This window comes from Ixodes scapularis, unplaced genomic scaffold (assembly GCF_016920785.2).
Source record: "Ixodes scapularis isolate PalLabHiFi unplaced genomic scaffold, ASM1692078v2 PGA_scaffold2__306_contigs__length_199485367, whole genome shotgun sequence".
NCBI lineage: Eukaryota > Metazoa > Arthropoda > Arachnida > Ixodida > Ixodidae > Ixodes > Ixodes scapularis.
In genome coordinates this window covers 29,428,636-29,546,060 of record NW_024609857.1, presented here as the reverse complement: position 1 = coordinate 29,546,060, position 117,425 = coordinate 29,428,636, and the positions used below count along the sequence as shown (strand labels likewise).

At 44.5% G+C, this 117,425-nt stretch overlaps 3 protein-coding genes and 1 pseudogene across 3 annotated transcripts; all 4 read right to left on the bottom strand.

Annotated features, from left to right (window-relative positions):
- Nucleotides 1-5,223: 5,223 nt before the first annotated feature.
- On the bottom strand, nt 5,224-61,862 carry LOC8023495 (annotated as a pseudogene).
- A 14,710-nt stretch (nt 61,863-76,572) lies between these two features.
- On the bottom strand, nt 76,573-77,058 carry LOC115322862 (the record flags this gene model as incomplete). The annotated part of the gene is made up of 1 exon (XM_029983261.4): nt 76,573-77,058. A coding segment is annotated over one exon (486 nt), but the record flags the coding sequence as incomplete, so codon positions are not given.
- Nucleotides 77,059-77,826: 768 nt separating this feature from the next.
- LOC120839913 lies at nt 77,827-78,765 on the bottom strand. The gene has a single exon (XM_040210311.1). The coding sequence runs from the start codon at nt 78,763-78,765 to the stop codon at nt 77,827-77,829; it is 939 nt and encodes a 312-aa protein (XP_040066245.1).
- A 4,193-nt stretch (nt 78,766-82,958) lies between these two features.
- LOC120839915 lies at nt 82,959-84,375 on the bottom strand. Its single transcript, XM_040210316.2, has 2 exons — nt 83,810-84,375; nt 82,959-83,372 (listed from the first exon to the last, which is right to left on the bottom strand). Exons 1-2 carry the CDS (start codon nt 84,359-84,361, stop codon nt 83,058-83,060), a joined length of 867 nt encoding a protein of 288 aa, XP_040066250.1. The 5' UTR covers nt 84,362-84,375; the 3' UTR covers nt 82,959-83,057.
- Between the last annotated feature and the right edge of the window lie 33,050 nt (nt 84,376-117,425).

Below are 117,425 nucleotides of genomic sequence, written 5' to 3'. Positions count from 1 at the left end.
GCTCGGTTACACGGCGCCTTCTCCGCAATAAGCCTCCGTTAGCTTGCAGGCACCTCGGCCGGAATTCGAACCAGCCGCCCGGGAATCGAAGACACTGCCAAACGCAGTATTTGTAAACAACCGCGACAAATGCAAAAAAAAAAAAAAAAATCCTTATAGAAAAAAAAGACAAAATAAAAAAAGTTACTAGTGAGACAGCCAAGCTGACCGAAAGCCCATTCAGTTCTGAAGCGGCATCGGGAGCGTCGGCATTCCACGCTTGGGGTTGTGCCGTGCTTCCGCGAGATGGCGACACCGAAACTTTTTGCCGCGAATATGGAACACGCCAATAGTCGCCTTCTGCGTGCCGCCATCATTGTCCACTAGTCCGTGGGACGCGCTCCTGGCAAGCGCAATAGCTCTCTTCTGAGAAATATCAGACGCCGTGCATGCTGCGCAATCCTGTAACTAGGCTTTATTTGTTTATTTATTTTTGCTTGAGCGGCAAGCGGTAAACAATTGTAAAAAAAAAAATTAAAACTAAGCTTACGGTTTGGTTTATGAACTTCGCTGATAATCGATGTTGCAGAGCATATATTTTTGTATTTTTCAACGTGCCACGAATCTTCTGACGATAGGGAGTCCTATGAAAGCATATGGAAAATGATATGGATTAGTTTCACGACGAATTTAATTTCGGTTTTCTCTACGCGTGTCCTTGAGGGATCCATAGATAAAGTTAAAGGGACAATGAAATTAATTTTTGGGCTGGAATACAGAATTTTGGGTTGAGATTTTACTTATCGCATATCGTTGAATGAGCTAAAATACAACTAGTACAGAAGGGTAGAAAGCCTGCTGACTTTTTCTTTCCATTTTTTTCTTTGAAAGTTTTCCGCCTTTTCATTGTGATGCATCCGTGTTGCCTGTGCTCCTCAGTCGAACCCAGCTCACGCATTAGACATGAACACTGCGTCACTCGGACGTATCCCGCCGTCAACAAGCAATCCGTCGAATAATATTTGGATTCGCGTTCATGTCCCTTAATGAGTGCCGTGAAAGCATTTATAATCACTTTCGAGTGACATGTTTCACGGTGTACTTAAAAAGTACGGTAGAAGCTTGGAGTCATTGCATCCGGCGAAATCCTATGTCACAACCACGTGAGTTTCTAATTTCGCTTTTGAGCTGAGGAGGAAAGCTAAGCGGGAGAAAGTTAAAAAAATTATTTTTTGGTCTCTTTAACTGGAAAGCGTGTTGTTAACTGTGGCTCGTTGTACTGGCTATCCGCCCCAATTCGCCGTTACAAACACCGTGTATTGTACATCGTGTCAGGTTAAGGTGAACCGCAACGCATCATAAGAGCCGCATTGCATCATCCGCTGCGGGACCTTCCAATTGAACGCCGCGAGGCGCGCAGCACGAGGTCACGTGGAATTTCTTTCAACGCTAGAGTATATGGGATGGATATTAACTTCCAACGCAATCCATCTCAATATATATATATATATATATATATATATATATATATATATATATATATATACATATATATATTTTAGGGAGTTAAGGGATTGAATAGGACACGTATAACTCAAAATAAAATCCCCCTCCTCTTTAAAAAAAAAGAAAAAAAGAAAAAAAGTGGGCGCAATATTTGCGTTCCGTGACCGAGACACATTTTGATTTGGAACAGATCTTGAAACAGGCTATTACTGGATGCATCGAAGCATAACGCAATAACCGAATTGTATTGTTTCTCGAAAGCGCTCGCTTCGCCGCAGCACTTTCGAGAAATGTAAAGAAAGCATGCGCACGGGGGATGAAACTATGCGGATTTTGTTGCGTGCGGCGTTTCGCACAAACGTTTTCTTTTTAGTCTTGGGTATCGTACCCGCGTTCTATTTGTCGATGGAAATATACTATCAATATGAGAAAATGGAATGAGAAGTTAGAAAATTTAATCCAGATCAACTTCAATAAAAAAAAATAATCTTCGTTTGCTTTTGCCTTCGTGAGTGATCAAAGTCTCCTAGTGCTGACGGTGATCCATTCAAAATTGCCAGATGAATAGCGAATTTGTGATAATTGTATTAATTGCACAAACTTGAATAGGACAATAAGAGCTCATAACGAGCACTGGTTCTGGCGAAAGAATGGTCGTCCACCCCAAATGTGCGCTTTATTCTTTCAGCGTCAATAATCGTCAAGACAACAGGCTCCCCAGTGTCCTTTGACGGGTCTAAAATAGCATTAAATCGACCCGTGTGCTAATACGGTGATCGGCACTTGCCTATGAAAGTTTCAGCTACATAAGTTGAAAGCTTCAAATCAAGCGGACCTTGTAATATGTTAGTTAAAATTAATTAAAGCATTTTGTTGTTCACAATATTTGTCAGTATTGGGTGGGGACATAAATTGTAAAATGTAATTCGTGTAAAATTCGAGTTCGGCCACCGCCGTCATCAATTCCTACGTTACATTTCCTCTTAAAAAGACGTTTAGTCTTCCCGTTTCTGTATTACCCGTTTCACGCATTCAAAGTAATAAGAGTAGAATGCATATCCCCTGTCGTCCATCATTAAAACCAGAAGATGGCCTATTTTGTTACTCGTTTTTTTTTTTAAATTTTAACTGATATAGGAACATTTTACCTGTATTCCGACAATATTTTTTTTCTCATTTCCCCACGCGTGCGTATAATTCATACTCTTTTCTCCCCCACTTCTCTACACGATGCCTTCACTATTTAGGAAAAGGCTAAACTGAATATACCTCTAAGAACATGTTTTAATTTTTGCATACATTATTGTACCTCAAAAACATCTCAATAGCGTCAATTATCTTTTTTTTTTTTTTTATGGCTGTTACGATTCGAAATATAAAACGTGATGTAACGAGCTAATGTTGATAAATATTGAAACGACTATTGTTGCAGACTGTGTTCGAGAGTTCACTGTCAGTCGGTACTAAAAAAAAAAAAAAATGCATTCGCTCACTCTTGACGTTTTCTTCACGATATGCTAATATCAGACCCTTTGTTCCGGAGTTTCGCCGTCAGCTTCTCGCCTGTTGGAAAGTCGACGATGATTGATCACCGCCTTCACGAGCTCCCAGGGCGCATATTGTTTTCTTTCCGACAAAAATAAAATATTAGGGAAAAAAAAAAGAAAACAAAAGCTTACTTTCGCGTTTATGTAGAGGTTAAATAGATGTTAAGATAAAGACCACCCGGACCTTGCATAGCCCGCACACATGTGCGCTGTACGTGGAAATATGTGAAACATTTTGATCCAAAGGATTAAGTCGGGAAATATTGTCGAATTTAACGTGAGAAGTTTTTTTTCGCTAAATTTAGAAGGCAGCTTAACTACGCTAGATGTAGCAAACTTAAATGTCCCGTTTTCCTTAGATAATTTATGTTATAAAAATTCAGCCCTATATACACTGTGTGCAAAAAGATGCGGCATTATTTCTGTACATCTCTGCGTTCGCCTGTCCGTCAATCTTTAATTAACGCAACAACGTTTCAACTCGCTTATATTAGTGAAGTGTTCTGGTCTGAATCCCTCTGAAAATTTCGTCATCAGCGCACATTCCATGTGGATCTAATTAAGGTGATGTCAACCTCGGGTTGAATTCAACATTATTCAAATTATGAACGGAGTAGTGGCGTGACATTTTCTAGTTTTTCTTTTCTTTTTTTTTCATATCAGTAGAGTATTAGGGTTTTCTGGAATTTAATTAGTGAATATCACATAACTGTTGAGTAGATTTTTCATTTAAAAATAACTGATCATTTTTACTATATCTGCTGTTATATTATTTCGTTTTATTTATTGCTGTTAACCGCCTATATGGGTCCAGCCGGGACACATTTAAAAATAAATACAAGTATAGCGCACTTATGTGACTCGAGGAATCACTTGATTGTTTTTATTGAAACGAAACATTTTCTTCCAGACATATCTGAACCCGATTGGGACGGAATAAACTGCGAGAAAACTTGGCAATCACTTCAATAATCCAAATCCGCACATGTGAGTTTCTTTTTTTTTTTATATATATATTTACTGCACACGGCAAGCGAGAGATCCTCCCCTTTTTTCTCTTCTTTTTCTTTTTCTTTTTTGGCTTGCTTATAAACAACGGCCATCGCTCGAATGCCATTAATTCCACACGCTCCGACGGTCTATCACGCTTGGTTCCCAAATCTGCCAGATGTAAACACAGAACGTTTCGTTTTGCTTAGCATGAGCATTCAGCCGTGGAAAATCGCGAGCGAGAATACCTCAGGGCTGCTCGAATCACCGCTAAGAAAAACACACTCTTAGAGTAGGATTTTTTTCTCCTTTTGGGGTTGTTTTTGTCATTGTTCGTACGTTGTTATTATTAGAGCTGCATTCGCCGCGCCTCTTAGGCAATCGATTTAGTTCGGGTATCCCCAAGGAAGAAGACCAAGCATGTAGCGTACGAATGAGAAAGTAGGGAGAGACGGGAAACAGGGAAAACATAGGGGAGGTAGGGATGAGGCTTGGGGGAAGAAGAGCGGGTAAACAGGGTGCCGCTCTCCTTCTCTATCTCTGTCTTTCTCTCGCTCTCTTTCTCTCCTCTCGAACTCCTCCTGTCTCGTCTCAGTTTTCTGGCATCTTCTTTTCTCCCTTCCCTAAGGAAATAACACGAGATTGTACTCGCACGAACATAGAAGGATATATTTGTTTCTTCGCATCGTAAATAACAGACGCTACGCTACAGGAAGCAAACGGACGTCTGTAATGTTGCCGGTCGGCGGGAGACGCGACGACGGATGACGAAACAAAGGGACGGTTCGAAACGTTCCGCAACAATATAGAAAGGCAAGAAACAGCCGGTGGAAAAGGCTCCCGTTTATCCTGGACAACGATGTGTGCGAACAATGGATCGCAGTTTTTATTTATGTTTTAATACATATAATTTTTTTTTCTTCCCATCGTTCTAATCCTATTTTATACCTTTGTCAGTACTGTTGTCCTGGAGACAGATTTTGTTTCGGGCGCGGAAGAGCAAAAAATCGATCCAATTTTCTTAATCTTCTAACGCTGCAACTTTGACCGGTTTTTGTTTTAAATTTACTCTCAATGTTCGGTATTGTGTGTGGTAAAAAAAAAAAAAAAAAAGGAGTAAACAATTTAAAGAAGCAAAGGTGGCGCGAAAGAAGAATCAAAATGATGGGGGAAGCTCGGAGGTTTTGGGGGGAAGGAAATTTTACCTGTTGAAGAAGCCGCGTGGGATGGGGTTCGATTTTGAGGTTTGAGATAGGAAGCGGTGTCTTGTGAGAGGAAGAGATACGCTGAGAGAGAGAGAGAAAGAAAAAGAAACAAAACGGAAGGGCAAATAAAATGAATATAATAAGCAAAATGGAAGAGACTAGGAAGTGAGGAAGAAAGACAAGGGCTAACGCATGGGGCGTTGTCTCCTGAAGCGACAGGTGCGGAGGGAACTGAGCGATGTCGTCCCGTTTTTGATTAACGCCTTGTCTCCGAGAACCCGACTCCGTCGTCAAGTTTTCGAGATAGCGTGGTCGGGGGCTCATCTATTGTCAATTTTTGCTTTTCTTCCTCACAACTTTTCTTTTTTGGCAAATTTTTTTCTCTCTTCCTCTTTTTGTGCTTGTGTATGTGTGTGTGTGTGTGTGTGTACGTGTGTGTGTGTGTGTTTGTTTGTGGCTGCGGGTTTGATGAAGGGTCAAAGGATTACAAAAGATTGAGTCGCCGGGAGGGATTCCGCGTCATTTCACGAACACTCCTCTCCGTCATCGCGATCTAGACGACGTTTGGCCATTATTCTCTTCGTGTAATCTCTCGCTTTCTCTTTCAGCCGACATCTTAAATCATTGTTACGAGTTGAATGAGGCCAACCGCGAAGCTCGGCAAGATATTAGACTAATAACCCTGCAATATCACGTTAAAATCAGGTTTCGTTAATATGAATGCCGTTAATACGGATACACAGCTATAAAGACAACATTTTTGGGAACGAACTGGGTAAGTACGTGCATTTGTGTCTCCTTACTGCGTAAGACTCACATTATGAATAAGTTTCGAATTAGGTAACTTAAATTTTTAGGAAAATTTAAAATAGGCTCGTGAAATACTGAAAACAGGTTCAAACTTCAAAGGTTAGAGACAAGCTTTGAGGGGTAGAAACAAATTGATCAGAGATGATAGGCTAGACTTCGAGATATCGGCGTCATCGTACGCAGAGTGTGTTTTGAGAACTGACTCACACATTTGATTACGAAGGCACGCATGGCTTCTTGAAGACAGCACTCTAAAGCAACGTCCCCAAAGAGCCCACTTATGCATTTTCCTAACAATTGGATACAAAAACTTATTTCAAATAGATTTTGTCCTACGTAAAAATTAAGGTATCCCATGGAGGTCGCACTGGTTTTGTCTAAAATACATTTTTTGTATTCTTTTTTGCGAAACACCGCGTGTAAGTGAAAGAAACAGCAAGTATTGTTTATGTGCTTTTTTCGTGCTCTTAATATTATTAACAATACCAATACCTTTTTTTCAGTTCTTCTTACGAAATACACTTTAGAGTCCTTTAGAGCAATCAACTGGGCAAGTGAAGGCGTTCAGAAAGTGAGTATTTAAAAGCACCTTCTGTAATAACGAAACTTCATCGACATACGACAAGGATTATCGCTGATAGGGTGTGCGTGTGCATGTGCTCTCGGCTGTTTACCCTTTCTCAAATTTTGTGTTTACTCGCTCTTTCTCGCGTGAGTTGAAACGTGGTGGCGCCAGTGTAAAAATAGCTCCCAACAACTTCCGGTTTCATTACCAGACGGCAGGTTTCGCAGTATTTGCGCAGTCAAACATACAGGCTATCTCATGGAAAGAGCCCCTTATGGCACTGCCAGATTTAATTCACTGGTATGATAAAAGAATGATGAGTAAAATATTAGGGAATCTACATGAACCGGAAGTGTACTGGGACCACCTACTATGGCGCCACTAAGTTTGTTGCCAGACAAAAAAAGGCGAATAAGTACAGCAAGAAGCATATATCACATTTCTAAGTAGATTACTACGCATACATTACAGAAAAAGGGTTATGTTAGAAAAAAAGAAAAAAGAAAGCGTCGTGTTACAAAAGAACTCCCTGTTTTCGGAGTTTACTTTTCGTGAAAGTTTGAGGGCGTTTATCGGAGTTTAATTTTTGCCGATTATTTGGGGTTTATCGGAGTTTATTTTTGTTAGATTCCCAATTGTCCGAAGCAAATGAATTCTTTTTTTTTGTGCTTTCAAATTTTCAAGATTTAAAATAACAAAAAAATATATATCTTCACCGGCGGGTATACCCTTCCATAAATATATAAAAAACGCACGTGTACCACATGACCATCGGCGCCCTTGCCATTAGTAATACTAAGTGTCACACAACGAAACTTGAAAAAGAAGGACTAAAATCACTGAAACTTTTTGTCATAGTCGTCGGAAAGCTTGCTTTCTTTTCATCCTATTCTACCGCTACTCCCTGCGGCTGCGCGGGCCGGAGTGATGAGATAGAAGCCTCAGCTATCCCTCTTATGAAATCTAAGAGTTCGTAGCTTTCAGAGTTATTAAATCGCAACCCTACCTTTGTCCAAAAGTTCAGTCTGGAAACCAAAACAGTGGTTTGTGTCGTGATCCAGAATTTCAATACCCCGTTGTCCTGAACGAACCCTGACGGGGTAAATGGTGAACCTTTTTTGAACAATACAACGAGATTTTGAAGGAATCTGTGGAAGCTTTTACTGATGACCGCTAAACCTGTGTTCTGACTAGGCTTATTTGTAGAAAACTGCCTTTTTGTTTCTTCTTTAGCCATCGCGATCTGCAAATACGGCGTTTTTCAGATAAATCTGAATTTAGGAATTTTCACCGGCAGCGTTTTTTGTATTTGATCAGATTTTTCCGAAAACGCGGAATTCTAGTTTTAAACTAAAACAAAAAAAAAGACAGTTGCGTCAGTGAAAACCAACAAAAACTTCTAAGCACGGGATAAAAAAAAGAAGAAATGAGAAATTTTTGTTTTTCATCTCTACTCCGAAGAGTAATGCCACCTTCTCAGATAACGGTCGCACACACTAAAATAAGAAAAAAAGGAAAAAGAAAAAACACAATCTTTTTTTGTGTTGGTTTTGTTTTGAAATGTAGAAAACGTCGGAAACTTACATTCTCGAAAATAGGTTCCATCTCTGTAGGGTTCAGCTTGAAGATTTCAGGCCATGGGGTGCCGACTTGCCGAAGGTTGCCTTCTCTTTCTTTTTCTAGGCTTTTTTCCTTTTTTTTTTTGTTCCAAGAAATCTTTTCGTAAGGCCATTTGGCAGCACGCGATGGAGTCAGAAATGGCAATGCGTTTCTTTCTTTGTCCTCGAATGTTTTTTTTTTCTTTCTTTCTTCAAGACGTCATTTAGCGCTCGCACGTAACAAAGCACACTGTAATTCCATATATCTATATAAAAAAAAAGAAAAATGTATTTTCCAAAACTGAGGCATATGGTCTTTGTCTCGAAGTGCTGCCTCGTTTGGCGCACTTCGCGGTTCCCGCCATATCCGATGCATTGCGGACCGGTGCGGCAGCTGCGATGCCAAGATTAAGGGCTTCCCAGATTTTTTTAGTTGCTGCTCTTCCACTGAAGAGCCGATGCTCGTTTTTAAGTGCGTCATTATGCCGCATTACGTTTTTCTTTCTTTTGTCTTGCGAATGATAAATTGCACATTAAAGTTCGCATTAAGTTTCTCCGTAGCGAATACGCTATTAAGGTAAAAGCGGTAGATATTTTAACGAAGAAAATCTTAAGAGTTTATAAAGAGATGACGAATCTAAGGCCGTACAAAAATATTTTCCTTTAAAGCTAAGAACAAAGAAAATAGTCATGAGTTAAAAAAAAAAAGAATAAGAAGGTAAAACAACTTTTGCATTTTTTTTTTTTAGAGAAAAAGTTGGCTCAGAATTTCACTGAATATGAGAAAACAATGTGAAGAGCCTCACGCTGAGATTAAGAAAGTAGAACCAGAACTTTTGAAGACAAAAACACGAGGCAAAGTATACACGGCATAAAGAAAAAAAAGTACTAAACGACGGAACTTGCGTTTTTTTATTTCAAAAGTTTATGCTCAACACAAGGAGCATAACTCACTCCAGCTCGACGTATATTTTGAGTACGCCGAAAATAAAACAAAAACGAATCGAATTGAGAACGGACGCCCAAGCGATGACTGCTGGAGTTGGAAAAGTTGCACGATTGCTAGAACTGCTGCCATTGGCCCGAAATGCCTCTTTTTTTTTTATTGCTTTCCTACAAGCCGCTTCTCTCCATTCATGAAAAAAAATAACAAACACAACACAAAGAACAGCGAAGTTGTGCCAAGTATGATAAAGCTGCTGCTCTGACGCTCAACCTCGTCTTTTTGTTTGTTTTGAACGATCGTTTTCAAAAGTATCAAAAATTTAAAAAAAGGGGGGGGGGGGTGGAGTAGATCGGATGGATGCAAGAAGGAAGCATCGAAGATGCACGTTATTTCCTTTTGTTATTATTATTATTATTATTATATAGAGATACCCGTCGTGAAGTCCTCCGGTCGTCTCATCCTTTCCCACTCCCAACCAAGAGGAGCATTTCTTTTCAGAAACCGCAGATGGCAGTTTCCTCAGTCAAGTGTCTTTCTCTCGTTCTGAGTTTTTTTGGAGGCAAAGGCAGCCGCAAGTCCTCCCCCCAAAAAGGCAGTTTCTATTTAAAAAAAAAGAAAGCTTTTTATTTTTTTGTTTATTTTTACATTTGCGCTGACAAGTTAGATAAGGACAAAAATGTTCCTTCTTTCATGTGATTTTGGTTTGATGTCTGCTTTCTTGTGCCCATTGTGCTGGAAGACGGATAACGAGGCAGGAGATTGCATTCGGCGCACCGCCAGTGTTTTCTGTTTTTATATCTTGTCTTCGTAATTTCTTTTTACGCAGCTTATTTTCACGAAGTCATGCCAGCTCGTTTGTGAATCCCGGCTCGTGATTTGCATCCCTTGACAACGTCTTCTCAAATTTGATAAAAGAGAGAAAAAAAAAAAGAAGAAAAAAAATGTCTTTCTCTTTTAGATGTTCCGCGGCTGTGTAGGCCTATTAAAGTTTGCAAGTTGAATACGCTGAGTTAAAAAAGAAGGTAATGGCGCCTGCCTGAGCGTGGCAGTGCAAATTATGTTAGAGCTGTGAGTGACGCCTAGCTCTATGTTCTGCTCTTGGCGCAACAAATTAAAGCAGAGCAAAACTGTTCCTCGGCAAGAAACACCAATTTAATTAAGGATTCGTTGGCAGTTTGACGACTTTTTATATCTTGCGCAATTTTTTTCCTTCGGATTTTTTTTTTTTTTTTTAAATCTGCTTTGTAGCAGTTTTTTAAATCCACCAATGTTTCTGCAACAAAACATAAAAACTTTTTCGCGTGTAAAAAACAATAACGTCGTGAATTTTCTGGAGTGAGCGTTTTGAAGGGACATTCAGCTTGGAATTTCAGTCCGTTCCTAGTTAGGAGCAAATCGTACGAAAACGGTTTAAAACAACATTCGCACCAGCCTCGCGATATTCCACGAAGTAATTTAGTACCTCGCTTGTGGCGGAGTATTTTTCATTCGCTCTCTAACTTTGTGAGTCATAAACATTGTCCATACTCTCAGCGTGAACAGTTATTTCATTATTCTCAAAGTGCTTTCGTGAAGTCAATGCGCTTCAAGTATTGCTTCCTAACTAGAACGTACAGTGTCCTGCAATATGAAAGACCCACTGGGAGCGCGTGTCCGAGGCGGCGGCTGGCGGGGGCGCTGCGAGCGCTCCGGGCGATTCCATTCTGCTTCAAAAGCAGGACGTTAACCCGGGGCTCACCAGAAACTGATAAGCGCGTTGCGCTTTAGCTGAGCCCCGAGTGTGCATTCTCCCCTCGAAGCAGAATGGAATTTCCCGGAGCCCTCGCAGAGCCCCCGCCAGCCACCGCCTCGGCCACGCACTCCCAGTGGGTCTTTCATATTGCAGCGCACTGTACATACGTTTGACTCGGCTTGGTAGTGCACCTAACGCAACAATTTGAATTATTAACACAACAATGAAATCTGTTGCAGTTTTCGGAAGCTTTTGCAATACGCAATAGTTTCATTTTTCTTAAATAACATGAACTAGCTTTTTTTTTTGTGTTTCTGCCTTAACATTTGAGGCGTAACTACAATGTAGACAACACCACTACTCGTGCAACGATGAATACTGAGCGTGATTCAACAAAGAAAAACAACGTACGACAGCCATTGCTTCTTGATATGTTTAGAAGACTGTTAAAGCTTATAGCAGTATAAAAGCGGCAAACGCATACAAAAAAGTAATTAAAGTTGCCCTGTACAACACGCTTTTTTTTTCTTTTTTGCATAGAATATATGCAGAAAGTTGAAGATACCCAAAACGTCATTGTAATAACACAAACGTTATATATAAATACGACGTCATGACTATTTTGGCGTGTGGATTTGCAAGTAGAGTGCTTGGTTTAAACTGATGTGAAATGTCCCTTATATCGCAGCGGTGTGGCGAATGGCCCGTCCTAAAGTTACTGCACTCTGAGATAAAAAAAAAGAAAGATATAAACTTCAGAATGTGTTTTTACGTTTGCTTCAAAACATGTAAGACACAAACGGAGCGTTTTTTTTTTTCGCGCGTGCGGTCAATGTTTATCGATGTAAAGCGGAAGACGGAATGACGTCGCACGTTGCGAGCGAGCGTGAAATGACGTCACTGGTTTTTGACGGCTGACGTCGAACATTCGAGCGCCAGGTGCGAATTTGAACCTCTGCCCTTGAGCCGAGTGTAGTTGCCATCGTAAATCTGGAAAACAAAAACAAAAAACATAAAACGTAATTTTTATTTGACATATATCTCTATATTGACGTAAATGTAAGGATCCAACACCGGTTTAGTTTGAATATCAAGAATTTTGATTATTATGGTAATATAATCAAATCGAGCTCGTCAAGAACGGGGCAGAGACAAGGGCAATAATAATTTTTACGTACCTGTTATATAAAAAAATGCAAACAATATACTGCCGAAAGCACTACACGTAATGTCCGCGCCGGAAAAAAAAAAAGGAAAGAAAATGTTATTGTTATGCGCTTAGGGTTCGATCGAACTTAATACACATATTTACAATGATATGTCAAAATTTCAGAAATTAACAATATGGGATTAAAAACTAAAATTAATTTCCAAAAGAATTCAAGGAAATATTAAAAAAAAAAAGAAAAGTGACTTCACAGCCCTACAATATAGGTTTACAAACTGCGCCAGCTGCCGTAAACAAAAAACCTGTTTTCATTATAAAAAAAAACAAAAAAACGTTAAATTCCGAAACTTTGACACCTTGTACCAACTGCGAAAGCGACATTTATACCGAGTCCAAAGGATCATTAATACCCTAGTTACACGGACACCTTTAACCGCAGTCAAGTCTGACCTCGACCACACTCAACTGAGTTCAAGGAGGACCGTGTAACCAGGCTCGTACACAATTGCGTTTAACTGCGCTTGACAGCGTTGCGTGCTTCGTAGAAAGCGCGTCGACCATTTAAAGAGGTAGCTTGGCACGCGGTTTACCAAGTACAAATTTTACGATAACTTGCAGTCGTATCGCGATGGAACGCCGTCAAACGCCCTGAAACACAACTGTGTGAATGGGCCTCAAGGTCGGTTCACACATCACCGTTTTCTTACGTTCCGTTATGTTATTGGAGCTTGCGTCTGCTTATGCGGAGAATCAGCTGGAAATCCGTGCTTTGTATAAAGCGTGGCAACATAATCAAGGTGTAGCTTTTCACACGGCATTCGAAGCAGGAATGTTCCGGTGGTTCCTAAAGTAACGTAAGAAAACGTAAGCAAACGAAATTGCGGGAATGCGTCTTCAAGCTCCCGGTCACGCATACAATTAACAAAGTGGTATTGAAAAAAAAAAAAAAAAAAGACTTGTTTTTGTTTGGCACACACTGGCTGTGTTCGAAGCGGTACCCAAATAGATCCGAGTTACTCCGGTGGGTCGTGTCACACGACAACACATACAGAGCAACGCTGGGCAATGGTAGGTCTTCGAACGCAAACGTACAAGACCCTTACTCTGGAGCAAGCTCGAGTAAATTTTGGAACACGGCCATTGTGTTGCCATCTGCGCACGTGACAACAGTCGGAAGCTTTGTAATTATTTCAATCTGAGTTATTGAACTTCGTTTCAACTTAAGTCCCCACGCAGCCGACGCGACGAAGAAATGGGAGCAATCCAGCAGCGTCAAAAGCAGAAGTCATGGGATCTTCTTTGTTTATGATTGGTTCAGCGACGATGGAACACGTGCAGAAACACGACGAACACCACGATGGTGCACTTTCCACGCCGTCTGATGGGTCCCATCCGCTCGTAGCGTCGGCTGCTTCTAGACGAAAGGTGAAACGAGGTATATATTCCGACATTTTGATCCGGAGAATGGATTATATCGATTTGCGCTCCGACAAGAGAAACAGGCGGGCGACAGACGATGCCCAATAAGCAGCGAGGCTTTCCACGCACCGAGGGAGCCTGGTTGGCCTGGGCCAGCGCCGCTTGGGCGTCCCAGGGAGTGTCGTAGACGCTCGATTCGGCCACGCTGCGTCTCGCGAAAGACGCTCTCGAGGTGGCGGACCAGCTGCTGCCGTGGGGCTCACGGCTCTGCACGCAGCTTTCGTATTTCACACCGCTTCCTGCGGCCGCATGTAGCACCCCAACCAAAGAAATAAAGAATCAACAACAACAACAACATACACGTGAACAAACAGGTAACACACACACACACAAACGTGCGTATACGAAGAAACGAAACGCAAAAGCTCTGGAAATATAATAGAAGAGGAAGGAAAAACGTCGTTCCGAGCGGTCGGGGGTATTCTTGTATACGGATAAATAAGTATATATATATATATGACTGTAGGCGCCTGGAGTTATTGATTGTCACCGACGCAATTCCAAGCGCGCAGGCGTGAGATTACACGGGAACCGTTTCGGTGTGCAAGAGGCTTCTGGAGGAAATAATATAGACGAGAAAACGTAAGCGAGAGTGGAGCACGAGGAGGCAGGTATCATCTTGCCGCATGCACGCGCGTCCGCTCAATAATACGGGGGCTATGAATACGAAACGACGGAGGAAACAAAATGTAGGAGACCTGAAATCGGTCCCATTTGAGCTGAAAAGTTTTTGTATACGGCCCTGGTGCGACCGTGTGCGCCGCCGGGGGCTTGGCTTTGTACCGACGCTTTGTTTTACTTATTTGACACTAATAACGTTTGTTCAGAGCTTGACTGGCTGCTACTCGAGAGCCTTAATGTATGGGGTCGCTATTTGTCAGGGAACCCGGCCGTAAAAAGGGCCATCACGATTTCGGTGTAAACGAATGTATACGTGCGTGTTTTTCTTAACATAAAGGGTACGTTATCAAATGGTTTTAACCATAATTAAACTTTTTTTATGATTCTTTATTACCTTTGAAATTTTTGACTTCCAGGGTTTTCACCATACTAAAATTGGCAAGGTGTTACGTACACCGCGCGTTGCACTGTTAGCGCGAACACGACATCGGCGCTTCTCTGCATTTTACTCAGAAAGAATATTGATAAGCACCAAAATTTGCTGCTTAGGTCACTGCTCCGAATGAGTACCTTCCACGACCTACGTAGTTTTTTCTTTCAGTTTTAACATAAAATCTATCAAAACTGGCGATCTCTCGTACGCGCTAACAGTATCGCACGGTGTACACGGACTATGTTCTCTCAATGCATCATCTACTAAATTATCACCATGACGTAACTTTGTACGCGTCTGCTTTCAAATAGACCTTTACTCCATAATATAGCATAATTTAACGTATGGCACGCATGCACGCAAAGAAAACAAATTTTTTACGCTTAATAAGCTTGCGCCAGATTACCATCGCGGAATGTCGAGCTTTACTTTTTGTATTTAGAAGTTCGACACTCGGAAACGAGCGGTCAAGAAATGATAAAACAAAATGTATACACAAACCGACGGGAGAAACAACTTCACGTTTTTTTTTTACAAACGCAGTTGTGCAAAGCTTCTCGCGGAAATTTGTGCTCGGCCACAGCAACTAGACACGACTGAATAAATCGGCCTTTTTTAGACGACGCTGAAAACGCAACACTGCGGCCTCACTATTTGTTGTCTCACTGATATAGTAAGTGACAGTTTTAGCAATAGAAGACGTGGCCAGTTGATGCCATTTGATTATCGCTACGAAGTCGATGAGATTTGCAATTAATAACTGATAGACACGCGAAAGAACGAATCGCGATGCAAGGAAAGTAAACCGTTTGCGGTAATCTCTATGTTTCTTAAACTCTCAGGGTCTATGCGGGTAGAAACAGAGAGAGAGAGAGAGAGAGAGAGAGAGAGAGGAGGAGACGAGGGTGCAAGGGGTCTTCAGAACACCCAGCTTTGGTGCGAATGATTAGGGGTAGACGCAAAGCGATCTGCCATTTGTATCTAGTCACTCTTCGAGCGGGTTCGAACGCCTAACGCCAGCGTCCGGGGTTCTGCTTTCTCGTTCGAGTTCGTTCGAACAGTGAGTAGAGACATAGGCATGCAAGCTTCTCGTCTACCCACTAAGCATTCCAATCAGAGCCCAACAGACTAGCGTCCCCTTCGCGCATTCTCATTTCCTCCCCTCCCTCAGTTTCTCCCCGTACACGGCGAGCAAGTGTAGCAAAAGGCGTCCTTGGCGCGTCGGAATGCAAGAAGGAGCACGCCAATTAATGGAAAGGAAGAAAGGGCAGAAAGGAAGGCAAAGAAGTTAACCTGGGGTATTTTGTCCCGGTTTGCTACATTTAAGGGGGCAACATAGAGAAAGTGCAGGGAATTGAGTATTTAAGTGGGAGAGGAAAGCATTTTTTTTTTCAGGCTAGGTGGCGTAAGCTGCCGCCCGCTACAAAGGGCATAGCCAATATTATCCATCCATCCATTGCGCAATGACGAGGCAGCCAAGCGCGCATCGTCATTGCTCGAGATCGGAAAGGAAAACTAAAGTACGTGGGCACGTTTGAGAGGGGTTGTGGGGGGGGGGGGGGGGGGTGTCAAACTAACGCACGTGGTGAGCACAGAGCACACCAACTTGCTCATCGTATAGAGTAAAAAATGCTGGGCGTCTCGAGTTCCGAACACCTGAGGTTCTTGGCTCGTAAAACAGAAAGTTCACGGGGTGCGCGGGTTGGTTGGACTTCTGCAACGAAAGCGAGGCGTGATCGTCGCGAGAGTCCAGTCGGTCTGCTCGGTTAGCGTCGGCCCCAACTTTGTGTTTGACGAGTCTATAGGGCTCTGATTATCGGCTCGCAGCAAATAACTCTGCGGCATTAACCGATAGGCACGCCGAAAGACGAATCAAAAATCGAAAAGCGCAATCATTATGAGTGGCTTATGATGTTCGCGCTTCTCGACTTTTTATTCGTTCTTGGGCGTCGATATCAGTTAATGCCGCAAACTCATTGACTCTCCATTTATTGACCTCTCGGTGATTTCATACGGTGTGTGTTGTTTAGGGGCCTGGGTGGAGGTGCAAGCTTGGAAAGGTTCGCAGACTGAGGTAACGACACGAAGGGGCTCACCGTGGGTTGCCAGGGAGCGTCTGTAGTAGGCGAAGGCGGCCACCACCGAGATGACGATGATGCCCAGCGACACGGCCACGGGGACGAGGACTCCCGCGCGCAGGTAGAACGGGACCTCGGCCTCCTCGACGGCGCCGTCCTCGTCCCACGTACCTGCGCCGTAATCGTCCGAATTCGGCCCTCACAAACAGTAATGTAACTAACAAGGACGAAGATACGGAAATGGGGGGAAGGCTGTATACGCACCAACATTGTGATAGTCAATAAAAAAAAACAAAAAAACACGAAGATACGGAAATGGAAAGGGGGGGGGGGGGGGAGGTGGGAACTTGTATACGCGCCGACATTGCGATACTTCATTAATGAAAAAAAAAAAAAAAGAACCTATACTCCGCGACAACTTTTCTTGGCAATGCAGTGGAAGGTACAGGCCCGCGTTCCCTCTCCCATTTTGAGTGTACGCAGGCTCTCCTCCTCTTCCCATTTCCGGGGAGAGGAGGAGAGCCTGCGTACACTCAAAATGGGAGAGGGGACGCGGGCCTGTACCTTCCACAGCATTGCCAAGAAAAGTTGTCGCGGAGTATAGACACGCAGTAATAAGTATGGGCACTCTAATAGAATATATACAGGCAAATTCGTCACCCATAAAAAAATTGACGCTCCTTGAAGTAATACTTAACTCCCAATAAGCCATTTCCTTTTTACGTGTTTCTAAAGGACACGCATGTCACATAATGAACTTCGCTCTAAAAAGTTCGTTAGCACAATATTTTCGCCGCGATACTCATTTTGGTTCTATTTCGAGACGTCATTCTCAAATTAGAAGTACCTTTCGAAATCTCTAATAGGGCACTGAGCTGAATGGAGCACGCAGATTATAAAATAAACAAAAAAAAAATAAATAAAAACTATTTAAACAATAGTTCTTGCTAAAAGTTTTAGGTCTTGAGACTTCTTCATGTTTTGGAACCACTCAAATGAGCCTCGCAGGGTAAATAATGCGGTAATTTTTTTTTTTTTTGGTGGGGGGGGGGGGGGGGGGGGAGTTAGTTTTTTTACATGCATAACCTATTTCAATAATTAGATTTTTTTTAAAGTTTCGTGTTTTTTTTTTAAGTAACTGCAGGGGGCCACAATTCACTTTCAGTCAATACAAACTTCGTGTGCTTATATGTCTCTTCGTCTTTATTCGAGAGCAAAAAAAAAAAAAAAGTCTATATTAGAAGGCCGGCACGCATCTGAACTTCCGGCAGACTTATTTTAAAATTTCTGGTGGAATAATGTTTTTTTATGTATATTCCCTTCAAACGCAACTTGCTCTGGAGCTATTTCTTTTTTTATTTCGGCGCCTTTTACGTTTTTTTTTTAAAAGCCTATTTAAATAAAACCTCTTAACCCACCATCACTGCACTCAAACCAGCGAGGATTAATTTGAGGTTTGTTTACTTTCTTGCCTTTACAAGGGCATATATTTTTTATTCCTCTTTTTATTCCGTCCTATCGATCGCAAAGAGCTTTGTAATCTGACCCTGCCGACTATACGTCGTGACGGATCGGTCTTTTTGGAAACCTGAGTCGTTCTGTGTTGTTCTATGGCGTTTACTTCCATACCAGGGCAACTGATGCGTCGGGAAAGCCAAACTATTAAATCTATCAATCCATTACTAAATGTTTATTTAGCCACAGTTCACACTTCCACGTATAATTCTTCACATAAGCTATGCGGCTTTTGCGTATGGCTGCAATATAGTTTCTCCACATTTACACAGAAGAAAAAAAAAAAAAAAACCTTTCACACAGACATAGTTTCCTATTTTAGCTCCCCCAAATTTATAGGGCCGTAACACTATATGTTTAGGTTGTATGATGAGGGAATCGTTGGCTGAGTGGGCTAGGAAATACCAGCTCGGAACACGTGGAGCGAAAGCTCGCGCTGCAAAACCCAGGGATCCTGGATTCAATCCCTATCCCTGCTCGTTTCGATCTGGATTAGCATCGCTCTGGCGTGCGGTCGTGTATCACTACTGCGTGGTGCACGTTAAAGACCCCAGGCTAGCGGTTGTACTGCACTGGCTAAATTGCTCATCTGCAGCTGAAAGACAAGTTGCTCGTTGTGGTAGACTAACTTCAGAATGCATGAACATACACACAAACAAAATATGTTGTATGACAAACTTTCATCAGATCAAAATAAAATAACGCTTACACACGGATGATCTTTTTTCACATGACTAACGTTCAGCGTCTTTTTTAATTCCCTCATTTGGTTGTTTTAATTATTTTACACGAAAATTTGTTTTATAATCTGTGTACAAATTATGATTTGATTTCTTTTAATTATCACAAACTTGTTTTTCCATCAATCATTGGAAACTTAATATTCAAGTTTTTTTTCACATTTTTTCTTGTATTTGTCGCTAAAGCTTTGTTTGAATAACTATTTGACGACAAGCGAGTCACGGAACATTTAAATATTGTAACGGACAAGAAAAGGAAAGGAAAGAAAAAAAGGGCGTGTGTGGAACTGGGGACTGAATTCTGGGGTACCCGTTCTGTCCATGATCTGAGACGTTCGAAACAATATTTAATTGTTGATGAATGTAACCTAAAGGACAACAATAAACAACTATCACCAAAGTACATCTTTTGAGTGCTCTGTTTGTTACAGAAGTTGTCTTATCTTGTAAGTAGTTTGTACAATGTCCTCTCCCCCTCTCTTTCTATTCTACCGGCGACTTTCCCAGTGCACAAAAACGTATATTCTCCAAGACTGACTGGGCCCATACCATGTTTTATATAGTAAAGGTGACCCTTCAGTGACTGTCTCAGGGTCGTTTGGAACCTTATAGATTGTGCTCATGTAGAACATTAACCTAGATGACACAGCTTAATATTAGACGATAAATTATTTTAATAAAATGCAAAACAAATAGTACCAGTACCTCGTTTCTGCAAACTGTGTCGCTCATTGTACTCACAAGTTTACATTTGGGTGCAGCCATTTCATAGCTCAAATGATATTTTATAGGGCTCCGTTATAATATCTTTAAAATAGTTACATTAAGATTGGTATTGTTTCTGCACGATGTCTTTGTGAATGAAGAGTCGGTATCCCTTCGCTTTTTGAGAGGCGCGCTAAATCTTTTAAAGTTTTACATAATTATACAAAGCTCTCGAAGTAATTTAATTTCCCTGTCGACGCTTGTTTTGTAAAATTTGATCTTGAAACCACCTCTCAAGGCTGTAACAGTATACATTTATGTTGTATGATGGGGGAATCGTTGGCTGTGTGGGCTAGCGCATACCAGCTCGGAGCACATAGAGCAAACGCTCGCGCTGCAGAACCCAGGGAACCTGCGCTCAATTTCCATCCGCGTAACCGAGCACGTTACGCGGTTGTTTAGATAAAATGACGACTTTTTGTTTTGAACATCAAAATTGTTAATTTGTGCATGCTTGATCATTGCCAATGCTGGGTTCATACATGTATTTGCAGCTTTCGATATACTTTCGTCTACTATCTCTTGTAGCCCTAATTTCATTTGTTTAGTGTTCTTATTTGACATTGTAGCAATTATTTACCAAGTCGTAAATTCACAAAAATGTCACTGAGCTATACAATGAAACCAAAGAAAATGTATTTTAAGAATAAAAATATTATAAAAACAAAAAAAGTAAGATCTTCACTTTATTCCACAATTTTTGTAAACATTCCAACGCTCTCCATAATATATGACCAACAAGTTAGGGCTGTGGCTTTTCTCGTATATAATATACAAGAAGCTTCATCTCCGCCATTATACTTTATTGGGGACAAAATGCAAGAGCGAATAGTTCCGGCCACAAGGAGACTTTCCGAGATTAAAAGTAACCGCACTGGCCTCACAAAGGACGGCGAGACCTCGTCAAAAACTTACCGGAAGTGGCGGGCACCGTCGTCATGGCAACGGCTATTTTCGCAGCTACATCATTATTTTCCCGCATTCTGCTCTTTCTGTTGAAACTCGGCGGGTAAATGGCAAGATATGGCGCGACAAGACGCAGAAAAGTATCGCTGAATCGAGATGGCAAATAACATAAAGAAAAGCGCGCGAAAAATAAAATAAAACAAAAACAAACATAAAAACTACGTTACAACATTTTTCTTTTGTTTAGTTTCCTTTGTCACAGATGAAGGGCACATTTTGACAAGAAAGATTTCCCTTCCGGTCAAATATGTGCTTTACGTAAGGTTTGCACAAGTCGCTGAGCCAAAAGCTAAACGCTAAGAACTGTTTTTTTTTTTGCTTTATTAGTGTTAAATGGTTAGAGAGGAAGCACGTACACACTGCCTGGCGTGTTCCCGAAACACGTGTATCGACTTCTCAATCTCATATTTTATTTATTTTGAGTGACCCACAAACAGCTTGACGCCTCTTTATTGGTGCACTTATCTATGCCAGATATAATTATAAGTGTTTGGACACACACAAAAAAAGGAAAGTTTGGACAAAACAATGATAGCAACACACTTCCTAAATGTACGTCCTTTATAAAAGATGTCTAGGATAACATTCCCAGACATTTGTTCTAAATAATTTTATGTCAAATGAAGGCGTATGTTGGGTGCTGCATAATATGAATCCGAAGGATAAAACAAAGAATAAGACCTACGCAAATAGGCGTGAATCAGTAGCGCTAGTGAATAAAATATACCATTTACGATCTTATACAGAAACATCAATCTACGGATCGTTCTCCTGTCGTGCAACCTGTCCCATTTCAGGATTTCACAAATCCCTTTGTAAATGTAGAAATAATTCGGTTGAAAACGGCGATCAGACAGTACCCGAAAGAATTTAGGTTGAAGACGCTCAATTATACTTGAATTAGTCATTCGGGCACAGTTTTATACAGTTGAGGTGTATTCAACACGACCATTGAAGAAAACAAGCGTAAAAAATGGTTTAAAAAACTGCAGGTTATTCGCGTAACGACTTTAGCTATTACACGTGTTTTAAAATTTAGCTAGTCTTTAAATTTAGGCTTGTAAACGTCTTAACGTAATCACGTGATAAAAAAATTACCGATAGAATGTAGCTATTCGCCCCCAAAAGACCACTTTAAGCAGTTGCGTAAGCTGCCATGCGCTCAAGAGCTCCAAGTGGCGCTCTTTAAGTACTCGTGCCTGTGTTTCAACCCGGGTTTGGCATGCCTGGAAAGATTAAGAGTGTCTATAAAACCATCTAATTTGCTAGCGTTTTCTATTTAGAGCACGATGAACTCCGGCAAATTAAGAGTCGTAGCCATGAAGACGGTACTAATTTCAGGGATATTTTCACGTTCATGGCAAGCTGACGTTTTAAAAATAAATAAATAAAGATAGAACAGTCCTCATTTTTAGCTGGACCTCAAAAGGTAATAGAGGTACTAAGCATTAAAATATGCAAACAAGTTTTACAACCAGTGTCACAAAACGTTCGAGTTGCCAGCAGTAAGTTAAATTTTATTTGGAAAAAAAATCTATTTCTAAGCAAAAAAAAAAAAAAAAATGCTGTTTTTTAGTTTGTGGGTGGAAAGAGTAGTTTAAATTACAGTTGTCTTATCCGCGCTCCTGAACCTTATCATAACATTGTGCCTATATCCTGCTAAGGAAAACAGTACCCGTAAAACAGTGACCGTGCTGCCATAACTTCCTCCGGTGAAGGAATACTAAATAAAGACAGTGGTTTTCCCATAACAGATCTTTTAAAATAACGTTTTTTCGTGTTTTTTTTATGGAGGCAGTTTTTACTTAGTATGTTCACTTATTAAAGAAGCCTAAACAATGGAAACATTTCATTAGTGATTCTGCTAATAAAAGGGCTTCGCCTCAAGAACCTTAATTATGAGAAAAAGCCTACTTACGGTGGCAAGTTTGGAAACGGGTTTGCCCGGGAAGGGGGCCTTTCCTTAGTAATTTCAATTGTGAGGGAAAGCCTACGGAAGCCTCCCGATTCGTAAATGTGTGTGCTCCGAAGGTGGCTTCCTTTCATTCAAACCCTTAATGAGGAGAAGCCTACTTAGGGTTTAAAACGTGCCTGCTCGAGTACATTTGAAAGACATTTAACTGAGTTCCACACTACGCGGCACCCCTTCCGAGTCAGTTTGCCAACCGGCGTCATGTGCTAAAGTTCTAGCGGCATGTTGTTAATTTGTTTTTTTCCCAGCGCTTCAAAATCATTCCTCTTTTTTTGGAATGTCTGGTTTGAAAGGACAGACAGCGTGTGTCCATACAATTCAGGTTTTTTTTAGGAAAAATGGCGGCAGAAACTCTTGTAAGTCTTCAGACAGCTTACAAAAAAGATGCTATGAAGAAATCGCTGGTCGGCGAGTGGGTTTCTCGCTTTAAGGCCGGTGAATTATTGATCAACGACCAACCTCGTCAGGGCGACCCTCAACCTTCTTAAATGATAAAATCATCGAGAAAATTTGGGCATTTTTCACTCCGAGTTTGTTCCTTCTGGTGAAACCTTTATTAAGGTGTTTTACTTTGGAGTTTTGCGACGCTTGCTCAACTCAGTAAGGCAGAAGCGCCTGATTTGTGGGAAAGGGGACAGTGGTGGTTCCATCACAACAATGCCCCAGCATACACTGCCCTGTCAGTGCAACGATTTTTTTTTTTCAACAAAAATGACATGACACATTTTTCCACCCACCATATTTTGAATCAAGGTCGAAAGCGCTAAAAAGACGAACACAAAATAGAAGACAAGCACGGGCGCTTCTCTCTTGCGTTCGTCTTTTTAGCGCTTTTAACCATGGTTCAAAACAATCCTCACCAACTAGCCCAACAAGTACTTTTACCCACCCTATTCGTGTGAGATTTTTCTGCTCTCCCGTATGAACAAACGTCCTGAAAGGAAAATGTATTGTGGTAGCGGAAGGTCCTTCAAATCAGACTTTGCGAAAAACGAGGAATGATTTTGAATCGCTTGGGGAAGAAATTCACTGCATGCCGCTAGCTCTTTAGCATATGATGCCGGTCGGAAAACTGACTCGGAAGGGGCGCCGCTAAGCACACCGCTAGCGGAGAAGCTGGTACTCCAAAACGGCTCGCCCTCCAGAAATTCATTCCGGGGTCCCCCCTCGTATAAGCCGAGAAACGGAGAAATAGGAGCAGACAGGAGTGCGCGTAGACGTTAGAACGCCCAGCTCTTGTTGGAATGATTAGTGCGGAGACCTAAAGCTTTTCCACTGCGCTTGTCGAACGCGTTAGAACGCGGAACGCAAGCCTCTGGCGTTCGGCTGTCGCATTCGAACGCGTCCGACGAGTGCAGTGGATACGAAAGCAGCTAGCTTTAGGTGTACCCACTAATCATACCAACCAGAGCTCGGCTTTCTGAAGTCCTCGCGCACTCTTGTCTCCTCCTCTTCCTCAGTTTTTCAGCGCATGCACATACATATACAAAAGGAATTGACACCGGTAGAGTTGAGGGATTCCGTCGATTGGCCTAGAAAGGTGCAGTTTAGATAATTTCATCATCTCAACGTCCGCATATAGTTTATTTGTTTTCAGTGATGTCATTTTTTACCCACTATTGTCCAGTCATTTTATAGAAAAATACCTATCATGCAATTGAGGAAGTAATGCAAAGAGAAGAGAAAAAAAGAGTAATTAGAACGTGCGAAGAGTCATGAGGAATTCACCATGCAAACAAATTAGATCACGGCGGCATGGTCTGTTTATTTCATGCCACGTCCGTGCCGCATTGATCGAGCATCACCTGGATATTGTAATATGTTAGATATGCACCTGAGACTACAGAACTCAAGATAGGATGCCATGGTGAGATTGGCCAGGTGGCCCTGGCTCATTTCCGGCCTGCAACTATTTCCGTTTTTTTTTTTACTTTTCTTTAGCGATTAGACTTTTTAGGATTTTTAGGGGGTATGCTTCTGGACGTTTATTTTACCAGCTACATTTAGCGCGGAAATGACGTCACATGACTTGATGTCGCGTGACCAATACACAAATTCTGTTTCCACGCTAAGTTTAGTGGGAAAAATGACATCACATAGCTGATGTCACGTGAACTCAACACCAAATCAGTTTCACCGCTAATTCTAGCGGGGAAAATGACGCCATATGATTTGATGCTGCGTGAAGTATACACAAATTTAGTCTCTCCAGTAGATTTAGGGGGAAAATGGACGTCACGTGACTAATTCGGTTTCCACACTATATTTAGTGGGGAAGTGATGTCACAACCATATCACGTGACCTATGCACAAATTCAGTTTTCCCGCTAAATTTAGCGCAAAAATTGACGTCACAAGACACGATGTCAAGTGACATACACATAAATTCAGTTTCCCCGCTAAATATAGCGGAAAAATGGACGTCACGGGACCTCAACGTCAATGCAGTTTCCCTGCTAAATTTAGCGGGGAAAATGACCCCAAACGGTTTGATGTCACGTGACCTACGGAGAGATTCAGATTACCCCCTAAATTTATCAAAAAAATTGATACGTGATCGGCCGTGGCTCTTTTAAATATGTCTGCATCTAATCGCTTAATGAAACAACATAATTGGGTTTGTCCGAATTTTTAGTTATGACGCTTTCACCAGAATCGTTAAGTAACTTTGAAATTATAATCAGAAACTGTTTTTAGCCGACAGCTTGTTGATTTAATCCCGTGAATACTCTGAAATTCAGTTTAACTCAGAACTGGAAACGTTTCTCAGGGGTATTTTTACACATAGGAATCACCACGCTTCATTAAACTCAGACAAGGAGTAAATAAAAACACTTCTGCTGAGATTCTTATCAAGCTGAATGTTTTTTTTTAATATTGAATATCAAGGTTAGTTTTAAAGCTTGTTATATATACTTTCTTTTTTTTTTGTTTTGAAGGGGTACACCGGCTAACACACGCCAGTGCAAGATATTGCGCCTTGAACGAGGCTATCGTTTATGTTATAACTTGTTGCGTGCAGTGCTTCCCATAGCATAAACGCGAGAGCGTAACCACATTAATGCCTTCTTTGCACAAGCACTAGCACACAGAATGTATTTTTGAATGCATCGCGTTCGCTTCCACGCTTTGTCCAGCACTGCACGAAAACTTACTATTTAGACTTAGTCTTGCACTTTCACTTGCACTTAGACTTAAACTTAGACTTAGGCTTGGACTTAGACTTAGATTTAGACTATAACTTTCCCCTGTATGAGCTTGCCTCGTGTTTCAAAATGATTCACACGCCCAAATACCCTGATTCTTGATATTACGTTTCCACAATCACTTTAACCTACGGCATTATATAAAAAAATAACTTTATGAAAATGTGCAAGTAAAATAAGGCGTAGTCTGCAAGAGACTTTTACTGTCGTTTTTTTACGCGTTCGCGCCGTGTTTGGTTCGAACACGGACAATAACCCCGCGCCAACTACCCAAACATCTCTTCAACGACTTTGCGACTTGCACCCGTGTCGAAAAGCAGCGCCGGCGTCGATCGGCAATTCCCGGCGGCTTGAATTCCAAGCCGGGGGAATTCCGACGACGAAAGACAGCGAAAGGACATTAGAGACATTCCGGCTGGAGGGCTGTGTGAGTCGTGTGCGTCTTTGTTCCCCTCTTTCCACGTACCGTGCCTGAGGGTCGTAAAAGCTGCGGCCCTGGAGGGCTGTCCCCTTCCGTGCAGGCTGTAGGCGGCCACGCGCACCTGGTACTGCGTGTCCCTGTGCAGTCCTCGCAGCGACACGCGGCGGGCGTGCGGAGGGAAGAAGAGCGACCGCCAGTCCCGGTCCGGGCTCTTGTACGTCACCAGGTACTCTGCCCGGAGGATCCAAAGCGGGACGGGGTTGAAGGAGACTCCGAAGGCTCCACGAGCGTCGTTTTTAAACCGAAACTTCTTGTGGGTTCCGGTGGTAAATAAAATATAGAATTGCGCAAGATACTATAGGCTCCTTGAACATGACGTCATTTCCGATGCCCTCCAGAGAAAAGGGGAAGAAGGAGCTCCCCTCTTATCAGGACCCTCCTTTCTGCCTCCCGGATTTGAACAGGCGTCGCTATTCTCCCCCCAGAAGATTAGAGAAGAATAACCTGCCACTCAAAATTCTTACAAAAGCAATTTCCCTCTCCTCCTCTTCCTTGGTGTTCAAAAGTATGCGATGTGACGTCAGTGCAAGGAGCCTATTCTCCGTTCACCCCTAAGCTGAGACTGCGGTCGAAGCCACGTCCTCATTGGACGGGCCATCAGTATCTCTTTCGTCACGTGATTACGCACCTAGCAACGCCCATGCGCAGAGAGCCGGGTCAGGAGATGAGGGGGGGGGGGGGGGGCGGGTGATAGGTCCGGGGGGTACGAAGCTCCCACTACAGTCTCACCTTAGGACTGTCTGAGCGGAGTATCCGCGACTCCAAGCTCTCACTTTCAGGCCCTCACAAAACAGCTGCGCTTTTTCACCGTAACGCGACCAACAATATCGTTGCATAATAATAAATTAGCGCGAGACCCTCACTGGGCAGGTTCGAATATGGAACGCTATGGGGCCGTTTGCTTGGTTGGAGTCGCGAATAGCGTGTAGTTCATTATAGTAGATTACAGGGTAGCATATCGTAATATAGCGTGATATACCAAATAATAGTGAAAAGCGGTGTGATATACTAGTGTATAGTACGGAACAGTATGTTGCCGTTCAGCATACAATCGTAGATATTTTTACAGTGCAGTTACATAGGAGAGCATAAAGTAAACTCTATAGCATGGTACAATTTAGCGTACCATTGAAAATAATTGTACAGTGTGGTGTAGTATAGCATAGGACATCATAACATAATTTATTATAGAACAGCATTAGTATGGTATAGTAGTGCATTACAGTACAGAACTGTTTACTTTAGTCCAGCATACAATTGTATACATCCTTTCAGTATAGGATATAGTGTAGTGTAGTATAGTATAGTACAGCATAAAATTGCATATCAGTATAGGTTGGCTATCAAGGAAAAACAAAGGAAAAAGTCGTACATACAGTAGGATGAGTTAATAAGATATGAAGTTGCAAATATGCGAATAGTTACGTACCCAGTTTAAAGAAAATTACGAAAACACTTGTAATTACCGTTGTTTCCAGTGGTTATTACCTGAAACTGAACTAAAAATAGTTATGCGAAGGTAAAACCGCGCGCTTATTAAGCGCTAAAAAGTCTAAATTTATATTTTAACCATCACGACAACATGTTTCTTTTTTTCTTTGCTACAGTGCAAATTAATAGCTGGGGTTTCAACTCACGAGTGATGCTGTCCGTGGGTTTCTGCCTGGACGTGATCGTGAGCATCACAGAACAGCACGTGACCTCGCTCGTAGAGAAGGTGGGCGGATCCGGGAGCCCTGCATCACGCGCACACACTCGCAATGATTTCACTTGAGTATTCCAAACTACGCGTATGCTGCCTGGAACTCAACCACTACTGGTGTCTCTAAAGCACGTTCATTTAAGTAACTTCGATTTTCGATTGGTAAGTTTGCAATTGAGACACGCTGAGGACCTTTTCTGTCTTATATCTGGCAAGGTAGCAGAGGAGAATACGACACACAGACGCCTGTTCTGCTCTAGTGGCGTCACTAAAAAGGTGAGCTTGTTGAGGCGTTTGGTCTATAAAGTACAGAACACAAAAACGCCACTTTTGCCTTCCGCTTAAAAACTTATATTCGATCAAGCACACATGAGGAATCAGCGCGCAGCGTCCCGCAAATGACTTTTATTGCAAATTATTAGCGGTAAAAATATTGTTTCCTAACAAGTACGCACTTAAATGTCATCGCACAAAGTCGTGTTTTTATATATCCTTGTAGGGAAATGGTGAGGCACGAAACTGAGCCGCCACGACTAGGATAAAAGAAAACGATACCTAGCTACAAAGGAACGGCAGCGACTCTACTTATTTACAGATTGCACAGCTTAGGAACTTGTCACAACAACCCGGTTTCTTTCACCACACTCCTTCCTTCTCTAGCACTTTGTGTGGCCCATTCGGGAGCCGTTCAGTTCAAGAAAGCTCGGGCAATTCACGCGACTGGACACTGTGACGTCAGCGACTGGCATTAGTATGCTGTGCTGTCGGCTGCACGGACGCGTGCTTTGCGTAAGCGCGAGCTTCTCTTTCATACGTATAAAGCAGCGTGGTCTTTCTTCGGAGGTAAGTTGCGTACGCTCGCACTAGGTGGCGCTTTTAGGCGGAAAGGGTTCAATTGCAAAAATAAGAAAAAGATTGACATTGTCGTTTTCTTGATTAACTTAACCGGGATTTCTACATCCAGATTCCAGTCTGGTACGCGGGTATGGAGACGTGAGCCTGCTAGTTTTAAGACTTAGTTTTTTTCTCGCTTGTGCCATTACTCGTTCTCTTATGTCTTCTTATCGTTCAATGTTATTTTCATTTCGGATGTGCTTTTTCACACAATTGTATTGCTTTCTAAAAGCAAGTGTTTTTGTTTGTTTTTTGAAACTAGGGGTCAGTGCGTTTGTGCGTTCCTTTTACTATTACTCTTGTCTCTTTCGTGCCCCAAGTTCAGTCACGTTAGGTATTCACCAGCCCGTCTCCGCGCTCACTATTCTTTCAGTAGTCTCGACTCTTTTCTAATACCTGTTCTCCTTCTCATTTTCTTCTTATTTTACTTTGTTTTTAGTTTTACCCTTTCCCAACTCCACCTAACATCGAGGAATCGAGGAAGGTAGCCTGGGCTAACCTCTCTGTCTCCTAATCTTGTTTTTAGCTTCTTTGTTTTAAGAGTGTCATGTGAGTTATTTTGTTTTCTTTGTTGCGTTCCTTTAATGCATGAACGACACGAGACAATAAATCCACTACACAGAGTCGACGCGTTTTTTACTCTATTTACCCATAAGCTGTCAGTCCGGTGGAAGCTACGTGTCCGTTGGACCAGTTGTGGAAACTTGAAAGGAAAACCGAAAAGACGAATAAAGCCCGATTCACATCGTGCGGTTTTACTTGTGATTTCTCAGTTGCGACGTCACTCATACGGCAAAAAGAACATTGTAGAGGCTGCTGCGCTCAAAGCCGCAGCTGCTGAATCGCAAGAAAATTCGCACCACTCGAATCAGGCCTAAGTTTTTTCAAACTAGAAGAAGGACATAGGCGAGGCGGAGTGAATAAAACAGAGCGTTCACGATTCACAAAATAAAATAAAGATAAGAACAAGCTTTTAGTTTTGATTGCTTTGCTTGTCTATGATGTCTATCTTGTGATACTCTGTTTGAATGGTTACTGTCGGTTTAAACGACGAACACCAGTTGTTTCACCCTTCTCCACGTGATCACGCACTCATTTCATATTCACGCTTAGAGAGCAGGGTCAGGCGATGAAGGGGATGTAGTTGATTGGTCTGGCGGACATGTATCTTCCACCGCCCTGCCAGCCTAGGGGCGAACGGAGTGTAAGCACGGTACCCAACCAAACGACGATCCCCACTTTCCCGAGTTTATTCAAACGAACGCGCTAATCCGGATTACCATGTTCGGCCAGACCACCGACACGGGAAGTTAGAACAGGGCAGGAGCTTCACCTGTAACAAAGGGCTGAACGGAGATTTGGTGTGACGAGGGGCTTTGGCCGGCCCGGTTGAAGGCCTGGACGACGACGGAGTACACCGTGCTCGGCTTGAGGTCCTTGATGACGACCGATTCGGCGCCCCCGGTTACGGTCTGGTAGTTGTAGGGCAGGCCCGAGTCGTGGACTTTGTAGCCCACGTAGTAGCCCTGGATCTTGCCGTTACGGTGCTCATTCGGTGGGCCCTTTAGATGCCGGAAGGAGAAGTGATATATGAAGGTTTTCTTACGTGCTAAACCGACGAGGGGGCATCTGGCACACCCTGAGCGAAGGACCGAGGGTTCATTTTGGCCACCTGGACCGTTCTGCTGGCTCATGTGGATATCTCTCCCGATGGTCAAAACAGTCGTAAGGGGAATTTTAAGGTAACGTGACCAGCTCCATGGGTACAAAGTACCTTGCGTTGGACCCGATTCCGCTCAGCAGACGTAAGCCTTGACTGCCGTTTTCCTTAATTCTCGCATAAGAAGAACTTTCCCAAAATTAAATTAACGTGCCACTCTTATATTACACGAATGCGATTTATTTCACTTATATTACAAGCTTGGTCACCCTAAATCTGCGCGCACAATTACACTTCAATAATTAAAGCTAGAACAGACGCACGACAGTCATTTTCTTGGAACGCTAAGCACCGTTCGTTTTTTGTCCGCGCGCAGCCGCTCGCCTGGACTCATGATTCCCTTTGCAGCTATTTTCACCGCCGGGAAAAATTCCTGCCTTCACCACCAAACCGGCCCTGGAGATGTTTCAAAGTGCAAACAAAATCTCGGCTACACGGCGCCCTCTCCGTTTAAAGCCTACTTCAAATTGCGGGCACCTGTAGCCGAGAGTCGAACATGCCACCTAAGGTATCCGTAGGCCGGCGCTTTGCTTGGAACCATCCAGAGGCGACTGGACGCCATGAAGCGGCAGCTTCATGCTGAATTCGGGGGGTGCTTTCAGCGTGCTCTAGAGCGCTCTTTGGAAAGCGTGCCATGTCGGGTGGTGGAAAACGATCGCGGCAACGTGATCACGTATAATTACGCTGCCTCGATCTTTTTCCACCACCCGACCTGGCGCGCTCTCGAAAGAGCGCTCTATAGGGCGCCGTATTTTCCCCGTACATTATTGTAATTGAATATTCCTCTTCTCCGCGGTAAAATGGGCCCACGGGGAGCTACAGAATACGCAACCCGTGTTAGCGAACAGGGTTGCATAAAGGTGGCTGTTTGTTTTCTTGCGGTGCATAAGCTTTTGTCGTTCCGTATTGCTTACCTTCCACGTGACCATGATTTCTTTTTCGCCGATCGGAGTCGAATGGACATCGGTCGGTGGTGCTGAAGGAGCTGCGGACATGGAACGGTTTACTGCGACGTTCTCGATAATAAACATAAAAGTATATATCCATTAAAACAAATTGCTGTATGATGCAAGAACTAAGGAGTGAATACTCTCAGAAGCTTTCCCAGTGGCGCCTCGGGTGAAAATATTCATGCAGACTCAATAATGTAGACGGAAACGTTACAATTAGTTTAAAACAAAAAAAGAAAAAAAAAAAAAGAAAAAACGGGTGTTTGTGCTAATTGTACCGCACCCTGCGCGCCATGGCCGACGACCAAAGTTGTAAGTATTACTGTCGTAAAATATCTAAGTAACAGTTACACTTGGTGTAATTTCTTTGTAACCTTACTCTAAGAAATAGAGTGCGTCTACTTTCCCGTAAACCACTTGGGTAAGCCAATGGTTGCAGTGTCCGGAGTACTGATAGGGTGAAACTTTTTCCGAAACCGGTTTCGGACCCGAATTCGGGGTTTCGGAAAGTCTCGAAAGAACGTGCGAACCTCGGTGCGTTTCGGATAGGTTCGGATAGTTTCGGAAAGTTGCCAGAGTGACCATGCAACGTTATTGAGCGTTGCAACTTTTTAAACAAAATATGGAGAAATAAAATAATGAACAATACGACACAAATATTGAGATTTTGTGTATTGAGATTTGTTTGCAGCCTGTGCTGCTGTGAAAGGTAGTCACCCTGTGTGTCCCCTTGCAAACGTACGGAAATACCCACGTTAATGGTACACTTATCAAGTTCGTTGGAACCAACTGTGCCTAGGTCTACAATATTTATTTCTTATAAACATGATACAAGTATACAGTACAGGAGGTTTCGGTTTCTTACTCTCGATTGCATAATACATATATCGGAGATCTTCCGACACACTCACTTCCACATGCCACCCGTGTTGTGTAAACGTAAACCGTAACTTCGGGGCACTATGGGGCGCCACGCTCAGTGTCAAAGCGCAGGTTGTTCTAAAGCGAATAGCTTTAGAACAACCTGGCCGGTTATTTTACCCGCTAAATTTAGCGGGAAAAAATGACGTCACATGACTTGATGCCACGTGACTTACGCACAAATTCAGTTTCCCCGCTAAATTTAGCTGGAAGATTGACGTTACGGGGACCCCAAGACCAATTCTGTTTTCCCGCTAAATTTAGCGCTGAAAATGACGTCACATGGGTTGATGTAACGTGACTGATTACACAAATCCGTCATTCGCCGAACTCTTTCCCTAGGTAGAAAAATTGGATGGTCCAAGTGCTCTGCGGGACAGTAGACGCGCCGGATTGCATAGGGTTTGTTGGAAAGTGTTTAGTAACTGATGTTGTAACCCATTTCGGTAGAAAAAAAAAACATTTTTTTTTTCGTTTATAGATACAAGTATGTCGATCCGGCCAAGGAACCGAGGCCCCACCTTCTTCGCTGGTGATGAAGCGCATAGACACCGAAGGTCCGCTCAGCCCGACGTCGTTCTGGGACACGATGTGGCCAGAGTACTCCGTGCCAGGCTGCAGGTCTTGGAGGTACGTCGACGTCTCGGCTCCCGAAACCGAAGAGCTGGAGAGCTTGCGACCGCGCCCTGCCAGCGTTAACAAAAACGATTGTTGTGCATAGCGTGTTTTCACAAAGGGTCTTGAGTTGGTTGGGAATGAACGCGATATGAAGAAAATAAATAGATGTAGTACGCTCTGGGGGACTTTTGTTTTCATATCAACTATTATTTCGTGCTCTCCTTATGCCAAGATAAATTTATCAACAAAAATAAGCTATAGCTAGGTGAGTAGTTGAGTGAGTCGGTGCGGAATTAGAATAAGTGAAACAACACAAAAAAGTAAGCAAGGTCACAAGGTATGTATTTTACTTAGCGTTGTTTACTTTTTTAGTTGTTTTATTTAAGCTAAACTACAATAAACATGTTAACTATGTAACTTTAACTTAGTAAAACAAAACCTAACTCTGTTTACGTGCACTCTTGTGTTAGCGCCATTTACCTTCCTGGACTTACATGAAAAAATCTCCAGACTTTTAAACAACAAAATTAGCCAACAAGGCACGAAAATAGTAAAAACTGAACGGAGGAAAAAAGAAAAGAAGCTAAAAAGGAACTTTTAGGGACCTTGAAAGTTTAAGCCGGCGGACGTTCCGTTAAGAGAGTTACCCGCCTTGAAATAGGGTAATGGCGCAGGCTAGCTGGTGAACGATCCTACTTATAAAGCACAAGGCAAGGGAACAAGCGAAGAGAAAAAAATATTAAACTAAACCACTTAAGACTGCTTACGTGTAGGAATGCGAAAGCATTCCTACACGCAGCGCGCAACGTCTTTCTTTTAGAGCGCAGCTCTTAGGGGCCCGTTTCCGGCTTGAGCGGCGTCGCCGTCGCCGTCGCCGTCGCCGTCGCCGTCGCCGTCGCCGTCGCCGTCGCCGTCGGCGTAACCGCGCGGTGCATCATGGGAAATGTCCCATAATGCACCGCGCGAGCCCCCCACCGGAGTCACGTGACCTCGTGGGGGGTCACGTGACCCCCTCCTCGAGGTCACGTGACCCCGCCGATGTCGCGTGACCCCCCGATGACGTCATCGTCACTGATGACGTCACCGGCATCCACATCGTCATCGTCATCATCACTGATGACGTCACCGGCATCCACATCGTCATCATCACTGATGACGTCACCGGCATCCGCATCGTCATCGTCATCATCACTGATGACGTCAGCGGCATCCACATCGTCATCGTCATCATCACTGATGACGTCACCGGCATCCGCATCGTCATCGTCATCATCACTGATGACGTCACCGGCATCCACATCGTCATCGTCATCATCACTGATGACGTCACCGGCATCCACATCGTCATCGTCGTCATCACTGATGACGTCACCGGCATCCACATCGTCATCGTCATCATCACTGATGACGTCACCGGCGTCCACATCGTCATCGTCATCATCACTGATGACGTCACCGGCATCCGCATCGTCATCGTCATCATCACTGATGACGTTACGGACATCCGCATTGTCATCGTCATCATCACTGATGACGTCATCAGTGACGTCACTGATGTCGTCACCGGCATCCGCATCGTCATCGTCATCATCACTGATGACGTCACCGGCATCCGCATCGTCATCGTCATCATCACTGATGACGTTACGGACATCCGCATTGTCATCGTCATCATCACTGATGACGTCATCAGTGACGTCACTGATGTCGTCACCGGCATCCGCATCGTCATCGTCATCATCACTGATGACGTCATCAGCGACGTTACTGATGACGTCACCGACATTCGCATCGTCATCATCACTGGTGAAGTCATCAGTGGCGTCATTAATGACGTCATCGGTACCCGCATCGTCATCGTCACTGATGACGTCATCAGTGATGTCAGTGATGACATCATCGGCATTGGGGGTCACGTGACCCCCAAGGTCACGTGACCCCCCCCCCTGGTTAGTTTAACCCCCCCCAGTGCCCTTCCCTCCTCCTCCTCAAGAGCTGCGCTCTAATTCGGCGTTACAGGGAGTTGTAAGCGGCTTTCATTTTTTTTCACACGGCGCTCCGGTGATGGCATCACTCTCCCCCACTGCGCAGGCGCGGCGCCCCGCCGGCTCCATGGCTTCCGTGACGATGCATCCGCGTCGCTGTGCTTTTTTTTGTGTTTTATTTCTGAGGCGCGTTCATTTTGACCTTGAGCGTCCCGCCGGCTTCCGTGACGAAGCATCTGCGTTGCTGTGCTTTTTGTCAATGGCAATCCAGGTGCCGTTTTCGTTGCTACAGACAGCGGCTACTGACAACGGCTACAGGCAACGGAGGCTTCGCTTCATGGGACCGTTAATGCTCTCGCATTAAAAAAGGGGACAACACAACATCGTCGTGTTATCGTTAGCTGCTTTGGCTATCTTGTCCTCAGAAATAAAGGCCACCTGATGGACAACCCGCACTGTAAGGGCTGTCTATCAGGTGCCCCTTGTTATGTCCTTACAAGCATACATTTGCTTCGAAAACAACGTCATCAACAAATAAAGAATTTATAAAGAGAGTTTCGCTTATTTTTAGGGGGAATATTTAACGAGATCTACAGTGCACCTGATTGATTAGAAAGAGGAGTGTTGACCGGCTGTGATCTTGTTACGAAATACAAGTTTTGATTTCGTCTGATTCCGAAACAAACTTATTTCAGCATGGATATCTTACTGTGACGCTGCATCAACAAAATTTACTTTTCGGTAGGAAAATTCAGATTAGAGGCGTGTTGTCGTTGTACTTTGAAAGTAATTGTAAACTCTACTTTTTACAAAAGTTATATGCATAAAACTGTTACGATCATACCCATACTGAGAGCCTTAGCCGCAACACGTTTTGAGATTCTAATTTACGACTTTCTTCGGGAACTTTTCTCGAAGAATTCAATTTTGTGACCCGCGGAGTTTTTTTTTAGACGGTCTGAATATTTAGTAGGTATTCAAACACGCCTCAACTCACCAAAGTTGAATACGTATCATGACCGAGTCCGTCGTGCCTTAATCCTGAACTCCATGAAACGAATATGCTGCGAAAAATCGATGAATTTTTCCCGGCGGCTTTTGCTCTGCGCGTGGAATCACCACCGTGGCTGCTATGTCACGCGCAAAGCGAGCGTGCCGTCGGGCGGCGTTCGTCAGTTATTCGTCGCATATTTCGCTCCATGGAGTTCTCCCTTAGTAGGCGAGCGCGCATATAATCATTACACCGTATGCGTTCCATGCGCGCATTATACACTCACTGACAGTAAACTGGGAAAACGTTTTCATTCACCGCTCGAGATCATTCCAATGTTTACAAACCCGCAGCCCAGCGTCAATCCCCCGAGCCCAACACCCGAGCGTACGTTGTTTTGAAAAACGAGCGAAGTACGCGGTGTACGCATGACCGCTGAAGATGGCATCAATCGGACACCATTTATTAGAGCGGCCTATACACCGTTCCGATGTTTACAAATCCACAGATCGCACAGCCCAGCCTTGTAATCTCCATAACCCGGCACGCGAGCATTTGTAGCTTCGGGACGCGGGCGAAACGGCCGCAATACGCATGAACGCTGGAAAGAGCGCCGGCCAGAAGCACTTTATTGACATAGTCTATATAATCACTGAAAACATAAATACGGCGGTAAGGAATTTCAACTTTCGCGTTTCCAGCTATTTTCGATGAATTTCAGCGCAGTGTGAGTTCCAGCGTTCACGAGCAGTCAAAGCACCACGGAAGGCAATCAACACGTGCTGGAGGGTCGGCATCAAAAAGAGACTCCCCGCGTTTTTTTTCTTCGTTTCACATAAGTGCGAAAATAAATGAACTTATTGTCACTATTACAGCAACTATGTGTGCTAAAGGCACGTGCGAAAGCCGCGTCCTAATTCCCGATAGAAAATGAAAAACCTCGGTGACGAGGTCAAGGTGAAAAAGTAGTTAAAGGTGCACCAGGAAGGTTAATTTTTCGATTATTTTAATCTGCTAACATAAATTGTGAGGTTTCAAAGTGCCGGCTATTCCACTTAGGTTTCAAATTAACACAACCTTCCATCATCTTATATTTGCAATCATGCTTAGAAAACATTAGGGCGCAAAAACCCAGCAGTTCTTAAAATTAAATAGAATTTCAAAAAGAAAAAAAGAGGCATTTGTATGAAAAAACAACACGCGTACATCGTTAGCAAGTTGAAGGGATTTTTGTTTATATCGTCCCAACAACGCTTAGCTTCAGCCCCACACGGGAAGACTAATTTCAACACATAAAACGGAAAAAAAGTTATCTTTTTCCTTGGTAGCCATGTTCGCCAGCTACAGAGAAGCTTAAAGAAACGAGCATTAAAGTCAACCGGCATCAAGTTGAAGCGAAACTAAAACAAACAAATGAACAAACGAACCGAATAATAAACAAACAATCTACCGTGTAAGTTGGATCTTAAGTTCCTATACAATTGCGCTCGGCATTTCCCGATTTGCGAGAGAGGGGTCTTCTTTTTCGGGCTTCCCGTCATTGTCGAAGAGCTGGCGATACGGTACAGCTCTCTTTCGGAATAAATCCTTTGCAGTTGGAATCTAAAAGGCTTATAGATTTGAAGAGCTTCTTTACAACGACCGCCCTTTTCGAGGATGTCTCCTCCCGAGTCATTTTCTATCAGAAGCCACTAGCTTGCGATGACTTTTCAGTGTTGTGTTGTATAACAGCGCTCAAGAACTTTGTTTGTTTGTTTTTGAGCATCGATGCCTTTGGTCCCGTTTCTTCAACTTGGACCAGGAAAGCAAAGTGGGTGAAACATACCATTTTCTCTCCAGTAGCGAAGTAGGAAGTGGTTGACCTCAGCGAAGGGTTTCTTCCACGAAACTCGAGCTGTCCTCTTGCCCACGTCATCAACCCTCACCCCGATGGGCGGTGAAGGAAGCTCTGCGTTTATTTTTTTATTTTTTGGGGATGGGGAAGAGGGGGGGGGGGGGAGGGGGAGCGAAATAGAATTAGAAGAAGTTGAAACAATATTCAAGACCATTAGCCGACGCTGCTTTGTCAGAAAGATCTTTACGATGCCCCATTTTTTTTTTTTCGTTCCGAATTATCAACATTTTTTACCGCTTTTTGTAATCGCACGGAAATTTCAACATGATGGCAAAAAAGATGCCTAGACATATTTGAGAGTTGGTTTTGTACGACCATTTAAATCAAAGTGATTTGAGTATGCAGACAGGGGAGATATTTTTGTTATGTTTTGAAGGATTGCTCTTTAATTTCGTTATTGCTTTGCTAAGTATATATATTTTGTACTTTTTGTTTCGTCTCCAAGTCAGCGCTCAGAAGTAATCTGTCTTAATCTGCCCACTAAGGATGCGAGGTTTAATTTGCAAGAACGGAGAATAATTCAGGAGGGGATTTGGAGACGAGAAGATTTAATTAACGAAAACCCGGCTTCTTTTGACATATTTTTTTCTTCTCTCCTTAAGCTTCTTGTCGCACGTCCAGATCAGCGCGCAGAAAAAAACGATCGGTTAATCCGTATAATCGAAAGGATTTACGAATAATTGGAACCGGACGAGGGCGCAATTTTCCTTTATGTTTCTTCATTTTTTATTTATTAAGACTTCGAGAAGCAAAGACGCAGGTGTACATTTGTCTTATTTAGTTATTCAATTAGCTAGAATCGGCTGGAGGCACATTCGTGATGTCAATGTAATGTAGGCATGCCATTTAAACGCATTCAGAAAATTGGTCACGCAACACACATGTTTGTTCCGCGTTGGCAGGAACGAGCGCAGGATGCAAAATCCTAAACTTAAACCAATTTTCGTTTGTCTTTTGTGCCTCAAGTAACTCGAGAAGCCAGTCACTACGATCAACATAAAGTAAAGGATTTGCTCCCCCTCCCCCTTCTCTGAGTATGGCACTGAGCATGACATGAAAATGTCGAATGCTAAAAGCGTTTCATCCGGACTTTTTATTCACCGATTTGGATCCTCAGATTGCGTTGAGTGGCAGTCCCGGTTAGAGCACACTGCACTGGCCTACCTTTTGAGGCCCGTTGATCCCCAGTCTTACCCGATACGGGCCCAGCCCAATGAAGTGCACTCCGGATCCGGCCCGGCCCGAGCCCGGCCCGGATAGAGGTGTTTCGATAGTGGGAGATAAAGCACGTCTCGGGCCCGGGCCCGAACCAAATGCGTGCTACCCGTCCCGGCCCGCGGGCCGGGCCGGACCGGGCCGTGCCGGGTCTTGGCCCACGCAGAGCTCTACTCCCGGTGCCATTGAGAAAGGAGATGGAAGACCTTTTCTTGGGGGGGGGGGGGGGGGGGGGGGGATGTAGCTTTGTACTAAGTGCCAAGAAAACGAAGAGGCAATACCACATATGCACATTCACGCGTCGCGTGTTTGTGCATATACTCAGCCTAAGCCGCAAACACATTCTGTGTAATAAACAGTGACAAAAATAAAATAAATAGGATAATTAATTTAGCGAACTTTTTACCGGCTGCGTTAAAGACCCCACACTTTTCCAGTTTTTTTTTTTTTTTTTTCCTTACTTAGCTTGTTTAGAGCTTTTCAGAAAGGAAGTTTCTAATCGGCTTTCGCGTCCCGGAATCGCAGATTTTATGACCTATTCGCACACTGGCGTTTGCGTACACGTTTGATTACGGCGAGAATGCTCACGGCGAGATAAAACGCTGCGAATTACCACAAAAAACAGACATTATGTCACCCGGTTTCCATAGTGTCTCGCAGTTGTATCTTCGCGTAATCACCCGCAACGTATTCAGAAGATGTATATAAGTACAACTTAATAAACGGCCTTTAGACGCTGGCACACATTTTAGGGCGAAAGTCGGTGTTGGCGAGGTTTCTCTAACGAATCCCGTGTGTCTGTGTGTTTCTTGCGTACGTCGTGAGCCCGCTAAAATCAGCGGATGAATTTCACCGCTAAATTTAGCGGGAATTCAGCATTACGTGACGTCGCGTGATGTCATAATGTCATATGATTATCTTCCGCTACATCTAGCCGGGCGTACGGCCGCTAAATCTAAACGCGGCAGTGTAACTATATTCTCTATGGGTCGTCTTCCCCGACCAAATAGCTATGAACAAGCGACGTGAACGAGCGTCATGGAAAACGTTTCACAACGTTAAGGATAAATAGATATATATGATAATTAAAAAGACAAAAAGTGTGCGTGTGTGGTTTGTTCTAGACGCGTTCTGTAATCCCTGGCTTTTGTGAGCCTCATCAAGCTTGCGTACATTTGTTTCTCTTACCGAGAACGAAGAGTGGTCGCTGCCCGGTAACGGCGCCAAATCGGTTCGACACCTCGCAGGAAAACCTTCCGGCATCCGACAGCGTGCTCTTGTGGATGAGAAGATCGGAGGCGATTCCACCGGGGAACGAGCGTTCGATCACATCGTACCTGTCAAAAAAGCACGCCGAGAAAAAAAAAAAAATTGTACGCTGGTGTAGCAGAGCCAACGCGGCCGATTTGATGGATTGAAATCGGCACTTACCGTTCTTTGAGGGTTCTTTCGATGGACTTGCCGTCCTTGGCCCAAGTGATTTTGAGCGGATCTTCGCCCGTCGCCGAGCAGTGAAGCTTCACGATGTTGCCCAGCCGAACTTTTGTGGCCTGGTGCGACTTCCGAATCTTCGGTGGTACTGCGAAGGAGTCCCAAATCCCGTGGTTCTGCTTTCCGCTTTTGTATTTCTCAAAAGAGTAGATGAAGTTTTGGGGCAAAGTTATCATTTCATAGAATATTTGACCCTTGTCGAACTAGTCATACTTAGCACACTGACGCTCGCACTCATCCGTAATGTTTTTAACGAAAGCTTGCTAGAGGCTGTCTACTTCTTCCGGTCGCCACGTTGAATTCTGACATAACTGGGTTAGGGCAAATAGCAGATAACTTTATTTCAACATTTTGAACACCCAAGACAAGGAAGAAAACGTAGACCACAAGCACACAAATTGAGACTTGCGTGTACGTGTGTTGTCCACTTTTAGTTCGTAGTATTAGGTGCTCAAGATGTTGAAAGTTTACCGGATCACCTGCATCTTTTCCGTTATTTCTTACTTTATTTGACGGTTCAAAGGCGCTAGAATTCAAGGGGTTCGTACCACTAGTTTTTTTGCCCAGTTTGTTATGACGTTGTTTTTAGCTGCGTCATATTTTAACATGTAAATCGTCACGCAAAAAACCGGTCTTCATATATGTACAGTGTAAAAAATTATTATTAATAGAGTCACTGTCCTTATGAATATTGGGTGAACTGCGGAAATGTACGTATAATGCAAAACTGAACTAAACGTAAGCATTTTAGTTCTCCCCAAAATAATAAAACTCAACAATGAAAAAGAAAAGAAAACACAAGTAATTTATGTGTTATTTGCGCGGAAATATTAGGGCAACATACGCAACATAGACGCGTGCCATTTTGGCTATGCGTAAAATATACAAGCACAGCATTCCGAATAGTGCGTTTATAGAAATGTCCGTGGTACGCGTTAAATTTCCTAGACAATTCGTGGAGTCTTATTAAACGCTGTGTGACATAGGAAACTACCATATCAAAGCCATCCTTTGCAACATGGTATTGTCGTTTTTCCGTAGTACCAGTTACGGTCGCTGAGTAGAATATCACGTGTTTGCCGACGCAATCGACTTGTGTCGGCTACCACAGATGTCGAAGAAATTTTTATGTCGGTTTATCTGGTGAGTTTCATGCTGCCGCGAAGTTTGAAGCGGGAGCAAACTTACCACTTACTGTGAGATTGACGGTCTTAGTGAGCGTGGCGCCGACGCCGTTCTCCACGTCGCACCGAAACAGGCCTGAGTCCTCCGGCTCCACGTTGACGATCGACAGGCTCCCGTTGGCGAGCACGCGTAGACGATCATCCTTGTCACTAACCGGAGAGTCCGAAGGGTCTGAAGGTCCGAGACAGTTACGAATCAGTCGCACAGAATGAGCGGCATTCGAAAGGCTGCTGCACTGATGTCTAGTTAATATGGGCACCGGCATCCCTCCCCCCACCCCCCCCCCCCCCCAAAAAAAAAAAAAAAAAAGATCTATAATGTGAGTTATTGAAAATAACGTGACAAAAGGCATGCCTTTACCCAGCTTGTCTCCGAAATCTTCGTCTACATAACGTCTATATTAACAGGGAATGTATTAATGAGACATAACTGTATATATTTCTGCGTAAAACGAAGTGTAATGTAACGCAAAAGAAGAAAACTTTTTTTTTCACTTTTGTACAAATCGGAGACTGGAAGACAAACACTTGATAATACAGAAATACACACACGTGCTTCAGCTTAACTACAAAACAACGTGCCATCGCAAGAAAAAACAAAAACAACAACAACAACAACAACAATCGAGACAATGAAACAAAGAAAACGAACAAAACTCTACACGCATGCTACGACGTCATGATCTTTGCTACAATCCCTCTTCAATCCTAAAACATTCATCCGACCATTTTAAACCTCAAGGTTTGTATGGACAATACTTGTTCACGATTGCAAACAAGTAGTCATCCGGCACCGCTAATCAGATATCAGGGGTGCTGGCTATCAAGATCTCCTTTTAATATTTTTGTTTTTCTGAAATTGTAAAAATAAATATAGTTGATTAGAAATTGGTAACACGGAAACGAATATTTTTTTTTTTTCGCGGTGTGATTTTTGCGTGCGGATCTGTCCGGCGGGAGTAGAGTTGTTTGAATATTGGCCCGTCTGACCAGTAATGTTAGATATTTTTGAATATTCTTTCGTGCTCGTTCCTACAAAGTAACCTTTGTTGAAGCGGATGTTGCCGTATGTATTAATGCGCTAAAAGGCTATAAAAACCGAGCGCTGAAAACACCAGAAGTGGGCTCCCATAGGCGGATTACTAACGTTAAAATCCACCCAAGCTTTATATTTTGACCCTAATAAAAAAAAAAAAAAATCTAAACTCCCCTAAAGTTGGTTCGCGTCACTGAAATATTATTAGCTCTTTTTTGTTTTTCTACACTTGAAACAGCGGTGATATTTTGAGATGTCTAGTGCGTGAGCTATTTGAATCAAAATAATATTATCCGGGTCTCGTCGTGGGAAGCAGCGAATCAGCGACGATGACGGTATAAACAACGGAGAGCGCGAATTTTTTTTTGTGACGGTAATTACAGCGCTGACCAGTGAAGATATGTCTTTTGCAATAACGTTGACGAAATACGCCTGTCGACTTCTCTCGATAGCGACTCGCTGCGGCCGAAGCAAAAAGCTAGATTTCTTTACCGCCTTAACAGCGTCGTAGGCAACGACAACTGTCGGGGCTCGACATTCCTGGGTGCTCGTTTTTATGTCGGGCCGTCGACCCCGCAGGAGAGGCCGTTCTTTTCGGCAAACGCTGTCGTTGTACGGCTCCCTCTCAATTGGCGCTCTGCAAGGCGCGACAGCTGTGCGCCAGGGGAAAGAGAAAGATGTCTATTGTCTTCATAAAGCAAGCCCCCGCTGTCCAAACATCCCTACAACACATTACTTTTACCATTCGCGGAGACATATAAAGCCGTAAAGCACAGACAGATCGCGCGTTCCGGCAATAACATTCTCACCGCTCGGGACCACACATGCAGTGATGTGAGAAATGAAACATAGTAAAGGGTCAAGAAAGGGGTAAAGAAAAACCCGCGCGTGGACACACACATACATGCACGCACAGAGTCCATCTTTCTTTCTTTGGTCCTGATCCTTCTCTTCTTTCGTTCTCGATTCTATTCGCGCTGTTTTCACCACGAACACGTAAATGCTCACGCATGGGCGCGGACGTAGACACACATAATACAGACACACAGACAAGCACATACACTCACGCTCACAAACGCGGCTTGCACAGAGAGGTACACATATACACAGACACCTGCTCATGTGCTCAAGTGCACACACGGATTTGTACATACGGGTGTATACACAACGCGTGCACAAACGGACATGTAAGCAAGCGCATGTTAGCAAGAAACAGCATATACACGAGTACTGCTCGTGAACACACACACACACATGCACACACATACACACACACACTCACACTTACATCAATAGACCTTTTGCTTTATTACCTAAGCATAATGGAGAATGCAGGGATTGGTGTTTCACGCGCCACACGCGCACGCCTTCCACGTATAAAAGATTCGAAGTAAAGAACCAAAATAAAGCGTTGACGAACGCGCGTGCAAGATGCCATTTGTTTTAGGTATTTGCGTTACAAAAAGTGACTTCTGCTGATGCCGGCAATAGTAACTTTGTTGGCATCAGCAGTTGTTACTACCGCTGATGCCACCAATCCCCGCATTCTCCTTGATGCTTGAGTAATATAGCAAATGGTCTTTTACATTTATGCGAGTCTCATGCCCCCACATATCACATGAAGATCAGAGAAACACATTCACGGGTACTCTAGCAATATAGAGCAGGATTAAGAGGTTGATGGACAGAAAGATAAAGGATACGCAAAATATGGGAACAAGCAAAGAATTGAGCGAAGAGAAAACAAATTAGAAAGAGACGAAACGTGAAGAGGGATGAGAAAGTGGCAGAGAATGAGAGAGACCAAGAGAGAGGAGGGGAGAAAGGGGACAGATAGGGGCAAAGAGAGAGAGCTTGAATGAGACGAGCAGACTATTTGTCAAACAGACGCAACAGCAGCCCTTGCGGAGAGAAAGCGAGAACTTGTACAAACGTAGCACAGCGAGTACCGCGCACAGAACCCGCTGCTCTCGGCGGCTTCTCGTCCGCCAGCTACATTAGATTCAGTGGCGCGGAAAACACGTCGGGGAAACGGCCTGGGAAAGGCAGGGCCGGGCCGAGTGAGGCGCGCGGGTGAATTACATCGGATTCGCGTCCATTTAGCGACGGGCGTCGGATGGCCGAGGGCGACGCAATCCACCGTCAGAGAGCTGCCCACGACGGCCGCTCTGTCGCCGGGGCTCTCCAGCCACGTCGGGGGCACTGCGAGTGACACAGAACACACAGGGGGCTTTGTCGCATCGGAGCGACACAAACACTATTCGCGGACATGTCAGAAGGTGCACTTTGTTAGCAATAATTTGCAGGGGCGTGCAACAGCTGTGTTGCCAAAGGCGGGAAACTTTCGTATAAACATAGGCCCAAGCGGCAAAGAGAAACTAAATGTGAACGCACGTAAAATAAGGAATATATTTAAAAAAATGTTTCCTATATTTTACGTAAGTTCAAAATAAATTTACTTTGTCTCTTGGAGCTAGGTATTTTTCTGCAGGATTGGAAATGTTCCACGATTCGGTAACACAGGCGAATAGCGCTTCGTTTTGAATAGGGCTTGGACATTCACGACTTTCACAGTGCTAGAGAAACCCACGACGTAGCGGCTTTCTTTGCAGTGCAGGGGATGACGATCATCTATTTGATTGGAGGCAATATTCAAACGCCCCTGATAATTTGTCACGATTTAATCGCTTAGAAATAGAAAGACCGTATACCGCGCAGCTTTTTATGAAAATCAAACGTGATAGCTGAAAAGAAACTTTTATGCTTGATATTATTAAGTTGTAAGATATATATCAATAAAAACAAAAATAACGACTTGACAATCTAAAGAAGGCAGTGTTGGAAACAGTGATGGCTCACCGAAGCAGCTGGTTTATACTTGGAAGTGCGATGTAATACAAAACGACATTATCGCCACCTCTCGCATCTCCTTGCAATCGGACATTGGAGAGTTTTAGAACACGTACCCAAAAGCAAGTGCGTACGCCAAGAAACAGCGTCGTCTCTTCCTTGAGCAAATCCAAACCTGGTTTTGAGCTCGGCGCGTACGCACTGATGACGGCGTTACTTCATTGCGTAACCAAAGCTTTTGAGAATGCCGTTCTAAAACTCGCTATACCCTTCATCATATTGCAGAAAGCAACGTGCGGTGCCGGAAGAAAAGATACTTTTATCCAAGCTCACTCGGCGCTTTTTTAGGAAGAGCAGAGATGGGCCAGATTACATCGCGCTCATTTCGGATGGGAGACCGGATTGAACGCTGAAGTAGCGATGGTACCCAATTTAGGCGTCGAGTTTTGGTTGTTGGTATTGTTATCTAAAAGCTTCTATGTTTTTTTTTTTCGAAAATAGCAACGGACACCGAACGAAGCCTGCTCATTTTATAGTACAGCGCGACGCCCAAATTAGATACAAGCGCAGCGTGAGCACTCCTTTCGGGCGCGTGTCCAATCATTCTGTCGGTAATCCGCTTTAATGAGTGTCTTCAACGGCTTCCTTCATCCAAGTCCGCCTTTAGAATGCCGCAGATGCAATGCCAATGGCTATAAAACACAAATGATAAAGTTAATTGAAGTCTTAAAACCTCAACATCTATTATCATTTACGTTATCAGACCGTCTATTTGAATAAATGACTATGTAGAAGAAGATACTTATTGATTATAATGTGTGCGTGTTTTCTTTCTTTTAAACCGGAAATACTATACTTAAACGTGGCACTGTAGACAAAAAAATCGTTTGCGATAGATTATGAACGATAATTTGCAGCCGGAGGAAGCTGAAGGGTATATATCTTTATAATTATGCCACTGCGTCTTTCATTGCATTTTCTGCAGCATTTATTTGCGTTATTTAGTTTCCCCGACTTGACAACTTGCGTGTTAGAGCCATACGCATTCGCGATAAAGACCAATAAACGCCGAGTTCACCTTATTTTCATAAAGGGGCGATTAAAAGGGGGCGCCCATTTAGATTTATACATAAGCGTCGCAAACAAGAAACCAAGTTTTCTTTTGTTTTAATTATTCTGTTCTTCTTTCTTGTTTGCTCAGGAACGGCGAAATTATTCTACGTTTCGGCGGAAATGCGTGAAAGGCTCCGTGCCCGGCGTTTGTTTGTTCACAAACTGTCGAATAAAAAACCCTTGCCGCTCGTCTCTTTTTATTATATGTCTTTTTTTGTTATTTAGAACTACCGGGACGTGCATTGTTGCTTTCCTTTTCTTTTTGGGCTCATCCGTGTTGAAGGGCGGCGGAAGAGTTTGGGTGCTCGGGAGGCGAGGGAGCAACTCGCGCTAACTCGATTTCGCGGTCTCCGAAGATTGGGTATAAAAGAAGCAATTTTGTTAGCTTTGAGAAAACACTACGCTGCCTCCTCTCACTTCTCCCGAGCGTTCAGGTTTTGTAGTGCACTCTCTTTTATTAAAAAAAGAAGAAAAAAAAAAAAAAAAGAAACGCCGAAACGATAAACAATTAAATTACCTTTAAGATTAGAAACAACGGGGACCTATTCGATTAAATTTATATGCTTTGTCTCAACTACAATTTTTTTTCCTTTGCGAAAAGAAGTTTTAAGAAAATGATTTCTATTTTGTTGATGTTCAACAATTTCTCACGAACCGAAAGATACGAATAAAAACAAACAAAATAGCTGTCATACTTTTCTTATTTTATTTTAGAAATGGAGGGCATTTTGTGCGAGCCATTTTTCTCCCCCCAAAAAAACTTGAACGCACGAGCATGCAAACCAACGCTTTCGTCCCCAAATCTTCACCGCTCGGTTCCGTTTCACTTTAAAATAGACTGCGGCGGGGGCTGATGTATTCATCTGCCGCTGCTGATGTCGTGGGGGCTTGGGACCAGTCAAGCTGTGCTAACAGCTTTTTTTCCAAGCCGCCCTCCAACCTGTACTTTGTTGGAAATAAACTGCTATTATTATTATCTTAGCCAATCGAGCGCTGTGAAATGGTCACGTGCCTTCGCATCCCCTTCCCATCTTCCCCCTTCCCCTCTTTCCCCCTTTTTAAAAATAGATCACGTGAAACTCACACGTCATCGGATTGGTTGGGATTGTTCGTAGCGTCCGTCGCGGTCCAACATATAAGGATGAAACGGAGTAAAGTTGGTCCTGCCTCCAGCAAGCGCTGTTGATCAAAGCAGGTACTCCATTTTAAGTCTTCCGGATCTCTCTGCCCTTGACACAAAATAAGGAGAAAAATGACGGCTTATTGATCTGAGTTTTGCTCCTGGTACTGCGCACTCTCTATATACTCCGATTACAGGCTTTTTTTTTTTTTTTCTCACAATATTCGTTGCAGTTTCTTTTATTTTTTTTTATGTAGTTTTCAGCGCGCTGCAGTACCTTTTCGGGTAAATCGATTTCCGCTTCGTATGTGTGTGAACTGTGTATTCATATCCGAATATTCATCTTTGCATTGAAGTTTCAAGCCACGCACAAATTTTAAGTAAGATACAGAAATATAAAAGAATGATAAACTCAAAATACGAGGCTGCGAAGAAAAAAAAAATTGATGCGTCAAGAGGACAGGTTTTATTTTTGTTTCCTCGAGGTGTTCGGTGGCTGAACAGTCTTCTTGGAGTGCTCTTTATAGATGGAGGGGAGCCGGGTGTTTTATATTAAGAAGTTCTATAAAAAGATCTTCGTTAATTTGTTTGCCAATAAAGACTGTCACGGTAGTTCTTTCTTTCTTTCTTTTTTACGTCTGTTTTTTTTTGTTGTTGCTGTTGAAAGTTAGGTAGCTATGTAATGCATGTGATTAAGGAAACATCGTTTTGAGTGTTCCTCAGCTTAGATTTAATCCGCTCATTGCGCGAAGTTCGGTTAGCGATCGTGACACTTCTCAGCTCAATTTGCGTATCGTAATGAATTAAATAAGAACGACTAAGAAAAAAAAAAAACGAAAAAAAACGTCATAAATATTTTGTTTGGGCCGTTTTATTTATTAATTTTGGGGTGCGATGGTTGTGAAGGCATGGCCGTCGCAAAAATGCTTTCGTCACCAGGGAGCCGTCGTTCGGACTTAGGCTTTGCTACTACTTTCTACTATCGAATTAATCTGTCCCTGTTAATCTTAAGAATCATTCTTTCATGCAAGCAAGCTTAGAATCGACACCACCTATATACATTAAATTCCAAAGCCCCTTAAACCCCCCCCCCCCCCCCCCCCCAACTTCTTCCATTCCACCGTCAGAATGCGTTACACTTATCCTCCTCACTGGGAGTGCATACATGGGACAGCATTTTCCCACCGAATGCGAACACAACGCTTTATGTTTACGATTAAGATACTAAAAAAAAACAAAAAAAACAAAAAAACATCAGCGAAAAACTACCAGTAGAAAGAGAAGACAACAACGAACGTAAACTGTGTTTTTACGCGGTAACCGGAAAAACGTCCAAAAGAAATTCAAAGATACTTAAATCGTGCACATAAAGTCGTGAGGCAATCTTGCATATAAAGTCGGGAATCAGGGTATGCAATGTGTTTTGAGCTCCTCGTATCACTGGGACGACAAAGTGTTTGTGGCAACGCGAGTGCACACAGCAAGTATTTAAAATACAGGCATTTGAAATACGTATTTAGACCACTTTCAGTATCTTGTACTTTGTATTTATTTGCGTACCAGGGAATGCTTTGGTGAATTGTATTTACATACAGACTATTGAGTACAAACCAGATACAAACCAGGGAATGCATTGATCAATTGTATTTACATACAAAAAATTGAGCATTTCAAATACTCGTATTTTAAGTTCTGCCCAAATACAACTTTGGGCACTGTTCGCGATGGGAGACATATGCAAAGGTCATGAGACTTGCTGATCTTTGCACACAAATGATATCAACGCGAGAAAAGAAAGAGAAGAGCAAGGAATGAACGGGGATGAATACGTTTACCTATTGACTTCTTTAATTCTGTGTGTTTACCTTTTTTTTTTTTTCTTTCTTAGACGTTGGATTAACGACATGTTGGAAAAGGCTTCGTTAGTCCAACTGACCCTCCGAGATTAAACTCAAACTGAAGGCATCGTTTTTCTCGATGTTGTACCCGGCTATCTTACGTCCAGCACATATTTATGTTTATAGCTGCTTCTTTCTTTCTAAGCACTTGATTCTTGGTGTGTATAGGTCTTTCTAGTAATCGCTTCTGCACGCTGCCATCTTTTTCTCCCGGGCTGTGAAAAGTGGTCTCGGAGAGTGCAGTCGCTCTCTTCCACTAAAGATGAGTAGCCGCGGATGCACCCACAGCCCAATGACATTCGCAACTTTCAGCGACGGTGGTACCGCGGTGTGAGAATCGCGCTTCCTAACTCGTGGAGGATCGACTTCAGAATGAAAGTACTTAATTACACCTTCGTGGCGTTGAAGTATCAGACACGGCTTTTATATCGCTCACATTTTACGAAGTTTTAATTACCTACGCGTCGAAGACCAAACCTCGTTTTTTTGTTCTACGACGATCATCCAGATGACAGCCGTTTTGAATGGAATTAGCGCGCCCCCTATAGGTCAGGAAGGTTGCGAATACATTTTCGCCTTAGTGATAAACGCCGGAAAGTTCTATAGACTTCACCATTTACTTGTATACGTTATCATTTTGTTACCCGGGGTAAAATTGAAGTATAAGATACCAGTCTATGGGAACGAAATTTATTTGTAAAAGCATTGGAAGATGATCCAGTACTCTCGTTTTATTTGTATTTTGTATTTAAAAACCTTTCTGGAAAGTATAATTGAATTTGTACTTTTTATCCAGGTATTTTGTATTTTACATTTTTTCGAGTATTTTTTCCCTTCCCTGAGTACATATATACCAACTAAAGCTGTGCTAACCAATGCTACTCCGCAATAGTCCGTTGAAACATACGGTCAGTAGCATAAATGCTCCTGCCTCCAGCAAGCGCTCGTTGCCTTCGGGCGCGCTTGGGTGCGCATGCGCGGAAGAGTTATTGCAGATCGAAAGCTCGTGCAAGAGGAAGAGCACCTACTGCAGTATGAATCTCCACTATGAATCAGGACCAACAACCCAACTCGCAGTCTTAATCTGGAGACTCACCGTCCACGAGCAGGCTGGCCGTGAAGCTGGTCTTTCCGGCGGCGTTACTTGCGATGCAGGTGTAGTTGCCGATCTGGTGGGCCCCGATGTTCTCGATTAGGAGCTCGGACCTGCGGTCGCGGTGGTCGATCTTCCACAGGATTCCCGCCCCAGCGCCCGCGCTTCCTCCTGTTGCGATGTTCCGAGACAAACCGGTGGTCTCGACGGCGGCAGGATCGTCGGAGTCCCCGATAGAGCGTCCGTTGTGCACCCAGCGGAAGGCCACGGGCAGGGAGCCCCGTCGGAGCGAACAGAAGATCTCGGCCGTGTCGCCGCGTCGCAGGTGACTAGGGATGAGCACGTGGACTTCGGGCGACTCTGCGAGAGAGCGTTTGGAACGCGCATAGTGAATAGTCTCGCAGGTTTATCCGTACGAGTCACAGGGCTTACCAAGCTATCACGAGGTTTGTCCGTAAATTATTCAGACTTTTAAGATTCTATAAGATATACGTGCCTTAAAACAATTCCGCCTTAATCTCTTTCAAATCGCTCCCCCTTTTGAGCTTACGCACTTAGGCCAGCGTTGTTTTTCCACTTTTTAAAACATATCGCAAAGTTGTTTTTCACAATCACCATCAACTGCCTCGTCGTGTTTTTCTGTTTTTGTTGAAATGATGTGAACGGTTTTAGATATTTTGCCTTTTAACTAGAATTTTAGCTTTGGGAAAAAGCAGGGCTAGCTTGCTACGATCAGTGTATCAGCTAACGACTGAATCACATGGTGTGATTTTAGTTGTGATTTGGCAGTTGCGACGTCGCTCGTGCGGCAAAAAAGAAAGCGTGATGGAAGCTGCGGTGCTGACCGCCGCACTAGCGAAATCGCAAGTAAACTCTCACCATTTGAATAGGGCTATGAGAAGGAGAGCAACCGAAGCTAGTGCACGAGCAGAAGGGCACGTGAAGCAGAGTCTCAAGCTCGCGCCGGCCCCAGGCTTGACAGGTTTTCTTTCGCACAGTCTGATTACAAGGACCTATAGCGGGGTAGTGGCAACAAGGTAGGGGGGCTTATAGCAATAAACTGGCAGCTGAAAGTGACCCCTACAGTATTGTATTGACCCCCAACCGGCCGCCGCCATGTTGCACATTTTTGGCCACAAGACACCTGACCTTATAGTTTTATGTCTAGATTTCGACAAAGTATCGCCCACAGGTAATAGCTTATTGATATTTAATAACAGTACCGACAACCTGAGTTATGTTTCTTTTGTTTTAAGTTCAAACTGTGTTTTTACAACAAAAACTCGTACTAGTTCACAATGGCTCCGCTAGGTGTCGTCAACCACGGTGCTGTATTTCGGGGTTTTATCGAAGCTAGACATTGATCTATTGGGATTACAGTATTCATCAATAGTTTACCATGTTTTTAGAGCGATCGAAATACAAATCTTGGGCCAGTTTTTTGTATAAGCCTTCGGGATTTGGTACGGTCACGTGTCCAGTGGTCAAACTTGTACCACATGGCGGCAGCCAGAGGGATGGAGGGGATCATTTTTGCGTGGTGAACGAGATACCAGTTTATCGCTTTAGGCGCCTCTACCTCGTTGCGTAGTGGGCTCACTGCGACCGCTTGCTGAGGCGGTTCATGTCTAAATTGAGGGGTCGTGCTCCGGTCGACTCCTCCTGAAGCTTTCCCGCGCGCTTCTGCGATAACGTGCGTCTTAGCGCGTGTCTGCGTCGGTGTTTTCTTCGTCAGATATCTGGGAAGATTCGGAAGAATCGTAGGAACTGCGTCGGCCGAAAGCATTGGTTTCCCACACTGGACGCGTACCTCTTCATCGTTGATGACGTTCACGTAATCTCTGATTAGTTCAAAATGTAATTCGCACACAGCAGAGGTCTCATCCAACGTCTTGTCCTCTCGATGGATGTTCTTACACCACAGTTTTCTCCGCTCCTCTTTTTGGGGTGTACCGAACAAGGACACCTTTGGCGCGTCCTTCACGCGAGCGTATCCTGTTCTACAGCCAAGCGCAAAACGGTAGTTTTCCCGGCGATTAGGCATTTTTGCGTTTGAGTCGAAGAACAAAACCGCAAAACAGCAGTAATCACAGTGACCACACGGCAAAGGCACGCAGAGGAGCGCACGCGAACTGCAGTGACTTACTCAACGCCAACACCGAAGCCTAACGCAAACACACGCGGCCGGGCACGGCCGGACAGGATATAAAAAAGAAGCGCGCGAATCCAGTCCGGCCGTGGGCCGGGTTCGCAGCCGGAGTGCAAGACGCTTCAGGAGGAAACGGCAGCAGCGCCCCCGTCGGCCTCTAACATAGACCGCTTCACCTCAAAGCATGAGTGAGAGAGAGCCGGTGAGCTCACTACCCCATTCTAGGTCACTGTAGTCTGATTCACGCGACCGTAAGGCTACATTCACGCGATCTTAAAGCTACATTTAGCTAAGGGACTTTTACTATTCTCTACGGCGAATCAACTCACGATTCTCCGCGCGTGGCGCGTGCTCGCAGTCGAAGAGTGCGGCCTGATTCGCCCATTGCAAAGGGACTGATGTTAAATGTACCTCAATGCTTGTTATGTGAATGAGGTATAAGTAGAGTTTTGCGTTTTCGGATAAATCCGATAAAATCCAAAAAGCATTCGCCGGTAAAAATATTGACGATTCGGATTTATTTGAAACATTCCGAGTCAGTTGTAGAAACTCGACTGATATTTACCTCTTTATTTTAGGCTTTCTTGATGTTACCCCATTTGTTTTTACAAGATAATATATTTTTACCCCTCAGCAGGAAAAAGAAGAAAGAGCAATGCGGACCGCAGGTTTGTCTGCTTCATTTGCAGGGGTTGTAATGACGTCAGAAAGACGCCGAGCTGTGATTGGCTCTTGTTGAAGGATAGTGGGCAGACCTTAAGGCAGGTTGCTTTAAGGTCTACCCACTATCCTTCAATCAGAGCCAATCAGTGCTCGGTATTCTGCACGTCCCCACAACCCCTGCAGAAAACAAAAAAAGAAAAAGCAGACGAACTTGCGCTCCGGATAACCTTGCTCGGGCCGCGATAGAATATGTATGGACCTAACCTTCCGCTCCACTTCGAGCGTTTTTCCTGGACGCGTGCTTTTCCCGAACGTTTAGCTCCTTCTTTTATGCCTCAGTTTGTTAAGAACTGGACTTGTCATTTGCAGATATGAGAGTCGCAGAATGCCTAAAATTTGAAGTAGTAGGCAGCAACAATATTAGTGTTCGCAAGTTTTAGCGCATACAAGTTACCACGGTTAATGGAAAGGGAGATCCAGATCACTTGGGACCGGTATTTCAAGTGGCGCATACTTATGAAGAGAGCTCGTCTTGAGAGATTTGCATAAATTTAACTGATTGTATCCTTATTTTTTATAAGGGTACAATCGTTAGTATTTACGGAAATGGTGCATTATTATGCTCGTGAACTGCTTACCAATGACGGAAAGCATCCGAAAAACTCAGAATTATGAGTGACATGAAACGAAAGTTCCGAGAAACACCGAATTTAATGTAAAAAATGAACTCCGAACAACACCCTCCGATTTCGCTAAAAAATAAACTCTGAAAACGCAGACCCTAGGTATAAGCCAACATTAATTAGTCTACACTATACAAAAAAAAAAAAAAAAAAAACGGGTTTTGAAAGGGTCTTTGACGCCCCAAGAACTCTTTAAGCTCGTGAAGAGCGGTTTTACCTCAAGCACTATCGCCCCCTGTGGCACTAGAAAGGCAACAGGGAGATGAAGAATTCTTTCGCGTAAAAAAAGAGGAGCTTAGGATAACCCCATGTAGGTTTTTCACGAAGAACCCCTTTTAGCAAGTGCTTAAGTTAAGGGTGCCAAATATGGACAAGCCGAAGACCCTTAAAGGACACTGCCATGAAAATATAGTTTTTTTAAGGAGCATAAAAGGGACACGTATTTCTTTTCGTAATTCTTACACAAGAAAAATAATTTCGCGCACAATTCAAGCCGCTAGACGCAATTTAGGTGGAAGTCACGACCCGTTCGAAGCCCCGCCCACAAATCAGTTGCCCCGCCAGTTACTATTGACTTGTCTTGGCTACTCAGCAGAACACGCTAACAAGCCTGGTGTCCGCCTTTCGCGACATCCGGCGCTTCTAGTTTGGTGTCTGACAACTTCTGCTATTTATGCGAGTAGACGCGCGGCAGCCTCCGGCATCGTCTGCTATTTCACCACCGTTTATCGTCGTCTGCCATGCCCGTAGGACGCGGATATGAACACTGCCCTTCGGCGTCCGTTTTCATCTTCGTCCGCTGCTATTCCGCCCCCGGTCTAAAAACTTTTACAACGCCCGTAAGACTCGACCATGAAAGCGGCGTTCTAGCGTTCCATCATGCGCAAGAGACAGTCCAATAGAAGCGTCTGTCAGCGTCTCACGATGTGCAGTGAAGAGCGACGGAGAGGACAAAAAAAATAAAAATGAATATGCAGTCACGTCAGTTTTTATGTTCTTGTTTTTTGTGGGTTTTTTTCGCATGGCATCTGAAAGTCAGGTGAGAGAGCATCATGATGCACAGTGAAAGCGTGACCTAAAATAATTCGCTTTGTCAGGCCAGGTGCACTGCAAAACTTGATAGCTACTTTCCTTTCGAAGCGAAATGACAGGAAGATACCTAAAATAACTTGATACGAGCCGAACGCCGGATTGTATCTAACCAAATGGCTTGCAAATGATTACGTATGGGGGTATCTTCTCGGTATTAAAATCATGGTTGTAATCACGACGTTGCACAATTCGCAGAGCAGCGGGGACGCTTTTACGGGACCCAACATATCCATTCAGCATTAACACGCGGAAAAAAAAAGATCTGGCCAGATCGATCAAGATAGTTGATTTGCGATGCTAGGCCAGTCTGGACAAGAATCTGCACAGCGCTTCCGAAAGCGCGTACTTGCGACAGTTGTTTGCTCCAAACTATGTCGGTTGATGAAATATTTCTCTAAACGCCTCTGCGAACTAAAACCGACCCGCATCCATTAAAAGTTGACAAGATACACGAGCTACGGTCGTTCAGCACTCCGCAGATTCCGTCAGTCATGTTTGTCAACGTTTCAGACTAAAACGGGAGAAGCAATCTCAGAACACATTTGAAAACAATATTGGCTCTATTTCGATTAGTTGCTTCTCAAATATACAAAAATATAGTCGATAAAATACTATTACGGCATGGAGATACAAATTTACGACCAACATTTCACACGTCAATCACCTCTGCAGCCAATGAGAGATGTCAACGTCTTGTAAACACGGGGCGGGGCTTAGCGGGCTGCGACCTCCACATTTTGTACCTTAACTGTGTCTGGCGGCGTAAATGGGAAATTTTATTTTTCGTGGTAACTTTTTTAGTGTACGTGTCCTTCTATAAAAACGTTATTTTTTTCATTGCAGTGTCCTTATGATGCGCGGCCGATTTCTCTATTAAAGAGCAATCAAAGATCGAGCGCACCTCGGTCCCCTCCTGTGATGGGAAGCACATTGTTCCGGCACCAAGGACGAAATGTGACCAATGAAAACGCGACATTTCGTCGAGATTAAAATTGCAAACACTGTTTTTACAAAATGTGTGCTTTTGTACACGCTAAAAAAAAGCCCGTGAGTCTGCTTTCCCGCACAACACTCCGAGAGTCAATCACTTCAACTTACGGAGGCAGCTGAGCGAATAACAATTCCGAAACATATGTTTAGACCAAAATACGCAGTCTGAGTTGTGACATTAAGCAATGTAAGCGTGACGTTTTGCATTGCTTAATGCCACAACTCAGACTGCGTTTTTTGGTCTAAAGCTATGTTTCGGCATCGTCATTCGCTGAGCTGCCTCCGTAAGTTGCAGTGATTCGCTCTCCGAGTGTTTTGCGGGAAAGAAGACGCACGGGCATTTTTTAGAGTGTAATAGCAAATAAGAATAGTCGAAAAAAAATTTTTCGCGGAGAGTGAACATAATGCTCCAATAATCGTCTCAAAAACAGAGCACTATTTTTTTTTTTTTTGTCTTCTGCAGGTGACGGGACGTTTGGTCGTCAGCTCTCGAGCACGCGCTCGCTGGGTTGAATCGTAATCCGGGCTGTATGGGCAACGAGCCGCGCGCATTCGAGGTGTCCCTCCGCGGTTCCACCGGACGGAGGCGCGAGGATCCTTCGCTTGCTATTGGCTGACAAAAGTCGTGGCTTCGGAACTAGCTTTTCCCATCGCCGGAGATGACCACAGTGTGTTGCAATCTTTGATGTTTTTTTCAAATAGGGAAATCAGTCGCGTATCGTTATGGTTTAGGGATTTCTGGATGCTTGGAGCCAGCAGAGTGAGTTATTGCCTTATTTAGGCGGTCTCAGAAGCCTTACCAGGGCATCCTTAAGAGTTTTTTTTATGATCAGATAATTTTAGAGTCCAAGCTAACACGGTGATTTTAGCAAGCCAGCCCGGAAGTCGCAGGTACCGATGTCTGGGATGTAGGGGGTTGGCGTAGCTGGGTTACGCAGTGTTTGGCCAGAAAAATTTCCAGGGGACGTACCGAATGGGCAAGCGAATGGTCGTGACGAAGCTGACCGTCACCAGCATCTTACAAGTCTACTAGCTTCTTTATTCTTTTCTCTTTTATGGCATACTTCAGCCACATTATACTATTGTGCGAACATCACTCATTGAATCATCATCAAACGCCTTCTTATTTCGAAAAGTGTACGCTGATACATATTGAAATTTGAAGGAAATCTTGATGCACGTTCACCGATCTACTCGCTGTCGATATAATAAATTCGAAAGTCACACCGCGCTTCACCCCATCCAACGGCGCCTCGTTACCGACTGAGCAGACGAAAAATAAAGTGATTGTTCCAGATCATGAATGAAGAAAGAATAAAACAATTAAAACAGGGACAACACAACCACAAAAAATTCGTTCCATGCAAAGAGAAGAAAGTTTACTCCATCCCCTTGAGCTGCGGCCATCAATACATAGGACAGACCGGCAGATGCAGCAATCACAGACTCCGCGAACATCACAATGAAGTTTCTAAGGCCTCTCTAGATTCTTATCATCCCATATTCATACATGCCCGTTCGTGTTTCCGTTGTCATCCCCTCTTTGATGACACAAAAATCCTGGGGGGGCATGACAGCAGATTCGGCAGGAAAATCATAGAATCATTCGCCATGACCACAGCGAAAAACAACGTCTCAAACTCTTCCCTCCTGCTGACGAAAAGTGAGGTTGAATTTTTAAAATCCGAGATAACCCTACCACCCTGACTTGCACTTCGCGTTTCTTTTCTTTCCTTTTCTCCCCCTTCTCTCCCCTACTCCTACTGGGTATAGTCGGCTGCTCGCTTTTGGAAGTTTACTCGTCTGTTGCTAGTTGAACGATGTGGTTGCTGTTGTCCCTGTTTTAATTGTTTTATTCTTTCTTCATTCATGACTTAAAACAACACGCTCTTCTCCCAATTATTGTTCCTGCATGCGCAGTAGGGTCTCGCCTGACTGTCTGCTAAATGGAATCAAAGCCAAATACTTTACTTGGGGAAAACAGGACACTCTCCTCGTTTCCATTAAACAGAACGACGGCCGCGCCATAAACCACCCCTGGTGAAGTGGTTTATTTGGCGACACCTCTTTCTCCCGCCCCGTCCTCTCGCCGCCACAGCACGTGAACGCAAAGCCTCGCAATGCGGTGCAGTTGACGGGGTCGCGAATGCGAAGACGACACCGCTGCCGCCGTCAAGTGTGTTTCTGCAGATCTTAGTTGTCGTCTTTTTCGATGCATTCTCGGGGAGTATCCCGTATTTCCCTTGAAAAGTATCTGACAAAGCTGCATTCCGGGGTTAACGAGAGAACAAAAATGGCGAGATACCCGGAGAGAACTTTTGCTGAACATGCAGGATGTTACCAGGGATCCCAAATTTCGGGAAACCGCTTACAGTCTTGGTCAAGCACCTCGCTGCGCAACCGATTTTTGTCGGTCCCGCAAAATATGGCTATAGTCGTGTTGGTGTCGCATAGTGTCATGTTAGCGTGTTGAAGCTTGCTTCAAAAGAAGCCAGACAGAAACAGTTGAACATAATACATTTTAAGATTCTGCTCATATGTCAATTAACTTGTTTTGTCTTTCAAAATATTTTTCGACCTATATTATCGCCACCAGTTAGGGCGTCGCTCAAATGCAAACGTTATTCTAAAAGGCTCAACGCATAAACATATCAACATTTTTCGTATAGATTAGCTCCAGGAAGCGTGCCCCGACCATAGAAGACCGCGTGATGGGATGCGTAAGTAGGTGTTTACCGGCGACGGAGCAGGCTCAACGCGGTCTGAAAATTTTCGATTAGGACGCTTTCCTCGTCGCTAACATCCGGCCGCGATGCCTTGCGGGCGCTCGCCACGATAAGCCTTTAATACCGAGGCGACTTGTATCGGGTTTCATTCACGGTATACCGGTGCGTGTGTTTACATTTTGCTAAATAAAATAACAATAAGAATAAGAAAACGGGTGAGCATTATCGAGGATGTGTAGCTAAGGTGGTAGGAAAGTTTAGAGTGGAACGGGGTAGCTAGCTTACATACTGGGACACTGCCGGTTAAAACATGGTTACATGAGAAAGGTGTGTAGGTTCCCTGGTCTGTGAATTGTTTTTTGTGTAAGCAACCCGAAACAATCGAGCATGTGTTTTTAAACTGCTGGGATGCAGTGTTTTACTCGGACGTCCTTCAGCGAACGTTGAAAAAATATCTCCCGTTGAATGGGCATGGGATACGGTTTCTGCCAGTTGATATCACAGAGTCTGTGCTATATGATTTAATCATGGTCGTAGGTCTCCACAGCATCTGGAGGAGCCGCATGGCAGTGCGGCACGCGGACGTTGACACGCGACCTGTGTGCCAGTATTTTACTGAGAGTATCCAGAAAATTAGGGAAGTGTTTAGCGTTTCAGGAGACGGCCCAAATTGGTTGCCAGTCCTAGACAACCTGGCTACAATAAGATCTGTATAAGCACTCCACGCTCACCGAAGTTTCGCTTACGTGTTTGTGAACAACGTATCTGTATAATACCATGTATACCTGGCAATAAAAAAAAAAAAAAAAAATGGAACGGGGTAGCTAAACGTATGAACCCCCACCCGTTCCCAAACCATTTACGGCTCACAATCGAAGGGTTGTGGGTTCGAATCCCGCCTCGGCCTAATATTCATCACAAAGCAAATGAATTATTTTATCAAGTGAAACCATTTGAGACACGCTGCGTTCTTTGAATCGCACTACACCTCATGCTTTAATCACTTTCATTCCTCGCGTGACGTCACGTTTCACGTGAGCGTTATGGGTGGTTTGCAGTTCCCGCGCGAGTTCATGGGGCTGTGACGTCGTGGCTCTAAGGACCGATTAGGATTTTCCTGTGCCACCGATGTCGATGCCGGCTTTTCTGCGACACAAGTTCCTAAACGCTATCGCATTAAAACAGTGAAGGCACTGAAATAGATCATTACTATACTTAGTTTAATTTTAAGTCCAGACACTGCTGATGGTACAGGCTGTTTGGACAAATTAGACAGCGTCAAAAGCTCACCATTATGGTGTTCGTTATATTTTTGTATATTTTCTGTCATCGCTGAACACATCATAAGCAGAAAAGGTCCAGTGAGTTGCGGTTTTGACGCTGCTTTATTAATGCCATTAGCTCGAAGCTTCGACTGCATCTTGACTAAAGCTGACATAAAGTAGTGTTCGCGGGAATATTTTTAAAAGAAGAATGTTAACACGTGCCGGTGTCCTCTCCAACTCGTTTACAAAGGCTCTTTTAACGTTAGGTTTCGTAACCACGTTCCAAAAGTAAACCCGCCTCGTTCGTGTTCTTCGGGACCATCGTAAACACCTGTTGCCGGAGTTGTTGTTTACGACGCGCTAAATATATAGAAGACGAACGCAACTCTCACTCACTAAAAATAGCAGCGGCTTCCAGCTCGGTGTTCATCCGAATATACAAGCTTCCTGTCGCTATCGATTATTCCCGTCCTCTGAAACAAGTCATTATCTCCCATTGTGCTCGCCGAACATGCGTTTGCCGTTAGCGCGTGACGGGTGTTTATAAACACGGCTCACATTCTTTTTGATTTGCGCCTAGTTTCAGACCGACGGCCACAAGCTCCCCGCCACGCCAAATAAGATCGTTAAAAATTGAAAAGCTTAATAACGCGCGCGCGTTGCGAGGAAGTCAAACTTTTTTTAAGGACGCCGCGAAGCCTTCTTTCCTTGAATGCTCAATGAGCGCAGCGCGAAAGACATTCCACGTTTAACTCGCACATATTTTGCTTGGCCCCTTGGCGGCAATAACGCTTCCCGCGTTTGATGAAGTGTGAGGAGGACCCCCGGCAGTTGGGGCTTTCCCGCAAGCTCGACTGCAATGCGGTGCTGCCCGCCTTTCAGACTCGAGAGTCCGGGCGTTGTGTGATGGAGCGCGAGAGAGAGAAGGGCAGTGAAAAGAGTCGGTGTTTGCACGCAGTTCCAAATAATTACGTTCGTACTGCCCATGCGTGACACTCTCCTCTCCCTCCCTTCTTTTCCCCAACAGACTCTCCGCTGTCCCTTTCGTATCCCCCCCTTTTTCTGCCCCGGGGTTCCTGTGGGGTCAATCTGTCCAGGCTTTGGACGGCTCTATTCTCCCACTGCTTCATCGGTTGCTTTGGTGCTGTCTCTATTGTATTTACATCGACTTCCAAGGCTGGTTCTAATCAGCGCGGTGACATAGCTCGGACGTAATGAGAGCTCCTTTCCTTTTGGCTGACTTGGGGCTTTGTTCCCCGGCGTGTTTGACCCTTCTTTGGGGCGGGCGACGGTGAAGTAATTGAAGACGGTGCTCATTCCGTCTTCCAGTTGTAGACTTGGGATATTTTGCTTTCGGTCTTTTTCGCCGAGTTTTTATTTTTGATCGGTCTATGTATTGTTTTACAATTCTTCCCTACTCCCTTTGTATCTACAGTCCCCTTTTTACTTTATCGGAGGTAACATAGCAGTAGCAGAAATCATTAGTTTACTCATTCGTTTTGTACTTACATGTCTATCGAAGATATATTGTTTTATTGCGTTTTTTATCCGCTTTCATGAAACGCGCGAAATGTGGGAGTCTCATTTTCTCGTTTTAAGTTTTATATATATATATATATAAATAGAATGAATTTTTCGGAATGAAATTTCAAACTGGCTATACGTGCTTTTCACTTGCCGCCATATTTGAGACGGGTATTCACAGCGCACGCTCAAAACGAGTCCCCGTTAGTATTTTGATAAGAACTACAATATCGGTAGCGTAGAATGCACTAGATACTCATCGTAAGCACGCGGAAGCACCGAATTATAGTCGCCAGTGAATGCTACTTACTTGCTTTTGGTGTACATCGGGATTTACGTTTAATAAAAAGATACCTTGTTTGCTGGCAGCCTGCGCGACCATATTGTTCAATCAACTAGTCAACTTTCAAAGGAATACGCAAAAAATATTAAACGGACATGTCTTCCATTTTTTGTTCTAACCCAACCCGATTCTGGCAACTCCTGTCACCCAAATATCACTCCCCATCTTTGTCGCTGACAGACAGCAATAAAGATGCCATCATTGAGAGCGAAAGCGCGACAGCCTTAAACGACTTTTTAATTTCTGTCTTCACGGACGGAGGCCTTGGCGAAGTAGCATCTCTTTGCTCATTGTCTACTGCCATCATTCCACCTATTGTTATAGCATCTGCTAGAATAAGTGCCTTAATTGACAAACTAAAACTATCATCATCTGCTGGCATGGATAACATCAGCACCAAAATCCCTAGAAGCACCAATATCGTTGCAAGTGTGTATCATTCACTAATTTTCTCCCAATCACTCTCAGATCGCCAAAGTCTAAACGACTGTAAAATTGGGAAAATCATCCCCGTTCATAAAAGTGGTGATCGATCACTTCAATCTAATTATCGCCCCATTTCTTTAACAAGCGTTCCTTCGAAACTATTGCAACATATAATCATCTCGAACATAATAAGTCTCCTTAACACGAATAATTTTTTCTACCACACCAGCACGTTTTCCGTAAAGGTTTCTCGTGTGAAACCCAACTTGCAGAGTTTACTCACGTTCTACTTCTTAACATGAATCACAATTACCAAACAAATGTAATATTTCTAGACTTCGCGAAGGCCTTCGACCGTGTTCCGCATCGTCATCTACTCACAAAGCTTTCAGTTCTTGATATTGATTCGACTATCATCGCTTGGATTCAGGACTTTCTCACTTCAAGAGTTCAGTCCACATTGGCTAATAATCACAAATCACCCCTTGGTAAAGTAGCATCAGGAGGTTCCCAGGGTGCAGTACTCTCCCCACAACTGTTCTTAATATACATAAACGACCTTCCTCATGTCATCCTTTCGAAAATTTGGCTTTTCGCCGATGATTCCATGATATATCGCCCACTCACAAGTGACTCAGATCATCTCATATTGCAGGACGACCTAACACAAATTAATACCTGGTGTGAACAATGGCTCATGCCTCTCAACCTGGACAAGTGTAACGTAGTTTCATTTACCCGAAGAAAATTGACAGATGCATATTTATATTCACTCGGCGGCACCCCAATTAATACATCACCTTCTTATAAGTACTTAGGAGTAAATTTAACCGCATCGCTTTCTTGGATACTACACGTTGATAATATTACAGCTGAGGCATCACGCACGCTTGGATACTGGAAACGTAATTTGAAATCCGAACCCAGTCATTTTAAGAAACTTGCATACTAAACATTTGTTCGACCAAAGCTTGAATATGCGTCATCCACCTGGCACCCTTCTCAAGCTTACCTTTCTGATAACCTGGAATGCATACAAACCGGCGCAGCCCGATTCATCTCATCAGCTTATACTCGTGACATCAGTATAACCCTACCTAAAGAAACTCTTGAACTGCTCTTACTGTCCAGTCGAAGATTGAATTCTCGGTTATGTTTGTTGCATAAATTCTACTTTAAGTATCCATACTCCCATACCACCCCTCTTGCTCCTCCTGACAGAGTATCATCACGCCTTAATCACAGTCAATGCATCAAGCGTATTGCAGGCAAAACGCTTGCGTTCGACACTTCCTTTTCCCCCCGTGAAATAGCCATCTGAAATTCCCTTCCCGACGGCATTGTATTCTTTTGCTGACCCAATAAGCTTTCGCCAGGAAATCTCATTACACGTCCACTGATCATTCCCAACTAAGCCATATCAGTACTTTCTGTTCTTTACTATTGTTATTTTGACTCTCTCCTTTTTCCCATTTTTGTTGTTTTCAAGTGTCAAAGTGTATTTTAGTTCTCGTCTACTGCCCCCCCCCCCCTATTATGCAATGCCCCACCCGGGTCCTTAAAGATAAATAAATTAAATGAAATAAATGAAATGAAATTGTTAACTATTTTCCTTCAAACGTCTTTGGTTTAGCCTATTTTGATTGACAGGTCACTCGTCCACAAGTCGGAAGCTTTACCAGGTCTCTCACCAAAGTTTTTCCGACACTGCACTTTAAGAAATGCCTGCGAGTCTACTTATCCACAAAACACTGGAAGAGCCAATCTCTGCGATCTTCGCAGAGACTGGATCTTCGAGTGTTTTACTGGTAAGTAGACGCTCAGGCATTTCTTAGAATGTAGATACATTGACCGACAGTTCTTCGGGTCATTTTAGTGCAAGCACGTTGTTTTTGAAGGTACTGTATTTCGTCTAGAAAAAATAAAAATAAAAAATAAATCTTTTGATACAATTAGAAGATTCATGATATATCCGAAGATTGTACTTCAGCTTCCCGATTTTTAAAGTAAGATTTTAAATGCGGCCGTGAACTGGGGTTGCAAGTGAATGTCTTCTGCATGTCATTTACGTTGCACAAAAGTGCAAAGAAACGGGAAGGCGAATTACTGCGCAAAACGAAACATTATTATAATTTCCAAATTCAACTTGCATAGACGTACTGAAAGAATTTTATTCTGAAAAGCATTTCTGTGTGCCAAGCTTGTTAAAGCTTCGCTTCGCTTTTTTTTTTTTCTGATTGAACTGTACATGAACGGTGCTTTGTAAGATTCAAATTTAAAAGGGTGGACGCAAGAGAAGGCGCTGACAAAGTAATTGGAAATCGGAAAGTTGACGCCGCGACGGCTTAAAGTCTTTAGCAGGGCTTTTGGGTTAGGTCTCTGCGACAGACAGTCGAGGAATGAATGCCGTCTCGTCGTGACAGGAACAAAAATAAAAGTGAAAGTGGTGGGCCGGTAATTATCCGGCCTTTTGTTTTTGAAAGACCCATTTCGCTGGCGGCAACGGGGTGTCGAAAAGCGGACCCCATTTTTGAAACGGCAAACAAAGGAATCCGTAAGACGTTTTCGGTTTGCCTTTTCACCTCGAAGATGTAAATTAAGTGAAAACAATTAACACGAAAAAGAGTACAGAAGCGGCTTAATTAACGTCGGCTTTTTGTGTTATGCCAGCGAAAATATTTTGCTTTAGGTTCCAGCTCGTCTTTTACTTCCAACTCGGATTTCTCCCAACTGCGCCGATCCTATGCGGTGTACATTTTTTTTTTTCTGATGTTCAGTGCTCCGAGACTTTTTGTTAAAACTAAAAAGGCCCCTGCGCTACACCGATGTGACTGGTATAGTTTCTAAGATAGTTTTAGTCCTTTGATTTTTACAAGTGGACATTTGCAAAATTTTTGATTGATTTGATTGACTCCTGACACAATGAAAGCGGCAGGGCGTCTTCTTTGAAATCCGACCTCCAGGACGCGCTTGTTGTCTGTCGCCGTGTACTTTGACTACAAGTGCAAAATCGATGCTCATAAGACGCCGAAGCACTATTAAAGGCGGGAAGTTCGCAATAGAGGCGGACAAGTGGGGCTCCTCCCTCCCCTTCTTATCTAGTCAGTGACTAGAGTGAAAGGACTATAGTTCGGAGGTCAGTGTCTAGCGAAACAAGTGGCAAATTTAAAAACGTCAAAGAAGTAAAATTTCTCGAGACGGGTAATTTTCAATATTCTAATGATCTTGAGATTGCTATAAAATTTTCTCAGAGTGTGTAGGTTATGTGCTTATGGCAGCAAAAAACAATATTTGAAAGCATGCCTACATTAAGCTAAAGATCAGGTTTTGCATTGGTTTTGGTTTGCCGGGAATGAGCTGACATCATGTGCCTCTCTGGAATTTAGTTCTTCACTGATTTTTTTAGAACATAATGTTGTTTTCTTTAGATTTACGTATGCAACGCGGCATATTTGTACAATTCGTTGGGTCTCCATTATATTGAAATCGCTTTAATTTGTTTTGGTATATTCTATTTCTTTTTTTTTTACAATTAAGGTTTTACCAAACACTAGCCCAGACATCAAGTATGGAAAATACTATGACAGGAAATAAAGGTTGTGTAATTAAAAAGTAAAAAGTAAAGCAGTTCAAGGAGCACTACTTTTAATTAACTAATAATAGTAAAGTAATTTTTACTATCACGAGAGTGCGTCAAATTTCCATTTCTGGTCGTCCCAAGTATATGATATTTTATGCCTTCAAGACAACATTAAAAATGGAGTTGTAAATAATCTGTCTGTATAATTGCCACCTCATAAGTACACACATTTCTATCAACGCCATTGGTCTCGCTTTTATTTATGACCCTCTCGAGCCGTTTCGTCATGCGTCTTCAATTTGTTTTGTAGAAATGACGGGCGCACACTTCAGAATCGCTTTAATTAAGCAGAGTGCGGCAATGCCAGAAACTATCTCCATACGTTTCCCTTACAAAACATTTCCTCTCACACCTAAGTTTAACAATGAATTTTAATTTAAATAATGCAAATTTATTCTTTCACATACGAAAACGTGTGTTGCACACCACCACCGATTTGCTATCAAACCGGCAAAAGATCGCCATCAAAAGTTTATTATTTTCCAAATACCACCCCCCCCCCCCTCCCCGGCCCCCCTTCCGAACACTTTACCACAAGCCCAGACTCACTAGAATTCAAATCCCGAACCGCGACAAAAACAATAACATTAAATTAAAAAAAACTGTTATAAACACCTTTATCCACAAACGCGCCGAAGTTACACGATGACGATTCTAACCGCGTTAGGCCCTGCAGATCCAACGACCCGCAACCAAGCGTCAAAACAGAGAAGACTTTTGCTAACTCACCCAGCCCGCTGCCGGAAGCAACCGGCGTGAGACAACACGACGTGCAGAAGAAGGCCACGGCCCCGAGCCCAAACACCAGCCCACCAGTTGCTGTGCGTGCATCCATCAGACCCGAGGTGGCCGCCTCCGCAGTATCCGTCGTCCGTTTCCTCATCGTCACCACCAACTCGCTTCCTCTTTTTCTTTTTTTTTTTCTTATTCTTTTCTCTTCCCTCAAAACTCGGCTTGGTTGAGACGGGACTCCGGCCTCATCCCTAGAGATCCCCAAAGAGACTTCCCTTTGGAACCGGCGCACCAATCAGATAATAAAATAATCCGGCTGACAGCTCCCACTTCGTGGTGGCGTCTAAAATGCCCTAGTAGAAAAAGTTTTGGAGTGGAGCGGACTTGATTAAAAACAAGAACAACTTAAAGTGTTCCGGAATGAATTTGGTGGGGTATGGTGGAGGGGAAAAAAAGGGAAAAATTAGGGAATTCGTTTTTAAAAATTAAAAATTAGATCCTAGTGGAGAGGAGAGAGAGCGGACGAGGGGTCTTTGCGCAGACGGCGGCGAAATTAGATTTGAAGGGAGGAAGGAGCACGCAGGAAGCGACAGCCGCTGTCGTCTGAGCGGGCGGCCTCAGTGAAAGGGCCCCAGCCTCCGAAGTCCACGGGTCGGCAGAGTTCTCGAGAGATTCCGGCGGGCAGGGGCGCTGCGCGCTTTGCCGCCGCTCGCGGAGAGGGAAAATATGGAGGCGGTCCGGACGGTTGGGAAGAGAAGGGGACGAGGGAGGGAGAAAGAAAGAGAGAGAAAGAGAGAGAGGCAGGTCGGTTTCGAGGGAGGAATATTAATGGAGAAAAAGGTTTCGTGCGTTTGTGCTGCGCAAGCGAGCGAACGCGAGACTGTGGCGCATGTGCGCGTGGGCCTGGGGTTCGGGGGAGGGAAGTTTCCCGTCGGACTGAGGTTTCTAGGGAGACTGAGGGAAAACGGGGAGAGGGGTAAGAGAAGGAGGCACGGCTGGGTGAGGCTGTCTGAAACCTGGCTCGCACCGGGTGCGCGCTTCGCCGCTCGTTGTGCACGCGATGCGCCTTTGGCTTCGCGGATGGAGTTTTTTTTTTTTGTGTGTGTGAATGTGTGTGTGTGGGGGAGGGGGGGGGTGCTGAATTGCTGGGGTTGTTCGCCCCGTCCTTCCATCTTTGCCGTCAGACACGCTATGGATGTGTCTCGTCGTGTATTTGTATTTTAGTGTTCATGCTCTTGTAACTCTGCGTTGTAGAATGTCCGGGAAAACGTTATCGTAGAAGCGAAAGGGTGAGGAAGTGGCTCCGTGTGACAGTCGCTGACTCTGACAGGTCGCGTGCGCTGCTCCTGCTCTTTTTTTGTCATGTTGCTACTTGATTGAGCTGTAGTTCTCAATTTTTACTTGTAAACGTACGAAGTAAAATAAGTAAGCAGAAGGGAAATGAACTTTTTGTTCTGCTCTATGGCGTGCTCAGATGAACCGCGGAAATTAAAGACTCTTCAACAAAGTTCACGGCAGACTACTTTTTGCCAGACCTAACAGATTTAATGGCTTCCGACCGAGGTTCGTGAGACACCGGAAGTCGTACAACGACCGAAAATTAGTGCAAATCGGATAACGGAAGGATAAATTTTAACGTGACGTTTTCGCGCTCTCGTTGACCATCGGAACCTTTGAGGTCTGTAGTGAAGCCTGTATAATGTATTTGAATACACAGTTTAGCTACGAAAATTGCACGAGTCGTGCTTGGCAGTGTATAAACGTGGTGCTACTTTTTTAAAACGACCGGATGCTCACTTTGGTTGTGCGGCGCACCGGAGAACTGGTAGTTCCCGTGCCGTGCTAGGTGATGCTGTGCTGTTTCCTTAATTGTCCTGGCGTAGAAGTGCACTTCCCAGAGCACAGGTGTTGCAGTTGGTATTGAATTCGCTGGTCTGCCGCACGTTTCGTCGACACATGCGTTTCATCAACACTCGTTACGCGAATTGCAAGCTGTATGGACATTTCATCGCGCGTGTATCACAGGGGCGCGTCTCACCTACCCAGCCCACACGTTCACGCCGCTTTGCAGTGACAGCCTGCAGTGGCTCATTACCAGAAAAGTGGTCCCACATTCAGTTCAGTTCAGTTCGGCCACGGCAGTCGTCAAAACCCCGATGGGACAGAGTGCTACCAAAGCAATGCAGCTTCTTTGTGGGTCAGGATAGACCCTTCTGTGCCAATTTTGTTTTATTGTCACGAATGCTCGTTCTAGTCCTTGTATTAATATTTACTATTCTGGAAAGTTCCAGGCCATGCTCGGATGTCATTTTTGTGTTCTGGTGGAGTTGCTGGGTATTTTGCTTTTTGTCCTTCACTTTCTGTGCACCCTGGCGGCCCCTCAGCTGAGTTGCCCGACAACAGAACAAGGGTGGAGGGCTGTCCCGCGACTTATACCCCCGGCGAACCGTCAATCAAGTCCAATCCCGAGCCTGGCAGAAAAACCGCGAGACGAGCGAGTCCCACAAGAGCGAACCCCGCAAATACACCAAGAAGAACCTGAAATCTGAGTCAGTTGTTGCTACCGAAAGAACCACCGGAATGCAGTCTCTGCCAGAAAACCTGAAGCGGACTAATTCTAACGATCACAAACGCGTTGAAGCAAACCGCGCCCGCTCCCACATTGTTTACATGCCCGTCGCACCTCGCACTCCGACGCCGTTTCACGGCAAGGTGTATGAAGACGACGAGGACTGGATTGAACAATATGACCGTGTCACCCGCCACAATGGGTGGACAGACGACCAGCACCTGCTGAACCCATAGTTGTCATGGGAGAAACTGCCAGGCACTGGTTTGAGAACCACGAATTCTTCTCAGCGTCGTGGAAAGTTTGCAAGATCAAGCTGAAGTGCACGTTCTTCAGCCAAGATCGAGGAGAGAAAACCAAATGCCTTATTCGGTCCAGGACACGACCCCAACAAGAACATCACTACCTTCGTGGAGGATGTTTTGCACATAATCAAGCTCCCGCGCCTACCCTCATGCTACAGAAGACAAGAAGCTGAGAATCCGCATGTTCCTCATGTGAGGGACAACATCTTCGGCGGCCTTGTCCACAACCTTCCTACAACAGACGAAGGGTTCATCACCAGGGCTCCCAACATTGAACGTGCACTGCACGCCCGAGCCCGTCACTATTAACAACTCCCCGTGACTCGACACTAAAGTCGTCCAGCTGCAAGGTCGACGCCAGACTCCCAGGCATCCGCGACATCATCCACAATATTGTCCGGAATGAAATCAGGAAGCTACTTCCTGTCACCAGTCGCCCGGCCTTTATTGGGATTGCCGAGATTGTTCGGAAAGAAGTTCAACAGGCATTTCAAACCGGAGACTCCTGCGAGCGAAGCGGCATCTGACGAACCGAAAGTTACTTACGCCGCAATGTCACAACGACCACCACCGGCTGCCAATTAGTTTGTCAATTCAACGGGACACCTCATTACCGCAATATTCCTGCCGTCGGGAAGAACCAGTGGGTTCGCACTGAAAAAAGTACACCCAGGAAGACGGAGGTGTTGCAAACGGCCTATTGACGACCACTCTGTTACCACTACGTGAGGCCGACCATGTCTACCGGGGGTGCCCGCACCAATAGGGAGTTTTAGTAGACCGTGTTTCCCTCTCCGCTAACCCTCCGCTAGGAAGAAACCGCCACTGCACCTGCGGGTCGATGGCCTTGGCTGTAGAGTTCAGGGTAGCGTAGGGGCTTAGCGGTGGGGGAAACACGGTCTACTAAAACTCGCTATTTATTGGACCTGTGAGGGTTCGCGCCGAACGACCCTTGACCACGTATCGAGAAGCGACCGTGGGATATTGAGGAGTATCTTTGGCAGCCTATGTCCCTGCTGCCGACACTACCCCAAAGCTCCCGATTTCTATCCCCTGGACGGGAGGTACGCATGACACATGCTCCTACACTAATCACGACGAAGCAGGTGAGCGGCAACGCAATGACAGTTTATTTGGTGGCGGTCGTCGTCCAAGGGCAATATTAATTTGCCGACATCAATTATCTGTGTCCACTCCACGAAGCACACAATTTCTAACTTTGAGGAAGAATGCAGCTGAGTGACTTGAATAAATAGAATGGTTGGTCGTTTTATAAACTCAACACCAAGCATCACCCGACTTCACTTTGTCACACAGGACTTACACATGTTGCAATGGTCGCGGCATGCAGAAGAAATCGCTATTGTGGAATGGAAGGGAAGTGGCTTGGGGATAGCAAACAAACATTGTTGCGAGTCATCAAGTCAACAGCACAGCAAAAGGCACAAGCACTTAAGCAATACTTGCCCGAACTTACCACACTGACGCAGAAAACTGACAGGGGAATATGTGTATTAGAAGCCAGCCCTGCAGATTCAGTGCATCAGCTGTCAGTGGCGGCATATGACGTATGATCACAAGATGGCGTCAGTCAGTCAAAGTTGCCACTCGACCAAACTTAACACCGACGTGCCAGGAGCGTCATCCGACAACAAGGAGCACAGGTACTACGGCTGAATGCCTGACACGAGACTGTCACAGAAAGAACTCGCTAAGGAACCGTTTGATAAAAATGAATAATTACGTAATCAAGTGGAAATAAATATATTTGATATTCTAGCCAAGTATGCATATTATTCACACTTTAGTCTTTTACGCCTTTAGAATCTACACACCAAGAATTGTGTTCACTGCATGCGGTGGAGCTTTTGAGGACACTCGCATCTCTGACACCCCATTATTAATAAATGGGACAAACGAGACTCGCAGACTGGTTGCAATGGGTTGCTCTCGTTCCACTTCTCCTGAACATGTTGCGCATCCGTAAAAAAACTCCAGTGGTGTGAAAATGTTACTCAGTCACTTATTCACTTCAAGGACCCCTGTAGGTATTGCAGAGAGGATATTTAAAACTATTCACACATTATAATGCCATCGTAGCACACTGACATTAATGGGCACAAAACGGGCCCAGCTATTGAAAATTATTACACTTGTAAGAAATAATTATTGCTGGAACTTGTTAATTACCAAGACGAACACACCTCTGAGCATCTAGTTTAATAGCATGTGTTGATGCATTGTCATATAGCAGGACATGTCATATACGTATAACACAATAGACCTTTTGCAAAACCCCATGAAGCAACATTCACTATCACCAGTTTTTTTTCGGCGTAAACCACGTGAATGGGCCCCAGTTCACGTCGACGCTAATGCAGCATTCGAGTCCAATCAGCGCTACGCCGAGTTCACAGTGCTTGCTGACATAACATCCTTGTCAAACAAATGCTCAAAGTATGAAGGCCTTGGTTAATTAGCATAGTAGCTACTGTAATTCATTTAATCACAATTTGCCAAACGGCGAAGGCTACATTTCCAGTGAGCCAATATGCACGTTGGAGAGGGGCATGTGACAACACATCATCAGAGTGCTCTACTTCTGCAGAAATTTGTCGCATACTTTCACTCCGTCTTTCTGATTGGCTTGAAGGGGCTGTGGCGGTTGCGCCTTACCTAGTTACCGTGAAACGAAGTATTGGCGACGCACACTTTTGAAAAAAAAGTATATTGAAGAGAGTGAAAGGAATGGTATTCTACAGTGTGCAACAAGACTACTCTTTGGACAAGGGATGAACACAAATACGAGTCGTCTTGTTCACGTAATTAAAAAAAAGTAAAAAATTGACCGACTAATACAATGCGCTCTTAAAGAAAAACATTATTGCTGGAATAAATCCAACGAAAGATAAAAATGTGCAGTTAATCTTCTATTTCCGAGTTGCATTACATTTGACGAATCGATGATATGTGTGGTGCTATCTCTGGACATCTAAAGAGTGGGGCTGCATTATTTTTTAAAGATTCTAGATGTTAGAATAATGGATTAGACAACCATCTAAAAGAAGTCTGATCATACACATGGAGGTTGCTATGGACTATTGATACCGATCGGCAAGGTAACGAGCACACTAACACTGATCTCTAAGAGACATCGGATGCAACATTTTGTGCACTGATCAATAAAAAACGCGAAGACTTGCTAACTGTGCTTTGAGTGCCAAAAGGATAAATGAACTGTTTTATGAGCGTTAGTAATGTTCTTTCTTCCGAATGACTGGTTCGAAAGTTTTGTAACAGTTCGCCTGCCCGTCACATAAACAAACGGCAGCTTTACAATTAAAAAAAAGTACTGCGATCGGATGCAAGCTAGTGCAATGAAAGCACATTATACCAAAATCTTGAGGACTGCCAATTTGTGGAATCGTCGATTAGCACGAGAGGTTGAAGATCGCAGGATCTTCCTCGCTAAAAGTTGCTGTCATTATGCGGTTACCTAGGGCTGGAGCAACTTCCCCCTGGCTCTACGTCCGACGCATACATTTGGCATCGATTCTCAGACATTTCAACTTTCAAACAAAGCTAAGAGAATGCAAAAATTTAATGCTAAAAGCACAAAGTTGTATCGATCCTCGAATACATCCGGGAATCCTAGCACCGGCAGGGCGATACGGCTGATGGTGTCTCACAGGTGCTAATATTCAGACGATCCAGAGCGATTTTAAGCAAAAATGATATAAAGTGTCATTCCTTGATTTCTTTACATTATACCTGCGTCAGAGAGCACGAAGAAGCACGAAATCGTCGGTAAACAGCGGCACATCACGATCGTCATGGGTATCGCGCACCGAACAAACTTGCATCCACCAGCTCAGGGCGCTGCCATCTAACCGGTGACGTCATGGCACTTGTGAGGTCACGTGACGAGTAGTCACTTTTGCGTAAAACGTGGCGGCAACCGGGGGGATGCCACTTTCGAACTTCCGGTTTATCACTCTAAGCCCTTCTACCTCGTTGATACACCTTTCGAAGAAACACTCGACCCCAGGGGCAACAAATCATTTTCGAGGCCAGTCACTAGGATTGAGGCTAGACCCTCTTTGGCGTCCCTGCGAACCCTAACCGAGTGGACTGTGATTTCGATAGGGGCAGCCTGCGTAGGCGCAGTTTCAAACACTGCTGGTTGTCAAATCCTCGTCTTTTTCCGCTGCATTTTGTGTTTCATGGTGTACGTATTTTCCCGAGAAGATTAAAAACGCATTGTTCCACATTAAAAAATATACAAGAGAAAGAAAAAAAGCAAACTTTTTGTTGGGTACGCGCGCGACAGAACGAATGCGACAGGAATGTTAGTTGTAGTTTTTGTTTTGCGATACGTTTTGACGGCTCCGTCCGATTAGCCGCGTGTCAAACGACAAAGCGCTTCGCTGTCGACAATAATTAACTACAGAAGATAGCCCAAAGGCATGCATTTTCACGCTCACAAATAACGTGTTTACTGATGGAGAGGACACGGATATACAATTTAGCAAGCGTTAACATTCGAACAATAGACTGTACGTACCACACGATGCAGCGTTAACTGCATCGTGTGGACGGTCGGACGGAATCTAATAAGATACTTTGTTTCGGGCCACGTTTTGGGGAGTGCTTACTTTTTTCACACCAGCACCAAGGCAAAGGAACAGGCGTGACTGACTACAATCCGAACAACTATTTTTGGCTATTAGAAGGATTCTACGCGGATTATCTGTAGGAGGGGGAGAACCGTTGTCATTGTTTGCAAAATCGTGTCGAGGGCCGTTCGACGTCCCTCCCCTCTTTCGTTTCCCGTGAATAGGGAGTTTTCGTAGACTATTTTCCCAGCTCCACTGGGCCCTCCGGAACAAAGACGACACTACTGCACATGCGTGAAGTAGCTTCGCCAGCAGAGTCCCGGTTCTCGTAGCGTGTTGCAGAGAACGTTGCGGGGCAGCGGAAACGATCTACAAAAACTCCCTAACGTCGAGCAGAAGCGCTTGAATGGCAGGAACTTACTAGCCCTATTTCTTACAGTTCAAGGGATAATTATTAACACAGAAGTGGGTACGCAGCATGCATCAGAAAAATTAAGTGGAAACTTTCAAGAGGGGCAAGACAACGTCGAATGGACAACCGCAAAATGTAAGTAGAGAAACGCGCTGAGCGGTTTTTCACAGTCCAAGAGAGTGGCAGACATTTTCTAGCTGATAGAGGGCGCTAGAGTCGCACCAGCCGCATCAGCATCAGCAACATGGCGGCGGCCTAGGAGTGTTTTTTGGCCCGTCAAATTGACGAGGGAACAATAGAGCGCCTGGCCACCGGAAAAGAGCGAGAAGAAGCGGCAGAACGCGAACGCAATGGAAGCGCAGGGGGCGAACTCTCATCAGCACCAGCAGACCTAGCAGTTTCTACCCAAAACGTATTTGTTTTTCTTTTTCCTTTTTTCTCTTCTCCCAGACGCGGCACAGCGCGGAAACGATGCGGTGACCGTTGCATGGAGGAAGAAAAGCAGGGTGTGGCCCGACTTTCTATTTTCCTCTCTAAAAAAATAAATAAATAAATAAATAAATAAATAGAAATAACAGGAGTGTTGTTGGATCTGACCGCTCGCGTTGTGGTGGCGCCACCAAAAAATCCCCTCCAGGACGCTTTGAGCATCCTCTTTCTCCGCCCCTCGTCTCCTTTTTTACGCTACCGCTTTTCTTTGGGGTCTGACAGGCTTTCTAGTATAAAGGAGGCTACGGACGAGCCCATCGAGCTACTCGAAAAAGTAACCATAGTTACTCTTGGTGCGGAATTGATTCATGTTGACGAAAAGTGTCAAAGCCTCCCCCCCTCCCTTTTTAACGTTTTTTTTACCATTTGTTTGTTTTAGAAATTCAAAAACGACAAATTTGGCGCAAAAAAAAAAAAGAAAAGCTTATTTTTAATTATGTTTTGGCTGCTTTCATCAGCAATCAAACGGCAACATTGCCGGCAGGGGAAAGTGAGATGAACTGAAATGAATGATACTCGGTGGGTATCATCCTGTAATAAAGTATTTATACATGAAAAGTTTAAAAAACAAAATGGGCAAACCGATCCCCAAAGCTGACATTTAAATGCTTGCACGTAGACCGTTTCACGATCACTTGGCGAACCGTGGAGGCTAGGGCCCCGCCACCTTATAAGAGCGACGGAGGGAGGCACGTGACCCGACGTCATCGGAGCATTTGTGTCATTACGCCAAATGCGAGGCACGAAAGAACCGGCTTTTTGCGTTACATTAGGGGAACAACTGTGTCGAGTTAGTTGAACAAGAAATAGTTTATATACAATATTTACATGATGGTTCCGTTTGCTTTTGGAGCGCCGTAGCTGTCATCGTGCCTTCTTTTTCGTCGTATATCTCCTTTTTCTCTTCTTCTATAGACGATAATTTTCAACAAACTCCCCCCGAAATGAGCGGATGCTCATTCTTGCAATTCCAGCGGGTATAATAACTGTATCGGACGGCGGAGCTCTCCCCCACTGGGCAGCACAATCCTGCATGCTCGAACCTTGCCGTCCTTTCCTGGGAAAGTCTCTTTAACTCTGCAGATTTTCCACATCTGCCGTGGGAGTCGGTCGTCTTTGAGAAGGACGATGTCATCGGTTTGTAAACCACTTGAACTGTTGGGTTTGGTGATGTGAGCTGACCTCAGTTCTAGCAAATATTCAGATCTCCATCTTCTCCAAAATTGCTCTATGATAGTGCATCGATATTTCCAACGTCGCGCTGAGTGTCCAGAACTTGCTTCATCTTTTGCTGGTAAGTGATGTGGGGGAAGGGTGTTCAGTTTACGTCCCAATAAAAAGTCTGCTGGAGATAGAGCCTCTGGTTCTTTAGGGTTGTTATAAATGTACGTCACTGGACGGGAGTTGACTACAGCTTCTACCTCAGTGAGGACCGTGGCCAGTTCTTCGAAATTCAGACTACTACGGCCCAGAACCTTGCGTAGTGAGACCGACCTCACTAGTCTCTCCCAAAAACCACCCCACCATGCGGCTTTTTCTACAATTGTTTTCCACCTAATCCTGTGATTTGCAAAGTAGGTCTGCGCTTCCTCTCCTTGTATTGCTTCAAACATTTGTCTGATGTCTTTAGCGGCTCGTTTGAACGTTGAGGCGTTATCTGAATAAATCGTTTTTGCGATGCCTCGGCGTGCAACGAAGCGCTTGAACGCCAACAAAAATGATGTTGTCGATAGGTCGCTCACAAGTTCGAGGTGCACGGCACGTGTTACGGCACAAGTGAAAAGTGCAATGTAAACCTAGCTACTTCCGTAGTGATGTCGACATATCAAAGGTCCCGCGAAATCCACACCAGTAGTTTCGAATGGTTCGCATCTTGAAACTCTGTCGGCTGGTAGTGGAGCTACCGGCTCTGAGGCAGGTGCACAGCTTTGTCTTTGGCAAGTTAAACAGCAACGTATTACTTTCTGTATGACTTGTCTTGCCTTTATAATCCAGTAAGTTTCCCGTAGCTGCGTCAAAGTGTCTTGAACTCCGGCGTGTAGCAGTCGACGATGTTCTTTCTCAATGAGAAGGGTAGTGAACCGGTGATTTGCAGGTACAATTATTGGGTGTTTTACGCTTTCCTCGTTGTTACTAAATTGTAAACGACCACCAACTCTCACAATATTATCACTGTCAATAATTGGGTTGAACGACTTGATTTTTGAATTTTTGTCAACTTGCTGCTAATCTTTCAGGTGTACGATTTCTTTCGGGAAAGCCTGCATTTGTGTAGCCGCTATCCAGTATTTTTCTGCGTCTATGATTTCATTGCTTGTTGGCGCTCCCCTGCGTTGTCCTTGTTGTTTTATGTTGTTTACGAAGCGTTTAATCCAGGCCGTCACTCGAACCAACTTATTAAATGAACTGTAGTTCTCCAAGTTCATCAGATGAATTTCGTCGGGTATTGTGAGTTGAACAACAGTATCTTTCTTTTCTTCAGCCTTGTATTCTTCGCATACTGGTCTTTCCTCAACTTGGCTTGGCAAGGATGATTCCGAGCATTGAAGCCAGATGGGTCCATTCCACCGCATGTTGTTCTCAACCAGAGCACTTGGCATGAGTCCACGCGTTAAAAGATCTGCTGGGTTTTCTGAACCAGGACAATGTCTCCAGTTGATTGGTTCCGTCAGACCTTGGATCTCTGAGACGCGATTTGCAATAAACTGCTTCCACCGGTTTGCAGAACTACGAATCCAATAAAAGACGATCATGGAGTCAGTCCACAGATACACTGGGAGTCCTTCCATCTTCAACTTCTTTGTTAGAGAATGCGCCAAACGAGCGCCAATTAATGCTCCCATAAGCTCTAGTCGCGGAAGGGTCAACCGCTTGAGGGGTGCCACTCTCGATTTCGCCATTACAATGGTCACACACTTTATTCCCTCTTCCTCTTTCGATGCCACGTACGCTACAGCTCTGTACGCTTTTGTGCTAGCATCGCAGAAGACATGCAATGCCTTTTCTGTTTTGTCTTTGTTGAAGTCGCGAACGATGAGTCTTGGAACAGCGACGTCCTTCAAGGCAGTGAGGTCTGTACACCACTTGTCCCATTCTTCGTATAAGTCTGAAGGTAACACCTCATCCCACTCAACTCCTCGCTCCCAAAGTCGTTGAAATAGCATTTTTATGGTTGTCACGGTGGGAGCAAGAAAACCCATAGGGTCAAATATGCGAGCTGTTGCTTGAAGTACGAAGCGTTTGCTGTCTTCACGTGAGCACAGAAAGTCAATTAGAGGTTCTATGTCGAAATTGATGATGTCTGCTTGTGCTTCCCAACCAATGCCTAGAACCTCTGTTCGGCCAATTTGTTCGGTTAGTGGTACTTGGCCGGATCCTTCTTCCTTTAATTTCGATAACAACCTTGGTTCATTTGATTTCCACTTTCTAAGATGCATTCCCGCCTTTTTTGGTATCTTTGTTGCTTCTCTGCACAGTACCTGGGCTCCTTCCAAATCATCGGCGCCAGTTACCAGGTCGTCAACATACATGTGCTGTTTGAGAGTATTCGAGGTATCGGGAAATTCTTCGTTCATCAAGTCGAAATGGTGTCTCAACGTTGCTGCCACGAGAAACGGACTTGATGTTGCCCCAAATGGAACTCTGGTCATTCTCCATGTTGTTATAGGCGGAAGGTGATGTCCTTGCTGTGGACTAGTTTCGTACCATAAAAAACGTAAGGCATCTCTGTCTTGCTCCGCCAACATCACCTGTAAAAAAGCCTTCTCGATGTCTGCTATTATGACGACGTTGTGAGTACGAAACTCGATCAGCAGGTCTATTAATTCAGGATTTAAGTTCGTTCCACTGGATAAGGTGTCATTCAGTGAAAGTTCCCCTGCAGCGCTGGAGGACGCGTCGAATACCACCCGCAATTTTGTTGTCAGTCGTTCCTGTCGCTCAACCGCTTGGTGTGGCATGTAATACACAGGATTTCCGCTTTTTTCATTACTTTGAACCTTTTCTGCAAACCCATTGCCAAAATATTCCCGTATTGCTGTGTCGTAGTCTCTCATGAGCGCTTTGTTTTTCATGAGGCGTCCAGTCAGTGATCGGAGCCTGCGTTCTGCATTCTCTTTGTTGTCTTTGAGCATATCAACTTTATCATTCCATGGGAGGAAAACTTGGTATCGTCCGTCTTCATATTTTACGCTCTTTTTAAAGTCTTCAAATTGAGCTATTTCGTTGGTTGACGTTTCTTTTTCCTTAATTCCGATATGCTCCAGTTCCCAGAACGATCGCAATTGTGTTGATATCTCAGTTGCGTCAGCTGTCGTAACCTTCATCACTCCAGTAATTGATGAGTAGATAGCAGTAGATGATCTTGTGGACATGGGCCCTTGTAGAGTCCAACCGAGGATGGTGTCGACGGCCATCAATCCTGTTTTCAGGCGTCTCACGCTTCCACTTACCACGTCCCAATAGTGGTCGGCTCCGATTAGTAGGCTGATTCCGTTTTCACATTCGTCGTTGTTGAGAGACGTATCAGCAAGCAGCATGTCTTCTGGTATGCCCAGCGTGACGTCTGGTGGTGTGTGAATGATGTCAGCACATATCTGTGGGACTTCTAGGGCTTCAATTCGTACGTCCTTTCTGTTGTATTGGTTGCGCAGCCATAGCTCTACTCCTCGACACTTTCTTGAAGCTGTTGCAGCGCCTTCTCCAAAGGTGAAGATCGTTAGGTCCTCTTCTCCTAAAACGTTCAGGTGAAGTTTCTCTGAGATGTCTCGTCTCACAAAGGTGCGTTGGCTTCCGCCATCAATGAGAAGCCGGACAAGTACACGGTTTTGTTCACCTTCTGCCCATGCTTTTGCCGTTTGTAGAAGGACTTGGCACGGCCCTCTGTTTTTGCTATTCGTTGCCTTTAGAGAGGACTGCAGCACTCTTTCGTTAGGGGCTTCCTCCTTACTTGTACTAGAATTTTCGTGCGGACCTTTGTTTCCGAGCGCGTTGTAGCTTGGATCGCACATTGCCGTGGCATGCCTTTTAGAACATTGTGCGCACTTTAGCCACCTTGCGCTTCTGCAATCCCTTGCACGGTGGTTTTGCTTCGTGCATCGGAAGCATCGATTGTTCCTTTTCAGCATTTCTTTTTTCTCTTCCAATGGCATTGGTATAGAACAGTTGGCAGCTAGGTGGTCATAGGATCCACAGAACAAGCATTGTTTCTCTTCTTTCTGAGTTCCTGTCGCAAACATAGCTGCCGAAGGCGGGTATTGTGTCTGTCGGTCTCTTCCCCCAGGAGTAGCTCTATCCAAATTGGAAGTTGGTTTTCTTTGATTTCTATGCTGAGTCCGCTCTCGGCTTTCAATTCCCCTTTTCAGGAAGTCCAAGAATCGTTTTAGATCGTTGCCTTCGTTTGTTGATACTGCTGTTGTCTTTCGATGATATTCCAGTTCGAGATCTGATGGCACGGCTTTTCGCAGAACCGTTAGGAGGATTGTTCCGTATGTGGTTGAACATACACCAAGTGCCTCAAGACTACGAACTCCAGACTCAACTTCGTCGTATAATAACCTGAGCTTCTCGACGTCCTGAGAGTTGCTTATTGTTCTTACAGCCAGCAACCGTGCAAGGTGTTCTTCTATGATGAGTTCTTTTTTCCCGAATCTTGCTTTCAGAATGTCCAGTGCAACTGCGTAATTTTCAGATGTTAGTGTAAAACCGTCCATTGCCGCAGCAGCTTTGCTTGTAAGGTAGCTCTTCAAGTATTTAAACTTGTCAATTGCCGAGAGAGACACATTTTTGTGGATCGTAGCGTCAAAATGGTCCCAGACGCCCTGCCATGACCGAATATCTCCGGAAAATTTGGCGATTTCTAATTTCGATTCGCTGTTGCGTGTGTCTGACTTGCACAGAGCTGTTGTTCCGATCTACCAACTTGTGCCGAGGTCTCCGACGTTCTGTTGATCATTCGCTCTTGCTCTCTGAGACTCTGAAGGATCTTTGTTTTCGTTGCGCTAATTCTTTCGGTGTAGCCTTCAGCGGTTTCCATCTCCTGTTCGAGCGTGTTGTCAGTGATGGCTCTCTCAATCTGGTCATTAATTTCCTTCAGTGCAGCTTCTTTGTTTGTTAAGATGTTAAGTTTTTCCTCCATCTCACCGATGGGCTTTGGTTCCATGGATAGAAGAGCGACGGTTTCGGTTACAATTCTGGTAGCCGATGACCGAACCACTGCTCTTCTTCTTTTGAGTTGATCGATGGCTGCTGGCGTTAGAGGATCTATTTCCGACGCGATAAGTACCTTAGACGATCGTTAGGCCTTACGATGGATGTTCGAAGTCTTTTCTTGTTTGACCTTGGCTCAGCTATTCCCGGGTTTCGGCACCATGATTTTGCGTTACATTAGGGGAACAACTGCGTCGAGTTAGTTGAACAAGAAAGAATTTATATACAATATTTACATGATGGTTCCGTTTGCTTTTGGAGCGCCGTAGCTGTCATCGTGCCTTCTTTTTCGTCGTATATCTCCTTTTTCTCTTCTTCTGTAGACGATGATTTTCAACACGGCTGTCGTCAGCTAGTCGTCTGCTCCAGAACCAACAAACTTCGAATGAACGTCCATCGCTAGAGTGACGAGCACTTCGGGAACACTTCATGAGAAAACCGTACGCTCAATTTAGCCGCGAATTTGTGAGGGGCACAGTGCGAAGTTTTAGGCGGAAACGGCTGATTACACGGCTGCGATCGCCAACGTTCACGGCGCTACAGGGCGAAAAAAATCGAATGAGGAGTCACTTTTTTGCTCATAAAAACTCGTAAAAAACATAAAGTTGTGATTATTTTTATATCTTCAGTTATTGATGGAGTCGCGAAATGTAGGTCTAGGCGAAGAAAAATTATCCTTAACAATTTACAGTTCACAAAGGCAGGACATAAAATGAAATGTTCGGTAATTCACCTTGAATGTTTTTGCTGTTTGAGGAGAGAACGGGAGAGTTAGATATCCACCTCTGCCGTAGCGCAGAGGTGCATATCTACGCTAGAAGTCAGAATACTATGTTTGAGACCGTGCCTTTTCGTGTTTTTTTGGTCTTGAAGTGCACGCAGCTCCACCGTGCCCTCCTGAAGGTAATCAAAGCTGAATGCTGGGCTGGTATTGGTCTTGGGTTGCCAAACGCATGGCGCTACCATGCCTTTGGCAACCCAAGATGAAGGGGTAACAATGGAGGAAGGAAGTCACAAGGACGAGTTTAGAAGATTGTGGAAAATTTCCCAGATATTGGATGAGGGAGGACCCCCAAAGGTCCCCCCCCACTCTCCAATTTTCAGCCACTACCGCATCCCGAGTACGGCTTCGAAGACGAAGGAGGCAAGGTTACAATTGCTAACTTTTATTTCAGGTGAAATGACTATATACAATGAAACCGGGATGCCTCGTCTACAGCAAGAACATGAAGATACTATTACACAGCCGCTAAGCTTCACCGATGAGAGAGGCCAGACCACGCAGGTCATGCTTGCACGTGGAGTAAGCCCTGCTGCAACCGGCGATTCCGTAGGCTTTTCCCTGTCTGTACGCCGTCTGGAACTCGGCGAAAGCAGACTTGTTGCCCACCGGTCCCATGGAGTCTGCGAACGAAGCCACGCGCCGCCCGTACTTTCCGTATCCCTGGGGGTCGGCGCTCACTTCGCAGGACAAGCGGAGGATGCATCGGTCGACGTCCATCTCACGAACCATGGAAAACGCATCGTCTATGACTTTGAAGGTAGAGTCGGCACTGCGCTTGCCCTAGAAGGTCATGAAAGTTTTAGGAGGAGTAAACCGGCACTCATTCCAAAAATAAAACGACACTCAGCTATCTTTATCCCACCATTAGAAAGAAAAAAAAAAAAAAAGAAAAACACCAGTTTTCTAAGAACACGTTGCGGCGCCGCAAGATGGATCATAATAGGATTCGCCAGAGCGCCCATTCTTCGGAACAATGTACCGATGCATAGGTATATGAACTGTATCGTATTGCTCAACACAAAACGTTTTCCCACCCCACATGTCACAAACACATAGTAAACAATAATCAGCAATACGAAAACAAAACAAAAGAGTATTCCCTGCGAAGAATTTCATTTCTCGGTTTAGGCAAACTGCAAGGTATAAATATGGGGCTTGTTCCAAGCTTATACCAAATGTCTCCCTGCAAAAAGCCCGAAACGTAAAAAAACGCTTACCTTGAGAGTTGCCTTTTTTCTCGCATCGATGTTTACCAGCGGGCTTTGCATATTGCCGTGCGCTTGAACGAAGGATCCCTTCACTCCGTTGACTCCAGCGTCTCCCTGGGACGATAGCTTCAGCTTGTGACCGTCCAGGTGAAAAGACTGCCTTGCCAACAACGAGAAGTCATTGGCCGGAAGCGTGAAGGACCCTGGGCTCTTGAAATGGCCGCCGAAGAAGTAAGGCAGAAGGGCGATGGGGATCTTGATAGTCCGTCCGTGGAAGAGGCCTTGCGGCTTCGGCGGCATCGGACCCAGGGGCTCGGGCAGCTTGTCGTTCTCGATGGACGTCCGAAGACCGACGCCGTAGCGACTCACGTTCCACCAGCCAAGGTGTCCGAGGAGCTTCATGGCGATGGCGAGCTTGAGTCCGGCGAGGCCACCGAGACCGATGATGGACGTGAGGGGCAGCAAGGCCAGGCTGGTCAGGAAGAAGGCACCGGCCTCGTGGCAGGGCAGAATGACGTTCAGCAGGACGAAGGCGAAGGCGTAAAGAGTGACGGACCTCATGGTGACCGGCTGGCTGGAATGCGTTGATCTGGTTGTGGCTAGGAGTCTTGCTCTTTTATAGGCAGACCGGACAATGGACGAATGCGGTTGCTGTGCTGGCTTCTTTGCGCGGTTTGCACACGTCAGAGTCCGGGTTCAAAACGAAACGAGGTCACCGGATCGTTGGGCACTTTCGTTTCAAGGTTATTCGGAAACTTGGAGAATGCGAACAATAGGTTTCCGGTGTAGTGAAAGGAGAAGAGAACACTCGCTTTGAACTTAAGATTGGCATCTACAAACCTATTGACTGTCGAGGTTCGTGCCCTTAAAAGATAATGCAGTCTTGCACCCACTTGACTTTCGTGTAGTGAATAACTAGGGTAAAAAAATTGTTTCAGTGATCGTTTACTTTACAATCACTGCGCTAGAAATGGCTAAACACAGGAGAAGCGAAGACGTGTTTACGTTGCCCTTTCTTTTTATCTACTTTTTATTTTTGTCTTATCCTAAGATGCGCTATTGTGCGGTAGTTGAAGCACTGTAGTTGAAGGCGTTCAGTTTTAGTTTTAGCAAAGTATGCAAAGCTATTAGTTTTTTTCTATTTTTTAATTAACAAAAACGGGCGTTGCTAAAAAGTATTTATATCCTGAGACTGCTTAGCGTTTATTCGTTTTGACATATAATGGGGCTCCGTGTTTTCGAGGTTTATTTTTCGTCAAAATCGGAGGGTGTTTTTCGGAGTTTATTTTTTGCCGAAGATTCGGAGTTTATCGGAGTTTACATTTGACTGATTGCCAATTCTCCGAAATTCGGAGTTTAATTTCACAGTCTTTCCTATTGAAAATAAATATGCAAATAATAACCGGATGTAAACGTATGCCAAATAATAAAAAAAGGCGCTTGTATCGATTAAAAATTCTTCAGTTGAATTTGACGTTCGTGCCATTGCCACTGGCATTATTAATTTGCCCCACGACAAAAGTCGCACACAAGTGTGGCTTCGATAAACGTCGATACCTTAAAATCAATAAACCGCCAGAGGTAGTCGCAAGGAACCTCGTAGTCATCCCATCAATCTATCCCGCGGCTTCAACTGTCTCCTTTCTCTATTTAATACAATCTCTATGGTCCCTAGCTTTCACTGTTACAAAACATAACTTCTCCTTTCTTTCAATCACAAATCGGATGGCTCAAACTGGAAACCAAAAGAGTGGCCTTTGTCGTGACCCGAATGTACACTGACCTGTTGCCCTGAATCAACCTCGACGAGACAAGCGGCAAGACCCCTTTTGACAACGGTCTGAGATTTGAAAGATAATTACGGTGCCATTTTGCCCAGGACCATTGCCTCCGTGCTAAAAAAAATTAAGAAAACAATTGCTTTTTTTCTTTGCTTCGGGGGGGGGGGGGGGGGGGGGGTGCATTGGCACATAAAGATTCGGAGTTTATCGGATAAATCCGAATTGACGAAAATTTTCCCGGCGGGTGTTTTTCGGAGTTTTTCGGATTTATCCGAAAACACGGAGCCCTACATATAATCAATAATTTTCTTAAATGTTTTTTTTTTCTCACTTAAAAAGTTAGGCTATTGTTTAAAGTTAGGCATTGAAAACTACCTTCATACAAAGACGAGCGCTTCTTCAAAGAAAACCTTACGTTGAACGTGATATAACGCATAAATTATTTAAACGGAACACCACGCTCTCTCTCCTTCTATTTCTCTATATATAGAAAGTTAAAGAAAATTGAAATTAAATATTGTAAACACCCTCATTTTCAAAGAAAACTAAATTTGGGAATTCACCATATTATTTCGTGGTAGCGAATACATAACATACAACTTTCGACCGTGAGATCTTGCCCCGTCCACATAATTTTGAAACTGGCACTTTCCGAAAGGCGAAACATATTGAACCTGCGAAAATAAAGCCATTTATGCACCTGATTTTAATTACGTTTCTCAAACGGGATTGAGGATTAATTAATTGTTAAAATCCCGAGTTTTGCTTACCGGACAAAGTACTGCGGAAGCAACGCTAGCCGTGGTGACTTACACGAAATAGTTGACGTCGAGAATAGGTCTGAAAATAAATTGTTCAAACGTCTGTATCGGCGGGCGCGCACATTGTGATAAGGCTGGCATTTTTTTTTTCTTTTTTTTTTGTCACCAAGAGCGGTGTCGAGACAGATGACACGCCATTCGGCGTCATCTGTTTTGACGGAGTTTGAGCACTGCGAATGCTACCCTAAACTTTACAACGTAGCACAATATATTTCACACCGAGTAGAATCAAAATATTGGCCGCAAGAAATTTTCGTCCTTTAGTTACAGGGGTGATGTAACAATTTTTCTACTTTCAATAAATAGAACTTAGAAATATTCCTTGACATTTATGACATATAATACACACAATGCGTCTTTTCTCTACGCAATGGCAGCCGCAGAAGAAATCTGCGCCTCCAGGAGCTTCCTACCTCCATGGCCACAACCATGATTGTGACGGCCAGGGTTGCCAGGTGTTTGTACTCTGACCCGCCAAATTTCTACGAGATATAGCCCAAAAATAGCCAAATGGCGATCCAGAAAAGTAGCCCAAAAATAGCCAAAAGAAAAACTGACCATTCGGAACGTTTATTTTAAGAACAAAAGACACGTAGTGCATTTTTATACATCAGATAGAAATATTCACACCACCAGCTCGCAGAACCAACGGCAGAGTACGGGTACATCACTGCGGTATTAAAACCATTAAGGAACATTGTCCTTGTAGCACTGCTCTTTGCCCCACACTCGGAATTTAACAGACAAAATGTTCTACAGCGTTTCCATCAACATCCTGTTTCTCAGGTCCGTCTTTGTGAGGGTGACCTGGCTGAACACGCGTTCTACTGCAGCGTTGGACAATGGTAACCTAAACGACATACCTTCCACTGTATTAATGGGATGCTTAGTATCGGGGCATGGTGACCAGAGCAATGTCACGAGAAAACTATACAGATTTAAAAGTGTACGGGCACGCCAATCAAGACAACCGAAATAATGTGCAGAACAGGTGGTACTGTTGGGCCCGCCAGGAATGGCGCCGTCCCTGGTTGAGATGGTAACCGGACAAAAGCTCACCGGACAAAAGCTCACCGGACAGAAGCTCAGCGGACAAAAGCTCACCGGACAAAAGCTCACCCGTTTTTTGACAGGCCCGGACAAAAGCTCACCCGTTTTTTGACAGACCCGGACAAAAGCTCACCTCGATTTCTTTTTTTTTTACTATCCGGGCGAAACACGGGTTGAAATAAAGTGCGGACGCAATGGACATTGGACCATTTTTAGGAGAACTTGTACCTCATCCACCATTGAGTTGAGAATTTTTTTTAAAATACTTTGAAAGAACGGGAGTTCGGCCTTTTGAAAAAGTACAAGACAGATGACCAATTTAAAAAAAAAATTGTGCGGGATTTTAGATAGGCCCGGGTTTCTTCCACCACAGCCTGTTCCACAAGTACTGACCACCAGGGAAAAGTGTACCGGTGACATCGCTACCTACTGGACTATTTTGATTGCACGTATTTCAACGGCCGCTTCCGTTATGCTTCTGTTCCATCTGCGGCGGCACCCAGAGCGAATTCTTCCCTTCGCCTGACTCTGCGCCGACGGCGACCGGAGTTTCCCCCGGTACAGAGGAATATGTACGACACCACTCTTCAAGATAAAGACCGGATGAGCAACACCTGCGAAAGATAGAGTACCGGGTTCCAGATGCCCGTCGGCCACGCCCATCCAAGCGTCTTGAGGCTCATTGAATGCCTACAGCAAAATCAGGCGCTCGTTTCCATGGCATTGACAAAAGCCCGGAGATGTGAGCCCACCGTAAAGCGGGTGCGAAAAATCACTCTGCACCTGCAGAATCGTCTTAGAAATATTTGTGAGGGCTTGCATGTACATCGAGATCTACCAAGACTGCTGGAGCTAGTGGGGCACTGCATTCGCTTCTAACCAATCGATAAATAAACTTGTTTCTACGTTGCCTTTTTGTGTCGCACGCATGCACCTAAGTTGTCCGCACTCGTGTTAAGACCAACATGAAATTTTCTCGTGGTGAGCTTTTGTCCGGGTCTGTGAAAATATGGGTGAGCTTTTGTCCGGGTCTGTGAAAAAATGGGTGAGCTTTTGTCCGGTGAGCTTCTGTCCGGTGAGCTTTTGTCCGGTGAGCTTTTGTCCGGGATTCGGTTGAGATGGAGGAATAACAGCACGCGCTTGCATTTGGACAAGATTCGGGGGTAAAGAATGGTGAGCAAAGAGCAGACGAATTTGCTTGCTGTCGCATACTTTTCGGAGTTAAGAGACTGAAGTGCCAAATGTTTACGTAACTTACTATAAAAATACACTGTTCGAACCTATAAACTCAAGTGCTTTGAGGCATCTGGTGTGCCCAGCACGGGTCAGAAATAGCCCAATACTAGCCAAATAGCCAACTGCCACTTTTTCCCGCCAACTGCAAATGAAACTAGCCCAATTTGGCTATTTATAGCCCAACCTGGCAACCCTGGTGACGGCTGCCGGGCGACAGGGCTACGTTGACGGGGGACGTCGAAATAATAGGGAGTTTTCGTAGATTGTTCTTGCCGTCCCGCAATGCTGTCCACAACCCGCTACGATACCCGGAACACTGCAGTCAAGGCTATCGGCGCGCAGGCGCAGTAGCGGCTTCTTCGTTGCGGAGGGCTTAGCGGAGAGGGAAACGCGGTCTACGAAGACTCTCTAATAAAGCCACTATTTTTACGTTTCACGGAAGTAGCGTCACAGATGTCAAGATAGTTTCGAGATATTTTGACGGCGAAAGTTAAAATAGTCGCTGCCTTCTTTATTCGATAATAAAATGCATTCTCCCCGTCTCTTTCTCTCCTGTATTCGTCGACGTTTCGCCAAAAGCCTTGGAAACGCCTTTGCATTACACCCATTGTTAGGGCTTTTAGAGGGTTAATACAATATTTCTTTTATCAATTATGCTGCCTTATTATGTACCTTCTGTTCGAGAATTGGCGGAACAATGCTATACAAAATGTCCTCATGCCAGCTAGTCACAGCTATCAAAGTACTGAAAAAAAAAAAAGCCTCACGCAACTAAAATTATTTATTTTTATTTTTAATACGTCTTGCAGCTAAAAGAGTCCGTTTCATCATGGTTTTTCTTGAAGCGAGAGGCAGTTGCGCCGCACGTAATACAAAATAAAATAAAAGGAAACTAAAAAGACGCTTAAAACGAAAACCGAGTTAGAGGGGAATTGAAGAGCATTTGATCTCGTGAATCTGAATATCAAGTCCGTTTTCCCCGAGGTTGCAACTAAACGCGAGAAAACCTCTGAACAGTCGTCACGTCATAATAGGGGGATCCGGACGTTTCGGTGCGGTCTTTTCGGTGCACGGACATTTCGGTGCACGGACATTTTGGTGCACGGACTTTTCGGTGCGCGGACATTTCAGTGCACGGACATTTCGGTGCATGGATATTTCGGTGCATAATCCATCAAAATTGCGAGTTTTTTTTTTTTTTTTTTTTTTCTTTAAAAGCAAAAAAAAAAAACACTATTTAAGCAAAAAAAAAAAAGATGTTTTTTTTTATTCTATAATCTTGTAGACTTGGTAATTCATTTACGGTCAGTTCGTTATATGTGAGCTAAGTGACTTTGTTAGGCGTAGTAAAATCCCGCGGGAGGACTGGAGACCTTGGACGTTATTTTTCGTTTGCCGGTGTCTTTTTTTTTTTTTTTTTCCAACGTACGCACCAGACATTACATCGTGTTTACGCGTCGGGTCGATACAAGCTTTCTCGGCGTCTTCTGTAAAGGTATTGCCTTTAGTATTTATTGGTAATCAGTGTAGGAAAGACCCCAACAGCAAAAATCTTGAAAATCATGAAAACTACTCGACACTGTAGTAAATATTGGTAAACTTCGTGCAACTTTCAGACGTCCTTCTTCCTGGGTCCTTTTTCTTCCACGATGTTTCCATTTTTTACCGCAGTCTCCGGTAATTTTAATGTGTTTTATGTCTTGATTTATATCACAAACCTTGCGACGTGTGACGGATAGGAATAACTTTAATTTCTCCTGCCAGGTGTGCTAAACAATCGAGGCTATACGATTTCGCAAGCACGCACATTTCAAGATATTCCAAATTGTTCTGAGCTATCACACATGAATAACTTCTCAAGCTTTAGAAAAAAAAAAAAAAAAAACGGTGAGTGTGATCATCTTGAAAAGAACCCGAGACTGTGGTAAAAGATGGGAAACTTCATGGAAGAACAAGGACACGGAAAGAAGGCCGTCTCGAAGTTCTGCGAAATTTCTTAACCTTAGCTCGGGTTATTTTCAACATTCTCAAGCTTCTTGCTGTTCGGGCCTTTCCTAGATGGATTACCAATCATAAAGCCAAAACCTTTAAAGAAGACGCCAAGAACGCCTCTATCGACTCAACGCATAAACACGATGTGATGCGTCTAGTGCGTGCGTTGGAAAAGATACACCGGCAAACGAACCAGAACGTCCAACGTTTGCAATCCTCACGCAAGATGGTACTGCGCCTAAGAAAGTCACTTAGGTTGTATATCAGTCAGTGACCGTAAATGAATGGCCAAGTCTACAAAATTATAGAGTGCGAAAAAATGAAGTTTTGGCTAAAATAATGCGTATTACGTTTAAAGAAAAAAAAATCTTTTGATATTGATTGTCCGTGCACCGAAATGTCCGTGCACCGAAAAGTCCGTGCACCAAAACGTCCGCGTGCACCGAAAAGTCCGTGTACCGAAACGTCCGTGCACCGTAAAGTCCGCACCGAAAAGTCCTACACCGAAATGCCCTACACCGAAAAGTCCTAGACCCCATAATAGGACAGGGGTGGCCACAGCGACATGGGGTTAGAGCCGCAGACAAAACTACATAATGTTCAGAAAGCCCCAGATAAAAAAAGAAGCAAAAGTGTTCCGGGGGGGGGGGGGGGGGGGGGGGGGGGTTAACAAGAGGTTATATGGAGGGAACAGTTCTTTCCTTAAGTATATTTCTCGAGTAGATCACATTACACCAGGCTGCAGAACGTTTCTTCAATCGCTAAGCAAAACTGAATGTAAGGTTTGCTAGCCAGCCACTGACCCTGATGCCCGTTATGCGTATGCCGTTCTAATTTATATTTAGAACAATACACGAAACAGGGCCACTGGACAAATCTGGGTGTCAAAAAGTATCAAGCTGTAGTACAAGGGTGCCAAGATTGTGTGCTTTATTTTTTAATCCTAGAACTTTTTTTGTTTAGCGGCACAGTAGGGAAAGGGGTAAGGGGGGACGGGGAGGGCGCGCTTACCAGGGAGCCACGGCTCACGAGCCGCAGTTCGGCCACCCCTGTACTAGGATCTCTTGGCCGCCGAGCCCGTGTCGCTCGTGTGGGCAGTGCGTGCATTTGTAAGCTTGTCAGGTATTCGCGACTCTATCAAAACGGACAACACCTAGCGGGAAAACACTGAACCGGCCGGAACAGGTCCTTTCGCAATTTCTGCTCGTCTCTTGTGGCTTCCGTGATGACATGTTGTCGATGGTTTGCGTTATAGAACGATTGTTTCGGTGACTCTGTTGTAACTATATATACTCCGTTTCATCTTATGTTGTTCCGCAGAGAAGGCTAGAAGCGCGAGCTCGTAGCGTTGGGAGCTGCTCGTAACGCACGAGAGCTTGTGCCGCCGAGAGGTGCGCTAAAGCAAGGAGCTCCCGCTTGTAGACGCTCCTGTGGTACATCATAAGGTGAAACAGAGTATGGTACCAGATTGGTTCCAGGTCGTTCTGCACGCAACCTACTCAATGGTGGGAACCAGACGCGTTTATCAACGTTCATCACCAGCGTGGGAGGACAGCAGGCAGTCCTTTCATCGCTTCCTCGAAGAAAGTCGAGCCTCTGGAAGCTCACTTACGCCAACGCATCGCCGCAGGTTCGAAACGTAAAGGATAAAAAGCGGGGCAAACCATTTTGAGTCCAATGCTCGCTTACTGACGCCCCAATCTTGTGCGCGGAGCTGGCAAGTAGCGCGGCGCGACGTGTATTAGACCGACATATTTGCCCGATAGTGACGTCTTTTATAGGTCGCTGGTGTCGCGAATATTCTCCCGCACTGACACCAGTCGTGACGTCGTTTCTTAGCTTTTTAAAAATAGCAAGTGTGCGCGTGCATAGTTTTGATATGCGCTGAAGATGCCCGTAAGGGGATATTTAGAAAACTCTGAATATAACGTAAAGCTCCGGGAAGGTGGGGCTTCAGCGGTGCTTTGATAATGATTTTCTGCAGGCTCTGTGAACCAAATACAAAAATGTTCTCGATATTCGTGATCCCGAAGGCCGAGTAAAGACGATTTAAGAATTTTTTCTAAAAAAAAAACGGTTTGGTTTTTTTTTTTTTTAAGGCCTGTTCACAAATCCACCACAGGGCTCTCTCAGCATTGACTTAGCGCAGTATTAGTGATAAAGCACCGCATCAACGCTGTTCCTTGTGTTGATTTAGCGCTGCGATGTAAGTACGATCCGGTCTTTAGCCTAAGATATGTCAGTCTTATCCAGTTACGCTACAAGAGGAAAGCCTCATCTCTGGTCATTAAATATTCACTTTAACTCCGACAATTTTTTTTTTTTTTATGTTCACCGCCATCAGCGGCACAACCGAATGTGTTGACCTGCAGACAGAGTTACGCGGGCCGCCCGCTTTACATAGCGGGATTGAGAGGGAAAGTTAATGTATTCGCAGAGACTACGTCCATCCAAAGTACAAAATCAGTATAAATAAGACGAGGCAGCCATAACAAAATAAGTGCAAAAAAAAAAAAAGAAAAAGCTATATGAACATTCGATTCTTGCTTTCTCGTTCCCAACCTCCCTACATCGCCGGCACCTTCTTGTACATAGCTCGGCCCTTCACAACTCTCTCTCTCTTTTCTTTCTTTTTTCTTCTTCACACAGTCTTCTTTTTTGTTTATCGTCGACATTCCATGTTTGTATCCTGTCCAAACACGGCTGGTTTGCCCAGCGTCTCGTGTGGCTTCCCTCCTCGTAATTGAGCGCTTTAATTTCTCGCTTCCACGTCAGGATCATTAGCAAGGCAAACGAGCCAGCGACCGCCGCCCCGTGCGGTGTCCCCGGGCTCTCCCGGAGAGCAACAGAAGCAGGACACGCGGAGAGTAAAACGAAAGACAAATTGATTTATGAGAAGAAGAAAGTGTGAAAGTTGGCGCGCACGTAAATTGAAATCATGCAGACCAGAGGGAGAAGACCTGAACAAGCGAGATACTTGGGAAGTTGGCGAGAGCAGAATAAAATATTCCCACCCAAAAACTTTTATGCAAAAGAAAAAAAGAAAGTTACGCAAATATGTTTTCTTTTATATGATTCATTTCCTCTTTATTCAGGACGCAGTTGTCGCTACAGGTCGACGGATAAAATAAAGTAGAACGGAAAGCGCTACGTCACAGCGTTCGTCATCTTCCGTGTGAGTGTTGTCTCCGACTAAACCAATTAAATACAGTGCATGCGCAATAACATTTCACTTTTAGCATGGACTTGTGTGCCTTTGAGTTAACTGTTTGGTGAAACGAAGTATATACTTTGTTCCACTTACGGTGCAACGATATTCAATTGGAATGTTTTTCACTTTACACGAGTTTGCTAACACTAGCGGGACCAACGTATACTCGCACGCAACGCCATTGACCAAGAGACTCCTTTGTTGTGGTGAAATTTTAAGGATAAAAGCGAGCGTTTTCTTTCAGCCTCTCCTGCGCAGAACTTGATGACTTAGCATGGGGGCCGCAGTATCCCTGAGTGACGATACTTGAATTCGGCTGATAGACTGAACCATGAGCATTGCGTGAGCACTCGATTTCGGCTCGTGATAATCAATAGCTCGACAAGAACTTTCGGGTAGTGGCCCATGTCCCAATCGCGGCAATGACGACAATAGCCGATCCCTAACAATGCGTGAAACTCACTGCGTGGCTATGATCAGCATTGGCGGCATATAATCGGCTCCAGATCACGTGGCCGCGCTTGTTCTGCCTGCGAATTGAGGAGGTGAATGCTCCTTGCTTTTTTTAATTATTTCTGCGACGTTTATTGATGGGGGAAGGAAAACGCACGCGTGCCTTGTCGTTCATAAATGTCAGGGATTCGTTCTAAGCGGTTTTTCTGCAAGGTACAATAATTGTTGCACCGACCTTTTAAGTCCAGACGCAGCCGACGCTACGAGCAGATGGGACCAATCCGAGAGCGTCAGAAGTGCACCATCATATTTCTTTACTTGTTCAATCATCCCTGAACCAATCATAAACAAAGAAGGACTATAGTCGGTGACAGGTTAACGGTGAAGCGGAAGCTCCTCCCACCTCTTTCCACTTTAGCAGAGCGAACGCTGAAGAGGAGGTCGCCTCCTCTCAAGCGTTCGCTTTGCTAAAGTGGAAAGAGGTGGAAGAGCCTCCAATTTACTTGTGACCTGCCATCGACTGTACTGACTTGCGCTTTTGACGCAGCTCGATTTGTACCATTACCTCCGTAGCGTAGTCGAGAGTAATAATGGACAAAATATAACGGGGAAGCCCAAAACACATCAGTGATCGTTATTTTTGTTTCTCGTCGCAGTCGGTTCGGAAGACAACCTGGCTTCCTTCCCATGTTTCATTGCATTTAGGTGTCGAAGCAGTTGCAGAAATAAGGGTGATTGCGCAGGCAAGCCTGGTGAGAGATCATACTGAAAAACCCCGGATACGAGGGACACAAAAACGGGGACAAACACAGCCCCGTCGATAAACACAACGGCCGCTTTTATTTTCATAGTTTTTTTATATATATATAAGTATATAGCAACGAACGTCGATCAAAGAACAGAAGTCAACCCTCAAGCAAGACAATGTGAACATGGCCCATTTCACCTCGATACACCCAACAAAAGTGGAACCCCATCCCTCTCCACTTTTGCCTTCCAACCCGAATGACCTTGGAAGACTAAACAGATGAGAAAGTGCGAGTCTCCTCGTCCAAAACAACTGAGGACAGGCTAATACAATGCAACAAGAAACTGAGGGAGAGAAAGGAGACGTCTGTGAGCGGGGTCGTCAGAACGCCGAGCTCTGAATGGAATGATTAGTGCTTGGACCCCCAACTAACTTCCTTTGTCTCCACGGCACTCGTCGAACGCTTTAGAAGGCGGAACGCCGGTGTCCGGCGTTTGGCTCTCGCATTCGAAGGGGTTCGACGAGTGCTGTGGAGATAAAGACAGCTAGCTTTAGGTGTCTTTACGCAGCACTTCGGTCTGTGTCCAATCCGGAAAACAATTTTTACACTCGCCAAGCTGTTTCAAAATATTAAAATTATTCGTCCTCGAAGTAACCGCTTTTTTTGTGTTCCTGAATTCGGTTATTAACACAGCGGCCAGTCTAACCGACATTCATGAAACACATGCCGTAGGGATTTACTAGACCACTGCCTCTTGACAAATCTATGCGGGTTCTCTTATGTTGTTTTTTTGGTACCCGCGCTAACCGCCCGAAGAAAGGGTTATACTTAATTTAAAGTCATTTTTAATCACAGCAGTTACACCATGTCTCCGCGCCATCGTTTTTAGATTGGGAGAGAATGCGCAAATAGATGGCAAGCAGACCCAGTTGTCGGGTCTTTTGCGGTCCAAGACATCTCTGCCTAAGCTAGAACACAAAGATAGAACACTCAAAGAGACATAAAAACAATACCCCGAAGAGGACAACCTCCACATTTGGAACATAAACCCCTCCTGTACACGATGACAGTGCGATTTGTTGAGAGGCTTTTTTGAGAGGAAACGCTTCACTGCGTTAGGGTAGCAGCTATGATAGGGAAGAACACGCTTTGGCGCATCTTTTGAATAACTCCTACACATACCTTGGTCACAAAAAATATAAGAACAAAGACAAAAATAGCATTAACTAAGTGAAAACCATTTCGGGAGCCTGCTGCTCTATACAATTTATAGAGTCTTGAACACCAAAACCATCAAACAGACAAATAAAAAAAAAAGTAATCTACATCACTTCTAATGTTCAGTCTTCCGCGCTCGCTACAAACTGTAGCTTCTCGTGCACTTCATCTTGACATCTTGCAGAGTTTTGACGGTTGTTCTTCCGACAATAAGGGGTTGGTGCTGTATACATAGATATATACTGAAAATAAAGGTTGCAGCTACGTTTGGAGTCGGCATTGTGTTTGTCCCTTTTTATCCGTGTTCCCTCGCTTTCGGTGTTTTTCAGTATGGTCCAAACTACTATTGCCCTTAGATGGCTCGTGTCGTCTGCGGCGACCGAAGAATCGGGGAGCATCTCGAAACATGTAAGGTCCCTGTACTGGGAGGTAGCTATTACAAGTACAACCAGCCCACACATGGAGGCGTATTTTTGCCGGGGGAATATGGTGTCCCAGATCATTGTATACTGGTCGGCTAGAAGAGGGAGGTGTGGTGACCCCTCACTTCTCGCAGTGGCCCAGAGTAGTTCCACGCTTTAAGCGCGAGACACACGGACGGCAGAATCGTCCGAGCCGACGTCCGATCCGGCAGTCCGAACGCCGCTCCGAATCGCCGCACGCGACAGTTTTGAGACACACGCTTCCGACCTTGCATGCGACACGACGATCCTTCCGGCTCCGCCCAGGAGATCCAAGCGCTCTAGCGGAGGTCCGCGTTCATAAATTTCTGGTCCCAGATTGACGGTTCAGCGCGCACGAGCGAAGTTAGGAGCTCGTTCTCGCTAGAGCGTGCATTTTTTGCCGGGACCATCTTTTCCGAATGGGTCAGCGGCAGGGTTGCCAGGTGCTTGTACTCTGACCCGCCGAAATTCTACGAGATATAGCCCAAAAATAGCCAAGTGTCGATCCAAAAAATAGCCCAAAAATAGCAAAAAAAAAAAAAAAAAGACAATGTTATACGTTTGTTTTAAACACAAAAGACGACATGATACATTTTTATACATCAAATAGAAATATTCACACAACTAGCATCACTAGTTCGTAGAACCAACGGCTAGAACACGGGTGCATCACTACTGACAAAACGGAAACCGTGTGGTTCCATTTTTTTTGTCCTTAGTCTTTAGGATTTTAGAACATAAGTAACGAACACTGTGTTGTGTGTTCTGCAATGGTGCCGAAATGCCCCAGAAATGGCGTCCCTTGCACGTTCGGCGAACTTCCTGAAACGCTCGTACGAGCGCATGTCAACATATCTTCCACTGTATTAATGGGACGCTTCGGGCGTATCGGGGTATGGTGACCAGAATGACGTCACGGGAAAACTATGCAGAGTTAAACACGAAGTATAGGTGCATGCCAATCAACAGGCAACCTGAAGAATGCGAAGAAGAGATGATGTTGGGGCCGCAAGGAATTGCGCCGTCACTGGTTGAGATGTAGGAAAAACAGCACACGCTTGCATTCCGACAAAGTTCGAGGGTAAACAATTGCACAAGGTGCGCAAAGAGCAGACGAATTTGCTTGCTGTCGCATACTTATCAGGGTTAACAGACTGAAGTGCCAAATGTTTACGTAACTTACTCTAAAAATGCCATATTTGAGCCTATAAACCACTGATTCCTGCTATAAACTCAAGTGCTTTGAGGCATTTTGGTGTGCTCGGCACGGGTCAGAAATAGCCCAATACTAGCCAAATAGCCAACTGCCATTTTTTCCCGCCAACTGCAAATAAAACTAGCCCAATTTGGATATTTATAGCCCAACCTGGCAAACCTGGTCAGCGGGATCCATGCGTCCGCCTTCCCGTCGCCCGTCCGTTTTCTTATTCGTCCCGCCAGACCCAGTACGTCATCATGACGTTCGCGCTAGCTGTGCTCCCATTGGCTGGACGCTTCCGACAGCCCGTACGCCGTGCGAAACTATCTGGCACGTTGGACGCACGCCGGATCGCCGATCCGACGTCTGAAGCGACCAAATTTTTCGGATCAGGAAGTCGTACTGCCGGATCGGACGCAGGGTTGCCAGGTGTTTGAACTCCAACCCGCCAAACGTCCACGAGATCTAGCCCAAAAATAGCCAAATGTCGATCCAGAAAAATAGCCCAAAAATAGCCCAAAAAAAACTTATCATTTGAAACGTTTATTTTGAGCAGAAAAGACACATAATACATTTTTATCCATCAAATGCCTCAGAAATGGCGTCGCTTGCACATTCGGCTAACTTCCTGAAACGCTCGTACAAGCGCATGACAACATACCTTCCACTGTATTGGGACGGGTGACCAGAATGACGTCACGAAAGAACTATGCAGAATTCAGACAACCTAAAGAATGCGCAGAACAGGTGCTGTTAAGGCCGCAAGGAATCGCGCCATCACTTGTTGAGATGGAGGAATAACAGCACATGCTTGTGCTGTTATTCGGAGGTAAACAATTGCACAAGGCGCGCAAAAAGAAGACGAATTTGTTTGCTGTCGCAAACTTATCGGGGTTAAGGGACTGAAGCACCAAATGTTGGCGTAACTTACTCTAAAAATACATTCGAACCTATAAACCCAAGTGCTTTCAGGCATTTTGGTTCCAGCACAGGTCAGAAATTGCCCAATGCACAGGTTAGAAATAGCCCAATGCACAGGTTAGAAATAGCCCAATACTAGCCAAATAGCCAACTACCATTTTTTCCCGCCAACTGCAAATAAAACTAGCCCAATTTGGCTATTTATAGCCCAACCTGGCAACCCTGATCGGACGTCGGATCGGATGGATTTTTTCGCGCTTGTGTCTCACGCTTGATGCAGCAGCACCACAATCACCACACTGGGAAAAAAAGAAACTTTGTAATACAACAAACAAAAACAAAAAAGCCGGAAAATTGCGGTCAAGATAAGGAAACGGTTTTGTTAGATTAAATGCAGACAAGCTTATTGGTTAAAAAATGGGTTTTGTTATTCGATAAGAACACATGTTTTGGTTAAAAAAAACAGGGGTTCTGTTATTCGTCACGAACAGAAGTTTCTGGTAAATAAGAAGTCTAAAGATACTTGGGTAACCGGACAAAAGCTCACCGGACAAAAGCTCACCGAACAGAAGCTCACCGGACAAAAGCTCACCGGACAAAAGCTCACCCGTTTTTTGACAGACCCGGACAAAAGCTCACCCATTTTTTGATCGACCCGGGCAAAAGCTCACCTCGATTTTTTTTTTCCTTTCCGGGCGAAACACGGGCTGAAGTAAAGTGCGGACGCAATGGACATTCGACCATTTTTAGGATTTTTTAAAAAGTACTTTGAAAGAACGGGAGTTCGGCCTTTTGGAAAAGTACAAGACAGATGACCAATTTAAAAAATTGTGCGGGATTTTAGATAGGCTCGGGTTCCTTCCATCACAGCTTGTTCCACAAGAACTAACCACCAGGGAAAAGTTTACCGGTGACATCGGCTACCTGCTGGACTATTTTGATTGCACGTATTTCAACGGCCGCTTCCGTCATGCTTCTGTTCCATCTGCGGCGGCACTCAGAGCGAATTCTTCCCTTCGCCTGACTCTGCGCCGACGGCGACCGGAGTTTCCCCCGGTACGGTGGAATATATACGACACCAATCTTCAAGATAAAAACCGGATGAACACCTGCGAAAGATAGAGTACCGGGTTCCAGAAGCTCGTCGGCCACGCCCATCCAAGAGTCTTGAGGCTGATTGAATGCCTGCAGCAAAATCAGGCGCTCGTTGCCACGGCATTGACAAAAGCCCGGAGAGGTGAGCCCACCGTAAAGCGAGTGCGAAAAATTACTCTGCACCTGCAGAATCGTCTTAGAAATATTTGCGAGGGCTTGCATGTACATCGAGATCTACCAAGACTGCTAAAGCTAGTGGGGGACTGCATTCGCTTCTAACCAATCGAGAAATAAACTTGTTTCTACTAAAATCAACAAACCATGCGCCTGTCGGATTTAATTTATCGTTGCCTTTTTGTGTCGCACGCATGCACCTAAGTTGTCCGCACTCGTGTTAAGACCAACATGAAATTTTGCTCGTGGTGAGCTTTTGTCCGGGTCTGTGAAAATATGGGTGAGCTTTTGTCCGGGTCTGTGAAAAAATGGGTGAGCTTTTGTCCGGTGAGCTTCTGTCCGGTGAGCTTTTGTCCGGTGAGCTTTTGTCCGGGATTCGATACTTGGGGGGGGGGGTATTATATCGGTAAGAAAAAAACTTGGGGGATGCAACGCAATAGCGCAACGCTATTGCGTTGCATACGCGAACGCAATAGCGTTATCGGGCCTTGTTCGGAAAGCCTTCTCGTACAAACCCGGGCTCGTTCGCAAGCCGTGCAAGCACGTGTGCATGGTCTAGTCGGTAGCATCACGTGTGACGTCATGACGCGTGACGTCACACGTGGCTGTGGCGTCATGACCCTATCGAGCGCCTAAATTTAACAGAAAATTTTCCGCTAAATTTGGCGGGAGAATTTTCCGCTAAATTTGGCAGGAAAGTTGTTTTTTTAAATTTGGCGGGAAAACTTTCCGCTAAATTTAGCGGAAGAAATTTCCTCCATATTTAGCGGGTCAATAGGCTGTGACGTCACGTGTGACGTCACAGCCACGCGTGACGTCACACTTGGCTGCGCGCGTTGCATTATGAAATTTTTTGGTCCCACCGACGCCTGACTGTCTGCGACAGACGGAGTCGTCCCAGTGAACTGTCCTGGAGTGTTTGATGCGGGTCGCGGGTGCTACTGTGGAGCTGGAGGCAGCTTGCACGCCGGGAAGATCAGCCGGCTGAGCGACCGTATCGCTCTCAACAAATGCCGGCTTGAAGCGGTCAACAGACAGGACCATGTCGCGGCCATTAACCCGCAGCGCGAATGTTTTTTCGCCAGGTGCCACGACGAGGTGGGGACCAGTGTAAGGTGGCTGGAGCGAACGGCGGACGCTGTCGACGCGCAAAAACACGTAGCCACTGTTGTGCAGGTCGCGATGGAACAAAGGAGGCTTCCTCTGGCGTGTCCGCGTCGGTGTAGCGCGCACGTCACCGAACAGACGGGCTAAGTGCTCCATGTAAGGCAATCCTGCAGTCATCGTGGGGCCGCCGTGGATGGGAGTGGTAGGGCTGACAAATTCAGCTGGGAGGCGCAGCGATGTTTCATAAACTAAATGTGATGCGGCACATCCGAGGTCTTCCTTTATGGCTGTGCACAACTCTAGGAGGTCGATGTGTAGAGACGTGGCCCATTTATCTGGTGTGGCGTGGGTCACGAGAGAGGCCTTGAGATGGCGATGGGACCGCTCGACCAAACCATTTGGCTGCGGGTGGTAGGCTGTGGTTTGGTCGAGCGGTTTCATCGCCATCTCAAGGCCTCCCTTAGGAAGAGATCAGTTCGATTTCGGAATTCGTCAGACGTTGTCGCTTTTTGTCTGTCTTTCTCTACAACACTAAGAAAGCGTCGTTTTCCTGAAATAAATAACTCCATAAAACGTCCCGTGATCTGCCAGAAAATAGAGCTTACGTTATTTCCACATTCCAAAGTAAATCCAAGTCATATTACTGTAAAAGAACTTTCCTTATTCTTGCCAAAGGATGATCATTATATTCGTAAACAAAGCCACAATTAATAAAAACTATACTTTATAAAGAAATGTTTTTTTTTGTAATACAAGGTATAGTACACAAAAATTGTGCACTCTCGTGTTAATCCGCAGTATACTGTCAGAGCGACAGCTGCGACACCTAACGTCGAAGTCATGGGTCATTGGCGTCGCGTTCACACACCGTGGGGTTCGTAGGTTGCGCGAACAACAGCGTTCGGAACAAAATAGACATTTGACCATTTTGCTCGGAGTGTATTTTTTTGTTCTCATAGCGCGTGAAAGCGCGTCTCCCGGCACGAGCTCATGGCATTGACAGTGCTACGACGCCATCTTGTTATAGGCTATTTCTTCGTATTTTGTTTCAGACAGTGCGTGCAGGGTGGGCATCTGGTATTCTACGTCTTTGTAGTACCCGATGCTGTGGGCATTGGGCACTGTAAAGATGTAGCGGACAGGAAGTGGCATATTCGTAGCCCATTCGTAGTCTCCGGAAGCGCGTGTTGTTCTACGGTCAATATACGGGTAGTTTGATTTTAAATCAAACATGTTTTGCCAAAAAAAAAAAAAAAAAGTAGAGCGTGTGCATTGGCTTCATGAATGGCCATCTCTTATCTGTGTGTTTTAGCCTGGAGGACGTTAAATGGGAGAATACTTTTCGTGGTATTTGAATAATTAACAAATATCTAAAAAAATCGTATACCCTCTAAAAGTAATCACCGTCAATTCTGCATTATTACACGATTCGTAAAATCAATATTAAAAGTAAATGAATATTAGTGAATTACAGTAGTGTGACTTTTCTGAAGGCGCTGGATTAAAATACATTAGCTATTTCCTCAGAAAAGTTTAAAGAAATATTAAGTAGGAGTCAAGTCTGGTCAACCTTCACGTGCTTATGTGACAAAAGTCGAAGTCATTGCCGCGAAATTTTGGCTCCAACTTTGTGTTTCACGGGTTTAGGGCCCCAAGAGTTTTCTATCAGGTGAAGTCAGCATTATGCTCAGAATCAAGAGCTAAAATAACTTTTCACTTTCGTCAAGCCCACTGCATCAACATTGCCTGGCCAATGGCGAAAGCTAGGACACCTGAAGCGCTGGCCAGAGTGGTGGGGCGGGGCACATTCTTGCAACCGTTGAAGTCAAACTGACAATAACGTTTTGTCATGCAGCGCTCAGAAAGAAACCGTAAAAACAGGGCCTTTCCGCCAAGTCATGAAACCATAATGCTCAAAATCAAGAACCGAAAGAACATTTCACTTACGCCAAGACCACTGTATCAACATTTCCTGGCAAATGACGAAAGCTATGACACCAGAATTGTGAACGTGGCGTTCACAATTCTGAATATTGTGAACGCCACGTTCACAATATTGGGAGCGTGGCGTTCGTGGAGGAGGATGCGCAAATGGTTTAGCTGTTGTGTTGCTGCTGTTTGTGTGATGTTCTGTCTGTATATGTAAATGCATTCTAGTATATATTAGAGCTTGAAAAGCGAGGTAAATACCAGGCGACGCAGTTAGATAGTATTTATTGCTGTAAAACGTTTCTTGCGCCCTAAAAATAGAAAAAATAAAAAAAATACAGACTGTTAGTACACAATCTTTCAGAACAGGAACCCGCTTTTTTAAATAAAGAGAAATGTTTTTCACATACTTAAGAACAGGAACTTCTTTTCTACTAGGCTGCCCAGCAGAAAGTCAGTCATTTTATAGAAAGGACAAACATCGAAACGGTTATTTTTTTTAACAAAACAAATTATGGAAACAGGTGAGCAGACGACAAGAGATATTTTGTGGCAAAAGAACTGCAAAGAGTTTCCTGTATTTTACATTGTTCTTTCTTTCTCTTTTTTTTTTTTTACAGTGCACGGTATCATACGATGATGATGATGATGATGACACTGCGGCTGCTCCCTTTATACGTGGGCTGGCAGCAGCGCCACAGCTCGGAATTGCCATCCGCGATCCCGAACTATTCTTGCAATTCTACTCTCCTCCGCGTGTCTCACGCCTTGGCGAAGGGAACGAGTGGTCACCTGCGACAACACTAAGATGACGGGGCGGTGCAAGCTTCGTTGTTGCTGGACAAATAAATTGCCTGCCTTATATACCGCCGGACTTGCACTCCATGTGCGAAAATGTTCGTAGGAAGAGTGATCGTATGGTGCAAGACCGACAGTTGACAGGTCCGACGAGCTTGTAGCTTTCACCAACTAAAGCTTATTAGCGGAACCACTCTTGCCGGCGCGATCATCACAAGTTCTTTTTGGCCCACCATAATTATGGTGCTGAACCGTTATGACGTCTTCTGGCTTCTCACAAAATCGGGCTAATTGCAGGAAGGACGAAGTGGACATTTTATCAGGAAACTTCGCACCCCTCAATCCGGTTAACTATGACCAATTGACGGTTTTCGGCCGCATCAAGCATGAATGGCTTCTTTTTTCTGCAATTTATCATTACTTCCTTTTTAATTGTATCTTGTTAGCGGGTTGTAAATACGCAGGCCTCGGATAAGCGAAGGCTGGATCTTTCATTTCCATTATTAAGAGGCGAGCAACATCGTTTGTTGTTGTTGTTTGATTGAGGAAAAAATGCGTCGATGAGCCTTGGTGGATTTCGACATAATTGTTTCCGGTTTCGAGAAAGGCGCGAGAAACCTATACGGGGGCGTCCATCGACGCGGGGAATTAAAATTACTCTCCGCGAAATGAACTCGTGGTTCCAATTTGATCGCGCGCCGGGTGGATCGATGGGGCGAGGGAGCAGCCGACGTTATGAATAAAGTCGGCTCTTGGTCGAAGCCACCGAGCGTGACGGGACTAGGGAGTCGGGTCAGGACGGAGGCGAACGAGTAAAAAAGTAAAGGCTCGATTCGCGGCCTTGTTAGTGGTACTGTTATTGCCCGCGATATTGAATACTACTATAAAGGAAGCGCTGGCTACAATAAGTGACAAATAAAGTATATTGTACGCATCGCGCAACGTGACAAGATACACACAGTTGAGAAAGCGGGTGAGCATACAAATGACCAGAAGTGGAAGAGCATATAGTTCTTTCTTGCAACAAAAAGCGCTAAAAATCGTGTAAGCGAACCTCCTGGAATTCGGGCAGAAGCATTAAAATGTTCCCCTAAGCGAGTACGGCTGTCACTCTGAGGTTTGCGAGTTTGAGGCATCCAAAATATTTTCTTTTAAAGTTTTTTTCTATCGGCTTCGACTGCCATATTGTTTTACTTGATCAAACGAATATAATTTAATTACTGAACGTCCCTTCAGAATGCCTCGCAGACTAAAGCACACAAACACACACACACAAGTTTGACAACCGTGTGAGCTAACATAGAACATGAATACGCAAAGTGTTACCCCTGACGGTCTTAACAATGACAGACATTGTTGTGCACGCGATTTAGGTAATCCTGCTCCCTTTCTCTTGCAGCTCCTGGTACCTCTATACCTTTCTAACAGAGATGGACTGTTATTTAATATTTTGGTATTTGATAATCGATAGGCATGGTGAAGCAGTAATAAAAGTATACAGCCTTTGTGTAAGTTGTGACAAATACCCCCATTGCTTTCAACCTCGATTTATTTGTACTGTTCTTCTTTTCCGCCGTCTCGAACGTTCAAACACAACACGTATACCGGAAGGAAAAGAGAAAAAGAAATATATATATAAGTAGGGAGGACAACTTTCCGTATCCATGTTACTTGTATGGCAGTGTCCTCTCTTTGTACGCTTCTACCATCCACACATGTGAACAATATCAATAAAGGAGTAGAAGGCTCACCAAATGGGGGCCAAGACAGATGAGGGCATCCTGTGTCTTGTAGACGTTTCTCTGTTTTTGTTTCAGTGTATTGTTTACTCTACCTCATTCGTTACGAACTGTCGCAGAAAAGGTTTTCGATGTTTGTTTAGCCTCACCGCCAACAGTAAGGGCGAAACAATCAGCAGAGAAACTCAGGAAAGAGCAGGCGCTTAAACAGTTTGGGAACTTTTGGCGCCACTTTGTGCGCGACATTCATTTTTGTTCTTATTCTTTTACATACACAAACTTCTACCTCCTCATCGTTATGTACAAGTTTGCTAACTCCTTTTTTTTTCTTTGTTACGTAAATGTTTGCATTTTAGGCGAGATTTTTTGTTGCGCTGAGTGGATCGCTCAAAAGATCATCTCGAACGCTGGAAAAAAAAAAAAAAAAAAGAAACACGTTTTTTTTTTTGTTTTTTTTTTCGGCATTTTATGTTCTTTTTATCAGAGTTGAGATCCAATTACAGCGGTTTGTTTTGCAGCGCCAATCACTCACAGCGCCCTGCTTGGACTTTACGAACAACAATTATATTGTATTCAATATGTAGGCATGTTTATACCTTCTCGACGCAAAATGTCACGATCAATCTTCATTTTAGACGTCGAGTCGGGAACCAGCCACGCACGTGATGCGTCTCATCCGTGCAAACAAACACTCCATCACACTGTTCACGCGGGAACGACACAACGCATCTCACCGAAACGCATTTGGGCTGATGTACAGCGCTCGGCACACACGCACGTTCCAAGTTCCTCTTCTATAAAGTCCGCAGAGTTAGACTGTTCGTTCTCTCAGCCCTTGAGCTGCGTGGAACCATTACCCCGGTTGAAGGCAAAATCTGTGCCAGCCCTTGTAGCAACGTTACAGATGCATCCTTCTCTCTCACTTTCACTCGTTGCACACTCGCCCATCCAAAAAGTAGAAGTTAGAGTCTGCCCGTGCCGACACAATTTCGTCGTAGGTTACTCCGATCGAAGGCAACAGATGTGCGAGCCCTCGTAACAGCGTTACAGAGACATTCCCTTCTCTCACTTTCTCTTTCTAATTTGTTTTACTATTCTCCCTAATATAGGGATGCGTTAGAGGTTGTGCGGAAGGCAACGAATGCTTGTTGTGAACCGACATTCGTCGCACGCTGCTCTAATTGAAGGCAACACTTGCTGCACCAACGTGAAACAACCATTCCCGTTCCTCCCTCGTTGAACGCGCTCTCAAAAAATAGAGGGAAGGAAAAGGGACGTTAGGGAAAGCAGACGGTAATGGAAACTGCACTGCAGACCTACTTTCTCCGTGCGTTCTCTCGCTCCCTCAATCGGAACGTCGATGTAACGCGGACGGCAGAGAACTCGGGAGAGGCCTGCGTAATGCCAAAAGCGTGCAGGCCACACGGTGGAACCACCGGCCGTACTCGCGTACTACAACTACTCACAAACGTCGCGAGGGAAAGAAAGACGGACTCGTGCGTGTGTGCCAGCTCGCGAGTGGACGTCTGCGGGAGTGAGGTGGCACGTGAAGAGCGAAGGCTCCCTTCGCAGGCCTCGCTCTCCGCTAGCAGCCGGCTGCGGTACCCTCGGATGTCTGCGCGATGGGCCGCTTTTAGCGGCGTGCCTCGACGTTTTGCTTCTTACCGGAACCCTCGCGCTGGCACGGTTATATCGAGCGGACCTGCAATTTCCTGTCCCACATGGAGGCTCCGCCTTCGTCTGCTTCTTCTTCGCCGTGCTCGTGCGTTCGGGCGAAACAAAATCGGCATCGATCGCGTACGCTGATCGCCTTTTGTTTTATCGGCCGGCGGTGCGTTCCGTAATGGCAGCGTTGCGGCGAATTACGCCTGTCGTTTGGCAGCCCCGGAACGGCCCACCCCTTCCTGCCCCCACCTCCCCCTCCCTTACAGAAAATGCTTCGTCTTTGTTTTTGCGTACGATTGTTTTTTTGTTTTGTTTTTTCTCGGGACGTTGCTCGTCTCCTGATTTTGTGTATCGTCCAGTGTCGGCCGGTGCTCAGGTTGTGTGGTATCTTAAACGTATATTTGATCTCGTACAGTCGTCTCAAGTTAATGCGGACACCTCTGTTCCCTCAAATATATCGTCCATAATGTAAATCGTTCACAATAACGAGACAAAAATATGCGCACTCTTACGCTGTTCGTCCCCAAAGGCCTGTGTCTATAAAGCGGGCTGTCCATATTAACGGGGTACATATGAACGAGACACGACTGTACCTAGGCAGTGCTGCTGACGGAAAGTTTTGGAAAGGAAGGGGCATAAAGGAACCGGAAGGCGGTGCAAGGGATGTGAGGAGTGAGAATCACGTGGTCATCTTTGGGAAGTTAAAGGGGTGGAAAGACGGAAGAAAGGGTAGAAGGGTAATTGGGGAGGAGGAAGGGATGATGAGGGAGGCGATGGAGAAGGGAGGCGAATTCGGGAGTCGCGTGCTCTCTGGTTCCGTAATGGCCGTTGCCTCCGGGCAGTTTTTGAGGCGGTTCGATTGGAGATAACTCGACCCAAAATGCGCCATGGTGGCGTTTGGATTGATGCGTAACGGAATAATAGGCGCCCCGAGCTTCCGCGCCGCGTGCGGAATTCGCTTCCCGCAGAAAGTTTGTTCGCGCGGCAGAGGCGCGCGAACGCGTGGCCGCGATAATTAAGACCAATACGTGGGCCAAAAAGAAGGACAGCGTTATCTTTTGGCAACATTTCGTGCCCGTTTTGAGAATTGAAAATTAAATGGGTCATTATGGCATCGATTGCTCTTATCATTGGTAATGGAAAGCGTACCCCGTTAGATATTGACGCATTCCTTCAAAGAAAAAAGAAAAAGATGTGGGTTCACAAAAAATCGAAAGTGATGCATTGCTAGATGGTATAAATAGCCTTTGCGCGTTTCAAGTTTTAAAGAAAGAAATTAAAGACGTTTACGATTCCGTAATGCCGAATTAGAGCGCAGCTTTTGAGAAGGAGGAGGAGGGGATGGTAGGGAGGAGGAGGCATACGTTCGTCGTGACCTTAACAGGTGACCGTGACGTCACGCGCGACGTCATTATGGGAAACGTCCCATGATGCAACGCGCGAGACACTCGTGATGCCCGAGTGACCCTCGTGACGTCACTCGTGACGTCACGTTTCACGTCATGGGAAGTCCCGTAATGCAACGCGCGGGGTACGAGTAAGACCTGTGCGTTGCACCATGGGACGGTTCTCATAATGGAACGCGCGGGCCCCTCGTGACGTCATTAAGGGAAATGGCCCATAGTGCAACGCGCGTATCACGAGTGAGTCCCGCGCGTTGCATTACGGGACTTTTCCGGGTTTTTTTTTTTGCGTGGACAGACAACGCCACCTCCTAGGCAGACTGAAATACCAGAGGCACGAGCCGGCATAGGTTAGAGTGAATGCAGCCAATTAAGTGATTTAGCGACTCATTCATAAGATCATTTCTCAATTTGATATTACCCCCGATTGCCACGGCGCCAATGTCTGAACGGGATGTTAGTGTAAAAAAGTCGGCCTTCGTATTTTCCATTGTATTGGGCGGTAATATTGCGTGATAGTGATTCGTGATAACAACCCATATGGCTTTCTTAACGAAATACTATATGAACTATTTTTGTTAAAAAAATTGCTAAGCACAGAAGTATTAGGAGAAGTAGGCTTTGAATGACGATCGTCTTGACTTAATTATGAAATTTCCAAAAAATCAACTTTGGATCGCTCCAGAACTTTTTCAAAGTCTGCAAACACGAGTCACCGTAATATCCGTGGTTCGAATGCTGGGTGCTAAGTTTCTCCTAGAACTCATTGCCATGTGGCATTCGAAGCACGGATCTCGCGGTTACTCACGTTCGAATCGGTATGCTGACGGTCATTCGTATCATGGATAAGCAGTGTGACCTTGGCTTTACGGTTGTGGTTAGTCCTCTGGACTCCATGCGTCTCTGCTAGTCCGTACGCGTATCTTTAAAGCGCATCCGATAGTTGAGTGCGTTTATCATTTGAGATTTCGTCAAGCATTATTAGCGGCGATATGTTTTAGTGGCGCCCCCTTACGGTTCCCCCTTGTGACGTCATTACCTTCAAACAACAAGTTCGATGGTGTTTGGAAATAGCATGGTGGAAGCTTGAAATCATTGCGCTCTCAAAGGAACACTGCCAACACCGTCAAAATTAAAGTTCTTTCATTCTTCTTATTTCCGTCGATGATAAATCCTTTTCTGACGTCATAGTCAGCGTTCGGCCAATCATGGAAAGCCGATTACAGCGACGCTTTCGGTCGCTCACGTCGCCAATAACGTAATAGCTGTTTTGTGTGTGTTTAGACAGCCGGAAGTTATTCAGCCCTAATGGGCGTCTGGCATCTTTTGGGTAAGAAATTTAGCCAGTGCGGCACCACTGCTAGCCTGGGGTCTTTAACGTGCACCACACAGTAGTGATATACGCAACCGCATGCCGGTACGATGCTCATCCAGATCGAAACGGCCAGGGGCGGGGATTGAACCCAGTATCCCTGGGTTCTGCTGCGCGAGCTTTCGCTTCACGCGCTCCGAGCCGGTGCGTTAATTAACAGATACGGCCACCGATTCCCCCGCATTAAGGCATTGACCACTTAAACTTGCGGACTTCGCTATTGCTTGTCGTAATTTTGTACCAGCTTGCTCCATATGCCGTAAGGCGGTACGCGAGCAACATAAAACTTCTGAAGTTAGCGCGTGGCGCGGCGTAATCGTGTCGGACGTACTCGCTTCGAACTGAATCTGAATCTGACAAATTGAAGATGACGAATTCTATGGATCCCAACTTGAGTCGTTGTGTTCTGGACGCTTTCAATTACCATACATTAGACTACACGGCGTTGCATTTAACAAAGCAGTGGGAATTCATGAACTCTATAGTGGGTGGCAGAGTAAGAACCCACTGGATGTTCCGCCTCGAGTACGAGTTTCCTGCCTTTCATAAGATTTCTTCGCACGTTCGGACAAGGACCGACAAAAAGCCACGAGCGCGTGCCGGAAGCGGAAGTTTTGCGCTACATTATTAACATGTCACCGACTACAGTAGCTCCTAATATCTGGGACCGACTGATCGTTATCTAAAACTAAACGAAATGTCATAATATCTGCTGCTAATGTCTGTTAATGAAGACTACGGTCAGAAATAAGCAAGTTTAGTTAGTGTCCTAAACTTGGTAGATTGTTTCAAACACCGATGGTTCGCTGGGGGCCAACGATGTGGATGCGGTAAATACAAAGCGACAGTGGCGGCACTTTTCACGTGTTCTTGTAATACAATATATTACGATGACGTTGTAGTAATTAGCAGATATAAGCGTACTTTGAAACTTTTTCCAGACAATTCTTTAGCATTTCAACGGTCAACGAGCATGAATAAGATTATGATTGAGCAAAGTGGCGGTTTGCAGCTGCTCTACCAGGAAACTTTCCATGAGGCACGCCCCCCCCCCCCTTTCCCCCCCCCCCCCTCCCCCCCCACACACGAATAAGGAAGGTAGAGACATGTCCTTTCTCCGGCGCGCGCACGTTTTCTTCTTTATTTCTTGCTTTCGGTGCTCGCCCGTCATTTCAATTCTCCCCGGAGAGAGTCGGCAGCATTTCTACACTCGGCTTAATCATCGCAAGCCAGGGCACAGTCGAAAACTGAAAAGCACGCAAACGCATGAACACATACTCAGTCACCGACAACTGAAGAAACACAGGACGATGCTTATTAAGTTCAATCTCCTTGTTTCGTTTTTCTGCGGAGATTGCAGTAAGTGGGACACTTCGCGTATTTCGCGCCGTCGACCGCGATTCATATCGACGCGGGCCATTTTTGACACCCCGCCAGAAGATTCCAGATTGACATCACGCCATTCGGCGCGATTCTGACGTCACGCCGAGCATCACGTCATCTAAACGATAACATTCCCCGGAGAAGGGGAACAGGATAGACAATGGACAAACACAAATCTCCACACATAGCTAGGTGACTGGTGCGCACTTGAAAAAAGCGCCTGGTCCTGGTGTCGAACCAGGGACCTCTTTATTTCCAGTGGAGCGCTATACAGACTGAGCTATCCAGGAGTTTTTATTTTATTTATTTATTTTATTTATTGTACCCTCAGGGCCCGAGGGCATTACAGAGGGGAGTGGGTTACAAAGTAAAATCACTAAAAAACAAAATGACAACCTAAGAATAGAAACACGAACATAAGAAATTTTAACTTAGAAAAGTGGTTAAACAACGCTTAAACATGATGGCATCTGTTACAGACACAACTTACGATGGAAGGTGGTTCCATGTGATTGTTGTTTTGGGGATGAATGAATTATAAAAAGTAGTGGTTTTACAAACAGGTATACCGATTTTGTGTTGGTGATCGACGCGTGGCGAGACATATGAGGGAGGGGTTAGTAATTTTTGATGCAAGGAAGAATTGTGATGATACATTTTATGAAACAGACAAAGACGGGATAACTCACGACGTGAAGAAAGGTTAGGTAGGTTTAAAAACGTTTTCATGGATGTTACGCTTGCACTACGGTGATAGTTAGTAAGAATGAAGCGAACAGATCTATTTTGAATAGCTTCGACTGCTGTTGTAAGTAAGTCAGTACCGGGATCCCATATAGGGGAGGCGTATTCCAATTTTGAGCGGACAAGGGTTTTGTATAGTAGTAGCTTGAGAGATACAGGGGCAGATGGAAAATTACGTTTGAGAAAGCCAAGCATGCGGTTAGCATTGTTAGTTATGTAGCGAATATGAGGCTCCCAAGACAGGTTCGATGAAATATGGATCCCCAAGTACTTATACGATGATACGCCTTCCAACAAAACACCGTTTAGATAGTAGAAAGTAGAGTGCGAGTTAAGACGAGAAACAGTCATTACTTTACATTTGTTAGTGTTGAGCTGCATGTTCCATTTGTTACACCAATTAGAAACACAATCAAGGTCAGACTGAAGGATAGCAACATCAGAAGTGTTAGTTATTTCTCGGTAAAGAACACAATCATCTGCAAATAAGCTAATAGAGGACGATACGCAGGAAGGTAAGTCGTTGATAAAAATAAGAAAGAGCAGGGGACCTAACACTGAGCCTTGAGGTACGCCTGATGTCACGGGAGCTGGACTTGAAGAGGTATTATTCACAGACACAAATTGAGATCGGTTATTAAGGAAAGCGCGAATCCATGAAAGTACATCCTGATCAATGTTAAGTTTGCTAAGCTTATGGAGTAGTAGATTATGTGACACCTTATCAAAAGCTTTGGCGAAATCAAGGAAAATACAATCCACCTGGGAACCATGATCAAGAATAAGGTGAAGGTCATGAGTGAAGGTGAGTAGCTGAGTTTCACACGAAAATGATTTACGGAAGCCATGTTGTGCAGGAGTAAAGAATGAATTGGATTCTAGGTGTTGAACGAGATGAGAAAAAATAATATGCTCAAGAATTTTACACGGAATGCTTGTTATGGAAATGGGACGGTAATTGAGAGGAGAATGATGATCACCGGTTTTATGCACGGGCACCACTTTACCCACCTTCCAATCGTCAGGTAAACAGCCTAGAGTAAGTGATTGCTCAAATAATTTAGACAGTATTATAGAAGAATACTCTTTTGTTCTTAGCAAAAATTTAGAATTAATTCCGTCAACTCCCGCGGAGCAGGATATTTTTAGCCGTTCAATTATCTTTATAATTCCACTTGTTTGAATTAAGATGGGATACATGGGCAGAAAAGCGCGTTGTTGAAGTTGAGGTAAAGTTGAAGAAATACAGTTTGAAAATGATTCAACAAAAGTAGAATTGAAAACATTTGCACAGTCATCGGTGGAAACAGGTTCACCTGATAAAGTAAACAGAGACAGTGTGGTGTTTTTATTGCCGTTAATCGCCTTCCAAAACTGTTTGACGTTGTTGGTTAGTAGTGATGGCAGGGTGATAGAAAAATAAACTGACTTTGCATCCGCGATTGCACTTTTATAAGCATTGGCAGCCTCATGATACTCGAGCCATTTAACCTCCGAATTTGTTAACTTTGCTGCACGAAATTTGCGCTTCTTTTTATTGGAAAGTCTTTTTAGAGTGTTATTGAACCAAGGGGAATTCGAAACAATTGGGATGTTACGTAGCGGTATATGTTTATTGGTTAGGAGCTCAACCTGCGTCTTAAACAATGTCCAATTTAATTCTAAAGAACGGTCAGAAAAGCGGTCTAAGTATTCGTTAAGAAAAAGACCAAGGGCACCGTTAATAGAGTCATAGTCACCTCTACTATAGTCTCGTATTTTTTTAAGAGTTCGCTGTGCTGTTTTGGCTGGCACATCAAGTGAAAAATGTAGTAGCGAATGGTCGCTGAGAGCCGGCATGAAAGTAACAGAAGAAATAAGTTCAGGTGAAGTTGACAAAATGAGATCTAATACGTTTGCAGTTGTAGCAGTGATTCGAGTAGGAAGAGACACCAGCTGCGAAAAACTGAAGTCATCACATAACTTTATAAAATCTTCCGCATCTGATGAGAAAGGGTTAGAGAAAATATGCGGGTGAGACCATTTTATTTGAGGATAATTGAAATCACCAAGGAGGAGTATAGGAGATGAAGGAAAGCGCACTATTATTGAGTTCAAAACATCATGAAGATTCGAAACAAAAGAAGGATTAGCTGATGGCGGACGATAACATACGGCTAAGATAACTTTTTGGAAGTTCAAACACAAGCAACAACAAACTATTTCTAAATCACTATTCAAACGCACACAGAAAGAATCAATGTGATCGGCAACTGCCAATAAAACGCCACCTCCATTTCGTGCACCCCTATCACAACGGTAGACATTAAAACGCTTATCACAACTAAATAATTCACAATTCCGAACATTCGATGACAGCCACGTTTCGGTTAAAGCTACTACGTCAGCGCTACAAGAATCAATAGCTGAACACAATTCATCACGATGACGTAAAATACTCCTTATATTGCTAAAAAGTGCTGACACATTTTTGGAAAAAGGAATAGCACCCAGTCCCCTTGCCACATGTTATGGTGAAGAAGACGCTTGATGTGTGTTACGAAGCATGTTAACGTTATCTCCTTCGCGCCTATCAGATGAGGGCGTTTGATGCAAGTTAATGGGAGGCCTGTTGACGTTATCACCTTCACTCCTATCAGGACGAGCACCGAGATCAAACACTTCGTCAGACACTGAGTTATACATATAACACCTCTTGTTAATAAACAGTTTATTGTAGCGTAGTTGAAACACATTTTTAGAGGCTTTTCCAAACTCAGTTAGTTTTTTCCTAGCTTGGCGGGTTGCTGGCGAGAAATCTTGACAGATGTAAATGTCACTGCCTTTCAACTTAAAACGCGACGAAAATACATAATTCTTGACTTTATTGGAGGAGAATTTCACTATTGTTGGGCGACAGCGATTGGCACTAAAAGCACCGATGCGGTGTGAGCGCTCAATGCAGTCTGGGGGCACCTGTACCTCAAGAGAGCCAGAAGCAAGCTCGAGAACTTTTCTTTCAGTAACGGACCAAGTTTCGGACGGAGAATCCGCCAAACCATAAATAATTAGATTATCCCTACGTGATCGATCTTCAAGGTCGTTTAGACGGTCATTTAAAGTGGCGTTGTCATAATTTAATTTTTCAGCGATACATTTCACTGTGTTGAAATCTTGGTCAACCAATTCAAGCGCAGATACTTTATTCTCGACAAGCGTAAGTCGATTACCGATGTCGTTAATTTTTCTTTCGATTGAACTCTGACTTTCTCTTATTTCTTTCACACTGTCTAGTAAACTGTTTTGCCCAACTTCAGATTTCAAAGATCGTTCATTCATATCCCTCACCAGCTGCATCAAATCCGCAAATTGTTTCGCTTGAACGTCGCTCATGGGGCCGGGATTAAGTTCAATGTCGCCCGAAAGTGCTAGTAACGATTTTACCACATCATAACACTCAATGACCGTAACACAAATAACACTTGGGCATGGAAACAGCAGAAGAACGACGTTATTCGTTCGTCTAGTATGTAACGACGGAGAGGAACCCACCTGTACAATGAAGCAGAACGGATTAGAAGACTGCATCCTCAGGCTGTTTCCATGCCCACTGACAGAACTGGCGACGTTCCACGGTTTTGAAGCCTCGTTGATTAGTGTCGATGTCGATGGGGTAGCTTCCTTGTGCCGGGTAAAGGCATACTGCGGCCAGTACGCGAGTACGCCAAAACGTACGTCGGATTTATCTTGAAAAACTGGAAATCCTTCCGTGGCCAGCGTTGTTGTGACGATGACTTGAGAGAACGGCGATGCCCAGACAGGCGCTGAACACAGGCAAAGCAGGATCTGTACAATGAAGCAGAACGGATTAGAAGACTGCATCCTCAGGCTGTTTCCATGCCCACTCAGTTAGACGTTAGTAGAAAAAAAAAAAACGGTATTACCAGCTGCCACCAGTCTAACACCAACAACGATGAACGGGCCTGCAGCGAAGTTGCTGGCGAGCTGGCAAGAATAAACCATCCTTCATTCTGTCCAGCTCGCTTGCAACTTTGCATGAATTGCATTAACACTGTTATCTGGCGTCAGCTGACATCATGACGTGACATTGTCATGTCAACTAACGTTGCGTAGTGCTGTCACGCAACTAATGACGTCCGGCTACACCTTGAGTTACGTGATGTGATGAAGTGTCACGTGACAATACGCCGTCACGTGACGCCATGAGGACACGTACGAACATAGTAATAAGGCTGTTGATAACTGAAACAATAAAAACAAAGCGTGTTCTGTAATTACACTCTAAAAAAAAAGGGTATCACCTTACACCCTTTTGTCCCATATAATGCACCCCAAAACTTCAGTTCGACATACAGCGCCCTATGGTCGAACAGACGGCCCCGAATTTTACGAGGGGCTTGATAACGGTTCGATATAACTTATTAAATAGCTAAAGTACGTATCAAAGGCCACATCAAGAAAACACGGAGTTTTTGCAGTAGGGTCAAAAAAACTCCGCTAATCTTTTTTGTAGTCTATAATACGTACATTAGCTATCTTAATAAGTTATACCACACGGCTATCAAGCCCCTCGTAAAATTTGGGGCCGCCTGTTCGATTATGCGGCGCTGTACGTCGAATTGAAGTTTTGGGGTGTATTATGTGGGACAAAGGGTGTAGCGATACACCCTTTTTTCTGAGAGTGTATGATAGAAAGGTTCTCGGGCGAGAAAACGAGTAAAGCTAGCTGGGTGTTAAGCCGGCGAAACCACAGCCGTAAAATTAGGTGGAGCTTCAACGCTTGAATCTAGAGAGTGCGATTTGGGACGTGTTCTTCAGTGACCACAAGGTGGTGTTAGTTTGTGTCCAATAACATTGCATAAGGCGTTCAGGCAGCCACACCAGCGGCAGGGCACGGTTCATGCATAAACAAGCTGTTTCGTCGTTTCCTGGATTTCCAATTTAGGCGCGGGATTTTCGAAGTGTTCTTCAAATATCGCAAGGCAGTCCTAGACTGTATCTAATAAAATTGATTAACAGGTTAACAAAATTCTGTCTGCTCAATACAACCTCATTGGTTCCAAAACGCTATGAAATTTCCGTCCCTTGTGTTACTCGATTTAATACGAAACGCCTATGCGGACTCTATATGGTGCGCGCTTGC

Excerpts from the sequence above, each read along its gene's own strand:
- LOC120839915 (XM_040210316.2), bottom strand. The coding sequence starts at position 84,361 with ATGAGGTCCGTCACTCTTTACGCCTTCGCCTTCGTCCTGCTGAACGTC. Across the intron at positions 83,373-83,809 it reads GAAAAAAGGCAACTCTCAAG|GGCAAGCGCAGTGCCGACTC; the intron begins GTAAGCGTTTTT and ends ATGACCTTCTAG.
- LOC120839913 (XM_040210311.1), bottom strand. The coding sequence starts at position 78,765 with ATGCTATTTCAACGACTTTGGGAGCGAGGAGTTGAGTGGGATGAGGTG.